The 144,179-nt window shown below is 36.0% G+C and overlaps 1 protein-coding gene across 5 annotated transcripts; it reads left to right on the forward strand.

The window, feature by feature from the left end:
• The first annotated feature begins 4,004 nt into the window (after positions 1–4,004).
• Positions 4,005–113,080, forward strand: ITGB8 (integrin subunit beta 8). 5 transcript variants are annotated; one of them, XR_007150281.1, is made up of 16 exons: positions 4,005–5,226; positions 31,220–31,305; positions 36,882–37,053; positions 52,051–52,297; positions 53,628–53,793; positions 54,393–54,551; positions 64,796–64,891; positions 68,146–68,235; positions 72,540–72,674; positions 75,259–75,664; positions 78,159–78,384; positions 81,038–81,144; positions 84,097–84,260; positions 84,357–88,841; positions 108,225–108,230; positions 113,072–113,080. XR_007150281.1 is itself a non-coding variant. In XM_047849592.1 (14 exons), the coding sequence occupies exons 1-14, from the start codon at positions 5,100–5,102 to the stop codon at positions 84,477–84,479; spliced, it is 2,304 nt and encodes a 767-aa protein (XP_047705548.1). In that variant the 5' UTR covers positions 4,005–5,099; the 3' UTR covers positions 84,480–89,129. The 5 variants fall into 5 exon arrangements, 1 of the variants encoding a protein (XP_047705548.1); XR_007150280.1 differs by lacking the exons at positions 108,225–108,230; positions 113,072–113,080 and adding an exon at positions 97,839–97,852; XR_007150282.1 differs by lacking the exons at positions 108,225–108,230; positions 113,072–113,080 and adding an exon at positions 97,839–97,852 and having other exon boundaries at positions 84,357–87,738.
• Positions 113,081–144,179: the final 31,099 nt, after the last annotated feature.

Genomic DNA, 144,179 nt, shown 5'->3' on the forward strand with positions numbered 1-144,179 from the left:
TTTGAATAATCCAGTTGCATTTTAGCCTGTATAAGTTCCCAGAAAATCCTCGCGTAAAGGATTTAACTTTAACTCAGCATTTCCCAAACTTAGTCATGTAAGTCTGTTTCTGAAAACACTAACATCTCATAGAGTTAATCATCCATAGAATACCTTGAGAAGAGTCATTGGCGCCAGAAATTCTTGTGTCTTTGGCTTTGCCTCTGACACTGGAGTTTGTCTATAAGCACACGTGAGGCCTTTGAGGAGTTTCTGTATTAATGCATTATGGCAGAGGTTCTTAAACCTCATTGCATGAAGAATCATTTGAGGATCTCATAATAATAAATACTGCTGGATACCACACCAGATCTGTGAATTCAGAATCTCCTGGAATAGAACTAAGGAGTCACTTGGTAGGTAATCATGTTGTAGGCAGTCTTCAGTTCTCAGTATGAGTAACACTACCTTATGGAATATTTCAGTGAAAACTGTCTTGCAGTACATCATTGGAAGACACTAGAAGACATGGTTACAACAATACATCCCACTTACTGGATCATTCATCATCTCCTAAGAGCTGTAGATGAAGCAAGCTCATAGATAACTTGTGAACTTCTGCTTAAAACATACTGAACATCTGATCCTAACTTCAGAAAGATATAATATTAAAATATGTATATGGTTTAACTGTAACCATGAGGTCAATAACTTGGACAAAATCTAGTCAAAGGTGGAACACATGACAAAAGAAGCAGTCTCTCCTAAGTCTCTCACTGTTGCTATCCATCCATAGCCTATTCATTGCTAGAAATCAAAGGAGCAGGGAAGAAACTGAATTCATCTAATTTTATGACTTTTAGCAACTAAAAGAATCTGATGATAGGAAGACTGGAATGAATAGCTAAAATGATATTTTTAGACTATCTGTGAATTTCATTTGCTCTCATTACCACAAATGATGAAAAATTAGCCGTCATAAATTTCAAAGCAAGACAGCAGAACATGCTAGAAACAGGAATTAATCAACTGACTGTCTTCTGGAAATTTTTTTTCCTCTGTTAGAAGCCTTCAGGTAACATGATAAAGGTAACAATACTCTACTTCTTCACAGTATCTTGTATATTTTATTATAGAAAAAAAAGGATTAAGTTGTGGTTGACCAATGGTACTTATTGGAAATAAGCAAAATTTGTGCCTGGGCCCTAATTATTCTTATTGAAAGAAAACCCTACAAATGATTTGCAGGACTCAGGAGAATTCACTTATATATGTATAGCCCAGAATGTACATTTAACTTGTTTGTAAATAACCTGCTAGGATCCCGATCTCAGCTGGGATACTGTTTTATTTTATTTTGATAACCAGAATTATAACCTCTTTACAAATAGGAAGTGTTGATAAATGGCACTGATATTACTCTTCAACAACTCCATAAAACTGACATCCTGATATATATTTGCATGGGTTTCATATAACAAAACATGGAAGTCTTTCTTTTTAAATGACTTCAAATCTCCTGCAACAAATTTACAAACTTTATTTTGTTCCTCTTGCTACACAGTTCTTTTGGCCTAGCATATAAAATATCTAGACATCTAACAATACCGGCAGTCCCTGACTTAACGATGGTTTGACTTAAAATTTTCTGGCCTTACAATAGTGCAAAAGTGATATGAGTTCAGTAGAAACCATATTCAGATCTTTTCCCAGGCTAGTGACATGTGGTAGGATACCTACCTCTCATGCCGGCAGCACCAGCGGGCTGCTGTTCCCAGTCAGCCACACAACCACAACGGTAAACAGCCAATATACCTACCACCATTCTGTACCCATATGACCATTCTTCTCACTCTCAATACAGTATTCAATAGGTTGGATGAGATGATCCACACTTTATTATAAAACAGGCTTTGTGTCACATGGTATCGCACAACTGCAGGCGAATGTACAAGTTCTGAGCCTGTTTAATTAAGGTAGGCTAGGCCAAGCTGTGACATTCAGGTTAGGTGTATTGATGCATTTCCAACTCACAGTAGTTTCAACTTATTATGGATTTATGAGCATGTAACCCCACCATACATTAAAGAAGATATAGAGAGAGAGTTAAAACTTAGTGCATACCTCTTTAATGTCACAAAACTATACCCATTATTTACATGCATTTATATTTCATTTAATATTCTAATTTCCATTTACATTTCCAACACGAAGAATTAGATTATTAAAATGTCATATAACGCTGATGTGATAGTCACTTTACAGTGCAGAGTGCACCTATACACACTTCCTTACAGGGGTTATGAACTGACTTTTTCTCGTCATTGTAGCACTACACGGTCTCAATGGTGGCTACATTCCTTGGGACTGTGAAATACTCTCTGGAAAATACACATGCTCCCCCACTGAAGAATGATTCATGGGAGTTAGAATATGCTCCTTTTATGTTCAAATTTAACGTCTTCACACCATCCCAGCCAGTTTCCAGGCCTTTCCTTTAAGATCACCTAAAGCAAAACCAGAGCTGTTCAAACTTGTAACTAAAGAAAGAAAATAAGTTATGAAGCTGGGCTAGATTTAATTCTATCTATTTAGAGTACATTGCCTACGGTGAATTGTGTTTACAAGGATTTTTTTTTCAGGTTTGGATCATTCATTCATTCGGTCTCTCAAAAGAACCCTTTTTGTACATCTAGGGCAATTTTAATTTTCCAGCTGGGTTCTGGGTTTGCTTAGCTAATTCTGTGGGTCCCAATGTACAGTCCACACCTGAAAAGGGGGAGTTTTCAATGCTGTGGCTTATTAACCAGGTACTTTCCATTCACTCGGTTAACAATTAGAAAACAGAAAAAAAAGAGAGAAAGAAAGCAAGCCTCCTACTTGTTTTTTTACTCCAAATATGGAGATGGAAACTATTAAACAAATAAGAAGGAGGGGAAACTCCCACATATTTCACCTTGACCTGGCTAGACTGGTCTGATGTCTGTACGAGGCGGGTGCTCTATGAAAGACGTCGCGCAGGCTGCTAGTGGAAAAATGAGAGGTCAGACTTTACCACAGGGAACCACTCCTGCCCCTAGAGGAAAAAGAAAACCATCACTCTGTGTCTCAGAATGCGAACAGTGCCTTGTTTTCAATCCGGGGGGACTGGGTTCCCTCCCTCGGTCTAGAGTGGTAGTGACAAGATCCGAGGAGGCGCGCGGCTTCTCTGACAGTTGCCCAGCTTAATACACGCTCCCTTTTTGCACCTAAATTTCTGAACTTCAAGCAGGCAGAAATGCCCTCTCTCACCATCTCCTTAGCTTCTCTCTCCTGCTTCGTTCGCCGCACTTCATAACTTCTTTGTTCCGTTTATTTGAAAGGTGACGCTTAAGGTCAAAAGACTCACTGTAACTAGCAAAAACCCAGAGCCACCACCAGACCCTGGGAAGAGCAAGGCTGGACAGCTAAGGACTGAGGCTCCGCGAGAAGGAGCGAGAAATTTCAGCTAGCAGCTCCGGGTACAGCCTCTGCGGACTGGCCCAATTCGAAGTGTTGGGAAGATGCCGGATGGTCTTGGGGTGGGGTGAATAGTGAGCTCCTAAATCTGCAAGCGAAGTTGTCAGTGCGCACCCGCGGAACAGAGGGTGTTGGGGGCGGGGAGAGGCCCCTGTGTTCCACTTGGTACGCTGCAGCTGCCGGGCAGTGAGTATTTCGGAACAAAGAAGCGCAGAGTGCCCGGGTGAGAGGCTGGGATCTGCGCGCAGCTGCCATTAGTACTTATCAAGTCTCCACGCCGGCTAGGGGAGCGTTGGGGTGTAGGCATTCGGCGAGGAGGGGGAGAGGAAACAGGGCGAGCGATTCCCGTTGCGCAGCTACGCATCAGGAGCTCTGGTGAACGATGGGAATGGCAACTATCAGAGCCAAGGGGGAGAAAAAGAGCTGGAGTGAGCAAAACAAAGAGCGAGTGTGGGCCGCGGTGACTTCATGCCTCACCAATGTCCCGCCCACGCTGCTCGGAGCTGTTGCTGCTGCTGCCGCCGGAGCCGCCGCTGCGCCTGCAGGCGGCCGGGGCGAGGCGCCGGGTAGCGTGGGGCGGTTTCCTAGCAACTCGCGGCCCCGAGCGCGCCCAGCTATCAGCACTTCGGGAGCCCCCCCAACCCGGGGGCCGGAGCGGGACCACTGCTCCCCCGCCCCTCGCCAGCCTCGCTTCCCTCGCCTGCTCGCGGGGTGTACCCCGGAGTGCGCCAGCTGCCCGGGTTCTGGACGGTGGGACGCCTGAACCGCACACCGGGGCCAGAAGGACGAGGGTACGAAGCTCCCGCCCCGCAAGGCTAGGCTACTGCACCCTCGCGGAACCTCCTCTCCTGTGCTAGAGGCCGTGCGCTCCACTCCCAGCGAAGCGGGGAGCTGCTATGCCTCGCTCTGTGTCCGCGGGCGCCGGCGGGGGCTTCTAGGGTGCTGCCGGAGCCGGCTCCCCCAGCTACTGGCACCCCGAGCTTCCTCCCTCGCCAGCCCGGACGCTGCCGTTCTGACTTTGCCCGCCGCTCAGCTGACGAGGCTGCAAAGCTGTAACTAAGTGGAGTTGGCCTCCCTGCCCACCTGTGGAAGAAGCTCGCGCTGATTGATGCGCCATCGACTTTTTTCCCCCTCGGCCTCGCCGGCGTCCCCTCCCACAGATGCAGCATCACCCAGTGATAGTACTTTAGGCTGGTTTTTCCCCCCCGGCTTCGGGCTTTGTTTGGGTTTGATTCTGTTTGGCTGTTCACTAAGCTGATTTATGCAGCAGAAGCCCCATCGGCTGGAGAGAAACAAAAGCTCTTTTCTTTGTCCCAGAGCGGGCTGCGGAGCCTTCGCTCGCGTCGCCGCCCCGGGCCACTGACCGTCAGAGGAGGTGCTTCTCGCGGAGATCGCGGGACCGCGGAGCAGAGCTGGCAGGGCCGGGGGGGCCCTGAAATGCCAAGCGGTGCCGGGGCCAGCATACCTGCACCGCTTGCTACGAGCCGCGGGGTCCGCCTGCTGGGCCTTCGGGAAACGTCTTAGCGACACTTGGCCGGCGGGCCCCGAGGTGCGCCCGTGAGTCGCCAGCGCGCATCCGGATAGCAGCCAGGCGGCGGGCGCTGTGCGGGCTGCTTTGCATTATGTGCCGCTCCGCCCTGGCTTTCTTTACTGCCGCATTTGTCTGCCTGCAAAACTGCCGGCCAGGTCCTGCCCCATTCCTTCGGGCGGCCTGGGTGTTTTTAGTTGTTCTTGGACTGGGCCAGAGTGGTAAGTTGTTTTGTTTTCTTTTGTTTTCTTCTCTTTCCCAAAGGTCTTGGGCTGTGACGAAGCATATCCCGGCCAGGTAAGTGGCCCAGTGTCAGCCTCCTTGCCCTAAGAACTTCAGAAGGGCGGGTGTGTGGCAGCGTCCTCCCTTCAGGCGGCCTGAGGGAGGCCAGGTGTGAAGTGTTTCCGCCCCGGAGTGACAGCAATAACTAATTACACGAGGAGACTCTGTGTGTTGCTCCGGGTTTGGGGCGAGCAGTAATAGAATGTAAGTTTGGACGAGTGGAAGGCCATATTTACATAAGTCACTTTAGGGGTTCTGCTCCATCCTTGAAGGCATTCTTCTTTAAGTCATCTTTGAAGATGCCCCCCATATTTCTGCATGTGGATCCACTAACCACTAACTTGCATTTGATTCAAGGCTGAGGATACATTGGTATAATGGGAGTGAGTTTTCTGGTTTTGAGTCCATGAGAAGATGGCTGCATACAAGTTGCTTCTATCATAGTGCTCAGCCTGAATGAATTAAATACACTACCAATATTCTTTAAGTCACCATTTTTTTTTCAGCTTAAACAAACAAACAAAAAAAGTCCTAGCTGGTTGATCCCTCAGTGAGATCAGCCCCTGAGACTGAAACACAGAGACAGAAATTTAAACCAGGATTGACACCATTTAATCCAGGCAAGCCACCTCTATCAGAATTGTCTTGATTTGGAAAGGATACTTCTTTATAAAGTATATTGTCCTTATTTTACAAGTGAGGACAGTACCTCCCTCCCTAAATCACAAGGAATGCTCAAGTCGAATAGTGTATGAAAAGGTGTGGCACTTTTGAATTACATGCAAATTTAAGGTGGCTGTACTGTATTGTTGGCAAACAGTAAAACATACAGTAAGTAATAGTGCTAATCATCAATTTGGGATGAGTTCTTCTTGGTTTTAAATATAGGCCAAACACTTTTGGTCATCAAGCCTTTAAATTCTGTTAGAGCCTTTCTCTGACCTCTGCTGTTGAAGTAGGGTTGTAATTGTTTTGTAGACTAAAATTTTCTTTTATACTTTGAATTGATGTGCCATGTTTCCACCTGAAGCTTATAAAAACGATCAAGTCATAATCTCTTACGTTAGAGTTTATAATGGAAACATCCAGCTAGTTTCACTCATTTGTTGCACATATCATTGTCCAATATTTGTTTCAAAAAGAGATTTACCCAGTTATGTGAATGAGAGTAATTAGAGTAAATTTTTATCTTGTAGTTATATTTTGGTTTATATGTTTATTTCAAAATAAGTGAAATTTAAAGCAAAGGAAATAGTAACATTGTCAATTATGTCTTCAGTGGAACATCCATTAACTGCAACAGATTTTCCACCAAGTATAATTCCATCTTCTGTTAATAAGTGACAAAGTATTTTTCTAGATGTAGTAAACACACACACACACACACACACACACACACACACACACACACACTCAATAGTAAAATGACCAAGACTGTGTCAACAGAGTATATTTTGTCCCAAATATATTGACAAAGAAAAAAGTGCTACTTGCCTCTAGTCTTTACTACTAATAACAATAGTTTAAAAATATTCATGGGCGCCTGGGTAGCTCAGTCGGCTAAGTGTCCGACTTCGACTCAGGTCATGATCTCATGGTTCCTGGGTTCGAGCCTCACATCTGCCTCTGTGCTGACAGCTCAAAGCCTGGAGTTTTCTTCAGATTCTTTGTCCCTCTCTCTCTCTGCTCTTCCCTCGCTTGCACTCTGTCTCTGTCTCTCAAAAATGAATAAACATTAACTTTTTTTTCATGTGCTTGTAAAGATCAGTCAAGTTCTCATGTAATAGCATTGTATTTTCATCCAGTGACTATAACTGGTTTGAAGCAAATGCTATGAATGGGCTCCCTTGCACCTGCAGTTGTGAAAAGGGAATGCTTATCTGAAATCAGAACAAGACATCCTTTTCCCAGTCTCTGTCAATATACAAAGGTTTCTGATGTATACTGGTTGGCATTGCAGTTAAAATCATGCAAAAAATTTAAATTATAGCCAGTACAACTCAGAAAATTAGAGATCAGCATAAACTGTTGTACTTCCATGATAGAGATACAAGTCTCAAATTATATGTCTTCACAGTGCAAATTAGATGCTTAAAGCAGAACAGAAATTTAGGTATCAGTTACAAAAGAAATCTTGTTCCCTTGTTCAGTAGTTTACACCAAGGAAATGTTTAGGTCAATAAAGGCATACGCTAGGAACCATAAACTGCACAACAACATAACTTTGGGTTTAATTTTTGAAGTAGGGTTTATAGGCCCCAAATACATAGTGGACTTTTAATAATGACTATATGGTGAGCAAGGGGATGTTGTTAATAAAACCTGAGCATTTTTCTAATCTACAAAAATGTTTTTCAACTTTCCCTGGTGGAAATCACCGACAACTGGAGAAACAATAATAGAATAAAATGGTTAATGAGTAACTGGAAAACACTAAAGAATACTTAGTAGTTAATATTTGAAGAGTTAATGTAGCAACACTGTTGTTTCTACATTTGCTCACTTTGCAAGGTTAAAAATCTATTTTGCCTAAATTTTTATATGGCAATATGAGTGACAAATTTCAGAAAGTATTTTCTTTAAAAAAAAAAAAAGGTGTTAACTGTTATTGCAATGAAATTTTACCTTCGGTGCATAATCAACTATTCTTTTAAATAACAATCAACTGGATTCGCATTATTTTGTAACTGTAATATTATTTTACTTAGAACATATTTCATATCACAGGTGTTCTTAAATTTCTTTACGCTTACCTGAAGTAAGAGGATATTTAAGATTGTTGCACTATATGCTACTTTGGATGTAAATTTAACAAAATAAAACATAAAAAATAAAATTAAAATAAATAAAATAAAATAGGAACAAAAAGAGAGAATCAAGGCTTCATTTTTAAAAGTCTAGTCTTCCAAATTATTTGCACAATAAACATCCAAATTAATTCTATCTTAATGCAACTAAGACACTTTCTGAGAAAAAAAAAAGCTTGTGCTGTCTATGAAAAGTTTTTATGCTGTATAAGAAACAAACAAAAAACTGATTATGACTTGGGAAAATTCCTGTGCCCCCAAATAGCTCCATCACCTGTTAACAAATGATTTAAAATTTCACCATTGTAATGGATTTCTTTGGATTAAGTGCAGTACTGACAGTAGGTTTCTTTTCATTTCACACTTCATATTTGGAAATTTTCAAACACATACAAAAGCAGAGAGAATGGTATAAGGAATGCCCATATGCCTATCACCAGGCTTCATCAACTATCAACTCAGGGCCAGCTTCCTTCTTTCATCTCTTCTACTCAGTTCATCTCCTTCCCCCAATAAGATTATTTTGAAGCAAACTTCATATCATTTTATCCCAAAATATTTCAGTAAATCAAAGTACTACTGGAGGAGAAACACTATCATTTGTTTCACAGCATGATTTTTTTAGCTTAAATTTCGGGCTATAGAAATGTTTACTATGTTTAAGAGAAGAAATGCAGAAGTGAGGGAAGAAGCAAAGATAAAGAGAGTTTGAACCATTTACTTTTCAGTGAGTCTGTTATGGCTGCATTAAAAATAGTTCTCTTAAAACTATGCCTATGTAACAGCTTTTTGGTATGCATGTATATGAAAAAGAAAAAAAACAGCATGAGTACATCTACTTCCCCAGACAAACATCAATTATTTTATCACAGTGGAATCACAAGTGAGGAGTATTGCAGACAGAAAGAATGGACAACTCCTACAAGGATTTTTGCTATAAAGGAGAATGAGAAATAGAAGACAAGAGGTATTACAACACGTATGGATATGCACATGCAATGGTCCAGTAGAGAGGAGAAAAACTGTCAACTGAAGAGACAGGAGGAACAACCCTTAAAACTGAAACTCAAAACAAGTTATACCTGAACTTTCTTTTATATATATATAGAGTAAATATATATATATATATATATATATATATATATATATACACACACATATACACATACTGGACTAATGCAGTCTTGGGTCTTAAATACCACTTGTATGCTAACAATTGCAGTCCTGACCTCTTCCCTGATCTCCAGAGAACAGAGCAGACTGCCTCTTTGGCATATCCACTGTATGTTTAAAGGCAAAACCCTAATGTTTTCAAAACCAAATGTCCACTTTTCTCCCTCAAACTTGCTTCTTTAATACTCTTCCTCATCTCACTTTGTGATCAGCCATACTTCCAGTAGTCCAGGGTCACACTTTGGTGGCATCCTTGATTTCTGTTTCTCTCACATTCCACAAGTCAGTTTACCACCTCCACTGCCATGGAGTGGTCCACACCATTTTTTGCTTGAACTCTTGAATGGCTCTTAAACTGGCTTCTCTACCTCAAAGTGTAGCCAGGCTCACTTTTTAAAAATGTGCCTCGGGTTCTATCACTCCTCCCCTCAGAACTCTACATGTTTTTAATCTATCTCAAATTGAAGGCCACATCTTTATTTTACATGGCTTCCAAGATTCTGATGACTTCCTGACTTTACCTCCTAATCCTCTTTTCCTCTCTCACTTTGTTACAATAACGCTTGCTTGCTTCTTGCTATAGCTTGGATGTACCAAACATGATCCTACCTCCAATCCTGAACTCATTGTCCTGTGCCTGGAATGTGCTTCCATGAGATATATTTCTGATTCCCTCTCTCTCAGTTCTTTCAGATGTCTATTCAAATATCATCTTAAAAAGACCTTCCCTGCCCTCCTTATCAACACCATTTAGTTCCTTACCCTGCATCTTTTTTCTTTTATATATTTTAGCACCCTGATATATTATGTATTTGTTTGTTTTACTGTCTCCCTTTTCCCAACCTAGCAACTACATTAAAGCTTATGAGGAAGGTACTTTGTTCTTATTTTACTTATGGAAATGCCAGCTACGTACAGGGTGCTAGGTACATATTTGTTGAGTGAATGAAAGAATGAATAAGTAAATTCTTCTTAATTTTTTCATCAGATTGATTATCTTGTTCAGTCTAAGACAAGGCTTCATTTTTTTCCTATCAATCTCTAATCTTTGCAAAAAACAGATGAACTCAATAATCAAGTTCTACTACATTTACAAGACAATAACAGAATCTTCTTCCAGAAGAAAAATAAAGGTACTTCTATATTTAGTATAAACATGAAAAAATTGCCCAATGAGCCAATTTGGCTGTGATTTTTTTTGTGCGTGTCCATTCACATTTGATAAAGTTGACTTAATATTGTAACCTCTTTTTTTTTTTGTTTGAAGTATACCATATCTTCAAGTAGAACCATTTATATAGGACTCTAAAAAATAGGACTGACCATGTATAAAAAAATTATCTCAGAATAATTCTGCCAGCTAATAATTTTTTCCAATGTATGTTTAAGGTTTAAAGGTAAATTATTTATTCATGAACATATAAAACTGGTAAGCTAATTAAGCCTTGATTAGACTGAAAAAATTAGTTAATAATTTTAATGAATTATTAAGGGGAGTCAGGAGATATTTTAATGGATTATTTGGAAATTATTTTAATTTTAATAAAGTATTAATGGGAATCAGGAGATATTATTTAGGTGAATAAGGGATATATTTGAATAGGTTTTAATATAGGTAATAAGAAGATAAATATGATAATCAGTTTTCATTCCAGTTTGATTTTTTTATGAGGCATGAGAAATATCATGATATAGCAACACTATATTGCCTTTTCAATTTTCCTGTTCACCATTTTGAAAGAACCTTCCTCAAAGCAAATAAAGTATTTGAGATAACCCAGTCTTTGTTGTTCAACAGTTTAGAGCCTTTTCTGCCCACCTGTGAAATAGCTGGGTGTTAAATTCCTCATTTTGTTCATCAGCACCAGCTCCCCGAAGTCATTTTACTGTTCACTAGCTGGGTGTCAGAGGGTATCGTTTTGATCTCAGCTTCTTTAGATGTTAATAAATAGGAGCCAATCCTTGGACTATCAGTTTTTTTGAAAAGTAATAAACGTTTGCCTTGTTATGTAGCCCTTCTCTTGTTTGTACTTAATAAGTTCAGATGCTCAAAGTATCCCCCCTTGATAATACCTATTGTATAGCATTCTGTCATTTAAATGATGTCTTTGTGCTGGTTTCGTAAGTCTCATTGAGTAACTGGTATAAAAATGGTATTACTTATGATATTACTGAATCTTACTTTATCTGACCTAAGGAAATAGTCTGTTTACATGTTCCTCAAATAACCTAACAACATCCATAACCAACTGTGTACTGTATATGATTAGTCCTTCTTGGTACTCAAAATTAGTCCCTGATGCAGCCCAAGTCTATAAATTTAGAGTTTTGCCAGCATGAAAATGCTGAGCTCTATGTATCTTCTCTAATTATTGATGAAATATATTCTGTAAGCTGTATATTGATTATAAAAGAAGCCATAGGAAAAAATATCTTCTGATGATTCATTTTGCATTTTATTAAATTGAACAATTAAATACTGAGCTTAAGTAGGTGACCTAATCATTAATCTCTAAAAATGTCACTTTCCCAATTATATCCTAAAGAATTCATGTAAGTGTGGCTTCTATATGTAGTGGAAAGAACTCACATAATTTAACAAACTGTTGGGTAGCTCTTACTCTATATCATGCACTCATCTAAATGATTCACCATATTAATTTAATCGTCATATTAATACTATGAGAGAGGTAGAATTATTATCCTTGTTTTAGAAATGAGGAAACTGAAGCACAATGGAGATAAATAATTTGCTCCAAATCACGTAGCTAGTAAGTAGAAGAGATGAGATTTGAACTCTGTTATGTCGCCTCATACCTTTTTCAAAAGCTTCTGGATGTTGCTCTAAGTTATACATTCAGTGTGACTATCACATGAAAGAGGACTTTCACATACTCCTTCTATTGGGATTCCTGGGTCCTGCCCTGTAACAATGTTACTAGCACAGAGTAACTACAGATGAGAGGATACTGATTTGCGAACTGGGGCAGGGTCAAAGCGTACCTCCTGTGGAAGCCCCCAAACACTCTCAAGTTCTCTTAAATGTACCTTACAATGGTTAGTTTCTTATCATAGTGAGAATGAAGAGAAGAATGTGGCTTTATGAGAGTAACCTGGAATGTAACTCTGCCTTCTACAGGATCTCCAATGTGTTACAGATGTGCATGACTTGTGGTTATGAGAGAACGAAAAAGAGACTAATCTACTACATAGCTGGTTACCTGTTCAGCCAAAGTGTTCAAAGGGACAAAATCATGGTATATGAGTCAGACTGTTGATTATCATAGGGCTTTGACATTCCTAGCTGCTTGGAGCTACTCTATTATAGCTTGATGCTCTATATTGTTTAATATATTCATATTAATTTTTCTCCATGAATTTTTACTAAAGTAAGTAGGCCTTCAGCTGTTAAATATTTGCGATGATTAGCCATGTCTAGCAGTATTGGTTAATGAGAGGATTTCCAATATATACTAGGCTAAAGGTATATAATAATATGTTTTCTTCAGGCAGAAGTTTTTGCTGTTGTTTTGTTTTGTTTATTGCAGTTTTATGACTTTGACAATCAGCAGTTAGTTTTCATCCATATTTACGTCTATAGATTTTTGAAAGCTGTGACAGGTACATAGATAATGTACGTAGAGTGCTCGTTTAGTGAATCTTCATCCTCATGTGTTCTGGACAACCAAATACAGATACTCTGTAGGACATTCCTTATTCCTTTGACCGAGAAAGCTCTGTTGAGCCTGGTGTCGTTGCACACATCTGGAGTTCCCTTCTCCTTGATGGCAAATTTCCAGGCACTCTTTTGAGTGCCTGAGGGGCATGGTTCTTAAAAGCCCACTCCATGGATGCACTTGTGAATGCCCTTGGGGTATTCCCTGTGTATCATCTCATTAAGGGCAGAACAGCCCTTCTTCTTGTTACTCTTCTTTGAGGAAGCCATCCAAGGAGCACAAGGGACTGTATCTCTTCAGGCAGAAGTTTGATGAGATATCAAAGGCTACGCCTAAGCCACTAGGAAGACAGCAGACAGCAAAACAAAATCCCTGTCCTCATGATGCTTACATTCTAACTGATGAAGACAAATATATATGTATGCATGTGCTTATATGTATATATAAACATATATGTATGATTGATATGTTATATAGATCTCATTACATGACACACGTATTTTATCATACATGTATGTTATGATAATATGTTATGATATATATACGCACATGATAAAAAGAAGAAGAAAGAAAGCAGAGTGAGGAATTGTCCTGAGAGAGACCAGGACAGGCTACTATCATATATGAGAGTCACAGCAGGCCATTTTAATAAGATGACATTAAACTTATTATGTTTTCTTTGTACATCCACTTAAGGCATTTCACAATCTTTTCTATGGTTTAGCTCCTCTAAAAAGGGGGGGGGGAGACATCTTAGGATTTCCAAGTGGATAACAGCAATAGGAATTTTTTTCTCCTTTGATATTAAAGGTTATCTAAGTCTCACGTACAGCTATGAAGAAAAGTGTTGTAAGGTAGTGGAGGGGTGACAAGATGATAAATAAGTGGGTGAGACTAGTGAGATGCTTAAAGGAAAATGGTTTTTTTTTTTAACATCAACTCTTTGTTACAAACAACTCTTTTGTTTGTTTTTTAACATCAACTTGTTTGGTTAAAAACAAACAACTCTTTGTTTGTTTTTTAACATCAACTCTTTGTCCATAATGGTATCTCCAATCTATCCCCTCCTTTTAAGACAATGCCACTAGAGTGGAGAAAGCCTGAAATATCCTTCATTCTATGAGCTTCCTAATCAGTCTCCATCATTTCAAATCTTTGTCCACATTTTACCTTTCTACTCTGAATCTTTTATGGCTCCCACTGCCTTCAGGCTCTTCCATATGACAGACAAACCCTTTCCAGAGCATCCCATGCCTAACCCTCTGGATCCTTGTTCATGTCCCATTTGCACACCCACCTGGTACCTCCTTAGGAGAGAAACTGCCTGTTCGTTCTGTGTCTCCAATGCTTGGCACTCAGTAGGTCCTAATAAACTATTTGAAGTAAAGGACTCAATGAGGTGAGGACAATAGTGATTAGTTTAAATTGGGTATCTAAGCAAATAAGATTAGTTTAAAATTGGGTATCTGTATCTCTAATCCTCATTAGGATTTGAACTTTAGGAAATATAGTTTTCATTTAAAAGGGAGTTCTATTATAAAAGCTTTAATGCTGTAAAATACACTTGTGTCTGCTTTCTCAGTCCACTCCAGAAAGCAGTCTCTTGGTTTTATAGGCAAATCTTTAGCAAAGATCAAAATAGAGACTTGGTATTTTTTAACCTACTTTTTACAAAGTTGTTTTCCTTTTGAATTTCTGTGATAATTATTTTCACTGCTTATAATTAAGTCTAAAAAGTAATCTTGATCCTTTATCCTCAGAGTGTATTTTAAAACTGATTTCTATTTAGATTATACAAACTGGAATTTATAATCATTTAACCAAATACCAAAAAAGATTTGAAGGGGGACTATTCTAGTCCATTTAATCATTATTCATTCAGATTTTCTTAAAGCATCTACAACTTTGTGTCAGGTACAGTTCTGGGTTCTAAAGTTAAAATAATAACAATAGTTAACATTTGTGAAGTATTTTCTGTATGCCAGATACCCTTCTGTACATACAGAATAAAAATATATCCTTGGGGCACCTGGGTGACTCAGCTGGTTAAGTGTCCAACTCTTGATTTCGGCCTAAGTAATGATCCCATGGTTTGTGGGATCAAGCCCTGCTTTGGGCTCTGCACTGACAATGCAGAGTCTGCTTAGATTCTCTGGCTCCCCCTCTCTCTGCCTCCCCTCCCTCCTCTCAAAAATAAATAAACATAAAAAAAAAACACAACATATCCTTTAATGTCCACAGTCCTCTAAGGTATGTACACTGATCATTCCCATTTTATAGTTAAACAAATTAAAGAGATATTGAATAACTTCTTCAAGATCTCTTAATAATAAATAAGTAATGGAACCAGAATTCACACCTGAGTGGACTGACTCTATACTCTCGATCATCATTACAGACTATCCTCCAGGAGGTGAGAAGAGTCCCTCTTCTGGCCCTCCCCAAAGGCAAGTTATCCAGGCTATATGACTATTCAGTCTTCAATACCCTTTTAGATCATCTCCAGAATTCTCTGCCCAAACAGCCCCAAATTACTCTCAGGGCCATCCTGTGGGTAGACTGTATTCCAAACTCCAGGAGAGGGGGAACAAACAGAGCTTGGAAATGTATGTTGGGAGTGTCCATGTTGGTAAGTGATAGGCTACTTGGCAATGTAGAATAAAACTAGGAGTAAGAGAGAAGAGGAGCAAATCACGGGCTGGAGGGGACAACACTTTACACACTGCCAGTTCCCAAACAGAAATCTAAAGAGTCAGAATTTCTAAATTCAGATCCAGCCTTGTAGAGCATTATCAATGCATATTTATCAAGATAGGAAAATAGAACTTAACTTCACTTAATGATTTCTTAGTCTGGGTTGTAACTGTTATTTGGTCATGTTATGCCCACCACTATTTTCACTCTTGCTATTCACGCTAATGAAGTTAAGGACAGACTTGTCTAGTAATTTATATATTACTATAGGAAAAGTAACAAACAATGAAAACACCAGTGATTATTGCATAAGGAAAACTAGCTCATGACAAGGTGCTTTTCTTTGTTAGTAAGTAATTGCCTCTTGGTAAACTCAAAGATGTGAAGAGATTACACTGAATTCTATTTTCTTGCCAAGAGCATTATAGTAAGAGTCAAGTATATGCATGTTTTTAGTTTTACTTTTTATTTCCCCTTATTAATTTAAAATATGTCACAGAAAAGAACATTTTACTGACATGAATTAGCCAAACTTTGTTGAATTAGTCAGCTGGCATATATTTAATATCTGTAAGTGAACGAATAGGTAAAATAAACATTTCCATACTACTTTCATGGACTAAAAGAACTATTTTTCATTTTAAAAATAAGTCTTAATGTGACCACCTTGCTGTTTTCAGAGTAAGTAAATTAGCTTAATTTACATATCAGAGAAAAATGTAATGAAAGTCAAAATGGTTTCCATTGGGATTTTATAATTGAATTAACAAAAGTACTGGGATCAATTCTTGCTCCAAAACTACTAATATTAAACAGATTTATCAGAATTGCCTTCCCTAACTTATTTTTAAAAGCTCCCAATTAAAAATTAGTTTAGGAGATAAGAATATGATCATTAAGTTAGAATTGTAGTGTTAAATTATAAGTGACATTACTAGATATATACTCAAGATGATTTTTAAAAATGTTTTTGAGTGCAGTTATTTAAAGTAATAAATGTTCATATTTTAAAACAGCTTATGCGGCCTTAAAAAGTGTCCTTTTCATGATAACCTTACCCATGAGCCAACCATCATTATCATAATGGTTTGGAGATGTGTTCTCTCTCATTCCCAGGTATTTTTGTTATTTTGTTTTACTTTGTTTTGTTTTAATCAGCAAACACTGTTACATTTGTCCAAGACAGAGTCTGTTGCCATTCCAGATCAGCACTGGTGCAGTTTCATTTAGAGAACTGCCCCCCCCCCCCCCCCCACCAAATCACAGTCCCCAGGTTGTATGGAGTAAGGAATCAGAGTAGCTGCCAAGGACTAGTTCAAATCAAAGTTGATGGGAGAAACCAAGTTCAGAAATGGAGGGAAAGTTTAGTAATGAAGACAGGAGGATAAAAGACAAGAAATGTCAGCTCTAAAGAAATGGACCAAAGATGTCTTATTAGGTGTGTGATGTGGGCAGTGGCTTTTGGCCCAAGATATTTTGATGTTTTGCATGGTTTAGGATCCACTTCCTTTTACAATGGAAAAAGTTGGCATTTCAAGATATGCCAGTGGTAAAATGCAGCTACAGTTGAGATACTGTTTGTTCCACATATACATATGGTACCAGGGTCCTATCCTAGGAATTGAACACAAACATTTTCCCAGATACAAGCCATTTTTCTGCTCCCGAGGAGCATATATTTAGTACAATTCCCTAGTAACTGTTATAGATACTGAGTAGAGCAAGAAACTGGGTGGAAAGCTTCATCCTTATGGAATGAGGGATTATTGCTATGCTCCAAAACAGATTTAGAATATTTTGAGGCTGAACAAAGAAAAAAAATTAAAAGGAAATTTCAAAATTCTACAAGATTAGGCTGACAGAAGGTGCCTTAAGTAATGCCAAACTAGGAAATGTCTTTCCTTATTGCCAGCTTTCTAGGAGGCTGGACTAGCTATGCGGAGTGGTTGGTGTAAGGTATTATTTGACTGCAGTAGAACAAAGAATGCAAGCAAGTTTTGAGATGTGTAGGGATTGCTGTAGAACTGGCTGTTCTAGTTGGAAACAAAGAACTCATTATAGCAGAACTGTATTATTGGCCAAAAAAAAAAAAAAAAAAAGGAAAAAATGACCTAGCTGGTCTCTTTTTTAGTATAAGGCATACCTCCCAAGGTGTTGCTGTATTGTCTTTTTGTGCATTTTGGTTTGAACTTTTATTGAATTTATTGAGTTGAAGAAGAGTGGATTGTAATTGGCAAAAGAAGCTCTCTAGAAATGATAGATGGGGCTCAAGTTCCAAGGGAATTCATTTGGAAGATAGTAACACGGATAAAAACACTCAAGAAGAGAGAAAGTTTCAGGCATTCTGAATTTTGATTAAAAAGATCCCTTTTGGTGAGTGTTTCAACTAAAACTATCTAGAACAAGAGCCTTAATGTGAGGGCCAATGTAATATAACCACATTGCCTAACCTCTGAGGTTGGTAATGGAAACACAAGGACTAAATGATTATTAGTACCAGTCTCTAGTTTAGAGGATGTAGTTTGTTTGATGCCTCTTGAAGAATCCAAAGGCACACAATGCATGATGACATTTCATGGGACTATGATAGGATGAGAGAGGGGAGTGGGTTCCTCAGCATGTCCTGTGCCCTGCTGAAGGAAGCATAGCCCAGCTGGAGAATGAGGCCTAGTGTTCTCTGTCAGGGTGCACATGGTATTGGTCCAGGACCAATGGTTGGCTACTCTCGGAGGTCAGCATAGCATTGATGCCAGAATTCAATGCTTTCTGAGAACAGGGCCACAGACTAGATTATCTGGTGATAGACATGTGGGGCAGAAATTGACTTCCAGGTGTTATGAAAAGTCAGATATTACTTTCATGATTTCATGATCCAATGGCCTCTCATGAGAATATACCTCATGAGAATTCCTTGCCACGGTCCCTGGCCCCAGGGATCACTAATGGTTCTGCCCAAAGTAGAGGTAGTGAGATATGTGGGTAATTTGGGTGATTACATGGGATCAGATGAGGCCAAAACCCAAAAGCAAGGGGTTGAATACATTGTAAAATTTAGGAAAGCATCTGGTAATAACAAACATGGGGAGAGTCCTATTGAATAAGAGCTTTGGACTTCGAAAGAATAGAGGTTGGTATTTCTGGGAGATGAGGAGGTAGGGAGTTAGGGGAGAGCCCTATAAGCAGGCAGTGAAAATGAGAACATTAAAGCATTGGTTGAAGATTTACCCAAAGAAAGATGAACTCTGATAAAGCTGAGTTTTGATGAGGGAGAAGTAATAGCTGGGCCATTTGGGTACATATGGAGAATATGGAACAAGAATTTCATAGGACAATACAGACAATAAATTAGTTAGTTATATAGTATCACTATTAAATGTCCTGAATTCACCACCCTATGGTGGTTTTTGTGGGGCACCTGGGTGGCTCAGTTGATTAAGCATCCAACTCTTGATTTTGGCTCAGGTCATGATCTCACAGTTTGTGGCTTTGAGCCTGGCATCGGGCTCTGCGGTGACGGTGCAGAGCCTGTGTGGCATTCTCTCTCTCTCTCTCTCTCTCTCTCTGCCCCTCCCCTGCTTGTGGTGTCTCTCTCCCAAAATAAATAAACAAACTTAAAAAAAAAGAAGTATACACAAAAACTATGAGGTAAAGCCTTGTCATTTGACATACATGTATAAAGATGTACTTAGTCAACTTCCAGGAAATGAAGTTAAACTAGGCAATTATTAATTGAAATAGTTTAAGATAATTGAAGTATTATAGAAGATTAAATTTCTATTCTATAGGGCAGGTGAAAATGTTCTTATTATAATTCAGAATTTTCTTTGTGTGAGCCCAAAAGTAAGATGAATTTTATAAAAGACACTCAAGTATTGAGGATCATCTTTGGCACTGAGCACAGAAGAAACTTTACTGTAGAGAATAGAATATAAAATATATTATTAGGGGTGTCTGGGTGGCCCTGGGTGAAATTAACTCTTGATTTCAGTTCAGGTCATGATCTCAAGGTTTGTGAGTTCGAGCCCCACAGTGGGCTCTGTGCTGACAGTGTGGAGCCTGCTTGGGATCCTGTCTTTCTCCCTCTCTCTCTGCCCCTCCTCTGCTCTATCAAAAATAAATAAATAAATTTAAAAAAATAAAATATATTAATGTGTACTTCATGCTGTATTAGTATTATTAGCGATAATAGTATGAATTACTAAGATACTTAATTTTACATTTGGTATTAATATGTACTCCTTTCAATTTTTCATACTGATGAGGACTTACAAGAAGTTCCCAGTAGAATATAAAGACTCATTTTTGAATTGGAAAAATAATTTTATCATCCGACAACTGGGATCAGTCCATTTGAAAGAATATTAATATACCCCTTGACCTGAATAAAAATCATGCAAATCAGATAGTACAGTAGGGATAAATGACTTTAGTTACCCACTAATGGACCTGTTAAGTATCTGTAAGTTAAAGGATTTATGTAATATGTCATTGGCTTACTTTTTAAAAACCACATAATTTACTATTTTTGTATATACTATCAGGAAAGGAATATATTTCCTCACTGTGCACTGACTGTCCTTTAGCTAACAAAAAAATACTCTGTCAAAGTTAATTTACAATGCTAATTTTAAATACGATGTATTGGCATAATTTACATCAATAAGCTGCATTTCTTTAAAGTGTCAGTGAGTTTTGACAGATGTATAGGCCTGTGGTACTACTGCTACAATCTGCATAAGGAACATTTCTATCCTTCAAGAAGTTTGCATGTGCCTGTGGTTCAAAATGGTGAATGATTCTCAATTACCAGATTACTGATGGGCAACTGGATATACCTAACATACAGGGTTTGGGTGGCTTTTTTAAAATAAATCTTACAGGAGTACCTGGGTGGCTCAGGTGGTTGAGCATCTGACTTCAGCTCAGGTCATGATCTCTTGGTCCATGAGTTCGAGCCCTGCGTCGGGCTCTGTGCTGACAGCTCAGAGCCTGGAGCCTGCTTCAGATTCTGTGTCTCCCTCTCTCTCTGCCCCTCCCCCACTCACACTATGTCTCTCAAAAATGAGTAAATGCTAAAAAATTTTTAAATAAGTCTTCCCATATTATAAATTGTATCTTAAAATAGTCCCATAAGTTAACAAGACTGTGCATGTTATAAAGCAAATGTCCTCTATCCAATCATGTCATTTTAACCCAGACTCTGCATTTTGAAGTGTTTTTAGAGCACATAAAAAGGAGGAGGATTTTTTCTACTTCATCAGCAAGGAAGCAAAACCCCAGCAAAGTTAAATTATCAAGCCAAGGTCAGAGAATAGGCAGTTAGGACAAGAACAAGTTGCCGGCTTCCCTGTTCCAGATTTGGCTTCCAGGGCAGAACTGGAAATTCACAAATGGAAATAGCAACTGCAAACACCATCTCAAGTGCTTCTGCCTAATTAGCATTCAGCCCAGAGCTGTCCCCTGGCAAGAGGTTGGGGAAACACGGTTGTAAAAGAAGTTCTCCCTTGTGCTGAAAAAGTGCCAACCAATCTAATTTAGGCACTCGGCACTCAGTGAGATGTTCAGGCTGGAGCTTTGGTATTAAAACTCAAAGTCTCCTTGTGCGTGGAAATGAAATGAACTTTGAAAAGAGCACTGTAGTATTTAGGGAGGTCTTTGGTACTGAGGACAGAAAATAATCCTGCTGGGGGAATCTAACATCCTCATCCCGAGAGTGGGAATAATAAGAGGAAAAATAATGACATACTACTTCTATGAAAGAACCATCTTGAGGTACATAGGAATTATTACTGAGTCATCACTGAAGGACTAATAATAGTTCAATTAGTGAGAGTTTTAAGTCGTACCTTGGTATAACTGTCTTTATGTTATTCTCTGTTCCATATAGGACATTATTTAAGAGAAAAGCCTCTATAATCAGAACAGGGTTCAAACTTGGTCTGTGTACTCATTAGCTGTGTGACTTTAGGATGAGATTCTTCCCTAAGTTATAGTTCCCCATCTGTAAAATAGGCATATTAATGATTTCCTCATAGGATTTTTCTAAAGTTTCAATGAAATCATACACCTATTTTTGGTATTGTTACATAGAAGAACACCAACTGGTAGAGGGCCTAAAACAGTAATCACTTAATAAATATTTATTCTTTTTTTTATTTTCCCTAATTTATACAGTTGCATATATAGGTTTGCTTTTTTAAGTGACAGAGTAAAATATAAATACCTTTTTCGTCTTTGAAATGTAATTGCAGGAAAATCAAATGCTAAATGAACTAAATTTCACTTTGGGCTTTATTATTTTTTTTATTTAGAACAAAATTGTTCATGATATAAAGTGTTTCTTTGCTGTTCTAATCAAGTGCATACCTGCAATGTGACTTCAGGTTAAAAAAAATAAGGTATAAAATGCATTCCTACTATCCTGGGGCATTTCTTTTACACACTTAAGTATGGCATTTGAGGTTTTGATGTGAATAGCAGTGTGATTTTTTTTTAAGTGGGAGAAAGGAAATTCATACCTTGGAGAGGAAAATAGGAAGAGCCCCTGGAACTCTAGTGTGTTAGATTAAAAACATTATTTAGAGGAACAGAGTGGGAAACCGGTGAATATTTTGGCTTTTATAAAAAGGGAGTGTGCCTCATAAACAGGACAGTTGGAATGTATGGAAAAGTTCCAGTTAAAACAAGGCACAAAGCACATGACTAATATTGCTTTTCCAAGTTAGACAACTGCAGCTTTAACCAGAATATGCCTCAGAGGGGCCTCTGGAGCCCTCCCTGAATCTTGAGATTTTTGATCCTTGCTCAAGTTCCAAGTCTGAAGAAGCAAAACTATACTGAGAGATGCTGTGCCCTGACCCCTATCTTTCTTTTTGACTGAGTGTCTCTTACTTCCTCGCAAATTTCCCCCAGATGAATAAGTGTCAGAAGACAAACTGATGTGCTCAGGTAAGAGAGCAATTGCCAAAGTGAATTTGATCCTCTTCAGGAAAAATTCTTGTTACACATTGAAAACCTGCTTGGACCACCAAGAGAAACTTCCTGTCAAGAAAATAATATAAACTGCAAAGTCATTTTCAAGTGCAAACAAGTATTCTTCATATTCTTTCATCTCTTTCCCACATCTAAGAATATGTCAAAATACATGAAATATAAAATATAAACATATATGTTTATATACACATAAGCATATAAACGTGTGTGTGTGTGTACACACAATCTAAAAACAATCACAAATTTCAACAAGATTGCTGCATTGCACCTGTCTGGTCCTCCTTAATGTCAAGAGATTACTTCATCACTAACTCATGGCATTCTCTTTCTCCTGACATTTTCTGTCACCTTAGCATGGATTTCCTTGTATATTGTTTTTATTTCTTGTTCTGCACCACCAAACTCAAGTACATTTAGGATGACCTTAGACTTCAGCTTACCTGAGAAGTTCCAATTTATACCCGTTGCACCAGTGTATTTAATAGTGGCCTCTTTTGTGTTAAAAAGTGTTCTGATGTAGAGCATAATTTATACGATCACCCACTGTAAGCTGCAATAATTTTTTCAAAGCTAAGTTGACTGAAGTGTGTGTATATGAATCACAATGAAACATTGGTGATATGACCTCACCAGACCACCCTTCTTGTGATGGCCCATTTCAACACAAATGAGTGTCATCAGTGGCTTCATGATGGTTCTTCTTGTAAATTCCATCATGAACTAGCATTTTGATTTATGCCATCCTAGCCCACTTCAAATTCTGACTCACGTTGGGATTGCCCCAAACAGGGCAGGGCAGACAAATGGAATGTGTAGTATTGCCCTAACATTTCTTAACCTGCCTGGCATTGAACATGGCTTTCTCCCCACTTTTGTTCTCCAAAAGTCTTTATGCTAGCATAAAACCCTATTGAGGTCACATGAATTTTTTCTGTGTAATGAGGGAGGTTGAAACTTGTCCTTGAAACATAAAGATTACAATAAAAACCTAATAAACCTGATTAACAAGAAGAAAAGATTAGTGCTATTTCATAACATTGGCATTACAAGGAAATTCTGCTCAGTAAAAAAATACTCAACTTTACAGGGGCAAAGAACATTTGCCTAATTGAAACTTGATGTAGATCTGAGCCATAATGAAACATCAAGCGAATCTGGTGGTTTTGCATCTGATAATAGTGGCAATAAAAATGTGACTTCAATTCAGTATCATTCCCTTGACATATTCAGAATTCTTTTAGAAACTACCCTTGCTTTAACATAAATTAGTAGAACTGTACATTATCAGAAAATTAGATGTAAAAAATTTGCCCCTATAGGTAGGTTCATTTTTTTTCACATTTGAAAACATCAAGATGAGTTCATCCAGATATGTATCATTAAGTAAGTATAATTATATTGCCTTTTATAATAAATAGGTTTTAGAAATGAAGATTTCTTTAATGTAAATAATCAAGAGCTATAAAAGCCTCAGAAATTAAACTACCAGATCAACCTCCACTTAGACTAGCATTTATTCATCACACATTTACTGAGTGTGTATCAGATGCTATACTTGGATTTTGGGGATAGAAAGAAAATATATGCAAGCACCTTCCCTCTACAGTCTAGTAGTCTTACTTTTCCAAGGGAAAACAAAATGTATCTCTTCAGAGTGGATGGTCTATGTCATGTAAAGTAATGTTATGCCTAACATTTCCAAAAAAGCATTTACATTAATCCTGCTCAAGTCTTTCTTCTATTATCTTTCAAACCCAGGTGAATTTTCCTCTTACTTCAGAAACAGCTCTGAGAGACAACCCAGAATGGGGGCAGCAACTCCATGGTGCTGTGAGGGGCTGGGCCCTCTTTACCTTTGTCATTTAAAAATGTTTTTTTTAATTATTTTAATGTTTTTTAAAATTTATTTTTGAGAGAGACAGAGCACGAGTCAGGGAGGGGCAGAGAAAGAGAGAGACAGAATCTGAAGCAGGCTCCAGGTTTCGAGCTGCCAGCACAGAGCCTGACACAGGGCTCAAACTCCTGAATCATGAGATCACTACCTGAGCCAAAGTCAGACACTTAAGTGACTGAGCCACCCAGACGCCCCTACCTTTGCCTTTCTTACCCTTGGCTTCCAGTAGGAGGGTTCCCTCAGGGCTCAAGATGGCTGCTGCTAGTCTAGACATCCTTTTATAAGACTGGGGCACCATGCCCAGCTGCTCTGAGTTCTGGCCTGTTAACAGTTCACAGTTGCCACGTTGGTGGAAAATTGGCTTCCCTCCATCAAAGAGAGCCACATCCCAGCAATGTGTAAAGGTTAAGCCACCCCAAGTCTCAGCCCTCTCTGGACTGACATCGGTCAATGACTGACTTATGGGAGGGTATAAAAGCCAGACCCACTCTTTACCTCAAAGTGGGACAACTTTGGGGTATCATTTGTGCTCCAAGTTCTGGGTGGAATCAGGCTAAGACCAGAATTTGACTGCAGCAATATCTTTGTGCCTGGCCTTCCTGACCTTACCTTACTTCCCTTCTCAATAAATCACTTTCCAAGAATCTCTAGCTCAGGTTCTTTGGGGAGCTAAGACAATTATTTTTCTCTTATAATGTCCTCATTTCCTCACCTTTTCTCTTGAGCCACAACATACATATTGAACATTATTGAACATATTGAACATACCACGACCTTTTCCTCCAAATATATTTTGAGACTATCAAACCGAATCACTGGAACGGCTAACAGTGAAGTCAAGAAACAAAGGAATCCAAGCTGATTTTCACCAAACAAAAATATGGGTATATTTTTTAATTGCAAGTAGAAGCAAAATTATTTAGACAAAATGGTTTTTCCCATAAAGATACTCATTTTCATTTCCATGGCCTGAATGCTTGTTTGCTACAAGTTTGAAACAAACAATATGGTAAAGGCAAAGGGGAGAGAAAAATGCTCTAGGTTGGGTATTATTGCTGCTAGACAATAGTATTTTCTGAATATATAATTTAGTACCAAATTACAAAGATTAAAGTGAATTTTTCTACCAATTCTATATGAGTACAGAACTATGAACTATGCATTTGTTGCATAAAAATTATTGTAGTAAGCTGAAGTTCTGGCACAGATGCATTATTTTAATTTTAATTGTATCTTGTTCTTTGTCTATTCAACAGTAAAGTTATGTTTCATATAGTCTAAATGCTAAGTTAAAGAACAAATGCAAAATGTTAATAAATAATGTGGTTTTGTATTATGTTTATATGAAATCCAAGGGGAAAAAAAAACAAAAAGAAAAATACAAGTACTTGTACTATTTCCTTGCTCCCTCTGTTTTGCAATACTCCCTTAGTCACTAGCTTCCTCATGATACATCTCTAGCTCTTCAGAGCTTCCTTATTCAGATCTACCAAGAGCTTCCCATGCTTCTGCCTTTTCTTCCATGCCCCTTTACCTAATCTCTCTTAAAATTAAACTGACTTTGGTTTTGTTTCCTGTGCCTGATTTTCAAAGAAGTAGTCTTAACCACCTCTTCCCTCCCTATATTTTTGTAGGGTCATTTAAGAAACAGCACCTCAGTCAAAACTTGGAATAACTAGGTAACAGCAAGTGATTCAAACACTAATCTATTGCTTCATTTTTATTTTTACATCAAATGATAGCGTGCTAAATTTCTGTGCAAAAGAGAACTTTCAATAATCAGGTAATATATTTTGAAGACATCTGTAACAATTACATGGCCATGATATACATCTAGAATAAGCAAACTCCAAAATAAAGCAAAACTTTATTCTATGTGTGCTCAATTTGTCTGGTTTTGACTGCTATCAAAGTAGAGTATGTATTCATTGTAACAGTGTTTATTTTTTTTAAGGAAGTAGCTTTAAATAATTATCCAAGTTTAATTTAATTTGTATAGTAAATGCAATTAAGAAAAGGATACTGCCTGGAAAAAAATGCATTTCTACATTCTTCACAAATCATTCTGTCTATTCTTAATAGGAGAATCTAGAATAATTGATTCTGAATTTAAAATACTAAAATCTGTATCAGTTTTAATTGTTGGTTCTTCCAGATAACTTTGGGCATCCTTTAAATTTTGTTGAAATTTTGTGGTGTAGACTGTAGAGCAGAAAAACATTAGAAATGTTTCCTAAAACTTTCACTTTCTCTGATCACTTGACTTACGGAAAGATCCCAATGTAAACATTGAACCCTATGTTCTTTTTTAGTTACTTTTTTGGTCCATTTCCCTTCTCTTCTTACTTCTATAGATTAAACATTCTCAAAATAATATGAATAAACGTATCATCCAAAACAAAGAATACTTAAGTGACAGTCACAAATATGTAGTTTCCTGATTTTTGTGTACTTTATCCTGTTGTTGATGGATATTTATTACACTTTATGACAGACTGTTATAAAGGTCATTTCACATGCGTCAGAAACATTTAATTCTGGGAAATAATTAGAAAAATATTCAGATTAAGTCAAGGTACCCTTTGAAGAATGTGAACAAAATGAAGGTGTTGTAAGAGATTTTCAGTAACCCAGTATAGTTATGCCAAAATTGTATTTGTAACAGATTGGATTGATGTGTGTATATTTGACTAAATTGGCTTTTAAGAATCATCTTAAATAACTAAAATAAAAGCAGTAGCTTTTTATTTTTATATATTAGCTATATTTTTAAAACTGTTAAAGGGGCACCTGGGTGACTCAGTCAGATAAGCATCTGCCTTCGGCTCAGGTCATGATCTCATGGTTTGTGGGTTTGAGCCCCACATTGGGTTCTGTGCTGACAGCTCAGAGTCTGGAGCCTGCTTCAGATTCTGTGTTTCACTCTCTCTCTGCCCCTCCCCTGCCTCATGCTCTGTCTCTCTCTCTCTCTCTCTCGAAAATAAACATTAAGAAAAATTTAAAAATAAGTAAATAAAAATGTGTTCATGACCCAAAGGACTTTCATTTGAAAGATGATTAATTACATTTATGACAAATTTAAAGACATGTAACACCTCCCTTTTCTTTGAAGCTAGATCTAAATATGCATACAATATATGTATACACATATAATAACTTACACATGTAAGTTATTATAACACTAATTATAATAACATTGCAATAATCCCTTTGCTGAGTGTCTATTATATCCTACACACCATGCGTGGCATGCTTATGCTTGCTCATTTCATCTCATATCAGTATTTTGATATAGGTATAATTAGTTCTACATTACAGTGGAGGAAATGAAGCCTCAAAATTTAGGTAACTAGCCTAAGAACACATCGCTGTTGAGTCACAGTGCTATGGAAATTGGGAACTTTATTTCTAGTGACTATTTAGCAATGGTACCTCATCACATCTGTTACCTCTAGTTGTAACATGAGTAAAAGTAAGACTCTCAGCCTATGCTCAGAGATCAAGGAATAGAAATTTTCAGAATGTACACACTTACATGACATTAAATTCTTTACTAATTTCTGTTTTGGTAGCACACTTTTTAATTACATGGGGTTTGTGAGGCAGTTAGGAATAAGGCAAATGAGCACAAAAGAGGGTTCTGAAGATACATGGTATAAAATATGATTCTGCTTCTATTGTCTTTCCTAATTTCCATTAGGATCCACACACAAAAAAAGTGTCTTTAATAAAAACACAATGCTAAATAATACAGTGCTATGCCACATCACTGGATGGGCAGCTACCACTCTCATAGAGTGGGAAGAAGAACCACTCAAGCACACCCTCTAATAAGGTGTCAGTGCTGAGGACTGCTAGGAAACCTCCACTGGAAAGCAGCCTCCTGTGATGTTGCATCCGTAATGGGGCAGCGAATGGACTGAGTAGACCTAGAGGCTGATGACAAACTGCTTGTGTCTGTAAACAGCACTCATGCATTGATGTGTGTTCAGTGTAATATTTCTACTTACATGAACGTGCCTGGCAGACACACACACACACACACACACACACACACACACACACACACATCCCTTTAGCACACATTGACTAACTGCCTCCCTAGTAGCATGTCCATTCAGTGTAAAGAACTGCTTTAATTGGTGTGATATTTGCATGTTAGGTATTCCCTTAATGTGTATTTAAAATTAAAAAGAAAAAGCCTTAAGATTCTGCTTAGCAGAGTGTGTCTGGTTTGTCTTCTCTAAAGTCCCACCATGACACTTTCCGGCAGTTAACATTTGACATTATTCCCATGGAGTTCAATTTATGGCCCTCCTCCAGTTCTGCAGAATCATAAGGCCTATGCCATCCATATCCATTTATGGGATCATTTTACCTATAATTATGTAGACTGAGAAATGTCAACCCTGGAACCTGAGAAGTATTGACAGGACCAAAGTTTGTAGCCCTGTTGGTCATCATTCTTAGGTATCTGAAGTTTGAGAACAGAAGTTGGCACTAGAACTTTTTTAAACAAATGGTCAGAAGGCAGACTGTAAAGAAAACAGATTTTTGCTTGTAAACTCGTTATTTACAACTTGTGTCTTGGAAGTAGGAGACTGACCTGACCTTGAATCTGGGTTAACTTAGGACACAGTCTAACAACTATTAGAAACAAAGACTATAGTCATAGAAGCTTCAGCTTCCCTTCCAACAGAGTGCAATCTTAACTGCCAAAGTCCTACCTATTGAGTGAAAGAGCTAGTCAAGTCTAAACTGAAATAGACTTAATTCCACATTCCAGTCAGGTCAAGTTTAAGACTTAGTGAAGGCTAAGTTAGGTCTGCAAATGTGCTTGATTTCTTTCTGAGAACAAAACTAAGAAGGTTACTCTCTCCTCTGAATACTTCAGAAATAAGCACCTTTTATAGGTTGGCAGGCTAAGCCAGATGGAAGGATTTTAGGCTATGGAGTTTTCATAGTTAGGTGGCCACCCTAGTAGTAAAGGCAGCCCAAACATCAGTTATTTTAGCTAGGCCAGGTTGGGACAGATCAGTAAAGAAGTTCTAGATAATGTTTATCAAAAGCTGGTATAAAGCCAAGGACAAAGGCTGCAAGGGGACACAGAGAGGAGATAATGGAACTGCCGTTAAGTGTTCAGGAAGGATAGTTTTGGCTTAACCTGTTGGTTGTCTGGGGAAATACAGAGGAAGGGTGCTCACTATTACCCCACTTAGTACCTCTCTGCTATATTTACTCTCTTGGAGTTTCTCTTTTTATCTTCCCACTGCCAAAGCCCACCACATGCCACCTCTAGGTCACAGCAGCTTTAATCCTGTATTGTAGAATGTTGGGGCAAGTTGAGAGAGAAGAAAAAGAAAAACTGATTGGATGGGGACAACCAGAAATTTTGTGGGTTCCATCCCTTTTCAAACTACCACATCCCTGTGTGATTGTATATACACACACAAACACACGTGGCCCTCTTTCATTACATTTTTTAAAAAGATAAACACAGATTAGAAGAAAAAAAGTGAAATGTCAAAGAGACATACTAGATATCACTGCCTTTATGGAGTCATCCTTAAACATACCCTCTCCCCCCAACCCCTATCCTTCCCTCCAGAGCAGAGAAGCCCCTAACTGTGTGCCCATAGTGCCTTGGTGATATCTCTCGTTGTGCTTATCACATTGTATTTTATTGTTTGCCTATATAGTTATCTCCTCACCCAGACTGTGAACTACTTACAGCTAGAATGTCTGTGTTATTTACTGTATGCCTGTGGGTGAGATGAATAAAATGCTGTGATTTCCAGTGTCCAGTGATTTCATAGTAAAGGATGGACTGTAGGAAGTATGTGATTATTCCACTAAAAACTCATGGTAAAATAATTTATGACTCATGCTTTATTATATTTTATGTGTTTAATCTCGTAATGATGAGCCTCCTTATAATGATACAAGTAGTTAGTGGCTAGGGATAAAGGTAAATAGTTTCCAGGCACAGCCACGTTACTAAAATGTCACAGCCAAGTGGGAATCTATGGACAAGTGAATTGGTCACAATCTGGAAGTGATCTAGTAAGAAAAATTACATTGGGTAAACTAAACTCATTCAGTTACTTTGTATCTAAAATGCTGAATCATGCTGCTACATTTGGTTCTGATACCCATCAAGCCAAAATAATCAATATTAACACAATCAGAATCCCCATTTATTCTATATGTCATCATTTCTCAAGAAATCAAGATCATTTTTTAGAAAGTTAATTCACTATAACCCAACATAGATTGACATGTTCAGATTGGGGTCAGTGTATGACTATTTTTACAGGGAAAAATTCTAGATCCAAAAATGCCTCATTAGTTCAGATAATATGAAATATAGTGAAACTTTAGCACACTAAAAAAATGTGGATCGTGTTTTACTATTGTAGTAGAATTCAAGCCAAACCCTAAACCTACCTAAATTATATTTTAATCACCCTACTTTTTTCCAACCTTATAAAACCAAATAATAACTATCCAGGAAATGTATCTGTTAATTGTTATGTAGTTAACCTTGCCCCTTCCCAAAGAAATTATGTATTTTTTAGTGTCATGTACTTAAAACTATTGGTCAGCTTATTTCGGTTTTCAAAATACATTTTGGTTTAGAATTGTATATACTTCTCAATATGAGAGTAACACCTCATTTTATCCTCCATTACAGAAGACAATAGATGTACATCCTCGAATGCAGCTTCCTGCACCAAGTGCCTTGCTCTGGGTCCGGAATGTGGATGGTGTGCTCAAGAGGTGTGCCTTTTTCTTTCTTATTTTCTTTCTTCTTTCTTCCTTTCTCTTCTCTTCTCTTTTCTCTTTTTTTCTCTTTCCCTGTTCTTCACAGTTGACTTCTCTAGGCATGATTTTATTGCCCTAATATTTTGTGCTTTGAAGGTGCATCAGGAAAAAGAAAGACAGTGCTGAGCATCAGGAAAATTTTATTTGGTTGTGTGCTTAGAAACAGCATATCTGGCTAACTATAAAATAAAGTATAACCTTTTCATTAGGAAAATTATGGTAATTTTGAAATGAAGTGCAAGCCATTTTATGTTTTCCATCTGTCCTATAGAGAGAATTGGCAAACACAGATAGTGACTTTTGATAGGTCAGTAGGTTTTGTGTGAAATTCTTGCTACAGCTTGGGGCATTAGGTTATATATCCTAGTTGGATTGTAGTCTTGTACTTGCTTATTAAAGAAAAGCAAGTTAGTTTATAGGGCTGTTTCATTTGCTTTTATTTGAAATACTTAAAGATAAGTTATTTACTCCATTTCATAACATTGTATATCAATTCATTAGTTACTTATGAAAAATGGGATGCTTTTCCTTTGACATGTGACCCTATTCGTGTGATACTGTGTACATTTAAATTCTGTGGAATGGAGAATAAATCAGAAATCTTTTATTGTTCAAAATTAGTGTTTTTATATTCTAACAAGAGAAACGTACCCCAATAACAAACTTCTTAGTAAAACAAATATAATGCATTCCTTCTTTCCTGGCTGTGAAGTTGTTTTGTGAATGTTTTCTTTTGTTGATATTCTTCCATCAGAACTACTTTACATAATAAGTTGCAATGAAGAAGCTATCTATAATCTGGGGTTCTTCTGTGAAATTACAGAGATAACTTTACATTTGTTTATGTAGCTCTTGGGAATTGGAACAAGGAGATATTTAATGACCTTTTGCTTGCTATGAAGATCTCTAGCTTTTGCCTTCTCTGATTTTGCTCAAAAACTGCACCTACCATCATCTTTCCAACCTCTCCTGTTACTACTTGCCTATAACTGATGCATCTCCCAGAAGGAAAAAGAAAGCTAAAAAGTAGCAAAGGATGGTGGACATTACTTTCTTCTAAAGCAAGTCAGTAAAGAGACAGAGGAGGGGTTCACAAAGTAGTCTTAGCCATGTCTGAAAGTGTCTCCTACTGACAACCCAAAGGCTTCTTGGATATACTCTAGCCTTTACCAGTGAGAAAATCAGATGTCACTCGAAACTAGGCAGTGCTTCACCAGAATCCATGGAATGAGGCAATGTCAGAGAGAGGACAATTCCAGAATTTCTATGACAAGTCCCATCACCTCCTATGAGCCAAATGACCAGACAGAACTCGCTCTATTCTCTGAGCCTTCCTTTCCTCATTTCTATAACCCTGAGTTTGGAATTTACTTCTAGGTTTTTCTGTCAAGAGTGTTTCATGGCTTTATATTTCCTGACCCTAGGCCAATACTCCATTTTAGATTTTAACTAAGGAAGCCATGAAGTTTGTGTCAACTTGATGTCAGCTGCTCAGAACTTTATTAAGTGTAGCTTAGAGGAACTCTCAAAAGATGATTAAGAAACCCAGCTGTCAGCCAAATGTAACATGCCAGCCATATAAAATTCCAAGTTCCAGAGAGACCCCTTTATCTGATATCGCCGCTGGCACAGAAAATCTGGAGAGGCTCAGTTATGGGAATAGCAAATGTCAGTCCTGCCACAAAAGGAAAGATTTTGAGTATTCAGAGAAATTGGTGGCCAAATGGCAAGAGGTAATCCAAGGAGAAATGTGAGGTGGCTGCCAGAGCACAGGAGGCAAACCCATGTCTGCTGTTGATCAAATGTTTCAGAAGAGGATTTCAGAAAACATTTGGAAATCACTTGGCTGTTTGTGTTCCAGAATATCCTTCTGTGTAGTACAGGGCCATCTAATTCATGTGTTGAAAATGCAGGCTCTGAAATGAGGTCAACTTGGGTTCAAATCCCAGGACCATCAGTTTCTAACCATATAAACTTGCATACATTACTCTAACTACTCTGAACCTCAGTTTTCCTTAGCTCTAAAATGGAAATAAAAATTGTACCTATGACATACTGTTGTGAGGATTAAATAAAACCGTATGTGACAAGCATTTGACACAGGCATTGCTTAAGAAATGGAGTTGTTACTAAAAGAACTTGAGTGAGACTCCAAAGCAACTCATTCAGGTTTAGGAAACCAAGAGGACTGTGTTAAGAACACAACTTAGGGGGAAGCAACCAGTGTTAGGACTCAGCTACTAGCACATCATTAACAGAAGGAGCTGTCCACTCCCTGCAGGCTGACCTGACATCCTTGAGAAGAAGAATACAATGATTAATTTTGAAAGATTACCCACCATTAGACACATATGCAACTGATGTCTATTATTTCTTAACCAACGAGAGTGGAGGTATGGGGAAAGAATAGGCTTTTGTTTTGTTTAGTTTTTTTTTCTGTGTTCATGATCAGAATAGTTAAAACTAACAAATTAAGCTTGGTTTGTATAATTTTCAAGGCTGGTCAAAAGTAAAAGATCACTAGAAAATTTGGACAGGGTATATTCGATTTGCCTACATTCTTGTATAGCATGTTAACCTGATGTTCTAGATGTTTTGCCTGCTCTTTCTCTCCATGTTACATAAAAATAATTGTAAAATAATTAGGATGGAAAAGACCTTATCAGTATTGCCTAGTTTAACGCATCAAGCTCCTTTTTAACATATGTAAAAGACTTGATGAGTTTTGAAGAATTCTCTTCTTCTCCTGCATGCTATGTCATACACAGATTGTGATCACATAGTCAGAAGTTCAGAGGGCAGCCTTCGAACGTAATTATACTAAAATACAACACAAAGGTATTCACCGTCAAAAGGAACATGATAGAGTTCTTTCATTTCCGTGCAGATTGCCATGTTTGGAAATCAGAAAGACTCAGAAATAAGAAGAAAAAGCTTTTCTTATTTTTTCCACAAATAATTATATTGAATGGATAAAAGTAACAAATGATGAAAAGCTACCTGAGGTAACTTCAAACCTGGGCTTTTCATTTACAAATGGGATTTAGATGCAGAAGGAGTATGGTTTTGCTTGTGTATTTCGTGTAGAAAAAATAAAACACAAGCATTACAAGAAATTAAAATGACACAAAACACCACAAATTAAAAGGGTGTGGTTTCAAATTCTTTTCTTTTATACAAAGTGGAAAGTAGGCCGCAGTGGGCAGGGGCAGCATTCCATTCTTTATTTTGATGTCACGGTCTTTTCTTCCCTTCTCAAACCTAATTGTCAAATTGGCAGTGCTTTTCTAACTCCGTTTTTACAGCAGAGTAAAAACAGCCATGCTGATTCAGACATTGCAAAATAATTGAGACTATTTTGCCTATTTCAGCAAAATGATTTGACATTTAAAGGTCAAATGGCATAGCGTGATGTATAGTTGCAGTGAATTAACCGTAGTCCCTTCTTTTCCATTTCTGTGTACACAAATTACAGAATCCCTAGATGAAAAGAAAAATCAGAATTACTTGTATTTTATTTCTTTTCTTGATTTGAAGTCTTGGTGTTTTTCCATCTATTAAATGCATGTAGCCCTTTGTCTGTGGCCTGTCATGAACATAGAGGTACCAAGTCTTAAGTACCCTCAATATTGCTCAAACTCTAGGACAGGAAGGATCCTCTCATCTATCTTGGAGCTTTCTGAAGGAACGTGATACATATGATAGCAATATATGCCATCATTCTTTGAGCTAAATCTTATATTGAGTACCTCTAAGTTTTATCAATGGACAGAATAAATTTGGATACAAGAAATTAAGGTTTTGGAGATTTTTAAACATCATGATAAAAATCTGGGTATATGGTCAATAGCAAAGCAAATTGAATTTTTCTATTCCCATGAAGTCATTTACCAAATGACAGCTGAAATCTTGATTGAAAAGAATATATCCTCTTAATATATCCTCTTAATATCTCTTAATATATTTATATTACAAGGGTGCTTCACACTCTAATTCAGGATCAGTACTGTAAATATCAGTACAGTAAATATTTTTTAAGTTTTATGGGCCACATACTGTTTCTCTTGTATGTTCTTTTTTAATCACTTAACAGCATTTTTAAAAGGTAGAATGCATTTTTTTTAGCACTCAAGCAATACAAAAACAGGGCATGGATTATTGTATTTGTACCACCAGGCCTAGTTTTTGAACCCCTGTTCTAAATTAAGAGAGGAATTAAAATCTTTGTGTGAATGTTTTTATATTGCCTACCACCATCCCATCTATACTAGTGACACAGATGTTACTATTCATAATTAGTGATCTAATATTCAACTAATATTGAACTTGATAATTTCCTTCTTCCATAACCCTTTGAAATTCTATGCTTCCCCTAAATCTAATGCCTATAATAATTACATTTACTTGTTTAATGGCTGGATTCACCAATGGCCTATTGACTCTTTGACAAGGTCTCTGTCTTGTTCCATTCTGTATCCTCAGCACCTAAAAACTACTGACCCTGTGTAAGTATTCAATCTGTATTCTTTGATTGAATGATTAATTTGAAATCCAATTCCCTGGATCAGCTGAACTGAAGGAGGAATGACTGAATGTCAGATCATAATAGCCACTGCCAGTAAAATCACTGAGCAAATAATCTAGCTACTGTGTAAGCAAATGTTCCAAATAATTCAGGCCAACATTATATATAATAAAATATATTTCTATACTTTTTAATACATTTCCTGTTCTTAGGGGAAAACATGAATGGTTACATGAAAAATAAAAATATCAATTTTTTTTTCTCAGGATAAGTTAAATTTTAAGCTTGTTCCACTAATTCCAAGTTTCTTGAATGGCTATTGAATAAAGATCAACTAACCAATGCTGAATGGTAATAAAAGTTCTAGATTCACTTGCAAATCCAGTATAATTTTAGCTCCAATTTTCTATCGTCCAGCCTCATTATGAACATCTTTCTTGGTTTATTAAATTATTTATAGGCTATTGTGTGTCTAAGATGGGGGATTTTGTGGTCTAAGAAATATACATCTCCAGTTCATCCTTTTGTGAATTTTCAGTACCTTACATTGGGCATGTGACTCCTGAGGACCCTCTCTCATATTCTGAACATAAAAATTTATAATGCATATACCAATTGGGTTATTTGAGAACTGAGACTTACATTTGGAATGAATGAATGGTCTATTTTGGATAAATTTTCTTTTGAAGTAGTCTTTCCAATGTAAAATATTTAGAAAGAATTAAGTTGGAATGATTTTACAGTGATCAGTTAACAATATTTAAAGTACTTGGTTTAAATCTCCTCTTTAATTTTCTTCTTTTTAGATAAGATTTAGGAATTAAAGCTTTATTTAAGACAAATTTTTTTAGTATTCTTTTTGGAAACAAGCAGGTATTTGAATAGTTGCATAAGTTTTGTGACATTGGAAGATGGCTTCTTTACAATATTTGCTGTGTGGTTTTCTTTGGTTATAATTGAGACAGTATGCACTAAAAACATCAGTGATTTTCCTTCTTTTAAACAGGATTTCATTTCAGGTGGATCAAGAAGTGAACGTTGTGATATTATTTCCAATTTAATAAGCAAAGGCTGCTCAATTGATTCGATAGAATACCCATCGGTGCATGTAATAGCAAGTGAAAATGAAATGAATACACAGGTGACACCAGGAGAAGTGTTGATCCAGCTGCGTCCAGGTTTGGTGATTTTCAAATAAATCTTGATGATTCAGACTTTAAATTACATTTAGCTTTATTTGCTTATATTTAATATTTTGTGAAAGGCAATATTATTGTAGTAGAAATAACAGCGGGCTCAGAATAAAGAAATCAGAATTCTGATCTTTTTTTGTGCCTACAGCTAGCTAGCTGTGTGGCCTCGGACACTCTGCAAACCTGACCACATTATATTATAATTATGTGTTTCCAGACTTGATCACATTGTAGTGTAATTGTGTTCCAATTCCATTGCCAGCTCTTGAAGAAAGAGAACATGTTTTATTCCCCTTTTTCTCCAAAGCCTCACAGAGTGCTGGCTTTTAGTAAGCACTCTGTAAGTATATGTTGACTTGATTAGTTGATTAATTAATTAGTAAGAGATGTAAATTAAGCTAAGTCCTTAGAGCCTTTGCGATAAACTTTTAAACACAAAACTACAATTCATAATTATCATAATTGAGCTGCTTTGTGATGGCTCCTGAGAGTAACACATAGTTCTCCTCCTATACCTCTCTTATACTTGCCATTTCATCACATTGTATTACACAGTTTGGCACATGTAGTAGGCCACCGGAAATTATTCATTTTCTTCCACTGCTAGAAAATCCCAGTGTACAAGCTACATATGACAAGATAATTTCAGGTATATAGGTATGCATCAGTCAATTAGATGCATTTAGATTTAAGCAGTATGCAATTGCCTTTAAGTCTTCATTATTTCATTCTGGGTGGTCTTGTCCTGGCATTAAATTTTTAAAAAACCATTATTGACACATGACCTCCCTTTTCCAAAGCTGAGCTATTTCCCCAGATTCTTCAATTACCAGAAAAACAAAGTCTATTTCTTTCTTGGCATCAGGCATATTCCCAGCTTCCAATTAAAACTATGCTCTTCACCATATAAAACAATTATACAGCCCAGTATGGACATATACAAGCAACAGTTGGAAAGGGATACACAAAAATGAAGGTAATTAGGTTGGTAAGATTATGCCATTCACCATCTTCTATTGCTACCATAACAAAATTGTGTACACTAGGGGACTTAAACGACAGAAATTCATTTTCTCACAGTCCTGGAAGTTAGAAAGTACAAGATCAAGGTACTGGCTGATTTCGTTCCTGGGGAGGGAGAAAAAGAGACACACAGAGAGAAGAAGATGGAGATGGAGGTCTCTGGTGTCTCTTCCCATAAGGGCACTAATCTCATTACGAGGGCCCCACCCTCATTACCTCATCTAAACCTAATAATCTCCAAAGGCTCCATCTCCAAACAACATCACATTATGGTTTAGGGATTCAACATGTAAATTTGGAGGGAACACAATTTGGTCCATAGCTCTTGATATATAAAATAACATTTTCAAAGGCCATGGAGTAATTTTAGATATTAGTCATACTTTAGACAAGAATATTTAATTCCAAAAAGCAAAAAAATATTTTTATAGGTCAATATGTGTGTACATTGTGCTATAATATTTGAAGTCAGTATAAGAGAATAAACAAATATTAAATAACAAAGAAAAGTTTCTCCTAAATAAAGTCTGTCTCCAAGAATAAATCAAAACTCTAGTCATAGACCATTTAATAATAACAATAACAACAACTGACATCAAAATACATGGGATGTCGGGCACCTAGGTGGCTCAGTCGGTTAAGCATCCAACTTCGGCTCAGGTCATGATCTCACAGTTTGTGAGTTCGAGCCCCACGTCGGGCTCTATGCTGTCAGCTCAGAGCCTGGAGCCTGCTTCCAATTCTGTGTCTCCTTCTCTCTCTGCCCCTCCCCCACTTGTGCTCTGTCTCTCTCTGTCTCTCAAAAATAAATGTAAAAAAAAAAGTTAAAAAAAATACATGGGATGTGAATGAAGTTGCTCCCAGAAAAATTAAGATCTTTAAATACTTTTATTATTAAAGAAGAATGAACAAAAATTAACTAAGCATCCAAATTAAGATATAGGAGTAAAAAAAAAGGCCATAAGGAAAACAAGGGGAAGGAATTAATAAGTTAAGAAAAAAATTAACAAAATGAAAAAGAGAAATAAAAAAGGAAAATGAATGTATAAATCCAAGAGCTAGTTCTTTTTAAAGTCCAATAAATAGACAAATTGCTGGCATAGCTAATTAAGAAAAGAAGAAAAGAAGTAAATAACCCAGTTATATAGATTACAGCCAGAGAAACAAATATTAAGGGAAAAAGCCATTAAGAAAAAATTAATCACAAAAATCTATGGTAAAATGTATAAATCTTAATAATATAGGTAATTTTAAGGAAGATATGCATGATTAATATTGACTCAAGAAGAGAGTGAGCCCTAAGAAAGCTAATAAAGATCAAAGAAATTAATAACATTATAAAATTATAAAATACTCACATTAGGTCTAAATGTTTTCTTCAGAATAAATGATTTAATGTTCACCCAAACATTAGGAAATGCATTATACCTGTACTACATAAACTCTTCCATTAGTTTTAGAAAAGCCCTAGAAGCTACTCAGTTTGTACAAGGTTAGCATAACCCTAGTATTAAACCCTTAACATATTAAGAAATCACATTAAACCATATGTGATAAGAAAAACAATGCCAAAAGGAAAAAATATATGTTTGTTATCTCAACAGATGCTGAAAAATTATACAATAAAATTTAGTGTCTATTCTGCCAAAATAAAAATTTAAGAATAGTTCCTTAATATATATTAAAATCCTTCTGGAAGTTTTATGTAAAAGCAGTGAGACAAGAAAACCAAATATGAGTTATAAATATTTTTAGAAGATAAAGCAAAATTATCATCATATGTCTATCTCATAAATCCAAGCAAATCAACCAAAAATAATTTTTAAAATAGAAAACAAAAAATAGGGGAACCTAGCTGGCTCAGTCCACAAAGCATTCAACTCTTGATCAGGGCCATGAGTTTGAGCTCCACCTTGGACCTAGAGTTTACTTAAAAAAAAATGAATAAAAAAAAATACCTCAGCCTTTGTTATATAAATAAGGTATGCATATTAAAATAAATATATAAATATGCACATAAATAAATAAATAAATAAATAAATAAATTAAATGGCAGGTTTTTTAAAATATTCAAATCAATGGATTTCTTACATAATATTAAATATAATTTAAAAAGGGATAAATTCCTAGCAGCAATCTAAAACTCAAACTGTCTAGGGATAAACTTTAAAAAGAAAATGTATAAGATCCACTGTGCTACCTAGAAGATATGAATAAATGCAGAAGAATTTTATGTTGCTGATTAGGAAGACAATATTAGGGCAGAAAGAGTTAAGATGCCAGAGTAGTAAGGGGATCCTGGGCTTCTCTCTTCTCTTGAACACAGCTAGGTCAACATCAAACCATTTTGGATACCTAGGAAATTGATCTGAGGATTAACAGAACAATCTTCATAATTTGAGAGAAATAACATGGAAGCTTCTCTTAACAAGCAAACCAAAACACACCTAGGATCTAGGACCTAAAGAATTATTTTTAATTTTTTAATTTTTATTTCATTCTATTATTACTGTTGTTGTTTCTTCCTCCAAAATGACAAGATGGAGGAATTCCCCTCAAAAGAAAGAACAGGAAGAAATTATGACCAGAGATTTAATCAATGCAGATGTAAGTAAGGTGTCGGAACCAGAATTTAAAACAATGATTTTAAGGATAGTAGCTGGGGTTGAAAAAAGCATAGAAGACACCAGAGAGTCACTTCCTGCAGAGATAAAAGAACTAAAATCTAGTCAGGCCAAAATTAAAAATACTATAACCAAGATGCAAACCCAAATGGAGGCCATAAAAATGAGGATGGATAAGGCAGAGGAGTGAAAGAACAATACAGAAGATAAAATTATGCAAAATAATGAAGCTGAAACAAGAGGGAAGCAAAGATCAGGGATCATGAAGACAGACTTAGGAAACTCAGTGATTTATTAAAATGTAATAACATTTGTATCACAGGAATCCCAGAAGACAAAAAGAGAGAAAAAGGGGCAAAAGTTTATGTGAGTAAATTATTGCTGAAAACTTCTGTAATTTGGGGAGGGTGACAGACATCAAAATTCAAGAAGCACAGAGAACTCTCATTAAATGCAACAAAAGCTCATTATCTCTAATACATATCATAGTCAAATTCACAAAATACACAGACAAGGAAAGAATCCTGAAAGCAGCAAGGAAAAAAAAAAAGCCCTTAACCTACAGGGGAAGACAGATCAGGTTTGCAACAGATCTGTCCACAGAAACATGGCAGGCCAGAAAGGAGTTGCAAAAGATATTCAGTATGCAGAATGTGAAAAAATATGCAGCCAAGAACACTCTATCCAGCAAGGCCATCATTCAGAAGAGAAGGAGAAATAAAAAGGTCCCAGACAAACAAAAACTAAAAGAGTTTGTGACCACTAAACCAGAACTACGATAAATTTTAAGGGGAACTCTGAGTGGAGGAAAAAAAAAAGCAACAAAGACTAGAAAGGACCATAGAGCATCACCAGAAATATCAACTCCATAGGTAACACAATGGTACTAAATTCATATATTTCAATACTTAGTCTGAATGAAAATGGATTAAATGCTCCAATCAAAAGACATAGGGTATCAGAATAGTTAAAAAAAGATCTGTCTATATGCTGCCTGTAAGAGACTCATTTTAGACCTAAAGACACCTGCAGATTCAAAGTGAAGGGATAGAGAACCGTCTGTTATGCTAATGGACATCAATAGAAAGCTGGAGTAGCCATACTTATATCAGACAAACTAGATTTTAAAACAAAAGACTGTAACAAGAGATGAAGAAAGGCATTATATTGTAATTCACCGTCTATCCATCAAGAAGATCTAACAGTTGTAAATATTTATGCCCCCAACTTGAAGAAACCAAATATATAAATCAATTAATAACAAGCATAAACATACTGCTAATAATCCAATAATAGTGTAGGACTTTAACACCCCACTCACAGCAATGGATAGATCATTGAAGTAGAAAATCAACAAGGAAGCAATGGCTTTGAATAACACACTGGACTTAACGAATGGACTTAACGAATATATTCAGAACATTTCATCTAAAGCAGAATACACATTCTTCTTGAGTGCACATGGAACATTCTCCAGAATAGATCGCATACTGTGTCATAAATCAACTCTCAACAAGTACAAAAAGACAGAGATCATACCATGCATGTTTTCAGATCACAGCACTATAAAATTTGAAGTCGACCACCAGAAAAATTTGGAAAGCCCTCAAATATATGAGGTTAAAGAACATCTACTAAAGAATGAATGGGTTAACCAGGAAATTAAAGAAGAAATAAAAAAAATACATGGAAGCCAATGAAAATGAAAATACAACAGTCTAAACCCTTTGGAATGCAGCAAAGGCAGTCCTAAGAGGGAAGTATATTGCAATTCAGATGACATGATACTCTATGTAGAAAACCTGAAACCAAAAATTTTCCAGAAATGTCCCAAATACATAGCCTAACCTTAGGCTATGTAAAACTAGAAAAACAGACAAAAATAAAAACAAAAAACTATCAAAATAAAGTCGAAAGCCAGCAGAGGAAGGGGAATAATAAAGATCAGAGCAGAAATAAATGATATAGAAGAAAAAAAAAAAACAGAAAGGATCAATGAAACTAAGAGCTGGTTCTTTGAAAAAATAAACAAAATTAATAAACCCCTGGAAAGACTTATCAAAATGAAAGAGAAAGGACCCAAATAGATAAAATCACAAATGAAAGAGGAGAGATCACAACCAACACCACAGAAATACAATTAGAATACTTTGAAAAATTATATGCCAACAAACTGGGAAATGTAGAAGAAATGGACAAATTCCTAAATACTCACAAACTACCAAAAATGAAAACTGGAAGAAGTAGAAAAACTTGAACAGAACCATAACCAAAAAATGAGAATGATTCAGTAATAAAAAAATCTCTCAACAAACAAGAGTCCAGGGCCAAATGGCTTCCCGAGGGAATTCTACCAGACATTTAAAGAAGAGTTAATACCTATTCTTCTCATAGTGTTTCAAAAGATAGAAATAGAAGGGAAACCTCCAAACCCATTCTATGAAGCCACCATTACCTTGATTCCAAAACCAGACAAAGACTTCACTAAAAAGGAGATTTACAGGCCAAAATGAATAAGGATGCAAAAATTCTCAACAAGATACTAGCAAATTGAATTCAACAGTACATTAAAATAATTATTCACCATGATCAAGAGGGATTTATTCCTGGGCTGCAGGACTAGTTCAATATTCACAAATCAGTCAAGGTGATACATCACATTAATAAAAGAAAGGATAAGAACCATATGATCCTGTCAATAGATGCAGAAAAAGTATTTGACAAAATATAGTAATTGTTCTTGATATAAACCCTAAACAAAGTAGGGATAGATGAAACATACCTCAACATCATAAAAGCCATATAGTAAAGACCCACAGCTAATATCATCCACAATTGGAAAAACAGATCCTTTCCCCTATGGTCAGGAACAAGACAGGGATGTCCACTCTCACCACTACTATTTAATATAGTACTGGAAGTTGTAGCCTTTGCAATCAGACAACAAAAAGAAATAAAAGTATCCAAATCCACCAGGGAAAAGTCAAACTTTCACTATTTGCAGATGACATGATACTCTATGTAGAAAACCTGAAACCAAAACTTTGCTAGAACTAATACATGAATTGAGCAAAGCTGCAGGATATAAAATCAACATGCAGAAACCTGTTGCATTTCTATACACCAATAAAGAAGCAGCAGAAAAAGAAATCAAGGAATAGATCCCATTTGCAAATGTACCAAAAACGATAAGATACCCAGAAATAAACCTAACTAAAAAGGTAAAAGATTTGTACTCTGAAAACTATAAGAACACTTATGAAAGAAATTGAAGAGTACATAAAGAAATGGAAAGCATTTCATGCTCATGGATTGGAAGAACAAACATTGTTAAAATGTCTGTACTACTCAAATCAATATACACATTAAATACAATCACTATCAAAATACCAGCAGCATTTTTCACAGAGCTAGAACAAACAATCCTAAAATTTGTATGGAACCACAAAAGACCCTGAATAACCAAAGCAATGCTAAAAAAGAAAAACAAAACTGGAGGCATCACTATTCCAGATTTCACGCTATAATACAAAGTAATAGTCATCAAAACAGTATAGTACTGGCACAAAAACAGATACATAGATCAATGGAACAAAGAAGAAAACCCAGAAGTGGGCCCACAACTACATGGTCAACTCATCTTCAACAAAGCAGGAAAGAATATCCAATGGAAAAAAGAGTCTCTTCAACAAATGGTGTTGGGAAAACTAGAGGGCAACATACAGAAGAATGAAATTGGATCACTTTCTTACACCATACTCAAAAATTAACTCAAATCGATGAAAGACTTAAATGTGAGACAAGAAGCCATAAAAATCTTACAGGAGAACACAGCCAGCAACCACTTTGACATCTGCCAGAGCTACTTCTTATTAGACACATTGCTGAAGGCAAGGGAAACAAAAGCAAACATGAACTATTGGGACTTCAGCAAGAAAAAAAAAATCTGCACAGCGAAGGAAACAGTGAACAAAACTAAAAGGAAGCCTATTGAATGGGAGAAGATATTTGCAAATGATATGTCTGAAAAAGGGTTCGCATCCAAAATCTATAAAGAACTTAACAAACTCAACACCCAAAAAACAAATAATCCAGTTAAGAACTGTGCAGAAGACATGAATAGACACTTTTCCAAAGAAATGGCCAACAGATACATGAAAAGATGCTTAACATCACTCATCATCAGAGAAATACAAATCAAAATCACAATGAGATACTATCTACACCTTTCAGAAAGGCTAAAATTAACAACACAAGAAACAACAGGTGTTGGTGAGGATGTGGAGAAAGGGGAACCCTCTTACACTGTTGGTAGGAATGCAAAGTGGTACAGCCACTCTGGAGAGCAGTATGGAGGTTCCTCAAAAAACAACATATAGAACAACCTTACAGTCTAGCAATTGCACTATTAGGTATTTACCCAAAGAATACAAAAATATAGATTTGAAGCAGTACTCAAACCCCAATGTTTATAGCAACATTATCAACAATAACCAAACTATGGAGAAACCCAAATGTCCATTGACTGATGAATGGATAAAGAAGATGTGGTGGTAAATATATAGAGAGAGAAAGGGAGAGAGAGAGGGGGAGGAATATTACTCAGCCATCAAAAAGAATAAAATCTTCCCATTTGCAAGGATGTGGATAGAGCTAGAATGTGTTATGCTAAATGAAATAAGTCAATCAAGAAGGACAAATTCCAGGGGCGCCTGGGTGGCGCAGTCGGTTAAGCGTCCAACTTCAGCCAGGTCACGATCTCGCGGTCCGTGAGTTCGAGCCCCGTGTCGGGCTCTGGGCTGATGGCTCAGAGCCTGGAGCCTGTTTCCGATTCTGTGTCTCCTTCTCTCTCTGCCCCTCCCCCGTTCATGCTCTGTCTCTCTCTGTCCCAAAAAAAATAAATAAACGTTGAAAAAAAAATTTTTAAAAAAGGACAAATTCCATATGATTACATTCCTATGTGGAATTTAAGAAACAAACAGATGAACATATGGGGGGCAGAGAGAATAGAGGGAAACAAACCACAAGAGACTCCTAATGATAGAGAACAAACTGTGGTTTCATGGAGGGAAGTGGCTGGGAGATGGGCTAGATGGGTGATGGCTACTAAGGAGGGCACTTGTGATGAGCATTGGGTGCACTGCATTCTACTTCTCAAACTAATATTGCCCTGTAAGTTAACTAAAATTTAAATTAAAAAAAAGGAAGACAATATTACAGCAATGGCAGTTTTCTATAAACATACTCTATAAATGTAACAAACCCAAATGAATCAATAAATAAGACAATCCCAATCCAATTTGAATGAAGATTTTTAAAGCAAATCTTCAGTGATACTCATTATGCATGTATCTTTGTATAAAATAGAATATTCATATAGGATAAATTCTTATAAATAGATTTACTAGGTCAAATATATATAAATTTATATAGGTTCCCAATGTATATTATCAGGTTATTTATAAGAAAAATGGATGTCCAGTTAAGGCTCTCAGAGTCAACCTTGCCTTTTCATTCTTTTTAATCTCTTAAGTTTTTACATGTAACTCGTCTGTTAGCTGTTTTCTTTTCCCTTTATCCTAGAATTAAAAAGCTGCAACATTTTTCCTAAGCTTACTTTAACCATCTTTAGTTCTTTTTGTGTATGTTATTTGCCTTTCATACAAATTTTCCTGTTTTTCTAACTGAACACTAATTTTTAGTAGCTTATACATGAAGCTTATCATATATTATTTGCCTCAAATAAATATGACTATATCCTCTCAAAATGTCTTTCTCTGTTTTATATACTCGGGATTTGAAAATTATAAGGTGAATTTTTTTTTCTATTATTGTGTTACACTTAAATATATACATTTAAATGAATTTAAATGAATTTTGTTCCTTTTTGTATATATAATGGTGGTTGATTCTTCCTGAGACTAAAAATTAACAGTTCAGAAGGTGCATAACAGTTTCAGTGCTATAGATAAACAATAATAGTAATGGTGATGAGGCAGGAGAAAAATGGACAGGCATGAGAGATGTCTCTCATTAGCATCCCCAGGGGTTGGTGATTGATGAGCAAGGAGACACTGGAGCTGTGGCTTAAGTAACAAGGTGAGAGGTATGGCTGCCTTCTGTGGAAGGTTGGTACTGAGTTCAAACTGAGACATCTTAATTTGAGGTAGTGACTTACTGTATTTGAAGCTGAAGTTCAGCAGGAGGTACAGGTTGGATAAAGATGTGGGAGACCTCAACGTGAGTTCTTAACTAAGGTCACTGAAGGCAGTATGGGGAGTAGAAGAGTGAAAAGAGAAATGCTTAATGTCTATGTCAATCACTATGGGGCTTGATTCTATTTAGTTTCCCACTACTATTTGGATTTCTGTATGCAAATTAGCATAATTGTCTAATGGGTGTAAGCCATCTTTCCAACATAGCTATGACAGAACTCTATATTATAATATACATATACAACAAGTAGTTAGTAAATTACATTTAATAAGTTCATCTAAAAAATGCATATGATGGGGCACCTGGGTGCTTTAGTCAGTTAAACATCAGACTCTTGATTTCAGCTTAGGTCATGATCTCACAGTTCATGAGATTGAGTCCCACATTGGGCTCTGCTCTGACAGTGCAGAAATAACCTTTAAAATAAATGCACATGGCACCAGTTGTTTTGTTTTGTTTTGTTTTAAGTTCATTTATTTATTTTGGGAGAGAGACAGCTCAGGGGAGAAGCAGAGGGAGTGGGAAAGAGAATCCCAAGTAGGCTCTGTGCTGTCAACGCAGACCCAACTTAGGGCTCAATCCCATGTCTCTGGGATCATGACCTGAGCCAAAATCAAGAGTTGGATGCTTAACTGACGGAGCCACCCATGCACCCTGACATGCCAGCTTTGAAGCATAACATATGAAGCTACACTTTACCAACTCCAGATATATAGAAACATCACTCCTCATGATATGAAAGTCCTCTCTACCATGACACATATAATGCATACCTAAGTGTAAAATGAATTTATCCCCTAATATTGATATTGATTTGATTTATTTATAATCACTTATTCTTATCTTATAAAATTCATTATGTTCAATGTAGCATCTATTACGAATCTAAAAAATTTTTCATGAATACTTCTATTAGATCATATACTAACTCAACTTTTTAAACAATGTTGGTAGGATTCTATTGTATATTTAATATATGTAATATATATTATTGAATCTTTAAAATTTTAAAAATTTAAAAGTGACACTTTCTTTTACTTTTTACTTCTTAAACTATACTTTTTTTTTCTTATTTTTACCTATCAATCTTATGGAAAAATAGTAACAGAAGCTACTGATCCTACTTGATGTTCCCTAAGAACACTGAAATGAAATCTTTAGGAAGGTAGGAGAGAGAAAGAAATCCTCTAATTCTACTTCAGAAGTAATATAATGTATATGATAAGGATAAGTATAATCTATACCTCACTAACTTAAGAAAATGTTTCAACATTAATTCATTTTTGTATTGTAAAAAAAATCCCTTTAGCGTAGCTTAATTTAAAATATAAGATTTTTCAGGTATTCTTCTTAAATTAAAAAAAATTAACCATAAAAAATATAGAAGTCATTCATTCTTTTCCCCTCTACCCCTTGGCACAATCCCTTATTTTATCCCCCACAGAAAGTCAGAAACGTGCTGGAGTCTGTGCCTTGATGTTTCAAACCCATCTCATTCTGGGGCCTTCTTCCCCCACCCAAGTACAAGAAATTGGCTCTTCTTTCTTCCTACTAGTTTTCCGCAGTTTCTTATAGTTTTTCAATTTCATCTTATGTAGAACGTTTTTAGTTATCTTTTCTTAATGTCCCACCATGGTTGTTTCAGCCAAATCTTCTGAGCTGTTAACACCATTATTTGAGTGATTTAAAACTCATTCTCACTACTTTTCATTCTTTGCGCTATTAACACCAGTACTGGCAATAGCTCTAAGTAGGTCTCAGCTTTCCCCCAAGTCCTATTTCTTATTCTATGTCACAGACTCACTTCTTCCCTTTGAAGTTAATTGACAGAAGAAAGGATCTGAGCTTTTAGAATCTCAAAAGGTATAAGAATGAAACTTTCTTGGAAATAATATAAGTAGTAGCATAAACATTTGGGGCCAGATGATATTCTTTCCTCCTCTGTGGGAAAGAAGTCATAGATATTAGCATCTCAGGAAGGTAAATTTGTGGACCTTTTGAAATGCTGTATCAAAATGTGCTTCAGTGTAGTTTAGTTAAACACATCTATGAGTGCCTATGCATGTACCAAATCCAGAGGCTTCAGAGATAAATGAATAGTTTTTACCCTAATGAGGCTTATAATTTAGTAATAGTAATAATGATAATTACTAATGTGTGTGTGTATATATATATATATATTATATATTATATATTATATATATAATATATATATAATATATATTTACATTGTACCAAATACTGCAGTAAATATTTTACATAGATTATGTTACTTAGTAGCTCTTAGCCACTAAAAGAACCCACCTCTCTCAGAGTAGCATTTATGACATTACTGCCTACATTGATAACCTCAAAGCAATGATGATCACAGATACCAAATCTTATTTTTACATGTGTTTCTTTCTCATCCATTATATTCAAAATTTCTAATGTCATCTGTCTTTTGAGCCCTGTGTTGGTGGCACCCCAGTATGAACTGAGTGGAGATTTTATATGGGGACACAGTATCCATGTCCCCATGAAAAGGTATTTCTACTACCTCCAAGAGAATGTTTCTTCCTCCTGTATAAATGAAGCCAAAACCCAGCTAGAAAGCATATATGGAAATATCTCAAGCTCATGGGAAAAACAATAATCCAAGCATGGCCCCTTCAGTCTCCTCCTTAACAAGCAAAGTGGAATTTGGGATTAGTCTATCTAGGGCTGCCTACTTGAGCTGACAACTAGAACCTTACAGGAACCTCAAATGCCTTGCAGTTTAAAAGAGGTAATGTTTGTTTTCTCCAGCAATGACTAAAAAGCCTGTGCGTGGGAAGAGTCTCTTTTCCCCTTTATTAGAAACTTGTCTTACTGAGGCCTCAGCCCAAGCTGAGGTCTATATACTTCAAAATCAAGCTAGAGCAGCCTAAACCCTCCAGCCCTGACCATTTGGCAAGGCTTCTATACAGCCATCTTCTCTGAGGCCAGTGAGACCACGATTTGCTTGCAAGGCTAAGAGCAGCTACTGTATGCTGAGAGCTCTTGTATGGCTAACATTTGGTTGGGCCTCCCCTAATATCTTAGTCCTCTAAGGAACTATGCCTTTGCAGATTCTGTTGGCTAAGATAACGAACCAACTTTATAACAACCTGCATAATACACTAAATATCTAGGGCATTATTCAATAACTCCATGAAAACACACAGCCTTTCATCTTTAGACAGAGACACAATAAACTGTAATGATCACCAAGATGAAAATACCATGTGGTCAGTGCCTAAGGTCTTCAGCTTATACCCAAGTCAACAGTTAAAAAACAATTACACAACTGGTAAAAAATAAAAAAAATTAAAAAAAAGGAAGAAGCTGATCCACACATTAAACCACATGAACCACACTCCCCAATTATGTTCCATTTCTATTTCTTATCAACTTGGCTCTGTCTAGATTTCTGACATTCTCCTGAATTGAACCTCTCCATCCAAATAGCAAGACATTTCCACAGGGACAGGCATTCTCGCTAGCTACTGGGAAAGCAGAGCTGAATATACGCTCTTTGGAGGCAGCCCAGCTCCTAAAGGGAAGGAGTGAGGGAGTGGGATGGGTGGCCTTCACATGCCAAATTCTCCTCCCAAAAGCTTGGACACAAAATAAGAGTGTTACAGTAAAGGGATTTCCAGCACATACAGGCAAATTAGTAATGAGTAATTTCTCCCATCATTATTATTACATGCCAGAAAAACCTTATTATATTGAATACATTCTGTAACTGACTTGAAAACATCTGACTTATAAAATAATTTGCGAGAGATTATTGCTACTTCTGAAAATATGATTTGATAAATTAGAGGATTCTTTTGATAGGTAGATCAGGCTACCTATTGTATTTACAAATTGGTGTTTATTAAAAAAATTTTCTGCTCAAATTATTCTCCACTGATACTTAATGACTTACAAAGCACTTACTTTATTGTTTAAAAATGTAAATTCACAAATTACCTATATTTAAATTGATGACTTTTTACCATATACTTACAGGCTTCCAATTATGGAATGAATAAGTCATGGGAATAAAAGGCACAGCATAAGGAATACAGTCAATACTGTAATAACAATATAACAGTACCAATGGTAGCTACACAGCATAACATAAAAACTTGACAAATCACTAAGTTGTACACCTAAAACTAATGTAACATTGTGTGTCAACTATACTCAAATAAAATAAGTAAATAATAAATAAAAATAAGTTAAAAATAATTACAGAACTACCAACTCCATAGAGTACTATATCCTTATATACAATGATACAGGTCCTTGTAGCAAATGATAATGGATAGAGAATTAAATAAAATTGCACTGCAGACAGCTGTTGGGAAGCTCCCACATTTCTCCTCATGGTGACCCTCTCCTCTCATCTAGTTCCTTGGCCTCCATGATCCCTCCTCAACATATGTTTATCAAGTATCCACTATGCATTAGACAAATTGTGTTCCCTACATTGCCCAGGTACCCAGTGGGGCACTGCTGGGTACCATTCTTTAGATTACTGTCTCTTTCCTTCTCACGATTAACTGTCGGGAAGAATCTCATTATCTAATTCATAATGACATACTACTTATTTTGAATAGGTTAACATACTGCTCAGTACTAGAGTTTTCACATCTCATACGTAAATATGCCTTAACCCAAAGGGATAAATTTGCATCTGTATCTAGTGAGAGGTAACTTTTCTTAAGATGCCTTTCTAGTTTTCCTCAAACCAAAAGCCACTTTCAAACCAATACAGCCACCTACTCTTGAGATAGAATGCTACTTGCTGTACTGTGCTATGCTTTCCTAGATACTAAGGGAAACACAGGTTCATGTGGCAATATATTTCCTATTGCATTTATACTAGCCCATATGTTATTATCTGTGCACTACAGAATTGTGACAAATCCATTGTAGAAGCTGGAAACAAATAAATTGATGAGGTTTTCAAACTGCTTTAAAATTATTCCAGGATGTTCCTAACTTCATTCATTATGTAAAAATTTGTGGTAGTTGTTCTGTATATAAAATATAACAGATTCATTGAGAGCTTATCCTGAAATGTTTAAAATGAATATTATATGACGTTTGTGTTTCTTTGAACTAGAAGCGGAAGCTAATTTTATGCTGAAAATTCATCCTCTGAAGAAATACCCTGTGGATCTTTATTACCTGGTTGATGTCTCAGCATCAATGCACAATAATATTGAAAAATTAAATTCCGTTGGAAATGATTTATCTAGAAAAATGTCATATTTCTCCCGTGACTTCCGCCTTGGATTTGGCTCATATGTTGATAAAACAGTTTCACCATACATTAGCATCCACCCAGAAAGGATTCATAATCAATGCAGGTATCTAGAGGTTGATGTGAATTTCACAATGCCAAATTAATTTTTTTCTTAGAAAATCTATTTGTTTTTATATAAATGACTTACTAAATTTTGTATTTGTTTTATTAAGTGAGAAATGAAAATATTTGGAGAGGAAGTATGTTTTTATCTGAAAACTTATGAGCTTATAACTTGGACTTCTTGTTTTATGTTTTTTCAAATATGATTCAGTTTTATCACAAAAAAAAACCCTACAAATAATATTAGTAATTTTAGAAAAAACCCAATATTCAGGCTACTATGTATAGCAATACCTGTTTGAGAATCCTGTTTTTGTCCTTTTTGATTGCTCCAAATTTGTTAAATGAAGGTTGGTCAAATTTAAAGTGCTTATATTGCCAGTACTGCAACTGTCTTTCCTTTACTGTGTTGTGACTAGGTTTGTAATTTTGTTGTTTAAGATGTGACTTCAAAGAAAGCTCTGCTGAAAGAGCCTCTTTTCTTATCATTTTGAAACTCTGATTCTAAATGGCATATGCTCCACTATGAAACAAGAACTAACCTTAAAAATAAAAGTTTCTCACACAGTATCCTAATTATCCTGTCGAGTTGTGAGGGAGAAATGTGTTCAGTTCTTCGTTAATATAACATTTCATTTTAACATCTTTCTTATTTCCATAATCTGCCCAGATCACTTTAGAGTGTACACTCTAATCTGCCCAAACAACTCTGCTAACTGTTGTAATGGATGCATGTCCTCATGGAGCTGTGTGCACCTTCTCCTGAACGTGCATGTGCCTGAGAAATTGTTCGCACTTTTGGGGACATCATGGGATTCTCAAAACAATTTTAATAAACTTTCATGATTCGTTGATACTTTCACCCCAATTATCACTTTAAAAACTAGCATAATATTTTAAATATCAAACAATGGTATAATGTTTTCACTAAGTTCCTAAAAAACATTTCCCAAAAAGTGTTTTTCAACTATTCCATGGTCAAATATGATAGGAAAGCACTGCAAATTCTTATCTCCTCTTAAAAACTAGCCATGCATATTAGCATAACAAAAGCTCTGTAGGGTGTCCTATATTGAACACGCTTAGTCTTTAGTTTTTGGATACCAAACCATTATATTCCTATTTCCTACTTGCAAAGAAACATCCAACAGTATTGAACTTTTCTGTGATTTTATAAAGTACTGCTTTTCTCTAATAAAAGTTCCTTGGCAAAAAAATTATTCTATGTTCTTTTTTTAAACCAAACCACACAATTTTACTGTGAGTAGTATTTTGGATCTTTGAATGAAGCATAGCAAAATAGAATTTGCATTTCTTCTTTTTTTACACAGCGACTACAATTTAGACTGTATGCCTCCCCATGGATACATCCATGTGCTATCTTTGACAGAGAACATTACTGAGTTTGAAAAAGCAGTTCACAGACAAAAGATCTCCGGAAATATAGATACACCTGAAGGAGGTTTTGATGCCATGCTTCAGGCAGCTGTCTGTGAGGTAAGAAGTTTCATATCATTTTGCTCAGATACAAAATTCCCCAAGAATTTAAGATTTTTTTTTTCCTCTTTGGTGTATAGAGTCAAAACATAATATAGAAGAATACATTCTTCTGACTCTTACTTGTCACCAGTGTTATTCATTTTGGTATGTGTTCAGGACAGAGGGGCTAAATTGGGAGAGGGAATAATAGGGAATAAATAGGAAAATATAAAAGGGAAAGAATAACTTACGCACTTGGAAAATCCTTTCCAAAAGGGCTACTATTTTTCACTTACCACTTTCCAAAGAAGAGCCCGAAATAGCCTGTTTTCCTACTCACATTGTGTTGGTGCTCTGCACTTTGTAGCCCTGGCTTGTTCTTCCTCTGGGGGAGCGCCAGAAATCTCTAGCTGTGAGATGTGCAGTCAAATGGCTATGGTAAAATAGAGGGTATACAAATAAAAGTTAGTGTTATTTAGGAAACAGCATTGTATTTACACACATCATTCTAGCCTGACATAATGTTTGTTAAATTCCCAACTTTACATTTCTTGAGATCGAGACCACAGTACAGATCTATGGTATGGTACAAGATCTAATTACATGTTTATTTTAAGAGTCATATTGGATGGCGAAAAGAAGCTAAAAGATTGCTGCTGGTGATGACAGATCAGACATCTCATCTTGCTCTTGATAGCAAATTGGCAGGCATAGTGGTGCCAAATGACGGAAACTGCCATCTGAAAAACAACATCTACGTCAGATCTACAAGCATGGTAACATAGCAATAGATTCTTAGTAGTTATGATTCTTTTGGCCAAGATATAGGTTTAAACTGACAATTCACCTGTTCTTGTACCAAGAAATTATCTAAATGGGCATGATCCAGAGTTCGGATACACCATGAGAGAAAAGTTATGTAATAATGCAATCGGTAAATGCTGATTGATATATTAAGACTAAAACACTTTAACAACATCTAGTAGCTGACTCTCTGATATGCTAAAAAGCACTGTATAATTTGTAAAAATGAAAGTGATATAGGAGCTTACTGTGTATGGAATTAAAGAACATTAAAAGGAAACGTGTGTGTATATGTATGTGTGTGTGTATATATATATATGTATATACATATATACATATATATGTATACACTTTTTGCTTTATATTAAAAACAACTGGATCTGCATAGTTGGTATCTAAAAACAATATTAAGGATTGGTAAGAAAAGTGTATTTGGCCTGAAGAATCCTCACAGTATAATAGGGAGAACTAAATACAGACTAAGAAAAAAAGGAGTAAAACAAGCTTGGCTTTCAATATTCTGGACCTCACACCTTCCGTCTGAAGCTTATCTATATTTAGGGGATCTTTTTTTTAAATCAGTGGATAACTGGATTGCTTCCTGAGGATTAGCTTCAGCTCTGAATCATATACTTAATACAGTCTCCTAGAACCACATCTTTCCTAGCATTAGCTACTCTATATGTGGAAAATCAACTGTAGGAAGCATCATTTATTTCTGATGCAAACTTATTTATACACAATGTTAGAACAAAGCTTCCAACTTACTCAGATCTTGGTATCCCAGTGTCTACATATTTTTTCCCCTGGTTTTATAGGAAAAAAAATCTGACAGTTCTGTTCATTAAGTAGTTAGATCCAAAAAACTTAACTATTTATGTCCTAAGAACATAGCAGCCAATTAAAAATAATATACATGAATCATCAAAAAATACATGTGTGTATATTTATGTCATTCGTAGTAATGAACTTAAGAATAGAAATTTGCCAAGCCTCAGAATCAGACTAGACATCACCACCCTCATTTCCTGTTCCACATTGATTTTCATGCTGCCCAGTTTTGAAAGATATGATATCATCTAAAGGAACAAAGCCAAATGTAATCTTAAAAACACAAACTACCTCCAGCTAGTAGTTCATGGCTACCTGACAGATGTCAAATTATCACCTTGAAATTTAACGATATTCCAAGGTGCTCTGGTAAGTGTACCGTAGTGCTCCAAGGCACCTCATCCTCAAACACACTTTGGGAATTTCAATATTGGAAGCATATAAGTTATGTAGAAATTTGTGTGGTTCCCATGAGTCAAATTTAAATAGTTTAAATTTAGTTAATCTGGAGCATCTTACCAGACTTACTAAATATCTAGAGGAGCAAGTATTACTGCATAGAATAAGTTCATCCCTTGGTTGGTTTAGCCCTCGATAGCAGCCTCAAAATTTAAAGATTTTAAAAGGTAACTAGAGTTTGAATTTTAAAATTGGGGATTTGGAATTATTCCAATAATGTCTTTCCCTTTTCTAATTCTCTTGTATTCAGTCACATTTCACTTTGGTAGACCCACCCATTTTAATTTAGTCATTTCTTATCTTTCCTTCCTTCTATTTAACCTTTTTAAATCTGAGATAGAGTTCTAATTATTTACCAGGGAGTGGAGGAGGAGACAAGAGTAACTATTCTATTGTGAGCCAAGGAGAAGCATTTTTTTAAAGAAAAAATAATAATCACATTATTCTCAAATTGCATTGCATTATCCTTTTGAATTTTTGCCAAGTCACTGAAGTCATGTCTTTATAATTATATTTAGAGGGTGCTGCTGTCCATCTTGGAAAGATTCCTTAAGGCAAAGAAATGCTCTCATAATTTTAGACATATACCATGCCATATAACCTTATGGAAATTAATTATAATTCTGGTGGAATTTTGCACTGTGTTTGGGCTCTTATTACATCAGGAATTTGGATAATCTGTCATCACCTCCATTTGCCTTCTTGAACTTTGTTCCACCTACTTAATAGAATGAAACTTCCACATGTCACTGATGTGTATTGAGTAAACCAAGGAGCAGTGTGTTTGTTAATACCTAAGAAGAATATATTTATCTCATTTATCCCAGGTCTTTGTTTTAAGGGATCTTCTTCCTAAGAATTCTCATTCCCTTCATTTCCAGGGACACTGCCCTAAAACAAAAGAAGTTGAAGCATATTGATTGATCCCTCGACTATGCATTTATATCTGCAAGATGTGCTACTGCTCTGAACCTTCCTATATCCAAAGCTACCCTGAACCTGACTCTAAGCAGATTTACCTGCTTATTTTAACATGATCTCCATCTCTCTCCTATTTGGCCATTATAGAGGAAATTAAAAAGGTATAAGTTAGACAAGCAATTAAACACTTCACTTACTGGCTCTACCTCCAGTGGCCAACACCAGCAATGCTGAATGGTATCTGGGCTTCTTGGTCTAAGACTCTGGTTGTTTTATTTATAAAAGGAAATAACTGATAAAAGACCTTTTATATGACTAAATAACATGGGCCAGAGTTCTGCTACTTGTACATATAGCTATTTCATGAGGGTCAATGTGACTTCCAAAATAACAACAACTACCATGTTTGGGGTATTTATTAACTGAAACCACTATAGCAAACACTGCATACAGCATCGAATTTATCTTTACAGCAACTGTAGAGTAGTCATAATTAGCCTTTTTTTTTTAACAAACAGAAAAACTGAGGGTAGAAGTACTTAAGTAAGTTGACTAAGGACAGATAGCTAAGAAGTTTTAATAAGTAGCAGAGGTGGGGCTCAAGTAGCTCAGTCCAGTTCAATCATAAATTAAAATCTGTATTCTTTGCCACAGTGTCTCAAGGGAAAAGTACAAGAAATACAGCAGTGAAGTCCTTGGTGTAATTTCTGATCTAATTTCCTGGTTGCAGTCTTACTTATGAAAGACATAAAGCACATAATTTGTCTTACATGAATAAAGAAGATAGAATTAAAAATAGTTTCTTTTTACACATTATTAAAATTAGTATATGGCTTTTGGAAAATAATATTATACTATTGAATAAATTACATTTCCACTGCTTTTTCTCTAATTCCAGAATGAAAACTTGAGTAATATAGTTTTATAACTTATCCAGTAATAATGGCTGTTTAAAATATGGCATTCTTTCTAAAATAGTAGGTATTAGTATAAAAATCATTAATGGTGTAGAAGAAAGTTATTAATACTGGGTCTAGAATTTCAACCTGTTTCTCCACCCAGTTCCTCCAGGATGATTCTCAGCCTCCCTCAGAGACTTCCTTACAGTATTCACCCCATGCTTGGCAGTGGCCAAGAATAACACCAAGGTCTACAGTAACAGTGAAAGGGAGCTGAGGAGCAAAAGTTGGAAGAGGCACACCAGCCATGCAATGAACCCTTCCTTATTCGTGGATTTTTAAAGGTTGTTATGACTGTCTGTTCTGGATGGAGATATGCAAATTGGCAAAATCCTACCACAGTCCTAAATGTATTTAGTAGCTTAGATTTGGTGTTTCTTTTTCTATCCAGCCTTTTTTTTTTCTTTTTTTGTCTCATCATATTATGGTTCAGGGATTCTTCATCTTTCTTATCACATAACTCCTCAGAATCCCCTTGCTTTGGGATTCATAGTTCATTCCCTCCCCTGAAGCCTCAACTGGATATACTCACCGCTGAACTGGTCACCATCTTAGAGGACAGAAGCTGAACTGCAGAAGGCATATTAGGCATTACTAAAGAGTTTTGCTTCTTTATGGGTGAAAACGGTCAATATTCTGCTTGTGACTTCTCATGTAACTTTATTTAACATGTTGTTCACTTATAGTAAGCCAGTTAGGAAGGCTTTTTTTTTTCCTCCATGTATCTCAACTACTTGGAATTATATTCAGTTTTTCCAGAGCTGCCGCTGAAGATAGGAAGCCTGACAAGATGCTTGACTAATTTAATCTATAACTTTGCTGAGTTAACAAAAGTTAAAGTTATTATATTTATTTGTGTTCCTATTTTTCTGACAGGGCTATTTCGGACATTTTCAAATGTCTGAGAGCGTCATTTATAATTAATGCTATTATATAGCATTCCATGTAAGGAGACAATATTAATCTTTTAGTAAAGAGACTTTTTACTTATTTTTGCTGCTCTGTGACTAAGAAGTAACTTAGAAATAACCTCAGAAAGTGTTAAATGTTTCCCTTTTTCTGCTGCTCATCTTCTTTGTCTCAGACACATATCAATAAAAATGCTAATTCATTGAGCACTTATTTTATGCTGGCACATTGTTGAGCATATTGTTTATGCTATCTCATTCATATCTCTTCAACCCATTTTATAAACAAGGAAGCTGAAACTTAGAAACCTCAAGTTAATTTATGCAAGGTCACTGAGGTACTACAAATATCAGTCAAGATCCACACCTATGCTGTCTAATACCAGAATCCATTGCTGTGCTTATGCTGACTGCCTCCATTTATTACCCTCAACCCTAAGCTCTATGATCTATCTGCTGGACCCTCCACATACCTTAGCTCATTAAATCTCCAAATCAACCCAACAGAGTAAGCATCATATACCCATCCACAATGATGGGTATATGGAGAGGGAGGGCAAATACCTTGCTCTGAGTACTTGATTCTCAGATCTCTAGCTTGCCCCCTATACCATAGTCTTCATACTGAGTACTGACTGCTTTTCAGAAGCCAATGAATGCGAGTGATTTTGGTGACACTGAAAGAAAGCTAAATTAGGAGTCATTTAAAAAATAGTTTTAAGCATATTCAACCCTGAAGTCTTCCCAAAATAATTATTCTAAATGTTTTGAACACCTAAAAATATACTTTCCAAGCCTAAGTTTATACAATAGTCCTAATTTTACATGATACTGAATGCTGTTTCTAATGAAAAATAAATCTAGAATAACCCCTAATCTTCTACCTTTTGTCACAGACTGAGGCATAACAGCACAATAACTATTTAAAGTAAAATGGAGAGACTGTCTAAATCAAAACCATCCTTTTAAGAGCATTAGTATTTATTTAGTTGCAGGGAAATTACCGATTTGTAATTATGGGAATAATAATAACAGTAATTCTAATATGGCTCCACTGAAGCATGTAATAATAATTTTCACCTTATTTCTTACTTTTTTCTGTTTAAAACTACTTAAAACTATAACTTCTAAAATTAATTAAAGAGATAAGACCAGTTTAAAGTTTTTTAGCACCTTTGGGCTTTATGAATATGCACAATCAGGAAAGTAAAGGAAATGTCACCTGGGCAGAATGCACCTAGAAAATTTTATATCCTGTTTTAAGTCCACGTGCAGTTGAGTTTTTTTTTTAAATAGTGTTAAAATTTTTAAAACTAACAAAATGCCTCTGTTCAGCTTACTGCTCTCTTAACTTTTAAATTATAAATATGCCATAAGAACAATAATGACTTCAATAATAACTTTAGAATAGATCTAATCTGAATGTTTCTCATACTCAAAGAAAAATAGCCAGAGAATGATCTCTGCAAACAATATTTAGTTGGTTTTTTTTTCTTTTAAATTGAAAGCAAAGGCTGCACACAGAAACACCTGGGTTAGGCTTAGAGTAGTCTGGCACTGCTTTTATAATGGCTTTGAAAATGAGCTCTGAAAATATAATGGTTTGCAAAAGTGGCACAATAAAAATAAAATGTGATGAAAATATTTATGAAATAGAATGTTCCAATTAAATGATATGTTTCAGTTCCATCATATTTAAGCAGAAAATTTTTATTACCACTCTTCATTGAAAAGCTTACAAAAGTTATCAGTCCGTCCCCCTCCTTCAGTAACTGGGATAGCATGATTACAATGATAGTGTGTTTGCCAGGAGCCACAAATTCAAACATTTGAGGGGCCAGGTACAAAGGCAAAACCAATGAAGCAAATGAAGCATAGCTTATCCAAGCATAGCCCAATATCTAACCTTTAGTAATGTCCTCCAAATGGCTTTTACTAAGCAGTATTTTCTTGAAAGCTATCTTTTATTAAGTCCTATGGTACTTGTCACATTACGTTATATAACATCACCCAACATCATAGTGAGATAGATATTGCTAGTGCCTCCATTTTATAAATAAGAAAATGGGGGCACTATAGGGATCACGAATTAGTCTGTGGTCACACAGCCTTATATATAGTAGTGCCTACAGTAAATGCCATGAAGTGTCACATCAGGACATGAGTTCCTATTCACCATTAATCTGGATTTAATAATTACAGAATGGTGAGTAAAAGCCTTTATACATATTAACTCCCGTAACCCCCACTGTAACTATGAAGGGTAGGTACTACTATTTATACCTGTTTCATAGATATGGAAACTGGATCACAGAAAAGTTACAACAGTTATCCAGCATCACATAGCTAGTAAAAGCAGAACCAGGAATTAAAGCCCAGGTGGTCTGTTTCTAGAGCCCCTGCTCTTGGTACGGTTCTCAACTGGAGTGATTTTGCCCTCCAGAGGACATGTCAATCTCCAGAGACATTTTGGTTGTTACAAACAACTGGGGAAGGCAGGAGATACTGATATCTAGTAGGTAGAGGCCAGGGATGTGGCTAAATACCCACAGTACACAGGACACCAGTACACCCACAACACAGAATACATAGCCCAAAATGTCAATAGAGCCACTGATAAGAAACCCTGGTCTATGTGATTACCACTGTGCAACTATGCAAATGGAAAATAGGCAATTGCCAGAGATGGAGACTGACAACACATAATTTAAAGTCTTTATCTCTAAATAAATCTCTGCTATCAAAGTACTTTCATTTTATCTCTTTCTTCTAAAACGTGAACTGTAAAAATATAATCCAGATAATTGCGTACTTTATTTAACAAGACATTGGCCTTTTTTCATCTTATGATGATATTCACTACTGTAAATTCTCTATTAGCTTATAAAAATTTTTACCATCAAGTTCAGTTTTATGAAAAGAATCTTAAACACTTCTCTTTTTCGTCACTATTTATGCACATTATTAAAATTCTCCCATACACTTCTACACAACTATCTCTTTAACTGGAATTGCTCCCAATGAATCTTTCTTACCTCCTCTTTCCTTCTGACATTTATAAGTTATTTCCCACAAGTCACAGCGAAGGTGTTGGTGAAGAAGAAAAATGTGAAAGGAATCCTTTTGCCCTTAATTACTTAGCAGCTGTCTTGGCACATTGCTTTCCCTTTTCCCTTTTGCCCCTGAAATGCCTGTTATCTCTATTAATTATTTTCAGAGTTTAGAGAAACAATATGTAATGGGTTGGACAGAGGGGGAGTTAGAGATGAGGAGCACTGACGTCACCAGAATTGGACAGCTGGCTGAGAGGGAGTGTTCTGCTAGTGAAATACAAGACAGAAAAGATAAAATATTTAAAAGATAATATGCTGCATGGAGGAAAGGGGAAGGGGCTTCAAAAACGGCCATTAATCCACAGCTCTCCTGTCAACAGTGGTTTATTTAAACATCTGTTAAACATTTGTAATTTTAACAAATCTACCTCAAAGTAGCTGGAATTTTCTTTTAAAACATATTTCTTTGTAGGGTTCAAAAAATGTGTCTTTTAAACTAAAAATCCAACTGACCTCTTAATGAGCTTCTGACCAAACTAGAACCTTCTAGATTTAAATTTTGTGTACTTTTGGTCAATGTGACTTCCTGTTTTTGAAAAGGGAAAAAAGATTAAGAAGGCTCCAAAAGCTGCTTACATTTGGAACTGTTCTTTAAATATTGATTTTATGTGAGTTAAGTATAAACTGGTTAAAAACATATGGATTAAATTATCCTTAAAATATGAATGGTTTTAAAAATTAAGGGGGAATGCTTGGCAAACTGTGATTATTTTTTGTCAAAGTGAAACTATTTCAAAAGTAGTTGTTACCATTAAAAAATATATTCCCAATATAAATAGATTTGTTGTTTCCTTCCTGGACTTGTTCTCTTTAATTCACTAGCATTATGGAAATTGTCAGAAATGTATTTTAAGAGTATACATAGTATCAACAAGGCATAAGAATTTATCTAGCAGAACTTATATTTTGGGAATTGTTTTTCTATTAGTTTACAATTATATTCTTAAGAATTGCTCTGGGAAGAATTTTTTCTGATGCAAATCCATGTGGTAATACTTCTTAAACCTCTTCACAAATTAGTTTCATATCACATTTAAATGAAGTTGATGTAAATTTGATTTGTTTTTTTACCACAATAATAAGTTATATAGAAATGAGATGTATTTGTTATGGTTATTATCTTAGTCCATTCTGTTTGCTGTAACAAAACACCATAAACTGAGTGACTTGTAAACAATAAAAATTTATTCCTCACAGTTCTAGAGGTTGGGATCTAAGATCAAGGCACTGGCAGATTCTGGGATCTGGTGAGAGACCCTTTCCTAGTTCATACATGACACCTTCTAGCTGTAATGTTTTCACCACCTCACGTGGTGGAAGGGTCTCCACTGACCCTCTTTTTCTTTTTTTTTAAAGTTTATTTATTTTGAGAGAGAGGACACATGTGTGAGCTGGGGAGGTGTAGAGGGGAACAAAGAGAATCCTAAGCGAGTGCCATGCTCTATCTCACAACCATGAGATCATGACCTGAGCCAAAATCAAGAGTCAGATGCCCAAAAGACTGAGTCCCCCAGGCATCCTATGGCCCTCTTTTATAATAGCACTAATCCCATTCATGAGGACTCCACCACCTTCATGATCCAATCATCTCCCAAAGGCCCATTTCTTAACACTATCACCTTAGGGGTTAGGATTTCAATGTATGAATTTGGAGAGGAGGACACAAATATTCAGATCATAGCATGCTAGTGATAGTATTTTTAACAACAAGGCTGTTATCTTATATCTATGTATGTAAGTTTAATATGTGGGTATCAGCTTAGGCTATAAGAGAAACTAGTCAAATTAATTCTTTTACTAAGTTCACATAGTTTGCCAAAACACAGAAATGTTAACCAAGATGGTTTAGCAAAATCTCCTCTTAAAGAAAACACAACTAGCATTGGAAGGTGAAAGGAGGAGTAAAAACTACAGAGGAATTTGAGCTTGAATCACATGATATGTATTAGGTTCAGCCACATGATCCTTAGTTGCAACTTAGCTAATGCAACTAAGTACCAACGAACAGGTGAGGACCACTGCAGGTGAAGTTTGACATCATCCCTCTGAGAACTGTCTAGTTATGAAGTTGTTATTTGAGAGCATCACTTTAATTTCTGGAAGACCATTTGTATAAAGAAAAAATAAAGTACTATGTCTAACTATATAACTTTAGATACCATTCGATAGTTGGCAGATTTCTCATATTTACTAAATTGTATACCCTTTCTCCTACTCTTCCCCAGCTTTCTCACTAACACAAGAATAAGTATAGCTCAGCACAAGTTTTATTTATCAAAGTACAACAGATTTATCATATATCACATGACGAAAAGGTTAAGTGTACTGATAAGCTGAGAGATCTGAATACCTCTTGTACGAGCTGCTGGAAATAAAAATCATAACTGCTATTAGTTTTGAGTACCTATCATATGTAAGAAGCTGAACTAAATAGATCACATGCAATTGGTATCTTTTTAATCTTGCTTGCAATCATGGAAGGCAGAAACCACTGACATGTTACAGAGGATGGACCTGAGATAGAATTTTTACCATAAAGTGACAACCTGGGATTTGAGTGCAAGGTTTTCTGCTTTTGTACTATATCATGTTATATATCAATTATATATGTATTTATGTTTATACATGCATATATTTGTATTTCAGCACTTGTCACTAAATTTCAGAATGTGACTGTCACTAATGTGTCTCTATTTCTGAATAGTACATTATCTTTTAGTGATAACACTGTGAGACCAAAGTTAATCTAAAGAGGTGCTGAACACACTTTGCATAATGTTGATTTAACCTTCTTCATTTTTCTGACTTACAGGTTTATATAGGGCTTTTATCTAGAAAATATCCTTAATATGTTGATATTGATCTTATTTTTTTAAATTTAAACGTCTCTAATAAAATCTTAATCCTTCCCAACACAATATATTTTTATGTCAGTCATATGGTTTTCCTCATAATAGATGTTTGGGTATGTATGGGATTGAGCTAATAAATTTCAATCCCTTCTTTTTTTCATTATCTTTTTCAGGAACATCCCTCACTAGGCCAACTTTCTGAGAAGTTAATAGACAACAACATTAATGTCATCTTTGCCGTTCAAGGAAAACAGTTTCATTGGTATAAGGTGCGTGAATTCCAAAATATAAAAACTAAAATGTTTGCATTGGTAGTTAGAATACTTCTTGGGTCCCCAGGTAAGGAGTCTGGAGTTATTATACTTTTTACTATCTGAATTTTATAAAGTAGTAGCTAATGTATACTACACAGTGTCATAAGTAAACATTTATGTATAAATTCTTTGTTTGTAACACTTAGAACCAAGTGTGGGCACTGATACTTAGTGTGGTACTGTGACATTAATGGAGAAGACTTTTATCAGGTAAAAAGTGGTTCACATTCCAACTGCACCTTTCATGTATGGATTCCTGCTTCTATTCAATCTCTGGGCATATTCTTATAATAGATTAGGTTGGGGAACATCAGCTTAGTTTTCACTGGTAACAACATACCTAGATTTGGTCTAGGCCTCCAACAAAGGAACAAGAGAAGTCACTGAAGTGGCTGATCCAGTTAGAGGTTTCCTATGGAAGAAGAATCTTGGTTTTGTCCACAATCCTTCAGGCCAGATGAGACCCACAAACAGAACAGATGTTTGGCAAAACCATGTCACTCTGGTAGCATTGTGGGACCCACCCCCAACAAAAAATTGCTTCTGTGACCCTGCTGTCATATTCTTTTCACAGTCTTTTAGGTTCTTTTTTCCAGAAAACTCTCTTTTCTTCATTTTCATGATGTGACTCCTTGATTTTCATTGCACGTGTCTGTTCACTGGATCTCCATCTCCTTTGTTATCTCTGCCTCTTCTTTCCACTCTCACTGTCCTTTACTTATTTCTTTTTTTTAAAAAAAAATTAATGTTTAGTTTTTTTGAGAGAGAGCATGAGTGGGGGAAGGGCAGAGAGAGAGGGAGAAACAGAATCCAAAGCAGGCTCCAGGCTCTGAGCTGGCAGCACAGAGCCCAATGTGGGGCTCGAACTCACGGACCACAAGATCATGACCTGAGCCAAAGTCGGACACTCAACTGACTGAGCCACCCAGGCACCCGTACTTATTTCTTTCAATACTTCAGAAAAACTAAATATCCTTCGGTTTCAATAAATGCTTGAATCAATTTGCATTAGCCATAAAGCTAGTATTCCCTCCACCAATTTCCCAAATACCTGACCACTTATATGTATCATCTGAAAGCACTACTTTAATCATGCCACTTCTTCCCTTAGAAATCTACAGTGAAACTTTAATCAGTTCCCTGTTTTCCCAAGCTGATACACCATGGAACCCCTTTTTAATGTGACAATTATTAATAGTCACAGAAGTAGGGCTCTACTCCAAATTAAATGCCCAAACTACTTTATTAACAATAGTAACAGATTCCACTTACTGAGTTCTTACTATGGTATGGCACTGAGTTTATTAACATGAATTCATATAATACTCCTAACAACGAGGGAAGTATTACTAATTTAAAGCCCACTTTAAAGTTGAGGAAACACATTCACAGAGGTTACATACTTGCCCAAACTTTCCTAGCAGCTTAAATCCTGTGTTCTTAACCTCTAAGTTTAATAGTTGAATTTCAAATTATCGTCTAACTTGTTACTGCTCTAGCCTCTTCCTGCTTTGCTACGGATTACTTAATAGTTGCTGCTCTTATTGGCTTTAGCAGTTTCTCCCTACTCCTTTAAACAGATTTTCATTGACTGATAAAACCATAAAACCAGGTTTATTATTAATTGAATTCTGTGCAAAGTAGGATCTGTGCAAAGTAGGAATCAACAGGCTCCAGAAGCCGGACGAGTCCTGTGAGGAGGCCTGTGTCTATCCTTGGAGTCACCTACTTTGGCTGCCCAGACATACTTTTATCAGTCACCTCCATCTGGGTTGTAACAGCCTCCTAATCCATGTCCCACATTCATCCTCCACTTGGCTGCAGAATGATCTATTAAATCACAATTGTGACCACAGTTCTCCCTACAGCAAAATATTCCGTGGTTCATTCTGATTTAAAGGATCAAGTGTTTAATGTGGCATATGAGCTCATCTTGTTCCTGTTTGCCTCTGTGCACATACACTCACCCACTCACCAGGCTCTTTCTTTCCTTTGTGCCTTTGTTCTTGTTATGTATCCCCCATGCCTGGAAGTCTCTTTCCCTCATTATTTGGCTCACTCTTAGTCATCCTTTAAGATACAGCTCATGAATCACCGCCTCCAGGTAACAATCCCTGACAACTTTTGCAGCCCTCAAATACTTGCTGGGTATCCCTCTCCTTCAGGTCTCTGCATATCTCTATTCATGTGTGCATCGTTTTTTGAAGTTGTCATTTATATACCTATGAAATCCTTAAGGATGGAAACTCCAAAGTGGTACCTAATAGGTATACAATAAAGGTTAAATAATTGGCTTTTAAAAATCTATAAGTGATAAATTTTCCCTATTACCTAAGATAACAAATTGTTAATGTCCAAGTAGTGGCTGGCATATAGCAGGAACTTAATGATATTTGTGAATGGTAAAATGAGTGTATAAATGGATTTCAAGTCTTTCTATAATCTGATTCCTTATAAATATGCAGCCTTCACTCCAGTCAGACTGGTTTCTTCTCTTTTCTTACTTCATCTAAACCAGGTAAACCTTTAAGCCTTCACTAATTCTCACTTTCTCACTAGGAATACCTAGAGTTTTCTCCATAATTGTTAAATGCCATCCATCAAGAATACCCACTCCATGAAGGCTCCACTTGTGACAATGATTTTTTCTCCAGTCTGGGCCAACATGTCCTATAGGTCACTCCACAAAATAGTAGTTCTGCAAAATATTTATATATGTTACATGAGAAAAAGTTTTGTGATTTAAAAATGTTGGAAACGCTGCAACAAATGCTGCTAAATTATTTCCAAATTGCAGGACTTCTCTGAACCTTTACTTTGCAGGTGTGCATTTTGAGTACTTAAAGGGAAGAAACCATATGGAGAACTTTCCAAACTTACTTGCCCTCAAAACCCTTTTGATAACTATGTTCCATGGAACATGAGAAATAATTTGGGAAATCTGGTCTGTATTTGATTGGGTTTTTAGATCAACATGTAATTTGTGCATGCATACAGTCTCATGCATATACACATACACACACTCCCATTTCAGATGTATGTGTTTTGGCTGCCCTACTTGGTTGCTCACATTTTTCTTGTATCTTATATTTTGTTTCATTCATGTAATGGCTCAACTTCCACTAATAACTATAAAAATGTTTAATATTTGTTGATTGCTGAACCACCATATACCACTGTCATGTAAATGCTATTGGTATGTTTTCTAGGACCTTCTACCCCTCTTGCCTGGCACCATTGCTGGTGAAATAGAATCAAAGGCTGCAAACCTCAATAATTTGGTAGTAGAAGCCTATCAGGTACGTATATATTAAACACTATTTTTTTTCATGTAAACTTTTAACCCCAATTTCTGTGGCAGGATACAAATTAAGGCCTTATCATCTTGAGAGGAATGGTGGACAGAAAATTAGGTTAAAAGTTAGGAATTTTAATTTAGCCCTGGCTCTACTACTAACTAGTCATGAAACCTTGGGAAAATCAATTCAGCTTTCTGTATACCTCACTGTCTCATTGACAGTAAACGTGGGTCAGGCTAGAGCCTATCTAAATTTCCTTCCAAATCAAATGTTAAGTAAGTCACTAAATCACGGCTATAGAATATACTTTATTACCATAAATGTCACAATTTCCTATGTTGTAAAGGTCAAGAAATCCACACTATTTAAAGCAGCAACCTATCAGGTGGAACAATCTGGGATATAGAGATGACTGGGAGGACTCTGTTGGGGTTTCCTAGGTCAATCACTTGATTGTTTAATCAGTTATTTTAGCAGTTTTATGAAACTAATTTGATTAAAAGAATCACCTTAAGAGGTATACTATTTTATTGAATTATAGTTGTATGCTCTTCCCAGTCTAACGAAGAGTGAGTACCAAATGTAAAGTTTTACAGAAACATCTGCTCTCAACACAGGTCATTACTGGATACAATAATCATTGTTAAGATGTTGTAATAATTTTGATTGTTACTTTAATACCACTGAGAATCAGATACTTTCCATACATGACCTCATTTAATCCAGACAACTGATCCATAAGCGAGATGTTGTACTCCCATTATGTACTTATAGAACCTCAAAGAAGGGAAGCAAGCTAACCAAAGGTGAAACAAGCAGGAGAAGCAGGACCAGAACCCAGGTCTTCCTTAATTCTAGTTGCCAGGTGCTTCCTTCTGTGTGATACCACCTGTTTTTCTTCCTTCCTTCCTTCCTTCCTGCCTTCCTTCCTTCCTTCCTTTCTCCCTCTTTTCTTTTCTTTTCCTTTCTTCCTTCCTTCCTTCCTTCCTTCCTTCCTTCCTTCCTTTCTTGCTTTCTTGCTTTCTTGCTTTCTTTCTCTTTTTTCCAAACTATCCAAAGATAGGCTTATTCTATCTTGGATTTATGGGCCATTGATAAAGTCTCACTTCCCAAATTTTCTGATTCTCTTCCTGACACATAGAGATGAATAATGTTAATAGTAGCTCAAGCATTATAAGAAATCTCAGGCTTCTCATTTTCTCCATGAAGCATCTGTCTTCAACTTGAGCACAAAAGGTAAAGTCAGGAAGCAGGCACATGATAGAAAATGACTTGTTTAAACTTTTTCCTTTAAAAATGTTTTTAAATGTTCATTTTTGTGAGAAAGGAGAGACAGAGAAAGAGAGAAAGCACACGAGCAGGGAGGGAGACAGAGGATCCAAACTGGGCTCCTCACTGACAGCAGAGAGCCCGACGCAAGGCTCAAACCCACAAACCATGAGGTCATGACCTGAGCCCAAGTCAGATTCTTTTTTTTTTTTTTTTTTTTAACGTTTATTTATTTTTGAGACAGAGAGAGACAGAGCATGAATGGGGGAGGGGCAGAGAGAGAGGGAGACACAGAATCGGAAGCAGGCTCCAGGCTCCGAGCCATCAGCCCAGAGCCCGACGCGGGGCTCGAACTCGCGGACGGCGAGATCGTGACCTGAGCTGAAGTCGGACGCTTAACCGACTGAGCCACCCAGGCGCCCCCCAAGTCAGATTCTTAACTGACTGAGCCACCCATGTGACCCTCAACTTTATTCTTTTAAAAGGAAAATAGGTGCGCCTGGGTGGCTCAGTCGGTTAAGCGGCCAACTTCGGCCCAGGTCATGATCTCGCGGTCCATGAGTTCGAGCCCCGCGTCGGGCTCTGTGCTGGCAGCTCAGAGCCTGGAGCCTGTTTCAGATTCTGTCTCTCTCTCTCTCTGACCCTCCCCCATCCATGCTTTGTCTCTCTCTGTCTCAAAAATAAATAAACGTTAAAAAAATTTTTTTAATTAAAAAAAAAAAGAAAAATCTTGTAAGACTTTTTTTTTTGCCAAGGAATTGTTCTATGCCTCAAAAATACATTGGATGAAATAAGGAAAACCATCTTTAATTATTTTTATTTCTCACTATTACAAAAGGACATTAAGTCTGGGGAAACTTCTCATCAAGGAAAATCAAACATATACAATTCATTCCCATCTGCAGTTTGTTCCCAGGAATAATCAAAATAAGGAAGGGATTTACAGTATTAGAAATCACCCCAGTTTTTATAGTATGAACACATTTACTAGTCCAAACAAGAAATATAAATTGACAAACTTGCCTGTGTGTCAGACTATGACAATAGAAAGGGAAACAGCAGCATTTGGTTTTATATTCTTTACTTACCAAGGTTAGGTATCCAATGCCTTAGCAAACTGCAGTTCTGACTGACCTTAAACAATAGGAAAATACTAGCAAATCCAACGAGACTCACTCTGGCTAACTAATCTCCTTTATGTTAGGATTCTATTATTATTTTATACATTTTTATAATTTTCAAAATTCTTCTGAAGTTTTATTTTGTCTTCACAGTCCAACAGAAATAATTCACAATGCATTGAAGAATAAAGATACTTCACTCTAACTTTTAAGTTTTTGCATTTCCTTTGTAAGAATTTTATAAAATTTACATACAAATTTAGTGTATGGTGAATGTGACCGCATTTTAATTTTATCCTTTACAATAGCACTGCCATTAGAATTAAGATTAAATAAAAATCATGACGATAATAACTTAAACTGAAATTAAGATATTAAAAATAAGTTATATTTAATACAAACAGAATTAAATATTGAAAAATAAATTCTGCCTCTGTATCTATTAGATATTAAAAAGAATCTTGATACTATGTTTGGAACCTAATTTCTAAATCTCAAAACTGGGCAAAATTTTAGATATTTGTCTTCACACCTTGCTTAAGTGAAAAACATTAGTGTAACAAGCTTAACTTTTTAACAGAAAGAATTTCAGAAGAGCAAACTGAGAACACTCATTATATTAGGAATGTCCTTCTGATCTGTCAAACCATCACCATATCAACACCATTTGTATACCATTAGAAGTCGCAGTTAGTTTGCTAAGAGTGTCCAAGTAAGTGATTACAATGGATGAGCTCTCTGAGAGATTTAAAAATTTGGCTGACACAGTCTTCTCTAATCCAAATAAAATTTACTAATTTGAAAAAGTATCTTGTTCTAGATTTACCACTGTGGCCAACTATTAGTAAGCATACATCTCTTTATTGATTATACAGTTGAAAATTAAAATTTACTCAAGTAAAAAATTAGAAGCCTTTGGAAAAATTGTCTGTCTTCATATCTTGCTATTCATCTTTCCTTAGGTATATATTTCATCTTTTCTCCTTCCTTTTGTTTACAAGTATAAAGTTAAGGACTTTTGCATGTGGTAGACTGTTTTATGAGATCAAATACACACAGATCTTCAGTACTTATTTAATGCAGCTAGAAATGTTTGTAACCAAAGATTTGTGACGGAAGAAATTAGTGTGTGCTTGATACATGATAAGCATTACATAAACATTTTTGAATAATTATATAAATGAGTGAATAAATGCACTCATAATGTTTGTAATGGTTTTCCTGTCTAGTAAATGTTCCCACTGTCCCACTTCAGTATCAAGGATTAGAACAAATTTGATTAACACAAGTAAGCCCCAAGGACTTGGCAAAATTCCTAGGGCATGCTTGGAGAATTTACAGGACATATCTGGCAGGTAATTCTTAGGCCTACAGTACAGAAATGCTCTCCCCAAAATTTACCTTTGAATTCTGTATCAGTAAGGTGTTTTAGGTTTCATGATAGCCTAAAGTGTTTGAAACTGAAATATTTATTTATATATAACATAAATGTCAGAAGTGTGTTTCAGATTTTAAGCTGTTAAGATTTACCCTCTGTGATGATATATGTGTTCTCAATGTTTTATTCAAATTTTGTCACAAAATATAAACATTACTGGATTTAAAATGATTATTTCTGTAACACAGGCTGAAGGAGAAATATCTCCAAAGTGATTGAAATGCATAGTCATGGCAATATGTGAAAAAAATAGAACAATTTAAATGCATATGGTCTAATCCTTCAGTATTTCTTATGTATATAAAATATAATTGGGTCATTATGTGGAAACAGTATATTTATTCATCCTTTCATAGGGACAGACTCTTTGATTTAGTTAAAAATTAAATCTAGAATCATTTAATAAGCTTGACTCTGTTTAGTTGTTTACATTTGAAATTTCTATGATATACAATCAAAAAATGATGTCTCTGCAGAAACTCATTTCAGAAGTGAAAGTTCAGGTGGAAAACCAGGTAAAAGGCGTCTATTTTAATATTACTGCCATCTGTCCAGATGGGACCCGAAAAGCAGGCACAGACGGATGTGGAAATGTGACAAGCAATGACGAAGTATGTGGGTGTGCATTTTTCCCATTTTAAAATAAACTAAGTTGTTTGGCAAGTTTTCTCACAGAAAAATCAAACCATTCTGGAAAACTTTATTTACTACTGACTCCAAGGATCATATTTATATAGTTCAAAGTAATTTTTATTGTCTCTTTATAAAGTTCCTACTTGTTTTAACTCCATTTATTTGTCTTAAACTCTCAAATTAAGTAAATATATATTATATTAAATACTTATTTAATGATAATAACTTTAAACTTCTGTGTCACAGCCAGTATATATCAGTAAAGCACATCTTTTCAAACAAGTAGTGTTTACACTTATGATGATGATGATACCTACCTTTTTGGTTGCAAATCTCAGAATAAATTTGAAATTGAAGGTAATAAGCCACAAAAAGAATGAGAGTGATGGAGCAACTGATAAAGGCTATGAATTCCAAAATCTTTCACTGTGCTATTGTCCCAGTACTCACAATGATCTAGGACGAAGTGGGGACATTTATTAAGAACAATAAAAAAGAAGTGTCATTTAATTAAAAAGGGATAACCTGGAAAACAGAGGGTCCAGATTATTGCAGTGTTAAGAAATAGGACCAGGGGTGATAGGAATTCTCCCAGTATCAGCACAATAGAGGGTAAACACACAGAAATATGCTCTTCAAGGGAATTCTTGTTAGATGAGGTAATTTTCAGTGAGCCACCTTGAGGCATCAGTTGCCTAATTTTTAAATGAACAGATTACAAAATTTAGAATCCCTTTTCCTTTCATCTCTCAAGTTCTATGATGTTGTTATTTTAGTGTCATGCTGTAGTTCAGAAGTATGGTAGTATGGTTGCTCCAACAAGCTGGCTATTTGAAATCAATTATGGCTAGTTTCTAATTCTGTAGGTCCCTGCATAATCACTTTTTGGATTTTGTTAAAAAGACATTATATAAAAAATATATATTTGGTTTATAAAATATACAATTATAACATATAATTTTCATATAATATATAAATATATATTTTATTTCCATTAAATATAGAAAAACTTTGTGCTAGCAAAAGTTTCTGAGAAAGGGTTAGCCTTTTAGAAGTAGTTCTTTCTTTCAAAATCAGTTTTGGCAGAAAAGTTTTCCTTCTTACTTTTTTTTTCTTTTACTTTGTCTATAATCCCTTTTTCACCCTCACTTTCAACTAAGTAGTATAAACAGTTTGACTCTCAGAAAGAGTCATATGACCTCTTAATTATATAAACCCCAAATTTTGCTTTATTAATATTGGCAATGGCCACATTATCCTACACATCTGTTAATCCTTAACATTCTTTAAGACAAAAAAACATTTCAAGTAAAATACTAACTGCATTAATTTTAATATTATGAAACTGATGTTAATTTCTGATGCATATATGTAATATAAAAGCCTAAACTTAGATCTTTCATACCGTGTGTGTGTGTGTGTGTGTGTGTGTGTGTGTGTGTATTTGTGCTAGGCTTTTTGGTCAGAGTGAATTTATATATATGGATATATCCCCACCCACATATATTCATCCCAACAAAAAAGGCTACCACAAAATTTTTAAGTTGTAATGGATCTTAATCTAAGATGGAAAAAAAAACCATACAAGCTTATTTGCCAAAGTACCTGAAAATTATAAGGTAGGCTAACAAATCCAAAAAAGGCACATTAAACCAATCATGTTGTGCAAAAAGAAAAAAATAGAGAGAAAGGAAAAACTTGGCAGGATCTGTTGTTTCACAAGGGAAACAAACTCCTGCCAACCCAGATCTTTAGTTGTACGCTCATGTCTCCACTGAGACAAATGTAGGACCCTGTATTGAGATCTTAAGATCTGAGAGAGTCCTAAATCTTATTCCCTTAAGTAGCATCAGAGAAAGCCTCATGTTTTCCTTCATTAACACCATGTATAAACTAAAATTTAACCCTGAATCTTTACTTGGGGTTTATATATATATATATATATATATATATATATATATATATATATTATATATTATTATAAGTAAAAATAATTTATTATAAATAAATTTATTTATACATTATATATTGTTTATATATTAATATTTATATGTTACATATTTATATATTTATATATTATAAATAAAAATTGTTCATCTGAACATCCTATCTCAAGGTTTAAACCAGTAGAACAGTAGTCCTTTAGTTTATTTGATCTCTCCCTTGTGCCAAATATTCGTTAACCCCACATTTTAAGGACTTAATTCAGAAAATGGTCTATTCTCTCTCAAGTTTGCTAAGAAATCAATTGAGAACATCAGTTAGTCATTGGAAGTGGAGTAGACGTTTCAAATAGACTTAAACCCATGTCCACTTAATGGTACAATAGAGACAAGTAGCAGTCATTGCTTCTTTTGACTCTCTGGTTCATTAATTAGGAAATAAATAAAATGGAAAAGGGATGTTACATCTATATATGAAAGAGTGCCTGTGTAATTTACAAGTGTTATAAATTTCTATAAGATGGTATATTATTGATTCAAAAAATCATTCACACATAAAGAGTAGTGATAAAAATAATCAAGACATATAAATATATTTTCTTTCTCTCCCTCCATTTAGGTTCTTTTCAATGTCACAGTTACAATGAAAAAATGTGATGTCACAGGAGGAAAAAGCTATGCAATCATCAAACCTATTGGTTTCAATGAAACCACTAAAATTCATATACACAGAAACTGCAGCTGTCAGTGTGAGGACAGCAGAGGACCTAAACGAAAGTGTATAGATGAAATTTTTCTAGATGCCAAATGTTTCCAGTGTAATGAGAATAAATGTCATTTTGATGAAGATCAGTTTCCTTCTGAGAGTTGCAAGTCACATAAAGATCAACCTGTTTGCAGTGGCCGAGGCGTTTGTGTTTGTGGGAAATGTTTATGTCACAAAATTAAGCTTGGGAAAGTGTATGGAAAATATTGTGAAAAGGATGACTTTTCTTGTCCATATCACCATGGAAATCTGTGTGCTGGTAAGTATAAGTAAATATATACATGTAGCTTTTACTAGTTACTATTAAACTAGCATATATATCAAAGTCTGTTTAAGTCACATCTTTATAATTACCAACCCTGAATCTGAATTTAATATTTAAAATTTCAAAGTCTATGAAATTAGGCCATGGCAATGCATTTATGGCACATGATTCTGCTATTTATATTTTAAATTATTTTTGTACAGAAAATAATTGAAAATAAAAACCAAAAATTGTTATTCTCAACCATGCCTTGATTTTATAAAGATAAATATCAGAAAAGGAAATTTCTGATGTCTGGCAGGTTGTCTATAATCAGAGCATTCTTCTAGAAAAGACTTGATTCATTCTCATAAGTAGTCACTCCCTCTAGCTTTTTCAAAGGATAGTGAGCTTTAAAAACACAGTTTCCATTCACTGGAAAATTCTTAATGCATTATTATAGATGGTATTATAAATTTGTAATAATTTAAATCTATCCAGTTTATTTTTGGAACAATGCAAGCAACAGAATTATCAGAGAACAGCATTCTTCAAGAGAATACGGGTTTTGTAAGTAATCTAGAAGATTAGTACCAGAGGCCACACACAGACCACGTTTAAAAATGAAATAATTTAAAATAAAAATATCAAAAGTACTTTTTGGCTAATTCAGTTTACTGCCACCTAGAGGTTAGATTCTAGAAAATCTATGCAACATTTGAAATTTAATACAAAATACTGTTTTTAAATGAATTAATTTTTCTATGACAGTGTGCTAAATCCACTTACTGTTACAACACCATTTTAAAAATTTTTGCATTTTGGTAAGCAAATATTAATTAAATTATTAATGAACTAAAATATTTCATTATCATAACCATATGGAAAGTAACAAGCCTATACAAAATGAATTTTCTATTCTTGTGTCAGCTATAAATTTGCCATATATCACATAAATATGCAATGAAAAATTGACTTTTTATTCTGTTATATACACAAAATATTTTATATGCCAAACATGTATCCTGCTATATCTTGTATCATTGGTAGAATGGATTATAGATAAGTTAAGAACAAGCCAGCAATTATCTTCTAATATTTAGAACTAATCCTATTTGGAACAGGGAAGAGGAAGAATTCTGATATCCCACAGATATTGGGATAGCAGCTTGAAATACATTGGGAATCTCAGTCTCTATTTATAGTAAACTATTAAAAATCAATATACTAGCTCTTCTGTATGACTATTCTACCAGCCCACAGGCAGTTGAAAATCTGCTTTGAATTATTTGTGTATAAGTTATAAGTGCAAAATGTAGCTGACAAACATTTTCTTCACTAGTTTCCTTTGAGAATAAAAACATATGTTCACAGGTCAGCTCGCTAGGATTGGGCGTGCAGCCTACATATAGGGAACAGGGTCTGGCAGGCATTTGTTTGGCCTGGACCTCATTAGTTTTACATTTAGCAATTGAGTTGATCCAACAGTAGACTCTATGGAGCAGTTACCCTGTGAGGTGCTTGCAATAAGGGGAGAGAGGGAAGGAGGGAGGAAGGAAGCCAGGAAGCAAAGGAAGGAAGGAAAGAAGACTCTGTAGCCAAATAAGCTTGAGAAACACTACGTAACCCTGTAATATATACTCCTTCTTGAGGATTTCTAATCCACATGGGCATATTAAATTTTGGATGCTTCCTGAAGTCTAAAACCCATTTAACTACATATAACCAATGTTTCTCTTCAACTTACTTGTCTACATGCATGCCCCCAACCCCAACACACAGGTGTGCATGTGCATACACGCACATGCACACACACACACACACACACACACACACACATGCACACACACACATACATACATACATACACCCACACTCCACCTTGCTTTCTCTCATTTACCACCTAATAACAACTCACAGCATACTTTAGGACATGCCTCTCTAACCTGCTAAATAATGTCTTCAAGATGTGAAGAGATCAGTTCAACTCCGCCAGAGATCTTATCTTTAAACATGGCACTAACAGAACTGAAGCACTAGAAGGGTTTGCCTTAACAGACCTTCAAAAGTATCCCAGGCCCTTAGCAATAATGAGAAACTAAGAGAATGATTATGGAGGCTATTAATCAAATACCCCTGGTTTTTGGATTTCAAGACTGACAATTAACATTACTTCAGCCTTTGTAGCTTTTTTATATTTGTGTGTTTTTAATTTAAAACTGAATGCACAGTGACCTTCAGGTAGTCAGGCAGCCACTGCAGTGGGGCATATGTCACAACTGTCAGCACAAGAGATTAGCATCATGGGGTTTATCTACAACAGAACAGCTTCGAAAATAGACGCTCCTAAAACCTCTCGTTGTTTATGTCAGACGAATAGAAAACGATGCTGTTTCCATTCAGTTGACTGTCAGTGTGTTTCCATGGATATGGGAGGGGAATTTATGTTTGGAAACACTGCACAAAGTCAGTGGCTCCAATAACTTAGGTCCTGGAGTGTCTGTTGCAGGGCATGGAGAGTGTGAAGCGGGCAGATGCCTGTGCTTCAGTGGCTGGGAAGGAGATCGGTGCCAGTGCCCATCAGCATCAGCCCAGCACTGTGTCAATCCAAAGGGCCAAGTGTGTAGTGGAAGAGGCACATGTGTATGTGGCAAGTGTCAGTGCACTGATCCCAGGAGCATCGGCCGCTTCTGTGAACACTGCCCCACGTGTCACACAGCCTGCAGTGAAAACTGGTATGTGTTCTCCAACTCCAAACATACATGAAGCAGTTCTTCACCATAGCTATGTTCATCCTTTTATTTTGCCTTCCTTAATCTTAGAAGTTGCTGGATCTTCTCTACCAGATAAATTTGTTATCATCATGCTAAAAAGGAACTGAATAGGGACTTTAGGAACAAGAAAACTTAGATCCTAACTTTTGGCCACTAGATAGCTGTGAAAGCATTGGAATTGATCTAGGCATTCACTGCTTTACTCTTTTTTTTTTTTTTTAACGTTTATTTATTTATTTTAGCAGAGAGAGAGAGAGAGAGAGCACATAAGCAGGGGGAGGGGCAGAGAATCCCAAGCAGGCTCCACGCTATCCCCAACATGGGGATATCCCCAAGGGGAATATCCCCAACATGGGGCTCCACATCTCAACATGGGGCTTGATCTCATGAAACGTGAGATCATGACCTGAGCCAAAACCAAGAGTCTGAGGCTTAACCGACTGAGCCACCTAGGTGCCCCTGCTTTAGCTTTGTTGAAACAGGTTTGTTGTTTTGAAGAATAAGATTTGGTGTTCATAAGGGCTCACTGTTTTTTACCCAGCTTTCATGAGATATAACTGACATATAGCCTTGCTTACACAAGGCTTAAGGTATACAACATGATGATAATTGATGGCAGTTTACCATCAATTAGCTGTTTGAGCTAGGGTATGTTGTCGAAATTCTCTGTGCCTCAGTTTCTTGATATTGAAAGTGATGATTATAATAATACTTTGCTATATAGTTCTGTGACAGAATTAAGTTAGATGATTCATGTGAAAAAAAAACCATTTTTACTTGGTGCATAATAATCCTAGAATAAATATTAGCTATTATTATTGTGTTTTTTAATTTTTGAGTTTTTTAAATTATTTTAAAAATAAAGAAAGATACTGGCTATGAAGCACCCCTGGAAAAAAGTGATGTATAAGTAATAGGTGATATGTTAAGTGAAGATGGCATTATTGTTTGGTGACAGTAACTAATTTTCCAGTAACAATTTGAGCCTGTTCAAAGACCACTACTCTAAACATCATTGTGCCTTCTAATTTGTTTTATTCAAAAATTTTAAGACATTCACTTTCTCAGATTGGTAGCTCAAGTAAAATTTTTAAAATTATACATGGTAATTTATGTAAATCTCTTGGAAATGCAGTACTTAAACGTAATGATGGAGTTATTTCTAATGAACCCAAGTGAAACTTGAATTGTGTATTCACTGATAAATTTTTCTAGTAGTATAACATTTATCTTCTAAAATATTTTTGCTAATTTTATTTGTAATAAAAGTTTCTTATGTATTTCTTGGGTATTTTCTTCTCAATACAAAAAAAATCATTATTTTGACTGTACACATTATTAAAATAGTTTTAGTGATTAGAATATAATTTTGCATGGTATTAAATTCAGCCAGTATTACAAATAAATATTTTGGCTTTCTTTCCCAGTTTTACAAGACTACTATCCTAAAACAGTACTCTATTTTGATATTTTATGTCTTGCAAAAAATACTATGGGCTTACAACTGCCGGAGTCCAGCTCCAGCAGGTCCAGGGGTTCTAGAAGGATGAACAGCATCGGAGAAAAAGTGAAAATAAAACAAAAATAAAAAATAAAAATAAAAAACTGAAATAAAAAGCTAAAATAAAAAACTAAAATAAAAATGGACACAGACAACAGCAGTGTGTTGAACTGGCCGATTTATTGCAGTAAACGTGGCATTATATATACTAGTGATTTCCTTGTAGCATACGTCAACTATGTTTTTTCTAACATTACCTAATTTTGAAAATGTTCCTATGTATAAACGACCTTTAAGAAATAACATGGTGAGTTTACCCTAACTTTCCCGCATACACTTTGATTATAGATTAATTTCTTACATTATTCCATTATGCACCTGTGTTTATCTATAATCTACAAAGCATTTGCTTTGCTGTTCTCGTGAAAGGCCCTCCATTTCTCAACACCTCAAGTGGAACAGTTACAGGGACATGACCTCCTAACCACATGAGGCCAGAACAATGTGTTTGCCTCGGTCCGAGGTGCCAGAAAGGGGCTGAAAAAGCCTTAGAAACCCATGCCTCATACATTCTCAGAGAGACAATGCACCTAGGAACCAATGAACCATTATGTAGTTTAACAGACTAGGTTCAGTCATCATCTGGAATGCCTCCAGAGGGCCAGGTGGGCCTAGGGGTTGAAGTCACCTGTGCCCAGAGATATACTCGTTAGTTGCCGGAGTGAGGCTTTCAAATCAATGTCTCTCCTTTACAGGCCCTCTTTGCTGGCAAAGGTATGAGGCTATCCTTCCTGTAAGTAGAGGAGTCTCCATAGGGGGTGGCAAGAGCTAAACCTAAGGCTGCACAATTTCTTGGGGAGCCTTATTTTCTTCCCTAATGGTTCTTTTCCCAGGGGGCCTGCCGAGGGCAATTCCCCAACAGACAATACCCCAGGTAGTTTTAAGACCTAATTACCTAAAAACAGGAGTCCAAGAAGCTTCACTGTCGGCGGGCCGCCCTGCAGTCACCAATCCGTTCACAGCCCGGGCCCTGCCCCTCAGGCCGGGATAGCTCGGCTTCCAGCATACAACCTATTCAAAGATTAAATGTTTCGTTTCTGTTTGTCTTTATAGGAATTGTGTGCAATGTCTTCACCCTCATAATCTATCTCAAGCTATACTTGATCATTGTAAAACTTCATGTGCTCTCACAGAACAGCATTATATGGACCAAACATCAGGTAAACCAAAGCTTACTAATGAAAGCACTGGAGAGTATCTGTAGAGAATCATATTCCCCCAAAGAGCCCATAATCAATCATCCTAAAGAAAGGAAAAACTGCTTCAGTGTTCTCAGTCTTCCAGAGATGGTACTTTATAAAAAGCAGCTGAGTATATTTGCCATAGTTCAGCTGAATGAGTAGATCTCCTGTCTCAATTATCCAGCTAAATGCCCATGCTGGGCCCCCCTATGGAAGCACACCAAGCAGAGTGTCTACAGAGGCCTCAGTGAGCCAAGAATGGAAATTTCCTATGTACAGTCCGTTTCACCCTTAGACATAAACTCTATGGAGACATTCTTCTCTTTCATAACCCAGCTTACTTCCAGTTACAACCTTCCTCATGTAAAACCGAAACTCTCCTTTATGTTTCAGGTGAACCAAAAATTCTAAGTAGCAATTACATGCTTTTGCAAAATATATGTCCTAAAAAGGGCCATCCCTTTCTGGTGTTTTTCATTCTGACATAAATATAATTTATGGGTGAGTGATTATAAAGGCAGCCTAATGGAAAGGGCATGAAAACTTTTAAGCTTAAAGCATGTTCCTTGATACCAATAAGAAATACCAGCCCTCTTACAAAATTTCCCTGAGCCTCAATTTCCTCATCTGTAATGGAGATGATAATACCAACCTCAAAGATTGTATGACAGCAAATGAGCCATTGAACATGACAGATATATTTAAATTAAAAGATGACACACAAATGGGAGAAACATGTGAAAACTGTGTTCAAAGACCACTTTAAGACAAAACTTCATTAGAACTCAAAAGCCAGTATCTGACTTTGCTCAGGTGTTAAGGTGTTGAAGTACACATGAATTAGAACTTAAGCTTTAAATTATGTCTTCTTTGAAAGAATTTCTACTGCTACTATTATTTCTAGTCTCTCCTCCAACTTATGAAAATAATTCCAGCTCTTACAGAGCCTGCACAGAAGAATAAAGTTTCCCCAGTTTTGTTTCCTTCTTCTCTTGCATCCACACTGATCTTAGTCCATAATAAATTTGGCTTTGAAAACAGCCCATGTGCTGCCAGCTGGGGCTGCAGCAATCACTCCAGAAAGCCAAGTGCCTTTTCTAATAAATAGAGCCCTTCCTGTCAACATGTCATTTATTATGTTAAGTAAACAAACCTACTCTGACCTAAGTGTGGTTACAAAAAGTATTCCCTTAAAGGTCCTTAGGAAAAGCCCTTGCCTGACCTAAACCAAGATGAGAGTCATGGCCAAGGCTAAATGTTTGGCTATCCAAAATGATATTCTAACATTTTAAAATGCATGCAGACTTGAGCCTTGAAAATGTCCTCTATCCTAACCCATTAGAAATATTTGTAAAATGTAACAGTAGCTAGGGGGCTCCCCTCCCTTTCACAACTACGGTGGAAGGAGAGGAAAAGGACATTTGTTAGCCACCCCTATTATCTATCCACTCAATCACACTTAAAGGGTGTTTTGCTCTTCTGGCTAAGCTCCTCCTAGGCAAGAAGCCAAAAAGTGGGATCAAGCCACGTGTCCCCTTTAAGGATCTGCTTTAGCCTGATGGACTAGTTCTAAGACAGCCAGAGGAAATGACAGTCTGTCAGGATGAAAGGCATGCATGTCATAGACCTGAAGGTCACTCTGGAAGACTCCAAGGGCACCACTTTTGAATAGAGCATCTTGGATTGTCTCTGTGTGTGAGAACAGTAACAAAGGGAGACTTGTACTCTCATTTGGTGTTTCTATTCCAATTAGTAGCCCTCTGGACTCCCTCTACCCTTTCTTTCAAGGACCGTTGTCATTGACCACAAGAAAACTGGGCTCGAAGTGTTCTCACTTGGTGAGGAGCCCTTACGTTATTCCTGAGCTCTTGGTTTATTCAAAAGCATGCTTGGTCATCCCTTGGGAATTCAGACAGAAATTACCCATGTTTGGGTAAGGTCTAAGACTTGGAAGGTCCCCTCTCAAAAGGCCCTCTCAGGGAGACCTTCATACATTTAGGTGAAGTCCCCAAAGTCTGGAGAATGGGTAGAAAATACTTGCCTCTTTAAGCCAGGAGGTAATTTTGTGAATCTGGGGCAGCTGGTGAGTTCTGTGGAATACTGACATATTGTGCAATGTTCCCCTTAAAATAGGGTAATACTTCTGGCATCCACAGAGCCTGCAGACTTTCCAACTAGAGTTTGCCAAAGGTCTGGTACTAAAACAGAGACCTAGTATGTTCCTCCTCTTAATGCAGCATTTCCTTCGCCAGCTAGTAATTATTTGTTCTTGAAAAAAACACACAGTGAATTTTTAGAAGCAAAATATGACAGATTTGGTTAATGGACAAGTAAAAACCAAATTAATAAAAATTGAGGAAAGAGATTTGCATATTGTCCCGAGTTGGACACTCCTACTCCCTGGAGAAGCTACTTGTAATAATAATGGAAATTTACACTACGGTTTCAAAGGAAATAGCTATTCATCTATTAGACTAGTACTGCTTTTAGCTTCTGCATTGTTTACTTTACTTTCCATTACTGATGTGCAACAAATGAAGAGCAAGCATAACCACAGAAACATATGCTAATGCACAGAGCTGTTAAATAATTTTTAAATCCTGTTTCCCACTTAGTGACCAACAGTACACACCACAAAAACTGTCTCTTCTCTGCCACAGGTAAAATTTTATTTGTTTAAGGGATTTGGACACATTCCAGTTAATACAATTAAAGAATGTCTCCTGGAAACATTTTAATAATAAATGTGTAATAAAAAAATTATGGAGTTTATTTTTGAATCAATAGTAATGGTATTCTTCTGTTTTAAAAATGCAGGTTTGAAAATATCTCTGGTCCTATTAATTGAGACGGAGAACATTGTTTGCTTGTTAGAATCCTTTGATTTACTCATTCTAGTTTTAATCCATTTATTTGTTTGCTTCATTACAGAATGTTTCTCTAGCCCAAGCTATTTAAGAATATTTTTCATCATCTTCATAGTTACATTCTTGATTGGGTTGCTTAAAGTCCTTATCATTAGACAGGTGATACTACAATGGAACAGTAATAAAATTAAGTCCTCGGCAGATTACAGGGTGTCAGCCTCAAAAAAGGTCAGTGGATTCTAAAAAAGAATTACTATCAGTATGTCATTGTCCTCTTCCAATATTTAGGCTGTTAATTAATGATAGTATTTTTTCTCCATCAAGGACAAGTTGATTCTGCAAAGCGTTTGCACAAGAACAGTAACCTACCGACGTGAGAAACCTGAAGAAATAAAAATGGATATCAGCAAATTAAATGCTCATGAAACTTTCAGGTGCAACTTCTAAAGAGATAAAAAGTACTTTATGGGAAACTGGATTTTTAATAATTGCTCCTAGAAAATATACTGTTAGAAGTCACAGGAGGAGACAAACTGTTCTAGATCATGCTGGTTGCTGGTTGTCCACTTGAATGAAGACTGACAAGCATCCTCATCATCATGTGACTCACATCGCTGCTGAATTTTTCAGAGAAAAATGTGTCTTACTACTGTTTGAGACTAGTGTCATTGTAGCACTTTACTGTAATATATAACTTATTTAGATCAGCATAGAATGTAGATCATCTGAAGAGCACTGATTACACTTTACAGGTACCTGCCATTCCTGTGCTTCCCAGAGAGACAATGCTGTGAGATAGTTTGGGCACTGTGTCACTACAAGGGTACAGTAATCCCTCCACCGAACATGTGGATGAAAAAAATAACAGGCAGTTATAGTACTGTTGCCAAACACTTCTACAACTGGCAGTGACTAGACAAGAACATCTAGATGAATAAATGGTTAGTGTTTCACTCATTCAAGAGGTTAATAGATAAAACCTTAATCTTGAGGGAAACTTCTTTCGAAACTGTGTAGTGTTATGCATCTGTTTATGTTTTCTGCTTTTTACAAGATACTAATCCCAACATTCTCTCCTCTTTGCCTTCATGTTTTTTCTTTCTTACAGGATAAGTTTATATTATGTCACAGATGACTGGATTAAATAAGTGCTAAGTTACTACTGCCATAAAAACCTAATAATACAATGTCACTTTATTAGAACACTGATGTTTTAAAAGCTGAATGTTTAATAAGGGACACTGTAAAGTCACATCAAAATCAGAACAGCTTCGTTGTGTGCAGACGTGGAGTCTTATATCTTCTTACCTGATAAACTGGATGTTCCACCATTTCATTTGTCTAATCATCAGGTTGAAGTTCACAAGGTATTTAGAAACTCTGCCTCAAGCAAAGTACCACAATTTTTAGTGCGCTCTCTCAGATATTAAATCCAAGTAGATATGAGCATTTTTCAAATTAAAAGCTATAGTAAGCTCTATTCTTTTTTGCATTTCAGTACAGCCTAAGAGATTCTGTCCCTGAATCACCTCAACCCTACTCACCAGAATTTTAAAGGTATACAGTGGGAGGAGGATAGACAATAGCTTAGAAGTAAGCTAATTCATCCTCTTAGTTAGTCAGGGAACTGAGGCTCACAAAGTTTAAATGATTTCTTAAAAAACACCCAAGTGATTAAGTGGCAGCATTTGAAGAGAAATTCTATCTTCGGATTGCCAGGCTAGTGTTCGTTGCACAATATCATGCTACCTCTTGAATCTTTAAAATATTTGATTGGCAAGTATTTTTAAATGTGATTTACTGAAGTCTTAAGTATATGAGCATGAGAAAATTTCAAAGGAAAACAGAAAAGAGTAATTCAAACTGAATTCCACGACTGGCTTGTAATCTTTCTTGCTAATCAGCTTCTAAGAGAATTCAGCATGGCCTAAGTACAGGGAAGTCCATTCAAACGACAGCCTGTGAGTTGTGTAGTGCTCAGCCTGAGAGCTTGATATAGAGGCCATCAGCTTTTGTCTTCCCCAGTGGAAACTTCTTCACAATTACCATATCCCTACAGACTTATTTGGTCTGATTTTATTGGCTAGAAGTCCAATAGTCCTGTGTGTAGTACAGAGCTTTGCCTATGAGAACAAAGGAATTTATTTAAAATGCTTTCTTATAATTAACTTCCCAAATTTGCTGTCTTCAAGCACTGGACGAAATGCCAGGATATTTGCATTTTAATGAGACGAACTCCCACCCCTTATTTTACCACAAAGAGGATTTAAAAACATATAAGTGTTCTGGAGCAAACAGCAGTCCCATTAAATGTCCCCTCCAGCCACGCAATTAGGATGCTAAATTGAACTGTATTTTCTTCCCCAAATGAAATTGGGGACATTGACATAATTCAGTACTGTGACTCACTTGTGTAAGATACCTTTGATCACCAAGGATAACATAAAAATCGTATTTTGCAGCCTGCCTGTCACACATAGCATCCATTTTAAAAAGAAAAAATATGTATACACTATAGCTCCCCAAAAGGAAAAAGTGGAAATTATCCATTTATTAAAATGCCAACAATTTTAAAAATTAACATTATAATGTTCATAAACTAATCTCCATGTAGAATGAGTTATCCAAAGGAGCATAATAAAATGAAACCCTTAAAAACCGAGGGCTTCTGTTTTTATGCTGTCACTAGTTTGCACTAATATAATGGACCAACGCTGTTATAGGAAAAGACAGACTTTCTCATAGGCAGTTCAAGGCTTGATGATGATTGTAGTTATGCTTGTGATGTCTTGTGCTTTCTTTTTTTACTTAAAGACCTAATTCTTAAAGATTTTAGAGCTTATATTTTACTTGAATAATGGATATTTTCCTATAAAATGGCTTTGAGAAGAGAATTAATATTTGACTAGTTAGAATTAATTAAAAGGTAAGGGAAAACAGGGTATGCTTAGATTAAATAATTTATGTAAATAGAGCCTATTTTCAACTAATATGACCATAGGAGCCTTTTGAGATTCATGATATTAAACAAGTAATGAAATTTTAAATAATTAACAAAGAACTTGAACACTTTTGGTACGACAGCATTTTTGTGCCCTAAAGTATGTAATGATTTAGACATGTGCCATATATACACTACAATATAACTGTATGCATTTTGTTTCTCTGGGGACATCTTTACACCACAGTGTACATGGATTTCTAAACATTTGAAACCTTTTTTTGAAACTTGTTAATATATATGAAGTCATAGACATTCTCTGAAAGACTCAAAAATTCACCAAAAATCTGATTATGTACTGAATGTTCAATACAGCTTTGATTTATAAGGATAAAAAGGAAATCTAAGGTTATCAGAATAGATTTATTTGGAGGCAAATTTTTCAAAACTCAAAATTAGTGGGTGAAAAAGATGCAAAACTTCACAAAAGAATAAATTTCAAATTAAAAAAAAAACATATACTTAATTCCACTAACGATATTCTTGTGTATGACAATAGGTATCCATGAGACACTGAAATATGATCATGATGAACTATGAAAATTTTTCTCCATAGAATTATATTCCTTCTGGTACCTGGTATAGTTAAGTTATACTCAATGACTTTTCCTTCCTTTCCTTACTCCTAGTTTTCCTACTCACTTTTCCTAAGAGCTTGCCTAAAACTCCAGGCTCAATAAGGCTAATCATGAAAAATAACTGAATGTAATGATATAATGAAGTTCTTCATTTCCAAAAATCTCTTAATTATTTCAAAATTCATTATGCACCTGAGCCAACACACACCCATTAAAATTAAGAATTTAAAATTTTCACACCCATTTGAGCTTCTTTCAGGTCTAAAGGATTTGAGATCTAGATCTTTTAATATAAGTATCAAGTGAAATATAGCTAGTTGGGAGTTCAATCATGTGCACATTGTATTCTGTTTTATATACTCTTAACATTTAACTTATGATGATCCTTATTTATATTGACCTTATGAACTTCAATTCATGCAATGTAAACTGAGATATATTTTCAGAGAAATATAGAACTAGCATTCTTTCAGATAATTTCCTTTTTCTTTTATAATTACTCGATGGCAATTTTTTTATGGGTAACTGATTATACATATTCATATTTCATTGATTCTAAGATTTCTACTTTTTCAATTCGCATCTCTAAAATTGTGATTGTATCTTACAATCATTGGCATCTTAGATGCAGTGTTTAAAGTTGTTCTTATATAACATTACACTAATTCATCTTTAAATGTTCATGGGGATAGGGACATTCCTTTTCTTATAAATATTTCAGAACCAATTTATGGTAACATGTGAAGCCAATTTTCAGTACAACTGAATCACATACAACTCATCATGGAGCCTATCTGATTATGAGCTCAGATCCTGTAAACCTTTAGGTTGTAAAAGCTCTTTCATCTTCCTATTTATACTTTATGCTACTGGCTACGATTTCAGCATACCTACCTTAACTAATAAGAATGGGTGGGTTTCTCCCAATTTTGCTAACAAATTTTTAATCTCTCTATGCCTTTCTAAAGAATACTTTCATATGATCATCTCAGTTTTAAACAGAATTAACTGGAAAATATATGAAACCATTGTAATTAGATTTTGTAGTATCTTGTATGTCTGATGTCAATAACAAAAGAAAAATATGATACAACCAATCAGTACTGTAGGAAAAAAACAAACAATTGTCCCCTCAAGTCCTCCTACAATTTTATTCTTTCTCCTTTCTGCTCTTTGGTTTGATTTTTTCTTTGGTTCTGATAAATTTACCTTCAAGCCCATGTAATGACTGTCATTAAACTGCATATTTAAGTTATTTGAATTATGTAAAACAATTGTTCAGCTATCTGGGCAGCTGTTAATGAAACACCTGAGAGTAATAACACTACTCTTTTATCTACCTGCATACTTTCCTGCATAAAATCTATCTTCATAAGCTAACTCTCTTATTCAGATTTCCAACCTCTATGGCCTACTTCAGTTAAAATTATTTAACCCAACAATAAAAAAAAAAAAACCCTGCAGTTATCAAGGATGGAAAATGTGTGATTTGTGTAAAGAATATTTACTAACTTTACACTATACCACAGATAAATGTGATTTTGATAAGAATTCTCCACAATAACAAAATTTATGGTACATAAATTTTATTAAGAATATTGAATATGAAATATTTTAATTCTAAATTGTAAGAAAATATAAATTTGCACATAATATAGAAATTCATTTTATGTATATTTAATACAACTTTAAAAACTATTTTACATTTACCAGCTACTTCATTAAAGTTTTTTAAAACCTCTGCAAAAATAAAATTTAGAAATGTTTTTAAATTATCAGTAATAAAACCTTATTTGTCTCATTTAACAAATCCCACCTTTGTAAAAAAAAAATAATATAGAGTGTATTTTTAAATTAAAATATTTGAATATAAAATAGCTCTTAAGAAAAACAAATTCTCATTAAACAAATTTCTTATTATTTCTGGCTTTAAATTATACATGAAGTTAAATTGCCTTAAATGACACAGAAAATTGGGAAATATGATAATTTCACAAAATATACTATGAAACTGTTCATGTAATTCTAATTGACTACTAACTTCTGTTTTATGTATTTATTAAAGAGCTGACACTGTAGTTTGTTGTGAGATGTTTATTTTTCTAACAGAGCTTATAACAGTTATGACAAGGCATTTAATTAATGCATCATTCTGTTTAATATAGATATTAATCAATGTGAAATTTTATGTTTTAAAATAAAAATGTAAAGATCTAAGAATGCACAAAATGCTTCTTTGTTTACCATTGTGTGTAACATGACCCTTGGAGCTGCCAGACAATAGCATTCTCACATGAGGAAATGTAGAAACATCCATACATTGTCATTGGTAGAGGACATTACATAATTCCAAAAAGCTACTTGAAGAAAGTTGTAAAGCCGATGATACTGAAAGATGTAGGGCCATCCAAATTTCTCTATTCCCTTTTGATAGCTGCTCAAGCAACAGTGGAAGTAGAAAGAATATCCAAATTACAAAGAACTGAAAAATTAGCTAAAAGATATATCAGGCTTTCTTTACTAGCCAGAGACTTCTACCATCACCTTGATACAAATGTAACATGTTCATAAATTTCAGTCACACATTCTGGAGAGCCATATTTAACAACTGAAATTTATGGAATACTCTTGTGTGTTTGTGATTGTGATTGTTGTGTTGTGATCTGAGGGCCGAGAGTAAAGCACATGAGGGGACAAGTTAAAAGTTAAATAAGACATGTAGACAGATTGCCTGTCATTAGGAATTTTAATAGTTTGAAGGAAAATGTATATGTAGCACATCTATAAGTAGAAGTTGCACTAGAAAGATCAGATGGAAGCTGTAAGTAGGTCCCACAAGGACTTTATTTTTGAGGATACATCCCAGTTGGCTTTGGGACTAGTCTTTCAGTCTCAGAATCATGATTTTGTTGTGAGTGCCGTTTGGCCCCATTTTTTCCCTTCTATCTTCGATAATAGGACCTGAATTTCAGTAGAGCACACAGCTAAGACTGAACTACCTAGACTCCTTTGCAGCTAAATGTGTTACAGGACTAAATGATGCCAGTGAAACGTGCGACTCTGGATCTCACTTCCTCTTTCCCTCTTTTTGTTGCCTGAAACAACTGGAGCAGCTGTCTTGGCAAAGGAAGCCCTATACTGAAATTGTCAGAGCAGCCCCTTCAATCATCTGCTCACCTCAAGACTGACACCTGGTGGGGAAACAATCTGTATAGCTAAACGACTGTATTCGATGTTCTAGCAGATAATCTGCACTCTAACAATGTATGCTTTATATAATTGTTTCACTGATTATTCAGCAATACTAATACCACTTCCCTCAATTTTTCAAATAAGAAAAACAAGGCACAGAGATATTAAGGACTTTGTATACATACACACAGCCAGCAAGTTACCAAGGCAGAATTCATACCCAGATCTGTTTTACGCTCCATAAATGACTGATCATGTTTTGTGAGGATAGATTTTACTAGTTTAATTAGCTTTACTAATTTATTTCTCTATATCACTCCCAAATGTGCAATAAATTAAGTTGGAGAGTTAATGTATGTGCAAAAGTACTATACAGGAAGGAGTGAATAGGCTTTAAAAACGAAAAAAAAAATTTGGTAATGTACTCAGATGCTGGAGCTAAATTGGAGCAGGTCCATAGAAGAGAGCATTTGGCCTAGACTTTGAAGAAAAGATGAGTGTGGACATGCAGAAAGGCAATTCACGGAGAGTTAGGGGAATGGTAAAGCAGACAAGACTGGGAATTCCATGTAATACCACTGAAATCTTGTTGAGATACAACATTAGATAATGAAAGGCAGTAGCCTACAGGTGCTAAGTTATGGAGAACTTGATTCCCAGGGTTAGAAGTTTGAATTTGGGGTAGGGAAAAGCAAGCTCTAAAGCTTTAGAAGAGTGATGTTGTCGGAATTATATATAGCTTGGCATATACTTATATAAAACAAATATATTTTTTAAATTAAGCATTAATTTCATATCCTTTAATACTAAATGTCAATATTCAATTCTATTAATGTTGAATCACTATGTTGTACACCTGAAACTAATGTAACATGTGTCAACTATACTCAATTAAAAGTTTCTTTTTAAGTATTATTAAGTATTAATGGTACTAAATGCTTTTTATACCAAATTTAAATATTATTTAGTACTAATATAAAAAAACTGGAAGTATACAAAATCAGGAAAAAAATATTAATTCTAACTTCCTAACATCAATCACTTTCACATCTACGCATATTTTCATTTTATTTTTCTCTGTACTTTTATCACTTCTATTGTGCAGATAATGCATATTTATTATAAAACATCCAGGGGCGCCTGGGTGGCGCAGTCGGTTAAGCGTCCGACTTCAGCCAGGTCACGATCTCACGGTCCGTGGGTTCGAGCCCCGCGTCAGGCTCTGGGCTGATGGCTCAGAGCCTGGAGCCTGTTTCCGATTCTGTGTCTCCCTCTCTCTCTGCCCCTCCCCCGTTCATGCTCTGTCTCTCTCTGTCCCAAAAATAAATAAAAGTTGAAAAAAAAAACATCCAAAAACACCTAGACACTACAACTTAAATAAATATTTCTCTGGTCTGACCACCCAGCATTAAACATTGCCATATATTTTCCAGAGAGATATACCTGTTTGTACCTAAGACAGAAATATGCTACGAATAGTCTAGTATAAAAATACTTTTGTTCAAAGCATTTCAAGTATTTTTCCATGTCAATATTTCAACAATCATTTTAATAAGTGTATGTTATTCCATCCATAAATGTGCCACTATCTCTTATATTCACTGAGTAAAGAATGAGCAGGATATAATACCAAATACAAAATCTTGGTTAAAAACTTCAGTATTCAACAAGAGGAGATTGGTTAAATAAGTTGCTTTTGAATGGGTGAGATCTGCATATTTATAATGGCAGAGAAGAAGGAACCAATGTAGAGAGAAATGTTTATGTTGGGAAGGTTTGAATTGGTCTAGGGTATAATAGGGAAGCATTTCGAACTGTGACAAAGAGGAGTCAGTGAAACAAGCTTACAAAATTTTTTAAGAAGTAAAAATCTAGAGAAAAGTACAAAGGGAGTTGAATATGAGCTACTATTGCAAAGAATATTTGAGAGAATTTGGAGACTGGCTAGATAATCAGTGATAAGAAAAGAAGTTAGTCGAAGAGAATTCCAATGCCAACTCTGAAAGTCACTACAGACTTCTATCCAAATTGGATAAACCTTCCAATCTGGTCTCACAGACCACATTGTTCTTGCCAATTCATGACTTTTAGACTAAATTCTAACTTCATCAAAATATTTGGCCAGACAAAACTAAAGCTGTGAATATTTAAACCATGTCAACGATCATGTTTTCAAAATCATCAAAATAGGCCTAACTGCAAGATAGACAGGATTTCCTTAAAGCAGTTGTTTGCATATGAAAAATTTGATCAGAATTAGAAGTAATGGTAGGCTGCACAAGAAAAATAAATGATACCTTGGCTTTCAACTTGGCAGTCCTTTAGCTCTTATTTGGACTGGTGCATTATTTAGTGCTTAGGACCTGGTACTGTTTAGACTTCTTCCAGTGAATTGCTTTAAGCTTCAAAAAAATCCTCAGACTATAGTAGTGAGAGGAAAACACTTACTTCCTTTATTGGGCTTTGTCATATTCTGTGCTGTTTTTTTTCATTGTTATGACTACAAACTACACTCTCACCATCATTAAGGTCATGAAAGATCATTATCCACATAAGAAAACCTTAATTTGACATTAGCAACAATTATTTTTTATATTTCCCCCTATTAATTATAATCTATAAGTCCATGGTTCTCAATGGGCAGTCCCCAGACCAGCAGCATCAATGTCACATGAAAACTTACTAGAAACTCCAAATATTCTGAACCAGAAACTTGGAATGGGGCCCACTGATCTGTGTTTTAACCTACTCTCTAAGTAATTCTAATGTGTGCCAAAGTTTAAGAACCATTTCCATAAAGAGTGAAAACTAGCATCAACAGACCATAAGCTATGGGTTATGCTTACTAATCAGTACCTGATAATCAATATTCAGTACAGGCACTCAGTAAATAACTGCTGAGAGAGTCAGTGATGTTCTGTTTTCTCTGAGCCCCTGAGACATGTCCCTGAGAAAAACCTGTGCTCAAAATTTCTCTGTCATTTGTTATAGTTAAAATCAAAGTAATAAAATGATTGTCTTGCATGTTATTTTTAAAAATAAGGTTGACTTCAATTACTTTTTATAGGAAACCTAACATCTCCAGTGCATGTAGAGGCCCACATTAAATATTTTGATTATCTATAGCCAGTTATCATTTTTCTGTCACTGAAAACCTCTCTGTTTTTTTCCAAAAACTAAATGTATTTATATTTGTGTGCATTGTAAACAGTGGAGGATCTCCATCATTACCCAAATTAACAGGGGAATTCCTAACATGGCCTTTGGAATTCCATCCTGGTCAGAAGACTCAATCAAATCTTCTCTTCACACCCTCATCCCCACCAAAGTATACAACATATCTCCTTCTTCTCTGTTTAGTGACACAAGTATCCAGGTCTATTTGTTGTATTCAGGAAATACAAGGAGGACGGCCACACCAAGGACAGCTAGGCACAGCATCCCTTCTATTCTATTCCCGGGTCATTGGAATAGAAAATGCTTATGTTCCCTCTTACTTTGAGGAATCACATCTATTTACTCTTCTCTCAGGTCTAATTCACTTCTTTCTCCCTTGCCCTAGACCTAGTGTAGCAGGATTCTCACACAGAGAGTCATGACATCGAGGCTTTTCTTCTAGGAAGCAACTTAATTCGTGCAGCACTGCTCAATTGGGTTTGTACCCAAAAAACAGAGCCTGGAATGTCATGTGACATAGTTTTTTAAACACATTTTCTATTTCTTTGTTTCCCATATACGGCAACACACAAACATGCCATCTGATTAAGTGTCTCTTGTTACAAGGTTGTGAGGGATGTTGTCAAGTACATGTATAGCAAAGTTGCCTTCAGGTTTTTATTTTGTTTTGTTTTTTCTCTCCTTAGGGAGGGAACCCTACCACACTAGGTTTATATTCTCTTGAAAAAAAGTAGATCTATGGACATGTATCCACATTTGTCTCTAGTCCACTAAATTTTGCACTTGTTTTGGTAGTATTTCTGCTTTTGTGTGGGCTTGAAAAGGGGAAAACAATGCTTATATTGCCAATGAATAGCAAAATGGAAAAGAAATACATATGTGTGTGTATTTAACAGACAGACCCAAAATAAAAAAAAAATGGTACTGAAAATTGGTTCTGGGACTCTGGATCCTTTGAGCCATGGAAAATATAGAGAGGGCAGAGATGGTAGGGATAAAAAGATCGGTTAAAAAAAATTTTTTTTATAGATCTCTTCTTTGACTCTCTATTTCACCTCTCTCCAGGGATAGGGTGAAACATATTCCCTCTAACTGCCAGCCTAGTGGGACTTCAAGGGACCCACCAGAGGCTCTAAAATGTGTTCCTGCATCTGGGAGACAGAGAAGTCTGATGTCTGGCTCCTGCCAGAAAAAGAGGCTCCATCAGGAACACCAGCGTGGCTTAGTCGGTTCAGCATCCGACTCTTGATTTCAGGTCACATCATGATCTCATAGTTCCTGGGTTTGAGCCCCGCATTGGGCTCTGCTCTGACAGAGCAGAGCCTGCTTGGGATTCTGTCTCTTCTCTCTCTGCCCTTCCCCCTCTCTTCTGGTCTTTCAAAATAAAGTACCCCAATGTTCATAGCAGCACTCTCAACAATAGCCAAATTATGGAAAGAGCCTAAATGTCCATCAACTGATGAATGGATAAAGAAATTGTGGTTTATATACACAATGGAGTACTATGTGGCAATGAGAAAAAATGAAATATGGCCTTTTGTAGCAACGTGGATGGAACTGGAGAGTGTGATGCTAAGTGAAATAAGCCATACAGAGAAAGACAGATACCATATGGTTTCACTCTTATGTGGATCCTGAGAAACTTAACAGAAACCCATGGGGGAGGGGAAGGAAAAAAAAAAAAAAAGAGGTTAGAGTGGGAGACAGCCAAAGCATAAGAGACTGTTAAAAACTGAGAACAAACTGAGGGTTGATAGGGGGTGGGAGGGAGGAGAAGGTGGGTGATGGGTATTGAGGAGGGCACCTTTTGGGATGAGCACTGGGTGTTGTATGGAAACCAATTTGACAATAAATTTCATATACTAAAAAAAAAAATTAAATAAATAAATAAATAAATAAATAAATATTTTAAAAATTACAAAAAAAGAGAGACTTCAACATAGATTGGTGCTGATAACATATAAGGCTATGCTCCGGGTCTTATCTTCTCCTAGGATGAATGGCTAGCACTAGGTATGTCTACCTATTTCTAACTGTCTATTCTTACTCTATAGGTTAGAATATAACTTGAAACAGAATAAGTGCCATTTTTCTTCCTTTCAAATATCAAAACAATAATCTCAGACTCTTCTCAAGAATGATTTTGGATATAATTTACAACTCCCTCTCCCTGAGCACAGAATCTGAAAACTACAAATAACATGTATTGAAAATTTTTCCCCTTGGGGTGCCTGGGTGGCGCAGTCGGTTAAGCGTCCGACTTCAGCCAGGTCACGATCTCGCGGTCTGGGAGTTCGAGCCCCGCGTCAGGCTCTGGGCTGATGGCTCAGAGCCTGGAGCCTGTTTCCGATTCTGTGTCTCCCTCTCTCTCTGCCCCTCCCCCATTCATGCTCTGTCTCTCTCTGTCCCAAAAATAAATAAACGTTGAAAAAAAAATTAAAAAAAAAAAGAAAAATTTTCCCCAAATACTGTTTACTATGTTTTTTAAAAGGAATTAGAGGAGGGTGTCTAAGATGGCAGCATAGAAAGATCCTGAACTTGCCTCCTCCCACAGACACACCAAATCTACAACTATAAATGGATCAATTCCCTCTGAAAAAGATCTCAAAACTAGATGAACTGCTCTGTACAACAAAGAACAAAGGAACACATTGAGAGAGGTAGGCGAGGCAAACACACAGTCTTATTTAAAAAAAAACACCTACCCCTAATAGAGGGACACACAATAAAAAGGGATCTCACCTGAGAGGAACTTCTCTCAGAGGAGCAAGGGGTTGGTGCCCCACACTGGGGACCCCTACTCCTAGGATCTGCACCAGAGAGACAGCCCCAGGATATCTGGCTTAGAAAACCAACAGGGCTGATATCTGGAAGTCCCAAAGTGCTAAAGGAAACAGAATTCCCCCTCGTGGATGACTCACATTCAGTCTTGCTCATCCTGAGATGCAGTGAAAAAATAGCAGTTTGAAAAGCACTTAGACTATATGAGAAAGAGATTCACTTCCTGATTTGAGGGCATCAGCTAAAGGGGCTGAATCAGTGGAGACAGTCCCAGAAGGGGGAAACTCTGGTGGGTGCCATTGCTACATTCTCCACACAGCCTGCTAGCACAGATGGGTGAACTTGGATAGAGCACCCTCCTGCCACTTTGCTGGAATAGGTGAGACAAGCAATCATAATATTTGCTGAGGCCAGAGAGTGTGGGTGGTTGCAGCACTCCCTTATTCCTAACTAGGGCAGATCAGAGAGTTCTTCTGCTCCCCAGCTAAAGTTTGCAGTGCAGCCAATTGCAATATTCTCCCTCCCCCTGGCTGGGGCTGGCCAATATGAGAGCTCAGAGCATTCTCTTGCTCTCAGCCTAAAGCTGGTGCATGTAGAATCAAGGCACTTCCTGCTGCACTGCTGAATCCCACAGAAGGGTGCACTCAAGACATTATTCCCCTGCCTTTCAGAAGCCAGCAAGCCTGCCCACCCCCATCCCCCACTCTCCAGCTGCCTTGCAAAAGCCAGCAGGCACATGCAATCCACACAAGGGATATTCCTTGATTGCCTGGCCCTGGTGGCCAAGGGGGCCGGCATTCCAGAGCTCCATGGGACTGTAACAATTGGAAAGACAGTTCTTGGCAGGCCACCACACCCAGGGCACTGCACAGACAGCAGACTGAAACACAAGTCCAGTCTTCCTGTAAAAAAGGCCCATTTATTTAGCCTGGAGTTTCAGTCTGAGGGATAAGCCTCAGGATTTCCACACATCTAGATACTAAGGAGGCACTCACTCCCAGGGAACATAAACAGGGAAAAGCCATCTTTGCATACCCATTGACCTCATTACAGCTCAAGGAGACTTCCCAGAAATAGCTTATACACAACTGTCACACAGAGGACATCTCCATATCTAGTTTGCAGAACAGTAGAGATTACAACTGTAGCCATACAGAATTGTATATGTGTGCATACTTTAAAAGCTGCTGCTTAAGGGTCTGGCTTCCAATCAGCAGCAATGAAAATAGGTGCTAAATGAGATTCCTTCCTTTGGATCACTAACAAATCTTGGCACATCCTCAACAATGGGGACATATCAGGAATAAATCAGGTGGTTCAGACAAACACAAAGGTTCCAAAGACAACCAAGAGCTAGGGCAAGGTTGTCCTAGGGCAAGAAGCTAGGGCAAGAAGCTAGGGCAAGAAGGATCATCACCTACACCAGACCACTCTTTCAAGACTGAGAGAGGTAGCTCTTACACCTAATACATAGAAACAAGCACAGAGAATCAAATAAAATGAGGAAGCGGAGAAATATGTTCCAAATGAAAGAATAAGATAAATTCTCAGAAAAGGACCTTAATGATATGGAGATAAGTATTCTACCTGATAAATAATTCAAAGTAATAGTCATAAATATGGTTACTAAACTCAGGAAAAGAATGGATGAACACAAGAGAACATTAACAAAGAAATAGCAAACATAAGTACTAAACAGAAATCACAAAGCTGAAGAATACCAACACTGAACTGAAAAATACACTAGAGAGAATCAACAGACTGGATGAAGTAAAAAAAAAAATGGATCAGTGAGCTGTAAGATAAAGTACTGGAATTCACCCAGACAAAGAAGAAAACAAAAAGAATTTTTTTAAGATAATTTAAGGGATATCTAGGCTATCAAGAGGAATAACATTCACATTATTGGGGTCCCAGAAGGAGAAGAGAGAGAGAAGAGGGGCAGAAAATTTATTTGAAGAAATAATGGCTGAAAACTTCCCCAACCTAGGAGGAAAAAAAGCAAATATCCAAGTCCAGGAATCCCAAAGAGTTTTAGATAATATGAACCCAAAGAGAGCTACATCAAGACATTATAATTAAAATATCAAAAGTTATGTTAATCTGGTTTGTTTCTTAAATTCCACATGAGTGAAATCATATGTTATTTGTCTTTGATGGACTTATTTTGCTTAGCATTAATACTCTCCAACTCTATCCACACTGCAAAAATGTTTCATTCTTTTTTATTGTTGAGTAATATTCCATGTCTTCTTCACGCAGTCATCAGTTGATGGACATTTGGGCTCTTTCCATAATTTAGCCATTGTTGGTAATATTGTTATAAACATTGAGGTTCATGTATCTCTTTGAGTCAGGACATTTGTATCCTTTTGCTAAATACCTAGTACTGCAATTGCTGGATCATAGGCGAACCCAGGGGAAGGGGGGGGGCAAAGGGGGAAGGAGAGGCAATGCAGGAAACACATTCTTAACTATAGAGAACAAACTGAGGGTTACTGGATGGGAGATGGGCAGGGGGTTAGGTTAAACAAGTGATGGGTTTTAGGAAGGACATTTGTTATGATGAGCACTGGGTGTTGATGAGTCACTAAATTCTACCCCTAGAACTAATATTATATTGTATGCCAACTTATTGGAATTTAAATAACAATTTGGGGAAAAAAAAGAAAAAAACATGTCAAAAGTTAAAAAAAGGTAAACAGAGAATCTGTTTTTTATTTTGTATTTTTTAAAATTTTTTTTAAGAGAGGGAGAGAGTGTGCATGGGGGAGGAGGGACAGAAGGAGAAAGAGAGAGAATCATAAGCAGGCTCCACACCCAGCATGGAGCCTGACATGGGGCTTGACACAGGATTCAATTTCAGGAACCATGAGATCATGACCTGAGTCAAAATCAAGTGTCAGATGCTTAACCAACTGAGCCATTCAGGCACCCTGCCAGAGAGAATCTTAAAAGCAACAAAAGAAAACCAAATTGCTATGTACAAGGGAAACCCAAAAAGGCTATTAGAACATTTCTTAGTAGAAACTTGGCAAGCCAGAAAAGAGTGGCATGTCATATTCAAAGTGCTAAAAAGAAAAAATTTCCAATCGAGAATACTCTACATGGTAAGGAGACCATTCAGGTTTGAAGGAGAGATAGAGTTACCAGATAAGCAAAAGCTAAAGGTATTCACCACTACTAAACTGGCCATACAATAAATATTACAGGGACCTCTTTAACCTGAAAAGAAATGGCATTATTAGTAACAAGAAAATACACAAAGGTAAAAATCTCACTGGAAAAGGTAAATATTTGCTAAAAGCGTGGATTAATCTCTTATAAAGCTTCTAAGAACACTAAAAGTCAAAAGTAGTAAAAATTAACTAAAAATATAGTAATTAGCTAATGGATACATAAAATAGTAAAATGTGAAAAGTGACATCAAAACATAGAATGTGGTAGGTGGAGTAAAAATGTAGAGTTTAGGAAAGTGTTCAAATTTAAGTTGTTATCAATTTAAAATATACTGTTATATTCACAGGATAATACATGTGAACTGCATGATAAGCACAGGGCAAAAAATGGTGGTAAATACAGAAAAGAAAATAAGCAATCTAAACATAATACTAAAGAAAGTCACCAAATCAGAAAGGAAGAGAGAAAAGTAAAGAAAAAAAAGGAATAGAGAGGAACTACAAAAGCAGCCAGAAAACAATTAACAACATGGCAGTAAATACACACTTATCAATCATTACTTTAAATATAAATGTGCTAAATTCTCTCATTAAAAGACATAGAGTGGCTAAATAGATTAAAAACCAAAACCAAAACCAAACACACAAACAAAAACCAAGACACACATATAAACTGACTATAAGAGACTCATTTTATAAGCAAAGACACACACACACACACTGAAGGTGAAGGGATGGAAAAACATATTCCATGCAAATTAAAATGAAAAGAAACCTGGTGTATTTATATTCAGACAAAATAGACTTTAAAACAAGGAATGTAATAAAAGATAAAGGGAGCACTACATAATGATAACATAGGAACATCAAAATTTATAAAGTAAATATTAACAGATCTAAAGGGAGAAATTAACAACAGTACAATAGTCGGAGATTTTAACACCCCACTTACATCAACAGATAGATCATCCAGACAGAAAATCAATAAGGAAACACTGACCTTAAGCAACATATTAGACCAAATAGACTTACAGATATATACAGAATATTTTATACAAAAGCAGCAAAATAAACATGCTTCTCAAGGAGCACATGGAACATCGTCCAAGACAGATCACATGTTCGACCACAAAAGAAATTTCAGTAAGTTCAAGAAAACTGAAATCATATCAAACATCTTTTCCAACCATAATAATCTAAAACTGAAAATCAATTCTAAGTATAAAACTGTAAAAACTACAAATATGTGGAGATTAAAAAATATGTTACTGAAAACTACTGGGTTATAAAGGAAGCTAAAAAAAAAAAAACCTAGAGACAAATGAAAACAGAAATATGACCTACCAAAATCTATGGGATACAGCAAAAGCAATTATAAGAGGGAAGCTCACAGTAATACAGGCCTACCTCAAGAAACAAGAGAAATCTCAAATAAACTTTACACATAAATGACTAGAAAAAGAACAAACAAAACACAACGTTAGAAGGAAAAATTAAAAAGGTGAAAGCAAAACTAAATGAAATAGAGAGTAGAATAACAGTAGAAAAGATCAATTAAACTAAGAGTTGGTTCTTCGAAAGACAAACAAAACTGACAAACCTTCAGCCAGACCCACCAAAAAGAGAGAGAGAGAGAGAGAGAGAGAGCTCAAATAAATAAAATTAGAAATGAAAGATAACAGTTATAACTGATACCATATTAATATAAAGGATCAAATAAGACTACTATGAAAAATTATATTGCCAGTGAACTGAACCACTAGAAAAAAGTGGATACATTCATAGAAATTTAAAATACTCTAAGACTGAATCATGAAGGGAAAAAAACCATGATTACAAGAACTACTAACAAGGAGATTGAGTCACTAATCAAAACCCTCCCAACAAACAAAAGTCCAGGACCAGACACCTTCACTGGTGTTCTGCCAAATATTCAAAGAAGACTTAATACCGATCCTTATCAAACTCTTCCAAAACGCTCAAGAAAAAAAAGCTTCCAAACTTACTTTTAAAGCCAACTTGGCCTTGATACTGAAACCAGACAAGGACATCACAGAAAAAGAAAATTATAGGCCAAAATCCCTGATGAACATAGATGCAGAAATTCACAACAAAATGTTAGCAAAAAGAATTTAAAAATACATTTTAAAATAATACCATAATGAAGTAGGATTTATTCTGGGGATGCAAGGATGGTTCAACATGTCTAAATGAATCAACATGACATACTACATTTTAAAAAGACCAAAGCAACAAAACTAGAAAGTACCAGAGAACATCACCAGAAACACCAACTCTATAGGTAACACAATGGCACTAAATTCATATCTTACAAAAATCACTCTGAATGGAAATGGACTAAAAGCTCCAATCAAAAGACAAAAGGTATCAGAATGGTTAAAAAAAAAAAGATCCATCTATATGCTGACTACAAGAGACTCACTTTAGACCTAAAGACACATTCAGATTGAAAGTGAAGGGATGGAGGTGTGCCTGGGTGGCTCAGTCTGTTGAGCATCTGACTTCGGCTCAGGTCGTGATCTCACAGTCCGTGAGTTTGAGCCCCGCGTCGGGCTCTGTGCTGACAGCTCAGAGCTTGGAGCCTGTTTCAGATTCTGTGTCTTCCTCTTTCTCTCTCCTCCCCCGCTCATGCTCTGTCTCTCTCTTCTCAAAAATAAATAAACGTTAAAAAAATTTTTTTAAAGAAAGTGAGGGGATAGAGAACCATCTATCGTGCTAATGGATGTCAAAAGAAAGCTAGATATAAGATATAAGATAGCCATACTTATATCAGACAAACTAGATTTTAAAACAAAGATTATAATAAGAGATAAGGAAGGACATTATATCATAGTTCAGGGGTCTATCTGTCAAGAAGATCTAACAGTTGTAAATATTTATGCTCCCAACTTGTGAGAACCCAAATATATAAATCAATTAATAACAAACATAAACTCACTGATAATAATACAATAATAGTAGAGGACTTTAACACCCCACTTAGGGCAACAGACAGATCATCTAAGCAGAAAATCAACAGGGAAACAAAAACAAAGGATATGGCTTTGAATGACACACTGGACTGGGTGGACTTAACACATATATTCAGAACATTTCATCCTAAAGCAGAAGAATACACATTACTCTCAAGTGCACATGGAACATTCTCCAGAACAGATCACATACTGAGTCACAAATCAGCCCTCAACAAAGTACAAAAAGATCAAGAACATACCATACATATTTTCTGACCACAACCCTATGAAACTTGAAGTCAGCCACAAGAAAAATTTGGAAAGCCCTGAAATACGTGGATGTTAAAGAACATCCTACTAAATAATGAATGGGTTAACCAGAAAATTAAAGAAGAAATAAAAGAAAATAATGGAAGCCAATGAAAATGAAAACACAACAGTCCAAACACTTTGGGATGAAGCAAAGGCAATCCTAAGAGGGAAGTATATTGCAATTCAGACCTATCTCAAGAAACAAGAAAGGTCCCAAATATGCAATCTAATCTTGCTCCTAAAAATGAAAGATAAAAATGATATGGTCATCTCAATAAATGTAGAAAAATCATTTGACAAAATTCAACATTCAATTATGATAAAAACTCTCAACAAAGTGGTTATAAAAAGAACGTAGCTCAACCTAATAAAAGCCACATATAACAAACCCACAGAAAATCATACTCAGCAGAGAAAACCTTCAAGCTTTTTCTCTAAGATTAGGAACAAGGCAAGGATGCCCACTATTCCCAGTTTTATTCAACATAGTATTGGAAGTCCTAGCCACAGCCATTAGGTAAGAAAAAGAAATAAAAGACATACAAATCAAAAAGAAAGTAAAAATGTCACTACTTGCAAATGATGTGATAAAACCTCAATACTACACACACACACACACACACACACACACACACAATCTGTTAGAACTAATAAGTGAATTCAGTAAAGTTACAGGATATAAAATTAATACACAGAAATCTGTGGCATTTCTATACATTAATAATTGACTATCAGAAAGATAAATCAAGAAAACAATCTCATGTACATTCACATCAAAAAGATTAATATGGGAATGCAAGCTGGTGCAGCCACTCTGGAAAACAGTATGGAGGTTCCTCAAAAAACTAAATATAGAACTACCTTACGACCAGCAATTGCACTACTAGGCACTTATTCAAGGGATACAGGTGTGCTGTTTCGAAGGGACACATGCACCCCCATGTTTATAGCAGCACTATCAACAATGGCCAAAGTGTGGAAAGAGCCCAAATGTCCATCAATAGATGAATGGATAAAGAAAATGTGGCGTATATATATACAATGGAGTATTACTTGGCAATCAAAAAGAATGAAATCTTGCCATTTGCAACTAGGTGGATGGAACTGGAGGATATTATGCTAAGTAAAATTAGTCAGAGAAAGACAAAAATCATATGACTTCACTCATATGAGGACTTTAAGAAACAAAATGAACATAAGGGAAGGGAAACAAAAATAATATAAAAACAGGGAGGGGGACAAAACAGAAGAGACTCATAAATATGGAGAATAAACTAAGGGTTATGGGAGGGGTTATGGGAGGGGGATGGGCTAAATGGGTAAGGGGCACTAAGGAATCTACTCCTGAAATCATTGTTGCACCATATGCTAACTAATCTGGATGTAAATTTAAAAAAAAAGTATATACATTGTACGCATGAAAAAAAAATTCCCATCTCAAGAAAGCACTCAATGATTCATTCAAATTAACAGACATTTTATTAAACTTTATGAATTTGCATTTTAACATAGGACAACATCTAATTTGCTGACACCAATAAATAAAATTCAAATTAGGCAAAATTGGAGTAGATAAATTTGGGGGAAATTTAAACTTACCATTGAGCTTCAAAATTACCCAATAAATGACTACTTAATCTAAAAAAAAGAGTAAAATAACTAGGAATTAATTTAACCAAAAACATGAAAAACCTGTACATTGAAAACTATGAGATGTTGATGAATGAAACTGAAGAAGACAAAAATAGAAAGATAGTCCATGCTGATGGAATGGAAAAACATACATTGTCTACACTATTGAAAGCAATTTACAGATTCAATGCAATCTATATCAAACTTCCAATGACTTTTTTCACAGAACTAAAACAAATAATGCTAAAATTTGTATGGAACCACATAAGACCCTGGAAAGGCAAAACAATCTTGAGAAAGAGGAATGAACCTGGAGGCAACACACTCCCTGGTTTCAAACTATACTACAAAGCTATTGTATGTTATTAACACAAAAACAGACACATGGATAAATGGAACAGAACAAAGTGCCCAGAAATAAACCCATGGATACACGGTCAATTAATTTATAGCAAAGGAGGCAAGAACATACAATGGCAAAACAACAGTCTCTTCATTAAAAAGGTGTTGGGAAAAATATACAGCTATCTGCAAAAGAATGAAACTGGACCACTATCTTACATCCTACACAAAGATTATTTCAAAATGTATTAAAAATATTAGTGTAAGACCTGAAACATAAAACCCATAAAAGAAAACATAGACGGTAAGCTTCTTGACATTGGTCTTGGCAAAAATAAACAAATGAGACTGCACCAAATTCAGAAGCTTCTGCACAGCAAAGGAAGCCATCAACAAAAGAAAAAGGCAACCTACTTAATGGAGAAAGTATTTGCAAGGTAAGGAATTAATATCCAAAATATATAAAGAACTCATATGCCTCAATAACAAAAAGGCAAGCAAGCTGATTAAAAAATGGGTAGAGTATCTAAATAGACATTTTCCAACAAAGACATACACATGACCAACAGGCACATGAAAAGGTGCTCAATCTCAGAAATTATTAGGCATATGCAAATTGGAATGACAATTAGGTATCACCTTATGCCTGTCAGAATGGCTATTATCAAAGGACAAGAAAAAAACAAATGTTGGTGAGGATGTGGAGAAAAGAGAACCCTCATGCACTGTTGATGAGAACATAAGTTGGTGAAGTCACTACGGAAAATTTTATAGAAGTTCCTCAAAAAATTTAAAAAAGAAGTATCATGTGATCCAGCAATTCCACTACTGGTTATCAAACTGAAGAAAACAAAATACAAATTGGAAAATATATATGCAACCCAAGTTCATTGCAGCATTATTTACAATAGCCAAGATATGGAAAGAAACTAAGCATGAACGCATGGATAAAATGAATGGATTAAAAAGAAGTGAGATATATATTATATGTCACTGCTATGACATGAATGAACCTTGACAGTATCATCCTAAGTGAAATAAGTCAGACAGAGGAAGACAAGTATCTCATGATTTCACTTATATGTAGAAACTCAAAATCAAAACAAAGAAAACAAAAATGCGGACTCATAGACACAGAGAACAGATTGGTGATTACCAGAGGGGAGGGAGGTTGAGGGCAAGAAGTGGGCAAGAAATTTTATAACTTCCAGTTATAAAATATGTAATTACATGGAGATACAATGTACAGCATGGGGAATATAGCCAATGTTTTATTAATACTTCATAAGGTAACAGATGGCAACCAGACTTACTGTGGTAGCCATTTCATAATGTATACAAATGTCAAATAATGATGTTGTGCACTTGAAACTAATATAATATTGCATGTCAATTGTACCTCAATAAACTAATTAAAGTTTATATTTCAATGCATTTAAAATATATGAGACTAATTTGCATAAAAATATTAACTTTAATCTGCAGATTGATTTTGCAAGTATTGGTTACTTTTCACTAGGCAATTTCCTAGCTTCCTGGTATTTGACGACCATGGTTCTCCCCTTTATCCTTGGATAAATTGTGAAAAGACCAATTATTAAACTTCAAGATTTCATTGCCTTGTCTCCTGATTACATGGAGTCTATTTGGGTAAGTATATAAGTCATATATATATATATATATATATATATATATATATGTATAAGTAATATATATGTGTACGTGTGTGTATGTGTGTGTATATATATATGTGTATATATATATGTATATATATATATATATGTCTTTGAATCACAATTGGATTTCTAGAATGGTAACTATATGTATCATTTTAAATTTCTTCTATTAATAAAAGATAAATATGCAATTTAAGTTTCTTCCTAGCTCCTTAGTCATTCAGTAAGAATAAGCATACATCTTAACTCTCTATTCTGGTAATGGATAGATAAGGGCCTAATTAGTCAGCAATGATTTGAAAACAGGAGCAGAATAGAAGAAGAAACCTACACACTTCCAAAGAACTGGGGATAAAGTAAATGCATTCTTTTTTTTTTTTCAACGTTTATTTATTTTTGGGACAGAGAGAGACAGAGCTTGAACGGGGGAGGGGCAGAGAGAGAGGGAGACACAGAATCGGAAACAGGCTCCAGGCTCTGAGCCATCAGCCCAGAGCCCGACGCGGGGCTCGAACTCCCGGACCGTGAGATCGTGACCTGGCTGAAGTCGGACGCTTAACCGACTGCGCCACCCAGGCGCCCCATAAAGTAAATGCATTCTTAAAAATGATGGTGAGTGAAGGTGTCAGTTGAGTCTTTATGATGGGTGTGGGTGGCTCAAAAATAAAGGAGAGAAATGAAGAACAAAATGTCACAGCAGGAACAATTTCTATCACTTATCTGGCAGCTCCCCTCACCAACAAACACACACTCTCATATACATATACACATACACACACTCATATACATAAACTCTGTATGAGTATTAACAGTCACAATACAGCTGCCCAAGACCTCTTTTGGATGTTTTCCTCCTATGTATAATTTACATATAATATAATGCATGGATCTTAAGTTTACAACTTGATGAGTTTTGACAAATGTATACATCTATGGAACCACCAACTCAATGAAGATATAGAACATTTCTCATTTCAGAAAGTTCTTTATTCCCCTTTCCAGTCCATCAATCCCTCCTGTGATGGTTAATTTTAAGTGTCAACTTAATTGGGAAAAAGTGTCCAGATATGCAATCAAGCATTTTTCTGGATATTTCTGTGAGGGTGCTTGGGGGTAAAATTTACATTTAAATTAGTGGGCTTTGAGTAAAGCAGATTGTCCTCCATAATGTGACTGGGCCTCATTCAATTAGCTGAAGTGGAAGTTGAATCAGCTTGTTCTATCACTGAATAGAACAAAGGACTGGCCTCCCTCAAGCGAGAGGGAACTCTCCAGCAGGCTGCCTTTGGAGCAAAATCAGCAGTTTGGACTTCATCCGCAAATCAGCACTTCCTGGTTCTCCAGAAGACTGCCGTTAGACTCCAAATGCAACTCTTTCCTGAGACTCAGGCTTGCTGGCCTCCTCCATTAGATTTTGGACTTACTAAGCCTCAAAATTACATGAGCCAATTCCAATAAACAAACAAATGCTTGTAAACATAAAATATATATTCATCCTATTGGAGAGAGAAAGATGTATCTCCATCCTATTGTTTCTGTTCCTATGGAAAATCCAGTACACCCCTTTCATGCAATCACCGATTTCACTTATAGCCAAACAACTTTCTTACTTGCAGTTTTCCTTTGAATTAATAGCCCCTCTCCAGACATTTACCCAAACACAATCTTCTCATAGCAATACTAAAGTATGGAAGCTAGCATAATATTTAAATACATTATTTTTGCTTTTTTAAAAGTCAGGTTCATTATGGTATAATTTCCCTATAGAAAAATTCACTCTTTTCAGATGGATCTTAATAAATACATGCATATAGTTGTATAACCACTACAACAAACAAGATACAGAATATTACCATCATGCCCAAAAGTTTCTAATGCGGCTTAATAGTCAATTCTCTCTTCGTATCCCCAGGTCCCAACAACCACTAATGATTCCTAACCCTATAGTCTCCTTTTTCCAGAATGTCATATAAATGGAATTATACCATACAATAGCCTTTTGTGTATGTTTTTTTTTTTCACTTAGCATAATGCTTTTGAGATTCGGCCATGTTGACCTGTGTAAGTAATTCCTTTTATTGCTGAATTCCACTGTATGGATGTACCACAATTTGATCATCCATTCATTCATTAGTTTACAAGCCTTTGGACTATTTCCAGGTTTTAGTGATTATAATAACACTGCTGTCTGCATTCTCAAAAATGTATCATACAGATACATTTTTTATTTCTCATTTAAATACCTAGACAGAGAATTTCTAGGGCAAATGGTAAATGTGTGATTAACTTTACCAGAAACCACGAAACTATTCTGCAAAGTGGCTGTACCATTTTACATTCCCAGCTGCAATACACAAGTGTTCCAGTTGCTCTGTATCCTTGTTAGGACTTTGTAGTGTTAGGTTTCTAAGAGCCATTCTAATAGGTGTGTACTGCTCACTGCTCTATCTTTGTGGTTTTCATTTGTACTTCCTTAATGCCTAAAGATGTGGAGCATCTTTTCATGTGTTTCTTTGCTATCTGTAGTAGTCAGTGTCTACTGATGTCTGCCCTCCAAATAATCCAGAGATATTGATATTCACATCTCTATGTTGCACTCTTCTAAATTTAATAAGGCTGTGTAACAAGTAGTATACTCTGGAACTGATGGTGTGTAACTTCTAAGGCTACATCATGATAGCTATTGCTGCTTCCTCCTTGATGTATCTTGGCTCACACTTTGAGGTAAGCCAGCTGCCAGGTAATGAGGGAATTCAAAAATACCTAGGGAGAGATCCACACAGTGAAGAATTCAGGTCTCCTGATAACAGCCAATATCAACTTGTCAGCCATGTGACTCAACCATATTGAAAGCAGATCTTCTAGCCCTTAGGTAAGGCTTCAGAGGACACTCAAACAAACAACCCTAGCTAAGCTGCTTCTTATTTTCTGACCTACAAACACTGTAATAAATGTTTATTATTTTAAGCCAGCAAGTTGTTTAGTAAATTGTTAAGCAGTAATAATTAACACACCATTCATATGTTTTCTTTGGTAAAATGTCTGTCCAAACCTTTAGTCTATTTTTAAAAATGGGTTGTCTTCTTGTTACTGAGTTAAAAGTTCTTCATATACTTTGCATAAATTGTTTACAAGGTGTTATTCAAGTATTTTCTTCCAGAGTTTGGCTTTTTTTTTTTTATTTTCTTAATAGAATCTTTCAAGAGAATAGATTTCATATTCTGATAAGTTAAATTTGAGTGTGTATGAGACAGAGAGAGACAGAGAGGGAGAGATTCATGCTTTTGGAAAGATTCATATCTAAGAAATCTCGACCTAATGAAAAGTCAAAGGATTTTTTTCCCATTTTTCCTTCCAGAAGTTTTATAAATTTAGGTTTTACTTTTAGATATAGAATTCATTTTCAATTTAAAAATATGAGGTGAGTTCATTTTTTGAAAGCCTAATTGTTTCAGCACCATTTCTTAAAAAGACCATTCTTTCTCTATAAATAAGCTTGGCACTTGGTAAAACAAATCATTTGATTAGGACTCTATTGAATATATAAATCAATTTAGAGAGAGAATTGACATTTTAATAGTTTTGATTCCTCTGGTGCATGAACAAGATATATTCTCTCCATTTATTGAAATGTTCTTTGATTTCTCTCATTAACAATTCATAACTCTCAACATAAAAATCTTACACATATTTTGTTAGATTTATTCTTATGCATTTTATATTTTGATTCAATATTTATGGCACTGTTTATTAATTTCAAATTTTAATTTTCCATTGTCAGTATAGACAAATGTAGTTGATTTTTATGTATTGACCTTTTATCTTGTGACCTTACTTAAACTCACTTATAAATTTTAGTATCTTGGGGTGCCTGGGTAACTCAGTAGGCCAAGCGACTGATTTCAGCTCAGGTTATGATCTTGCTGTTTGTGGGTTCAAGCCCCACATCAGGCTCTGTGCTGACAGCTCAGAGCCTAGAGCCTGCTTTGGATTCTGTGTCTCTCTCCCTCTCTCAAAAATAAATAAACATAAAAAAAATTTTTAAATAAGTTTTAGTGGCTTTTGTTGTAGATTTTTAGGGATTTTCTATTTAGACAATTATGTCACCTATAAATAAAAATAATATTATTTCTTCTTTTGTAATCTGTATGTCATTTATTTATTTTTTTAATTAAAAATTTTTTCAATGTTTATTTATTTTGAGACAGACACAGAGCACCAGTGGGAGGAGGGGCAGAGAGAGTGGGAGACACAAAATCCGAAGCAGGGTCCAGGCTCTGAGCTATCAGCACAGAACCCAACTCAGGACTCCAGCCATGAGATTGTGACCTGAGCCAAAGTTGGACACTTAACCGACTGAGTCACCCAGGCATTCCTGTATGGCATTTATTTCTTTATATTACTCCATTGTACCAGCTAGGACTGCCAGTACAATGTTAAATAAGAATGATGAGAGCAGACACTTTGCATTATCTCCAATTCTTGGGTGAAGGCATTCACAGTCTTTTATCATTAAGTAAACTACTAGCTGTAGATTTTTATATTTATGCCCTTTATGAAGGTGAGGAAATCTCTTTCTGTGCCTCATTTGCTGAGAGTTCTTTAATGATGGATGTTGAACTTTTCCAAATGTTTTTACTTCATCTACTGACATGATCAATTTTTTTTCTTTGTTTTTTTCTTTGTTGATATCACTTACATTTATTTTTTTTTCAATGCTGAACTAACCCAGCTGCTTTTAAACACCCTACACAGTATAACCTCACATATTCTACCATATTTTGCACATGGTGCAATCACAAAACCTAATCTGTGGTACCTCACTACCTTCTTAACGATGCTCATCCTCTGACCCACAATGCTCTTTTCTCTTCACCTATCTGAATCCCTGTTTTCTTTCAAGGTCAAGTTTAATTTCACCTCCTCCATAATCCTTTCTCCAGCTATCTAAATTCCCTTTCCATGGGCTAATCATTGGATGTAAGCACTCTTCCAATCCATTTTTTATCAGCAAAAGCCATGTCCAGAAGAGCAAGAAACTGCTTGGGATCAGGGGATAGAGACAAGAGTCAGTGGAGGAGAGTAATGATGAGGCAAGGTGGCATAATATTTCAGTATTACAACTGGTGTTTTTCTCCTAGTATAATAATACAGGGAATTTCTTGTTCTAGTTATGGGGAGATTCCAGTAATGTTATGCTCATAGATAATCCTCCTCCCACCCTTACTGCTCTTGGAACAATTCTGGAAGACTGTAGTCCTTTATTTATGATGGAACTGCAAAGATAAAAAGAACCTCCTGTTTCTCTGAAAATCCTTTGTAAAAATATATATAAAAGAATAAGATAAAATGTTACATTTATTCACTCACTAAATCCTCAGCAGTACCTTGTGTGAAACACTGTGTTAAGCTTTGTTGGAGATATAAAAACAAACTCTATTTGACGTATCTAAATTTAAATTACATGTAAAATACTGAATCTACTTATACTTTCTTGTACTGAAATCTCTATTTCTTTGTAATTCCCCACCTCAGGCACACACTCAGCTTCCTTCCTCCCAAGGAAAAGGGGCTATTTAATACACAAATACTAAAATATGTGGTCACATAAATAAATATTATTAACATAAAGTTAACACTATTTTGAATAGTTTTACACAACTAGTTCCATTATCAAACAATTGTGAAATATAATATTTAATTTTTAAAAATCATTTTGAATATTTTCTCATAATCTCTGAATAGAAAACCCATTTGAAATGTAGCCAACTGGTTTTCATTAAAAATCAAAAATGAAAAACATCGTGGTTAAAGCTGGGCTTCAGAATTAAAACCGTATGGGAGCTCTGAACAGTGCAACTTTTGGCACTGTCAGGATTTCTTGTGATGAAACTGGCACCTGTTTTCATGGAAGTATTTTGCCACCTATGCATTTGGACATTTTCAGTTTTGGCCTTAATAACAGTATCCAGATGATTATTAAATTACCTAGGTAAGGAATTTCAAGTTGTTAAATATTCCTTTTTAAAATGTATTTGTCTTCATATAGCAGACATAGTACAGAGTAATTGCCTGGGAAAACAGAAATTGCCAAATATTGGACTAGTATCACCCCCACTCAGATCAGAATCTTAAGAGACAAGAGTAAAACTTTGGTGATTTCCATGCTCCAAGATGAAAAACAAAGAAGATAGTCTTATACTGTAAATGACAGTGGGGATTTTTCTCCCTTATATTAGAACTCAGCTAATTAAAATTCAGCTGGAATTTACAGTACTCAATGGTCAAATCAATGTATGCCTTGAACTACAAACACAAGTTGAATGCAATAGGAATTACAGAGTAAAATACTGGATGAATCCCAGTTTTATGTTACCCACAGTCAAATTCTGTGCACAAGTCTTAACTCTACCTTGAATAATTTAGGAGCCATCTGCCTGAGAATGTCTGTGTATCCCCCTTTCTTCTATCCTTTGATATTCTGATTTTTGATATGCTTTTCTAGTTAAGCCTTGTCAGCCTAAAGTAAACAATTTATTAGTTTTAGTAAAGATGTGATGGTAGAAGAATAAACAGCATAAAACAGTTTAAAAAGGAATGTTTTCAATGTATAAAGCTATATAAAGAGTATTCTTCAGTGCCTTTTTATAATCATCCATGAAAAAGTACAGTAGTGCCCCCTCCTTACCCACAGGTCACCAAGCCCCCCAGTGGATACCTGTAACAGGAGATAGTACTGAACCCTGTACATACACTGTTTTCCCTATACATACATACATACATACATACACACATACATACATACCTAAAATAAAGTTTAATTTGAAAATTCTAGCACAGTAATAGATTAACCACAATTATTAATAAAAGAACAATATATTTTAATAAAAATTATGTGAATGTGGTCTCTGTCTCTCTCTCTCTCTCTCAAAATCTCTTATTGTACTGCGCTCACTCTTCTTGTGATGAGGCCAGGTAATAAAATGCCTACATGATGAGATGAAGTGAAGTGAATGATGTAAACATTGTGATGTAGCATTAGGTCCTACTGATACTCTGAGGAGAAGTCAGAAGGAGGATCATCTGCTTCCAGACTGTGGTTGACCACGGGTAACTGAAAGTATGGAAAGCAAAACCACAGATAAGGGAGGACAACTGTATAAACAGTCCAGTGTATTGCAGCTAAGAGGGAATGCAGGAAATACCCAGAGGGAAGAAGAATACCTTGTTCACCTTTTGCTAGGTCCTGCAGACCATACCAACGAACTACCTCCACAGACACACAGAAATATTCCCTCTGTATAACCCCTGATCCTTCTTTGTATCCTTCTTCACACCCTCCCCTTTGCAAGGTGTGTTTGCTGTATTATTTGAGAATATTCAGATCTCCTATAGAAGACAGGAAAAGCAAATGGAATCAGTAAAACTCATGAGAAACATTAAACATAATAAGTATAAAAGTAGCTTGTGAGACACAAGAAAAACTCATAATATGTTAAGCAAAGACACTAAGTTAATAACATGTGAAATACGTTAGACATAAATAAAGTAAAAATACCACTAGTGATAAACATAGGTGGAGATGGAAAGATCAAAGGCATCAAATACTAGTATGGCACATGAGATACCAAATCTGAATGTTCTACTAATGTTCTACAAATGTCCATAAGATTTTTAATTACCCTCCATCTCTTGATGACACCCATTCTGGTTCATGTGTCTTCTGCCTGAGACATGCAGATTAAAATCTACAACTGTTAAGACAAGCCAATGGGCAAGCTATAGTTGTGGTCAGGTATATTTGCCCCCGTGTCTCCCATAGCACAAGCATTTATTGACTTCAAGCACCTTCCATTGGCTCAGTTCCTTGTTCAATCTCAATACTATTCCTTTTAACCACACTAACAGTGGGGGGGCTGATAACTTAGAGAGAAGAATAAGACAGAGAAGCACTGTATAACACAGAAGTCACATCATGTGGTCCTACTAACCCCTTTACCCTTTCCCAAGTGTGTTAACGTACCCCATCTCTTTTCTCTTGCTTCTTACTCTTTGCTTTATGTTGATTCAATAAATAGTGAGCTTTGATAATTTTAGTTTAGTCTCTGAGTGTTTCTGTTCTGTGACCTTTGGGAAAGCTTCTCTGATGGTATACTTGTAGACTTCCATTATATCAAGGCAATTTTCCATGTGACACCCCATTACCAACCACCTCCAAGGTTGCTCTCAGCTTCACTGTCCTGGCTGGTAAGAATAATGACAGGTATCCAAGGATTCCAGAAGGCCCTCAATGCTTTCGAGCTCCCCAGACTTAAAACCTTTTGCTGTCATGTACACCTAAACAAGCGCCTCCCTATACTTGAGACTTCTGTGAGTAGATTAATTTTCTTTACATAAACTCTCATTTTTGTCTGACCTTTAGGTTGTCATTTTTCTCTTTTATTAGTTTTATCATGAATAATTTCTCTACTCTATACTATTACTTGAAAATGTTGTATTATTATTGAGAGTGTTCCTCTGATTCCTACCCTACACCCAGTTCCCTTCTCCACAAACACCAGATATTTTCAGCTGCCCAAGTCTGGTAAGGACAAAAGGAAATAACCAATTTCCATTGAAAAATATTTAATATATGATTAATAATAAAGTAATTATAAAAATAATTAAAAGTTCTTTGGAACTCTGAATTAGGTAAAGGAATTTTCAAACTATATTTTTTTGATAATCACTGAAACTCCTTGAGAAATAAATATAATACTAGATGTGTGACCACTGACAAGTTCCTCAACCCCCTGTGCCTCAGTTTCCTCATCTCATAAAAATAAAAAATAACAAATGTGTCTATCCTATAGGGTTATTGTAAGTATTAAAATAACAAACTCATGTAAAGTGCTTAGAATAAATCACTAGCACTTAATCATTTCAACCTCTTATTTTGTAAATTGTTTTTTATTCTTTCTGTCACATTCATCTTTTATAAAGAATAAATAGCACTGTAAGTATTCACTATTTATAAAAAATGTAGACCAGTTTTAAAGACAATAATACTTAGAATGAGACTTTATTGAACTCTTACCATATTTCAGGTATTCTGCAAAGTACTTTATCTAGATAATCTCATTTAATGGTCAAAACAACCTTAAGTTGTTTGGATATATTATTATGATATATTTGATATACAATTATCTCCTTTTAGTACATAAGAAAATAGAGACTTACCATGATTAGTTTGCCCAAGATCACACAGTTAGCAAATATAGCCAAACCTTAAACTAGTGAAATGATCCATTTCTATCTCTCTGAAGTCCATAATGTTAAAATTGTGTTTTAGTACCTTCGCCAAAACTTCTTAAAATACCTCTCCACTCTATAATTTCCTTCTTAGTTTCATTTACATTACTCGCAACACAGAAATATTTCATTTTTATGTAGTAATATCTAACAATGTTTTGCAGTTTCCTTCACTGTTTTTATGGTTAGAAAGTCATTCCCCACTCCCAAGACAACATAGTCTGCAGTACTTTCTAGTTGTTTTAGAGTATTTTTTCTTTATTTACATATTTAAATTATTGATGAATTTGGTATTTATTTTTGTTTTTGTTTTAAGTTTACTAATTTATTTTGAGAGAGCACGTGCAGGCACAAATGCACATGCAAGCAGAAGAAGAGCAGAGAGAGGGTGAGAGAGAATTCCAAGCCAGGCCTGGACTGTCAGTGCCACTATTTTTGTTTTTATTATGAGGTTGGGGATAACTTGATTCTCTCCCCATATAATTATCTAATTGTCATTTCTTTTGTAATATGTGAATTCATCATAATCACACAAACTGAAGATGTATTTTTGCTTATAAATTTAAATTATGGCAATTTGAAAACATACTCTACTATGATGTTAGTAAAGCACCATTTTTGTGCAGAAAATTTAATACCTTCACTCTAAATTAAAAATCTCTCAAGAATATGTTAATTCCAAGGGGCTCCTGGGTAGCTCAGTTGGTTGAGCATCTGACTCTTGATTTTGGCTCAAATCATGATCTTGAGGTATGAGAGATCAGCCCTTCATAAGGCTCTGCAATGACCACACAAAGCCTTGTTGGGATTTTCTCTCTTCCTCTCTCTCTGCCCCTCCACCCCCCAAAATAAATAAATAAACATTAAAAAAAAAGAATATACTAATTCTAAAAAAAAAAAGTAAGAAAAATAATAAACCACCCATTTCCCCGTGTTGTGCAATAAGATGGTGGCACCTACAGCATAGCACTGTGTATTCTAGAAAATTATACCCTTGGTCTGTGCAGCTCTGGTTTGTCAAACCTTATAGCCAGCTGTAATCTTAGCTGGTGGGTCAATTTGGACTCCTGCAGAAGCTGCCTCCTCCACCCCCAAAGATTCAAGTGGATATAATTTATTTGGGAGGTGATCTGAAAAGATCCTGATAGAGAAATAGGGAAGAGAAACAGACATGGAAAATGACCAACAAAGAATGTCCTATCAAACTCTTTACCACTATGAGCAACTGGAACTTATGTCTGAGACAGTGTAGACCTCATTCCTCTAAGGTGTCCACACTAGGAAGGAGGGAACTGGAGATTTTAGGTAGCAACTCCAGTCAGCCTATGGTTGAAAGCTACTAGCTGTGGGCCTAATTTTCCAGGATTTCCAGAACCCTCTGGAGGCAGACCTGGCTTCAGCAGTCAGATGAGGGGACACAAGTTTGGGTGGTGTACTATAATAGGGAGGTCCAGAGGATTAGGATGGGGACTGATGACTTCTGCTCCAGTTGGTAAACAAATGTCATTAGTCAGGGTTCACCTTGAGTAAGTTGCTGAATTAAGGGAACTCTTGGGGCACATTGGTGGCTCAGTTGGTTAAGCATCTGATTTTGGCTCAGGTCATGATCTCACAGTTCGTGGGTTCAAGCCTCGAATCAGGCTCTATGCTCAGAACCTGGAGCCTCTTTCAATTTCTGTGTCTCCCTCTCTCTCTGCCCTTCTCCCACTTGGGATCTTTCTCTCTCTCTCTCAAAAATAAACAAACAATCAACGAAACTAAAAGGCAACCAACAGAATGGGAAAAGATATTTGCAAATGACATATCGGATAAAGGGCTAATATGAAAAATCTATAAAGAACTCACTAAACTCCACACCCGGAAAACAAATAATCCAGTGAAGAAACAGGCAGAAGACATGAACAGACATTTTTCCAAAGAAGACATCCAGATGGCCAACAGACACACTCATCATCAGGGAAATAAATATCAAAGCCACACTGAGATACCACCTCACACCTGTCAGAGTGGCTAAAATTAACAACTCAGGAAACTATAGATGCTGGCAAGGATGTGGAGAACAGGAACCCTCTTGCACTGTTGGTAGGAATACAAACTGGTGCAGCTGCTCTGGAAAACAGTGTGGAGGTTCCTCAAAAAATTAAAAATAGAACTACCCTATGACCCAGAATAGCACTTCTAGTGATTCGTCCAAGGGATACAGGAGTACTGATGCATAGGGGCACATGTACCCCCAACGTTTATAGCAGTGCTTTCAACAATAGCCAAATTATGGAAAGAGCCTAAATGGCCATCAACTGATGAATGGATACAGAAGATGTGGTTTATATATACAATGGAATACTACTTGGCAATGAGAAAGAATAAAATCATGCCATTTTCAGCAATGTGGATGGAACTGGAGGGTATTATGCTAAGTGAAATAAGTCAGTAAGAGAAAGACAGATGCCATATATTTTCACTCATATGTGGATCTTGAGAAACTTAACAGAAGACCATGGGGGAAGGGAAGGGGAAAAAAAACCAGTTACAAACAGAGAGGGAGGCAGGCAAACCATAAGAGAGTCTTAATTACACAGAACAAACTGAGGGTGGATGGGGGGCTGGGGAGAGGGGGAAATGGGTGATGGGCACTGAGGAGGGCACTTGTTGGGATGAGCACTGGGTGCCGTGTGTGAGTCAATCTGACAATAAATTATATTAAAAATAATAAAAAATAAAATAAACATTAAAAAAATTAAGAAAATGGGAAATCTTCAGTCATGACTCCTTTGTGATCACTGTGAATGAATTCTGAATACTTACTAGGATGTCTATCCATCTATTCTATCTATTCTGATCTTTTACTGAAATATTTTAATTACAATAGTTATGCATTTCAAAGCAAATCCCCCCTTTTTTATATTTTTATTCAGAACATTTTTAGCTAATCCCATTTGTCCACATGAAATTCAGAATTTTGCATCAAGCCCCACATCCACCCAAGAAAAAAAATCAATTAGTAATTATATTATGATTTCAAAAAATAATTTAGTAAGAATTGACCTCTGTATAAAGAAGATGTGGTACACACACACACACACACACACACACACACACACACACACCAGAATATTAGTCAGTCATTAAAGAGAATGAAATCTTGACATTTGGGAGAACATAGATGGACCTAGAGGGTATTATGTTAAGTGAAATAAGTCAGACAGAGAAAGGCAAATGCCACACGATTTTACTTACAAGTGGAATCTAAAAACAAAACAAATAAAACAAACAAAACAAAAATAGAAACAGACTAATAAATACAAGGAACAAACTGGTGGTTGCCAGAGGGGAGAGGGGCATGAGGATGGGCAAAATAGGTGAGGGACATTAAGAGGCACAAACTTCTAGTTATACAGTAAATAAGTCACAGGGACGATAAACATAGCACAGGGAATATAGTCAAAAGGGTTATAATAACTTTGTATGATGACAAATGGTAACTATACTTATCAGAGTGAGCACTTCATAATGTATATAATTATTGAATCACTAGGCTGTATACCTAAAACTAATATAATCATATATGTCAACTTCAATTCAAAATTTAAAAAAGGGAGCGCCTGTGTGGCCCAGTCAGTTAAAGCAACTGACTCTTGATTTCAGCTCAGGTCATGACCTCACGGTTCATGGGTTTGAGCCCCACATTGGGCTCTGCACTGACAGCACACAGCCTGCTTGGGATTCTCTCTCTCTCTTCCCTTCCCCCATACACTCTCTCTCTCTCAAAATAAATAAAATAAACAAATTTTTTTTAAAGATTTGACCTCTTTAGAAACAAAAACATTATTCCTATACAAAACTACAAATTCAACTCTTCTTTCATACCTTTCACTATATTATTATAGTTTTATTCATAAGCCAAACAAATGTTTTGGGGGATTATTCCTTGATACGTTATAAGGCTTTCTCTTTTGTTATTCAAAAAAGAATATCCCATGTCCTTTTTTCATTAGACCTTTTATATAGATGTAAATTTCATATAAGAAAGTTACTGACTTTTATAAACTTCTCTTATTAATAGACAATCTGTTTTTCTTACTTCTAAGCATTTTTCATAATTTTCTTGTGCTGGTTAGGTTATAACTAAATTATCTGCAAAAATTGTCATCATCTCTTAAGACTTCATAAAATTCTACCATTAAACATTTGTTCCTTTGAGCCAAAGCGTCTTCTGTAAGGTGCAATATCCTTCTAAGAGACTAAGAACATATGTGGCTCTTAGCAATTATTAACTTATTAATGTGAAATCACCAATCAGATCCTCTATACTTAGTTGAGATAATGTTATTAACAGAGAAAAAGAGAACATACTGGTAAAAAGAAAGGGCTGGGGATTGTTTCTAGGCCTGGGGAGGCAGGATATGAACAAAGTTATTAATCCTGGCTGGGGAAATACCAAAGAAGACTTCTCTGTCTTCAGCAATAATGCTTAGAGAAGGCCGTGATCTCCAGTGGCCTTCCCACTTATCAACCTGGCCCTTTTCCAGATCTCATTCTAGCTACTGCTTCCACTCTACTTGATGACAACAAAGAACAGAGTGAGAAATGCTTTCACAAGAAGTTTGGCTCAATACCCACACATTTTCTGAATTGTCTAGGGCTGCATGCTTGGGATATGAACAGTAGAATATTCTGGATTTGATTATTACACAGCTGGATTATGAAATATTTTGCTAAGTTTGTAGAAGTATGTTACTATACACACAAAAATAAAGAGGTTTATTACTTTTTACTCTAGGATCCTAAGACATTAATGATTTTTTTAAAAAATACCATAATTTAACATTACAAGTAGACAACCTTGGGTAGAATATTAAAAGCATTTTAAATATGCTAGGAAGGAAGAAATTATCTGCAAATTCTAAATCTCTCTCTCACCAAGCACCATATGACTGAAAATTCTAGGGAAGAAAGGAAAGGAGGTAGGGGAGGAGGGCAGAAAAACAAGAGGAAGAAACTTTTTTGCAGCTAGAAATTCAAGTAATTTGTCCAGTGAAAGAATCAGATCTCATTGCCATTTCTGTATTTTATTTTTCTGTAATTAGTAGGCCTTTCTACAAACTGTCTTCCTGAATATTTTTGAGGAAATATTATTTTGGGGGTTCTCCAGATGGAAGTACTTTTCTGAAAATTAGAAAAGCCTAAGAAAATTACCTTTAGAAAATATAAAACCTTTGGTTGTGAAACGACTGAATTTCAAACTTGTTTTTAGATCCAGTGAGCTAAGACTTCAAAAAATTACTCAGGAATAGCTTCCATTATTATACTTTTGGTAAATAGAATAAGATTAACATAGTCCAATGTTTTGGAAATCATTAAGTAGAAAATGTCAAATCCTAAAATGTAAAGCTAGAAGCACATATTTGTTCATCAGAACCAAGTGAACACCATCTGTTATTTTCTTATCCAGCAACGTCAAAACCTTAAAATCTCACATTTTATACGATGGGGTTATTAGAAAAAATAAATAAATTAGCATTACACAAATATTTAATTATAAATATTTAAATACAAAATTCAGTGAATAAATATCAGTAAGTCTTAATCATAAGTTGGAATATATTCATTTTTGAGTAATTTTCTATGAACTGTAGTTCTTTATTTTGTTTTTAACTTTTTATTAAAGTAATTTCTACACCCAACGTGCGGCTCGAACTCACAACCTTGAGATCAAGCGTCACATACTCTTCTGACTGAGTCAGCCAGGCCCCTTGAACCCTGGTTTTTATGTAAAATGTTAATTAATGCAAAATAAATCAGAAGTTTAATCTTGACTTGCTTTTAGAAAGCCAGATTAGGGGCACCTGGGTGGCTCAGTTGGTTAAGTGTCTGACTTTGGCTGAGGTCTTGATCTCATGGCTCATGAGTTCGAACCCCGCATCAAGCTCTGATGACAGCTCAGAGCCTGGAACTGGCTGTGTCTCCCTTTCTCTCTGATTCTGTGTCTCCCTCTCTCTCTGCCCATCTCCCACTCACACTCTCTCTCTCTCAAAAATAAATAAATATTTAAAAAAAATTTTTTAAGTCAGGTTAGCTTACAAAATAAGGCATATTTTAAATCAAAATGAAAGCCTTTGTATAGTTTAACAAAACATTGCTATATTCTCTTTCACATAAAATCATCTGACACCTTCAATATTTTTTGCTGTCCCAGTAATTCATGTCACTTTTTGCATAATGAAAATGGACACTGGGTACTTAAAACTTAAAGAGCTCTTAAAAATGCTTGTTGCTACCAGTAAGTGCAGTAAATGTCTGGCAATACCTTCACCTTGTAGTTGAACTCATTAAGTACAAATAGCATTTGTGCCGTAGAAGTGACGTAATAGCAATTACACAAATAATCCAAAAATTAATTTTTATCTTCTTGTCTTTATAATGCTACTCTTCTACAATATTTTGGTTCCCTTTTGTTTAATAATGAATTTATCTGGTATTCTCTAAACCCTTGGAATTTCCAGAGTTATAACTATGTCTTTGTTATTCGTGGTGGGCCTTTGGAACCACACATGAGTTTATACTAACTAGGTGACTGAAATAAGATGAACACAGCAGGCCCTTTGATGATTTATGCTAACAAGATAATTCAGAATGGTGGCTGGCCATGCCCAAGAGATCAAGAATGTGATTGGAGGGTTGGAGCCTTGAGCAAGATGGTAACAGCTCAAATTCTGAGGAGGAGAGAAGGACTGGAGATTGAGTTTAATTACATGGACAATGATTCCATCAATCATGCCCACATAACAAAATTCCATGGAAAACTCTGAACACTGAAACTGGGATGAACTCCCAGACTGACAACACATATACTGTCATACACTGATGTGCTGGGAAGGCAACCTATCCTGACTCTATGGAGAGAGGACAACTGAAGCTTTGTGTTTGGGACCATCTAAACCTCACCCATGGGTCTCTCCCTTTAACTGGATGTGATTTGTATCCTTGGCTAAATTAAAACTGTATTCATAAGTATTGCATTTTCCTGAGTTCTGTGAGTCATTCTAGCAAATTATCACACCTGATGAGATAATGGGACTCCCTAAATTGGTAGCTAGCTGGTCAGAAGAGAGGGTAGCTGACGGTCTCCTTGCAGTTGATGACTGAAATGAAGGCACTCTTCTGGAGGCCTGTGCTCCTAATCTGTGAAGTTGGGACTAGTTGGGGTCAGAATCTACTGCAGTCCTTTTTTTAACTGAAGTCACATCACATTCTAATGACATTCTTTTAAGTTCTTCTAATCTTTTCTTTTTTGCTTTCCATCCTCTATTACTGAGTCCATTTAGTGATTTTATAGCCAAACTGTAAGACTGAGATAGTGGTTTTTTAAGTATAATTAGGTTAAGGAGGTCACAACTTTTAGTGTCATGTTTTCCTGTTATCTTCCTAGGGGGTGGAATTTTGTTCTTACATCAGGATTCATTTTCCCAAGCCATGTTTCTGACCATCATCTTAACTTTGCTAGGTAACTGTCTTAATCTCCCAAAAGTTTATTTCTTTTTTATAAAGCCTTGACTCCTAAGAGAAGCCACATTTTTTAGGATGATTATCAGAACAAACTGATTTGAAAAGCAGATTTTTCTTATGACTTAGCACTCTTTTGCTAGCTTATTAGATTAGTTCTATTTTAAAGGAACAATTATTCTTTAACTGCCTGACAGTTTTCACTATATTTTTAGTTGCATTTTCTATTACTTTTATGAGCAGATCTCAATGGGTATTCACAAAGTAAACAAACAAGTTAGCAAATAGTCTAATAAACCTTGAGAATTACTCCATCTCTTTCCACTGCTAGGACAATCAGATATTACCAAGGTTAGTATTCAAGTTATAATGGTCTCTGAGGTCTACATTAAACATCCTATACAGACTCCTGACTGTATGAAGTAATTTGCCCTTAATGGGAAATGCACTAGATTCAGTATTCCTTAGGTTATGTAAAGTGTTTCTTTGTCAAGGGACTCAGTGTTCTCAAGGAAGACCTTGAAGATAAAAAAGAGAGCCTTGCATTTCCCCACTGTTATCAAGGAAACTCATGTTACTGATTTTGTTTTTTGAGATAAATTTCAAATAAGGAAATAAGATCAGAAAAACTTACCCTGAGGAAATAGGATCAGAAAATGCAAATGTCTTTGATATGGGTACAAGGAATAGTCTTTCAGGAATGTTAGCAGAGCACCATAGTTCACTTACCTAAGCCAAAACACAAGGCCAAAAGCTTTGCTTTCTACTTCCTAAAAACAGTGAACCTATGAGATTCAAGTAAGTGAATTGAATGACTCTATCAGGAAATGTTTCTGTTATTTAATTCTCACGCTATTTCTGTGTTTGGTAACTTTGGTTACAAGGGTTTGAAAAATGAGGAACTGAGAAGCAGAGTCATACCCACTTTATAGGAGAAATTTAACATTGCACGTTGTTTAATTTCCCAGGAGATAAATGGCTTGATGTTGTGCAGAATCAAGACATCATGATAAAGGTTATTTAAGGACAGCTGTCTAAAAGGAGAAAACTGTGGAAGGTTGGCTGAACCAGGAACCATTTGACTTCTGAATTCCCCATTTTCTTTTCTCCCATCTTACTTCTTAGGCAGAAACTAAATTTTTAGGAAAAGGCAAGTATACTTACACCTCCTTTTTCTGTCCAGCTAATTTTTACTTCAAATGGCCATAGCTGTACCCTAATGGAAGAACACTGGCAGGAAAACAATCAAAATGCACAATATTTGGGCATAGCTATCTCCACTTAGTGCAAGAAATTCAACATGTCCCAGGTAAACCTAAATCTCTGTGCTCAGTGTTTATTTTATCTCCTCAACAGAATATTATTCCTATTTATTTGGTTTGTTTATTCACTGAAATCCTGCATTATTCATCACTTTAAAGTTGGGACACTTTAGGGATGCTAACCTGGATGTTTCAGTCGGTTAGCATCCTATTCTTGATTTTGGCTAAGTTTGTAGGATTGAGCCCCGGGTAGGCTCTGCACTGATAGTCCAGAGCCAGCTTGGGATTCTCTCTCTCCCTCTCTCTCTCTGCCCTTCCCCCCACTCACATGCACAGTCACACTCACTCCTGCTCTCTCTCTCTCTCAAAATAAATAACCATTAAAAAATAAAGTTGAAAACTTTAAAATCAGAGTATATATAATAAAAATAATTATACAATATGAATAAAAAGACAGTGGACAGACAAGCATGCAAATAGACAACATAGGCCAAATCTGTTAATCTGTAGATTATGTAAGAACTTCAGCTATTTTAGATGGGTTTCTGAGTTTCCAGGTGAAGTAAAATCATTCAGTTCTCCTTGTAGAGAGAGAAAAGTTCATGGGTCAGGCTTCTAGACAGGAGACTTCTAGGAAGATTTGTATGCAGGAAGTTTACTTGTGATTAGCACCTGGGATTAGGGAAAATTCAATGGGAAGAGAGAGGAGTTGAACTATGAAGCCATCAAACGAAATCTTTCATTTGAGGAGCACTTAAACTGGGGCAGCTCTGAAGAGTTGTACCTATTGGATAAAAGAGCCTTTATACCTCTCAGCCCCTGAGAAGTGGAGTAATGTTGGGCCAAGTGGCTCTCTTTAGCAGAGGGCATTTGAGGGTGAGTGGGAAAGGCCTTTCCTACAAGTCATCAGCTGTCAATTCTCCTAGGAGCTTTGTTATGTGTGCTGCAATCCTGAAGGTCATGTATTTAAGCTGCACCCCTACCGTTCACTTATCAAAGAAAGAAAACAGATTACTTTCTCTGGCAAAGCAAAGTTATTCCAAAACAGGATGAAAAATAAACTATTTTCATACTTGGTTTATAGCAAAGTGAGTAATATGATGGAAAAAATTCCTCAAAAATAGCCCTATAGGAAACAAAGTTAACAGATTTCACGGAGCTGTTTTCAATGGTATTCCTGATAAGAGGTAATATTAATATACCTCTCCATTAGGATGATTCTGTAGGGGTTATCACAAATAACCTGGGACCCGGTTTTCTGGTAGTCCAACCTCATCCATTCATCCATTCCCTTATTCTACAAATACATACTGAATGCCCACTGGGTGCCAGCCATTATGCTAGGCATAAGAAATATTATGACAGGGGTGCCTGAGTGGCTCAGTCAGTTAAGCATACGACTCTTGGTTTAAGCTCAGGTCATGATCTCACAGTTCATGAGTTTGAGCCCTGCAAACAGTGTGAAGCCTGCTTAGGATTCTCTCTCCCTCTCTCTCTGCCCCTCCCCCACTCATTCTCCCTGTCTCAAAATAAATAAACTTTAAAAAAAAAAAAGGAAAAATTATGACATGACAGGGTAGACCTCACAGAAATTGTATATTTAATCAAAGAATCACATGAACAAATGCAAAATCATACTTTTGATCATTACACACCAGAGGCTCACTCTCCAGTGTTAACAAAACTTCTAATAGTGGAAACTGACCTGGTTATAGAGGTAAGAGGCACTTCTTGAGGAAGCAATTATTTTTCTAAGGGTTGAAGGGAGAGTAAGAGCTAGCCAACTGAAGCAGACAGGGGCAGCAGAACTGGTGTTAGAAGGGACCACAAGCCAAGAAAGCTAGTGTGGCTAGAATGCAGACAGATGCTCAGGGCAAACTTGGAAGATGAGGCCATAGAGTTAGGGAAAGCCAGCCCAGGCAAGGCCTCATAGATTACTTTAAGGAACATGGTCTTCATCTTAAAACAAATAGGAAAATAATTCAAGTGTTTTACACAAGACGCTGAGTGAAAAGGTGCTGCCGTTGAGATTCATTTGGAGGATGTATGAGTTCTCTAGGGCTGATATAACAAATTACTACAAATTTAGTGACTTAAACCATGCAAATTTATTATCTTAAAGTTCTGTTGTTCTTAAGTCTATAACGGGTCTCACTGGGGTAAAACCAAGTTGCTGATGAGGGTATATTCCTTTCTGAAGGTACTAGGATAGAATCTGTTTCTTTGTCTTTTCCAGCCTAGAAGCCTCTAGAATAGCTGCCCACTCTCCTTGGCTCACCGCCCCCTTCCATCTTCAAAGCTATCAAAGTTAGTCTTTCTCACATCACAGCCCTCTGTTGCTGACTCTTGTGCATCCCTCTTTCACACTTAAAGATCTTTTGATTACAGTGGGCCCACCCAGATCATGCAAGATAATCTCCTTTATTTCAAGGTCAGCTAATTAGCAACCATAATTCCTTTTTTTTTTTTTTGCATTTTTTCCCCAAGATTTTACTTAAATTCAAGTTAGTTAACATATAGTGTAGATTGGTTTCAGGAGTAGAATTTAGTGATTAATCATTTACATGTAACACCCAGTGCTCATCATAAGTGCCCTCCTTAATGCCCATCACCAATTTAGTCCATCTCTCCCCCCACCAACCTCCCCTCTAGCAACCCTCAATTTGTTCTCTGTATTTATTTATTTTTTTAATTTGCATGTTTTAATAGTTCTAGCAATTTTATTTTTTTAATACAATTTATTGTCAAACTGGCTAACATACAGTGTGTAAAGTGTGTTCTTGGTTTTGGGGTAGATTCCTGTGGTTCATAACATACGTGAAACATCCAGTTCTCATCCCAACAAGTGCCCTCCTCAATGCCCATCACTCATTTTCCCCTCTCCCCCCTTCCTCCCCATCAACCCTCAGTTTGTTCTCTGTATTTAAGACTCTCTTATGCTTTTTCTCCCTCCCTCTTTGTAACTATTTTTTCCCCTTCCCTTCCCCCATGGTCTTCTGTTAAGTTTCTCAAGATCCACATATGAGTGAAAACATATATCTTTCTGTGACTAACGTATTTCACTCAGCATAATAACTTCTACTTCCATCCATGTTGCTACAAATGGCATGATATCATTCTTTTTCATTGCCAAGTAGTATTCCATTGTATATATAAACCACACCTTATTTATCCATTCATCAGTTGATGGACATTTAGGCTCTTCCCATAATTTGGCTACTGTTGAAAGTGCTACTATAAACATTGGGTACATGTGCCCCTATGAATCAGCACTCCTGTATCCTTTGAATAAATTACTAGTAGTGCTATCACTAGGTCACAGGATAGGTTTTTTTTTTCATTTTGTTATTTACTTTTTTAATTTATTTTTATTTTTATTTTTTTAATTTTATTTTTTTTAATTTACATCCAAATTAGTTAGCATATAGTGCAACAATGACTTCAGGAGTAGATTCCTTAATGCCCCTTTGCATTTAGCCCATCCCCCCTCCCATAACCCCTCCAGTAACCCTCTGTTCTCCATATTTATGAGTCTCTTCTGTTTTGTCCCCCTCCCTGTTTTTATATTATTTTTGTTTCCCTTCCCTTATGTTCATCTGTTTTGTCTCTTCAAGTCCTCATAGAAGTGAAGTCATATGATATTTGTCCTTTTCTGACTAATTTCGCATAGCATAATACCCTCCAGTTCCATCCACGTAGTTGCAAATGGCAAGATTTCATTCTTTTCGATTGCCAAGTAATACTCCATCATATATATATACCACATCTTCTTTATCCATTCATCCATCGATACGATAGACATTTGGTTCTTTCCATACTTTGGCTATTGTTGATAGTGCTGCTATAAACATTGGGGTGTATGTGTCCCTTTGAAACAGTACACCTATATCCCCCGGATAAATACCTACTAGTGCAATTGCTGGGTCATAGGGTAGTTCTATTTTTAATTTTTTTGAGGAACCTTCATACTGTTTTCCAGAGTAGCTGTACCAGTTTGCATTCCCACCAGCAGTGCAAAAGAGATCCTCTTTCTCCGCATCTTCACCAACATCTGTTGTCGCCTGAGTTGTTACTGTTTAGCCATTCTGACAGGTGTAAGGTGGTATCTCATTGTGGTTTTGATATGTATTTCCCTGATGATGAGTGATGTTGAGCATTTTTTCATGTGTCATTTGGCCATCTGGATGTCTTCTTTGGAAAAGTGTCTATTCATGTCTTTTGCCCATTTCTTCTCTGGATTATTTGTTTTTTGGGTGTTGACTTTGATAAATTCTTTGTAGATTTTGGATACTAACCCTTTATCTGATATGTCATTTGCAAATATCTTCTCCCATTCTGTCAGTTTAGTTTTGCTGACTGTTTCCTTCACTGTGCAGAAGCTTTTTATTTTGATGAGGTCCCAGTAGTTCATTTTTGCTTTTGTTTCCCTTGCTTCTGGAGACGTGTTGAGTAAGAAATTACTGCGGGCAAGATCAAAGAGGTTTTTGCCTGCTTTCTCCTCGAGGATTCTGATGGCTTCCTGTCTTACATTTAGGTCTTTCATCCATTTGAGTTTATTTTTGTGTATGGTGTAAGAAAGTGGTCCAGGTTCATTCTTCTGCATGTCGCTGTCTAGGTTTCCCAGCACCACTTGCTGAAGAGACTGTCTTTATTCCATTGGATATTCTTTCCTTCTTTGTTAAAGATTAGTTGGCCATACATTTGTGGGTCTGATAGTTCTGTTTTTAATTTTTTGAGGAACCTCCACCCTGTTTTCCAGAGAGGCTGCACCAGTTTGCATTCCCATCAACAATGCAAGAGGATTCCTGTTTCTCCACATCCTCGCCAGCATCTATTGTTTCCTGAGTTGTTAATTTTAGCCATTCGGACTGGTGTGAGGTGGTATCTCAGTGTGGCTTTGCTCTGTACTTCCCTGATGATGAGTGATGTTAAGCATCTTTTCATGTGTCTATTGGCCATCTGGATGTCTTCTTTGGAAAAGTGTCTGTTCATGTCTTCTGCCCATTTCTTCACTGGATTATTTGTTTTTTAGGTGTTGAGTTTGGTAAGTTCTTTATAGATTTTGGATATTAACCCTGTATCCGATATGTCTTTTGAGAATATCTTTTCCCATTCCATCAGTTGACTTTTAGTTTTGCTGATTATTTCCTTTTCAGTGCAGAAGCTTTTTATTTTGATGAGGTCCCAATAGTTCATTTTTGCTTTTAATTCCCTTGCCTTTGGAGATGTATCCAGCAAGAAATAGCTGCGGCTGAGGTCAAAGAGGTTGTTGCCTGCTTTCTCCTCTAGGGTTTTGATGATTTCTTATCTCACTTTTAGTTCTTTCATCCATTTTGAGTTTATTTTTGTGTATGGTGTAAGAAAGTGGTCTAGTTTCATTCTTTTGCATGTTGCTGTCCAGTTCTCCCAGCACTATTTGCTAGAGAGACTGTCTTTTTTCCATTGGATACTCTCTCCTGCTTTGTCAAAGATTAGTTGGCCACACATTTGTGGGTCCAATTCTGGGTTCTCTATTCTATTCCATTGGTCTATGCATCTGTTTTTGTGCAAATACCATACTGTCTTGATAATTACAGCTTTGTAGTAGAGGCCTCCTGCTTTGGCTTTCTTCTTCAATATTACTTAGGCTATTCGGGGTCTTTTGTGGCTCCATACAAATTTTAGGACTGTTTGTTCTAGCTTTGAGAATACTGGTGCAATTTTTATTGGGATTGCATTGAATGTGTAGATTGCTTTGGGTAGTATTAACATTCTAACAATATTTATTCTTCCAATATGTGAGCATGGAATGTTTTTTCATTTCTTTGTGTCCTCTAATTTCCTTCCTAAGTTTTCTATAGTTTTCAGCATACAGATTTTTTTACATCTTTTATTAGGTTTATTCCAGGTATTTTATGGTTCTTGGTGCAATTGTAAGTGGGATCAGTTTCTTGATTTCTCTTCCTGTTAATTCATTATTGGTGTATAGAAATGCAACTGATTTCTGTACACTGATTTTGTACCCTGCAAGTTTGCTGAATTCCTGTATCAGTTCTAGCAGTCTTTAGTTGGAGTCTTTCAGGTTTTCCATGTAGAGTATCATGTCGTCTGCAAAAAATTGAAAGTTTGACTTCTTTGCCAATTTTGATCCCTTTTATTTCATTTTGTTGTCTGATTGCTGATGCTAGGACTTCCACCACTATGTTAAACAACAGTGGTGACAGTGGACACCCCTGTCATGTTCGTGATCTCAGGGGAAAGCTCACAGATTTTCCCCATTGAGGATGATATTAGCTGTGGGCTTTTCATAAATGGCTTTTATGATGTTTAAGTATGTTCCTTCTATCCCGACTTTCTTAAGCGTTTTTATTAAGAAAGGATGTTGTATTTTGTCAAAATGCTTTTTCTGCATCTATTGACAAGATCATATGGTTCTTATCCTTTCTTTTATTAATGTGATGTATCACATTGATTTGCAAATACTGAACCAGACCTGCAGCCCAGGGACAAATCCAACTTGATCATGGTGAATAATTCTTTTTATATGCTGTTGAATTTGATTTGCTAGTGTCTTGTTGAGAATTTTTGCATGCATGTTCCTCAGGGATATTGGCCTATAATTCTCCTTTTTTGTGTAATTCTCCTCTTTGTCTGGTTTGGAAATCAAGGTAATGCTGGCTTCATAGAATAGGTCCAGAAGTTTTCCTTCCATTTCTCTTTTTGGAACATCTTGAGAAGGATAGGTATTAACTCTGCTTTAAATGTCTGCTAGAATTCCCCCTGGAAGCCATCTGGCCCAGGAATCTTATTTTTTGGGAGATTTTTTATAACGGATTCAATTTCTCCACTAGTTAAATTTTCTATTTCTTCCCATTTGACTTTTGGTAGTGTGTTGGTGTCTAGGAATTTGTCCATTTGTTACACGTTGTCCAGTTTCTTGGCATATAAATTTTGATAGTATCCTCTGACAGATGCTTGTATTTCTGAGGGATTGGTTGTGATAAATCCATTTTCATTCATGATTTTATCTATCTGGGTCCTCTCTCTTTTCTTTTTGAGAAATCTGGCTAGGTGTTTATCAACTTCGTTTATTTTTTCAAAAAACTAGCTCTTAGTTTCATTGATCTGTTCTACTGTTTTTTTGGATTCTATATTATTTATTTCTGCTCTGATCTTTATTATTTTTATTCTTCTGCTGGCCTTGGGGTTTCTTTGTTGTTCTGCTTCCAGTTCATTTAGGTGTGCTGTTAGATTTTGTATTTGGGATTTTTCTTGTTTCTTGAGATAGGCCTGGATTGCAATGTATTTTCCTTTTAAGACTGCCTTTGCTGCATCCCAAAGGATTTGGATTGTTGTGTTTTCATTTTCAATTATTTCCATATTTTTTAAAATTTCTTCTCTAATTGCCTGGTTGACCCATTCATTCTTTATTAGGGTGTTCTTTAACTGCCACACATTTGGAGGTTTTCCAAACTTTTTCCTGTAGCAACCATAATTCCTTCTTAAGTCTTAATTCTCCTTTGCCTTATAATCTAACATAGTCACAAGTTACAGAGCATAGGACATGGATATCTTTCGTCTCTGGCTACCACAGTGGGAAGCAGAGTAGAGGCAAAAACAAGTAGACAGGCTATTGGAGTTGGCAGTTGTCAATATGAAGAGCTGTGGAGAGCTCTTAGGAGTCACTTAGAAACTAAAAGTGAAAAGACTAGATCATAGTTGTCCTAGGAGTGAGATCTATCCAGGGATCAATATAGGACCCTTGAATGTATTCATTTATTCAATATTTCTTTATGTTCAGATACTTTGTGAACAGATGCTATTTTAGTTTCTGAGGATAGAGCATTGAGTAGTTCATAAAAGCCCCTGACCTCATGGAGCTTACCTCAAGGTAAGCTGTATATGTCAAGAATGATTATCTATACATATCCTTTTTCTCAGGCAGACATTTGATGGGCACTAGATAGACACTCCTTTCTTTTTTTAATCTTTATTTTTGAGAGAGAGAGACATAGTGTGAGCAGGGGAGAAACAGAGACAGAGGGAGACACAGAATGTGAAGCAGGCTTTAGGCTTCGAGCTGTCAGCACAGAGCCCAATGTGGGGCTTGAACTCACAAACTGCAAGATGATGACCTGAGCTGAAGTCAGATGCTCAACCGACTGAGCCACCCAGGTGCCCCATAGATACTCCTTTCTGATGAGGACATGATTAAAGACTTATCCTGTGTTCTCTGTTGGTTGCTAACACAGGATATCTAAATTTATTTTTACTGAAGTATAGTTTACATACAATTTTATGTTAGTTTCAGGTATACAGCATAGTGATTTGACATCTGTATGTGTTATGCCATGCTCACTCCAAGTGTAGCTACCATCTATCACCAAACAGTGCTATTATAATACCATTAACTATATTCCCTATGCTGTACCTTTCACCCCCATGACTTACTCATTCCATAACAGGAAGCCTGTACCTTCCATTCCCCTTCACCCATTTATCTCATCCCTCCATCCTCCTCACCTCTGGCAACCACCAGTTTGTCCTCTGCACTTGCAAGTCTGTTTCTACTTTGGTTGTTTGTTCATTTGTTTTGTTTTTTAGATTCTGCAAATAAGTGATGTCACATGGTATTTGTCAGTCTGATTTATTTCAATCAGCATAATACTCTCTAGCTTTATTGATGTTGTGATAAATTGCAAGGTATTCTTTTTATGGCTGAGTAATATTCCATTGTAAATGTTCACCACATCTTCTTTATTCATTCTTCTATGGATGAACATTTAGGTTGCTTCCATAACTTGGCTATTGTAAGTAATGCTGCAAGAAACCTAAGAGTACATATACCTTTTCAAATTAATGTTTTTGTTTTCTTTGGGTAAATATCCAGTAGTGGAATTATTGGATAATAAAGTACTTCTATTTTTAATTTTTTGAGGAACTACCACACTTTTCCACAGTGCCTGCACGAATTTTCATTCCCACCAATAGTGTATGAAGGTTCCCCTTTCTCCAATTCCTAGCCAATACTTGTTATTTCTTTTTGATACTAGTCATTCAGACAAGTGTAAGGTGATACCTCATTGTGGTTTTCATTTACATTTCCCAGATGATGAGTGATATTGAGCATCTTTCCATGTGTATTTTGGCTATCTATATGTCTAAAATTCAGGCTATCTAAATTTAATTACAATTTTGATATGAGCTTATACCTTTATGTTAAAGAAGAAATTTATGCAGCTTAAGCAAATACTGTCCTCAATTTGCCACAGTGGAATTCTTCATCTTTTCAAAAGACATGGAAACTTCCTTCTTAATTATGATCATCACATGGCATACAAATGTTTTAGAAAGAGATGCTTTTTGATACTCATATTAATGGGCTCCACTTTAGACCAGACTTTTCAGAATTTTTATGTTAAAGAAATATTTTATACCTTGTAGGACTTGTCTACTTTCATACAGAATCTGATTTTTATAAGAAATACACAAATTCACAGATTTTGAGAGTAAAAGCAAAATTATTTATGGCTAGAGAGTTCAAAAAGTGAAATAGCACTAAACAGAAGGTTTTCTGCAGTACTGAATGTCTTCTAGGTTATCTAATGTTTATATTTTATGTTGCATGATTTAGTCCCTAGGTATTAAAGCAGATAGGGGATTAGTTTCATACATATCACATATCATAATCCTTTTCTTTAACTAAATAATCCTGTTATAAATTAAGAAATGATTAACATGCTTGTAGCAGAAGGTTGTATTCTTGCATTATTCAAGTTTTATAAACTAAAAATACCTAACCACTAACTCAAGTAGTATTATTTTTGCTTCTCTCCTTTATAAAAAAACATATTTATGGAAAATATGAAAATTAAAACCAGCTTCTGAAATCAGCAAGAAAGAGCAAAGAGGCAATTCCTACATCTCAAGGATTTACCCTATGTGCAGTTTCAGAAAGCAGTAAACTTTCAAATGGAGTCATTAGTACTAAAACTGTACAAAACCATTAAAGTCCATGCAGTTGGATATGCCTTTTCACACATGGGGTTTGCAATTCTCTGGCAATGTATTTCTGGGAACTAGTTTGTTAACTGTAAATGATATGGGTAAACTGATTTTTCTTCAGCAAGTCAGTTATGGCAATTAATCTGAACAAAAACATGAAGTTTGTTAATCAATGCTTTAAAACACACACACATACACACACACACACACAATCTCATAAATCAGATGTTCTACTTTAACATGCAACATGAAGAAGTAATTGTGATAGACAGCCTTAAATATTTGTCCTTCTATATAATTGGAGCAGTGTTCTTTTCTGGAATCTTGCAACTAGTGAGGCATCTATAAGAATGGATGTCCATGCATATGTAAAGAGCAATACAGATAGTATTCAAATCCCAGTTTTTAAAGCCTCACCTTAAAAGTTATCATTGTACCATGGAGTACAGAGTGGCATGGATAAGAAGGGACTGCAGCATGGGAAGAACCAATATTTTCATAAGAATGGGAAAAATTCATTCCTTGGAGGAAAGAGAAGAGGGAGGTATTAAAGAAGATTTTATATATGACCGTATTATATCAGCACTATTTACAATAGCCAAGAGGAAGAAGCCACCCAAGTGTCTATTAATAGATGAACAGATAAGCAAAATGTGGTATATACAAACAATGGATATGATTCAGTCTACAAATGGAAATTCTGTCATATGCTACATCGATGAACCTTAAAGATATTATGTTAAGCAAAACAAGTGAGTTAAAAAAACACAAATACCATAAGATTCCACATATATGAAATATCTACAGTAGTCTAATTCATAGAAACAGAAAGTAGAATGGTGGTTGGCAGGGAATAGGGGGAGGAGAAAATGGGAAGCTATTTAATGGGAATAGAGTTTTAGTTTCACAAGACGAAAAAGTTCTGGAGATTGTTGTTCCATAGCATTGTGAATATACTGATCACTACTGAACTGTACACTTAAAAATGATTAAGATGATAAATTTCATGTTAAGTATTTTTTTACCACAATTCCCAAAGAGTAGGATTTAGAGAGAAAGATCATTTTAAATGAACAATAACATCAATGATGCTTGAACAATAAGTTGGCAGGAGATGAGGGCAATATTGGGGAATCTTAAAGCAAGAGAAAACCTTAGGAAAAAGCATAGATGCAGAATAGTCATAGATCAGCAACTAGTTCAGGGTGGGTCATACACCACCGAGTAACAGGTCAATGAGGCTGGAAATACAGAGTTGAGCCTAGAGTGGACATATATTTGCCTGCACAATACCACCTCCCAACTTTGACTGTCCTCACTTTTCCATTTAATCTTCCTCAATCCATAGGGCTTGGGTAGAATTAACTCCAGGTTTCAATAATCAAAGCAACCCATCCCCCAAACATGTATATACATATAGGGATAAACTAGTTGGATTCCTCTCTAGCAATTTGTTGGAACTATCAGGGAAAGAGACTTTCTCTTCCAATGACATTTAAGAATGAAGAACCATGTAGACCAGGAGATGCCCCTGGGCATCTTCTCCCACATGGAGAATCCTACTGAAAATACAAAGGAAATTAGCATTGAAATAGAAAAAAAGAAACAGAGTAGGGGAAAAACGTAAAGACAAGGAGGGAAAGAGAAAGAGACAGAAGAGGAAAGGGAAAGAGGGAGGAAGGAAGGGGGAAAGAAAAAGAGAGATAAAGGAAAGATAGGAGAGATAAAGGAAAAAGAGAGATAGGAAAGAAGGAAGAAGGAGGGAAGAAATTTTGATACCTGATAATATTGTTTAAACATTTGAATACAACTACACCTAGAATCAAATCAACCCTAGACTGTTTTGTTAACCCCCAAAATTCCCTTGTCTGGCATAAGCTGGCTTAAGATGAGTTTCTGTCATTTGAAATTACAAGAGCTCTGAATAATCCAGGGTTAGATTGTGTGGACCCCAGAACTGGGTAATTGGAAAATATTTTATGAGTATTCACTTTGTCAGACATTGTGCTACTTCTTTAGATACTGCAAGGAACAAAAAAACTTTGGTTCCTGCCCTTGTGGGAGTAACAATTTCTTAGGTCCCTAACAGATACTTGGGCCTAATTCCCACTTATAGGCAACTCTTTGTTTTTTTAACAAGCCCTATTGTAATAGGAAAGCATAGCCAGATTTAGTAGCTACTGATCTACAGAACAGTATATCCAAACTTTCCTGATGATAATTCACCTGGCTTGCTTATTAAAAAAAGCTTAGGCTATCCTCCAGAGCCACCTAATTAGAATCTCTAAGGGTGGGGCCTGAAAGCAGTTTTAAACATTAGCTGCCTGCATGATTCTTAACATCAGATAAGTTTGTGAAATGCTGATGTTGCTATCCACTGTGGATCCTTGGACCAGTCACAGTAACATCACCTGGGAACTTACTTAACATGTAGCATCCCAAACCCCTCCCCAGACTCAACAAATGAGGATCTGCCTATAATATTTTAACATGAGTAGCTTGTATCGTATGGAAATTTTAAACTGAAAATCAAAAGCAAGGAGAAAAAATCTAAAGGAGGTCACTCAAAAGCGCTTTCCAACAAAATCCTTTTATTTCAAAGTCAAGATGGCATTAATTAAAAATTATATATTACATTATTTTTTATCTTTCTTAAGCCCATTGTCAGTGATGTCCCTCTATGTGGACTGCATCAAAGTTCACATAACTCTATATCACACTATATCACACAACTCTAGAAGGGACCATTCATATTGTGTGCATGTCAATGGCACCTTCAAGAATTATATAATACAGCAACCCTAGATCCAAGCACAACTGGAGATTCATTCAGAGTCAAGCTCTGAAATTTCAATCTAGTGTCTGCTTTGAAGTGACAAAGAGACCCACCTTCATATTTGATAACCAGGATGATTGACAGTGATGAGATCCAAACATAACTTTTCTTTTTTTCTTTGAGACCTGCTCGTTTTAGTCATTAACAGAGATACTACAAATGGCAAGCATACAATAATATAAGACAAAATATAAAGGTGATAGAATAGTTTCTACTTTTATCCCACCTCCTTGTTTTTAGTTAGTTTATCTTAAAGGAATAGAAGGACCTTATGATTTGCTTTCCAAGGCTCTCCTGGTGACAATTTGCCACATTTACACATCTGCAGATGAAGAAGCACCACCATATGGCAACTCTTAGGAACCCCAATTTTGCAGGATTGTTGACCACATGGGGCAGTTGGTAGATATTCGAACACCCAAGGTACCTAGTTTCAACTGCTATAAAGTAATGGTATAGGGTAGTAATTAAGAGCCTAGACATTGTCTGCCAGGTTTCACATCCAACTTCAACAATTACTAGCTATGTAAACTCAAGCTAATCGCTTAACCTTTCCTCTTCCCTCATCTATATAATGGGAATAATAATGCAATTTTGTCAAGAACTGTAAAAAGTCTGAGGTGTTACCTTACTTGCAAGATAACAAATTAACTTGCCACAGTTTCATGTGTACTGACAAAAGATACAAGATTTCTGAATCAGAGACAAAAGACTTTATTAGTCACAGCAAAAGCAGTAGCCAGAGTGTCAGCATTGTTAGATCAGCATTGTCAGCATTGAATTCCCTGAATTCAAGTCCCCAGTGACACTGCAGGTTTGCTTAGATGGATGCCTGCACACAGCGCATTGTGTTATAGAAGAGAAATGCTGGCCTGGGGGAGTTGCTGCTTAATGGAAGACTGTAAGCAAGCCTACTCTTTGTCCCAGAGCAAGATACTACCTCATTCCCAAGGCTGTCACAGCAAACACAATCCTGAAAAGTAACCCAGGTAAAGAGCTGTCAGGGGCTTGCATTCTTGGTATTCCCAGCAAGATGGGTAGCAGTACAAGAGACCCATGGAGGACTGTCTTCAACAGGTTGTTGAGTTAACATATGCAAGATGCTAAGAAAAGTAACAACTCTGTGTATTAGCTATTTTCAGTAGTAGTAGTAGTAGTAGTAGTAATATGTTGATGTGAGCTGCCTGTTTGTTTAAAGTATATGTATGTATATCTCAGGAGACATATATCAGACAGATACAGTAGATATATAATATATATTAGGAAATTTTGAAAATGAAAATACAGAAATCTCCAGTAATATCACCTTCAACTATTATTCACTTTTTGTTTTGTTTTGTTGTCTTTCTATGTATATACATATTTTTATTTTCTTCAACTGATATCCAAGTCCATACACTATTTGTATTTTACTTTTTCCACATTTTATTTCATCATGAGCATTTCTACTTAGTAAATATTAGTCAAAAACTAATCAGTTTTAATAATATTCTATCACAGGTAGGTATCATAAATCATCATAAATGGACATGTCTCTTTTAGCCTCTACATATTGGGAAACATTTATTAATATTGGAGAGAAGGCTAAGAAGAAAGAGAAGATCTATGAAAAGTAGACCTGACTCTAAAACCATAATCATCTTAGTCCACTTAGGGTAGTGGCTGATGAGGAGCCAAAGGCAGGCTGAGGGCAAAGCACAAGCTAACACCCTGCAGACTACAGCCTTCCCCCACCCCAACCTACCCCCATCTCCCCACCCCTCTCCCTGTCCCCAGGTGGGATATGTGTGACATTCCTCAGGCACTCCTGACTACCCAAGAAGACAGAAAAGGGAAAAAAAAAAATGGTTAACAGATAGAGATCACAGTCAGGCAGGACATGAGTCTCTATCAGTTTACAAATGACTTAGTGAATTATAAGAAAAAGGTCATCTTATCAATAGCTTAACCTCCAGAAACCCATAGACTTAGTTTCCTCGAGCCCTAACATCACCCTCCCCTCCATAGTGATGTGGGGAACAAAGTCAAGAAGAAAATGTAAATAAAATTAAAATTAAATTTCTTTATAACCTGCAGACCATTGACAAATACTTGAGCTAGGCAAAGTAAAACATTCCTCTAAGAAACTCCCAACTATCTTGTCTTAATGTTAATGCCTTAGTAGAGGGAAAAATAACTTTAGCTCAAGAACGAGGCCTCCAGTATCTTATGAGTCCTCTTTAGCATATGAAAGTCCTTTTGGAAACCTCCCTTTTTCCTTACCCATCTCTAACTCCATAGTATATAATCAGTCACCCCTCACACTTATAATACAGCTCTTTCTGCCCATGGGTCCTGTCCCTGTGCTTTGATAAAATCACCTTTTTGCACCAGACATGTCTCAAGAATTCTTTCTTGGCCATCCGCTCTGGACCTCCACCCCCACTCCAAAACCTCATCAGTGGCTACCCTAGAGTAAGATCTAAAGAGAAACTCAGGTTCATAAGTATTCCCTTGAATTATCAAGAAAATAGTTCACTGAAGTTTATACTGTGAAAGAGATGCATTTATTTAAGATACATTTAATAAATATTTCAAATAATGTGCTTAAAATAGCTCTCTTCAATTTTTGGAAAAATATATTTATGTGAAACCAACTGTTTTCTGACATTAAGTATGAGGAACTGTTAGTTATTAGTTTGCTAAATGGGCCACATATGTCATTCTTTTCCATTTTGTTTTCATTTCATCTGATGATTAGTTTCCTTCTCTGGAATTTTTACCATAAATGGAAGACACAGTGTTAGTTAATCAAATAAAATTTAAAAAATAACAAGGAAGAATGAAAACATAGATCACAAATGATATTCTAACCAGAGGATACATACATGGAAAAAGTGTGTGCTATAAGATATCAACATACATTTCTTTTGTTTATAAGCCAGATAGGATTGAGCTAGCCTTCAAGAATTTTGGGAAAGAAAATCAAAATAATGGAATTTTATCCGATTAGTGTTTTGTTTTATGGTGTTTCTCTTCTGCTTTATCTCAGTTTACTTCGTGCTGCAAGAGTGGTGCTGGTGTAAGTTTCCTGTGCGTGTAAAAGAACCAGTTAATTCAAATTTATTGTCATTCAGATTTGTTAAGACAAAAGAAGCTTAACTTTCTTTGGGTTCTATTAAACTTCTGTTTACCCAGTACTTCCTAGAAGAGGCAATTAATTAAAATCAGACAAGTTTGTAATGGGGATCAAAGCAGAACAGCAGCTGGGAAACACAGGACACAATGACCAATCTGTGATACAAAAACTGAGGGGGCTTAGAGAAGGTGAGGAGAGTACAAATTCCTCCCAAAGAAGAGTAACTTTTCTTTCCTCAAGTCTTGAAACCATAGCAAGATGAGGAAGAGGACAGCAAGTGTGCTGACTAGTGAACAAAATCTCTAGGAGTCCCTGCAGTTAGGAGAGGGAAGGCAGAAAAAGGATTATGTTGATGATGAATCAACCAAACCTTTTTGTGAGGAGGCACCAGGGATCACCCTCCCCCTGCTAGCTCCTGACAAATTATGGAGAGGCTAAGGAACAGTAGCAATGGCACTCTCAGGATGGCCTCCAAAGACCACTTAAAATCTAAAATTCTAATGGATCTAAATGCTACAATTTTTCCAGTTAAAAGAAATCTTCATCATAAACACCAATTTGCAAAGAGAAGGTACAAGTAGCAAAACATGTACTCATCTGTTCTAATAAAAGAACCCTCTATTGTAAAATTACATATCAGCAGAAAGTCATTAGCTTTGATAAGTAACACCTCACTCAACAAAGAGTAGCCTAATGGACTCTTTTAGCATACTATTTTAATATTTAGCCAGAAAAAAAAAAAAAAGCAAGTACTCTGAGAATCCTTGGTTTAGTTTCAGGGTATGACTATCAATATGTTTTTGTAATATAATCACTAAATTCTACGGCTACAGATATCACTAAAAAGACGCAGAAATTGTAGATGACTTAAACCAAAAAAAAACAAGCTATGACTGAGCCCATGAGAGTCAGGAACTTTGCAGAGGAGATCTCATTTGATTTTCAAAACAAATCAGCAAAATTGAGTAACTTAGCCCTTGCCCAACTTGATATAGCTTGCAGGAGCAGAAGCTAGGATCTGATTTTAAGATGGTATGGCTTCAGCAACCATGTTCTGTCCATTACACTATACCACCTTCTATCACTTCCTCATAAAGGAAAGTGAAGGACTGACCCTTTAATGGGTAAAGACATGAACCATAGATTATTTTCACAATTGAGCCAAAAATGCACTGTCATGATACAGAGATATTAGGAAGTACTTTAAAGGAAGTGAGAAAATGCTCTATCCACTGGAAAACTTTCTTGAGATTCTAAATATTTCCAAAATCCTGGGGATTCCTCTGCCAGTCAGCAGGGACCAGTCACCAAAGAATTGATCGTACATATGACAGGGGATTCCCCAGCCATCTCCTTTATTTTCCCCATCTCAGCATGAAGAAATATTACACCATAGAAGAGACACTTACTACCTCCTGCATTACCTACCCCCAATGCAGTCTTTAAAATGTATACATATAGAATATTTAAAGCCTATAAAATGTGTGTAAAGTAATACAACATTTAGCCCAGGTACCTGCCTCCCAACTTGAGAAATAGCTTATTAGTCATATCAGATTTTAAGACATAAATATGATTAGGTGAAAAAAATTCAAAAGGAAAAGAATTTTCTAATTTTTATTACATATAGTGTGAGGGGAACCCATTAGAAAGCCAGATATATTTTCTTTGTCCCAAAACACATTAAATAATTTATGTGAAATGCTTAACATGTCTACAAAAAGGATCCCTAACAGAAAACATACAATAAAAGAAAAGGGATGCTTCTGTGTACAATTCAGTAGTATCAGAGATGCAACCATGAAACTCAGGGCTGTGAACACTCAAAGCAGACAGTAGACATAATGACACGTTACATTACCTACATAATGTGTAGCTTAATAAACCCTCTTGTGTGGAACACACTTGGCATTAATCAAGAGCCATGAACAGATTCCCTTATTTTCTCAATGTTCATCTAATAAACTGAAATTTCATTTACCCTTGGACGGAAACTTTAATAGCAGGAGACAACTGTTGATACCTTCTGTGGTATACAGTAATTAAACATAATAAATGCACATCATGAATTTTCTTCATTAGAAATTAGAATTTTTATGCTTCACAACTATTTGCAAAAAATATGCTGACGACACTGGGATGTGTAACATTTTGAATTTACCTGAAGTCTAGATTTGCCATGCTGTATTATAAAGTATCAATATCACATTCATGAAAAAAAAAAGAAATAACACATTACCAAAACTTTAGAATCCTTTAAGAACTGATCTCTGATCACATGTCCCTCACTCCCTCATAGCCTAACTACCACTCTGAATTTGATGCCTATTCCCATATGTGTTTTGTAATTTTACTCCATCTGTATGTATTTCTAAACAACATATATCATAGTCTTTTCATGTTTGCAAAACTGAAGGTAAATAATTTCACACAGTATGAACACCTCTGCAACTTGCTTTTTCTTTCTGTCTCTCCTCTTTTTTTTTTACTGATTATTATATGTGTAAGATTCGCCTATGTTGATTTAGAAAGCTCTGTAATAACATTTGTGCTGCATAATTCTTTTGTATCAATATACAGCCATATAGCCATTTTCCTATTGACAAACAGAATTGCTTTGTCATTATAAGTAACACTTTTCAAAATGTTTTTATACTTGTGCTCACATATAAGAATTTCCTTAGGCTACGTTTAGAAGCAAAATTTCTGGAAAAAAAGGTATGTACATCTTCAGCAAAACTAGATATTGAAAAACTGTTTTGAAAGAGTTCAAATTCACAACCCCTTTCTCCTTTCAACTTTTTAAACAGATACTATCAAACAGAAATTTCAACTCCAAGAATGCTTGAATCTGGATGGATCCTCATTCCAGCAGGTATTTTATTTTATTTTAATTTTTTTTTTAATGTTTACTCAGTTTTGAGACAGAGAGAGACAGAATGCAAGCAGGGGAGGGGCAGAGAGAGAAGGAGACACAGAATCTGAAGCAGGCTCCAGGTTCTGAGCTGTCATCACAGAGCCCGATGTGGGGCTCGAACTCACGAACTATGAGATCATGACCTGGGCTAAAGTCAGATGCTTAATCGACTGAGCCACCCAGGCACTCCCCAGCAAACATCTTAAAAAGTTTGCTTGCTTGTTTATCCACAATTAAGTTCAACCTCCTCAATCCAAGTAATTAACTAAGGTGATCAGTCAGAGTCTAAGCTGATTGTCACTGATTAAATGTGGCCTTTCTTATGTTCAGTATGCCCATCCTGAAAAATAAAGATATCTCATCTCTTCTTTTTTTTTTTTTTTTTTTTTTT

The sequence above is a fragment of the Prionailurus viverrinus genome, chromosome A2 (genome assembly GCF_022837055.1).
Source record: "Prionailurus viverrinus isolate Anna chromosome A2, UM_Priviv_1.0, whole genome shotgun sequence".
Taxonomy (NCBI): domain Eukaryota; kingdom Metazoa; phylum Chordata; class Mammalia; order Carnivora; family Felidae; genus Prionailurus; species Prionailurus viverrinus.

Excerpts from the sequence above, each read along its gene's own strand:
- ITGB8 (XM_047849592.1), top strand. The coding sequence starts at position 5,100 with ATGTGCCGCTCCGCCCTGGCTTTCTTTACTGCCGCATTTGTCTGCCTG. Across the intron at positions 5,227-31,219 it reads TCTTGGACTGGGCCAGAGTG|AAGACAATAGATGTACATCC; the intron begins GTAAGTTGTTTT and ends CCTCCATTACAG. Across the intron at positions 53,794-54,392 it reads TTCAGGCAGCTGTCTGTGAG|AGTCATATTGGATGGCGAAA; the intron begins GTAAGAAGTTTC and ends GTTTATTTTAAG.